Source organism: Oryzias latipes, chromosome 4 (assembly GCF_053564925.1).
Source record: "Oryzias latipes strain Hd-rR chromosome 4, Olatipes_Hd-rR_3.1".
In the NCBI taxonomy this organism is placed as follows: domain Eukaryota; kingdom Metazoa; phylum Chordata; class Actinopteri; order Beloniformes; family Adrianichthyidae; genus Oryzias; species Oryzias latipes.
Genome location: NC_136240.1, coordinates 31,980,767 through 32,119,839, shown reverse-complemented (window position 1 = coordinate 32,119,839; position 139,073 = coordinate 31,980,767). Strand labels below are relative to the sequence as shown.

General features: G+C 40.8%; 9 protein-coding genes and 4 long non-coding RNA genes across 32 annotated transcripts in view; 6 read left to right on the top strand and 7 right to left on the bottom strand.

Annotated features, from left to right (window-relative positions):
• Nucleotides 1-13,397, bottom strand: part of ndnf (neuron-derived neurotrophic factor) — a 13,494-nt gene extending 97 nt beyond the window's left edge. Inside the window, exons 1-4 of the mRNA XM_004068325.5 lie at nucleotides 12,949-13,397; nucleotides 3,528-3,722; nucleotides 3,025-3,149; nucleotides 1-1,980 (exon numbers count right to left, since the gene is read on the bottom strand). The exon at nucleotides 1-1,980 is cut by the window's left edge and continues 97 nt beyond it. Of these exons, the coding sequence (XP_004068373.1) occupies nucleotides 584-1,980; nucleotides 3,025-3,149; nucleotides 3,528-3,721 (1,716 nt within the window). The 5' untranslated portion in view covers nucleotide 3,722; nucleotides 12,949-13,397 and the 3' untranslated portion in view covers nucleotides 1-583. The remainder of the gene's footprint in view (nucleotides 1,981-3,024; nucleotides 3,150-3,527; nucleotides 3,723-12,948) is intronic.
• Nucleotides 13,398-24,082: 10,685 nt separating this feature from the next.
• On the bottom strand, nucleotides 24,083-39,876 carry LOC105354006 (uncharacterized). 4 transcript variants are annotated; one of them, XR_002290034.3, is made up of 7 exons: nucleotides 34,876-35,015; nucleotides 34,558-34,802; nucleotides 33,850-34,466; nucleotides 28,475-33,752; nucleotides 27,893-27,999; nucleotides 26,864-26,925; nucleotides 24,083-26,779 (listed from the first exon to the last, which is right to left on the bottom strand). It is a non-coding gene; the product is annotated as an uncharacterized LOC105354006 (long non-coding RNA). The 4 variants fall into 4 exon arrangements; XR_013655795.1 differs by adding an exon at nucleotides 39,605-39,876 and having other exon boundaries at nucleotides 24,083-27,999; nucleotides 34,876-35,108; XR_013655797.1 differs by having other exon boundaries at nucleotides 26,864-27,999.
• cpeb2 (cytoplasmic polyadenylation element binding protein 2) lies at nucleotides 32,910-54,726 on the top strand. Of its 5 annotated transcripts, none has more exons than XM_011474452.3 (12): nucleotides 33,322-33,567; nucleotides 33,678-33,785; nucleotides 34,900-35,169; nucleotides 42,210-42,300; nucleotides 45,385-45,435; nucleotides 46,358-46,381; nucleotides 48,665-48,838; nucleotides 48,945-49,034; nucleotides 49,275-49,393; nucleotides 49,472-49,586; nucleotides 49,687-49,868; nucleotides 51,108-54,726. In XM_011474452.3, the coding sequence occupies exons 1-12, from the start codon at nucleotides 33,322-33,324 to the stop codon at nucleotides 51,333-51,335; spliced, it is 1,698 nt and encodes a 565-aa protein (XP_011472754.1). In that variant the 3' UTR covers nucleotides 51,336-54,726. The 5 variants fall into 5 exon arrangements, with proteins under 5 accessions (XP_011472752.1, XP_020558324.1, XP_011472754.1 ...); XM_011474451.3 differs by having other exon boundaries at nucleotides 33,651-33,785; XM_011474450.4 differs by having other exon boundaries at nucleotides 32,910-33,785.
• A 1,734-nt stretch (nucleotides 54,727-56,460) lies between these two features.
• Nucleotides 56,461-63,181, top strand: c1qtnf7 (C1q and TNF related 7). Its single transcript, XM_004068324.5, has 3 exons — nucleotides 56,461-56,681; nucleotides 58,011-58,238; nucleotides 62,330-63,181. Exons 1-3 carry the CDS (start codon nucleotides 56,660-56,662, stop codon nucleotides 62,956-62,958), a joined length of 879 nt encoding a protein of 292 aa, XP_004068372.1. The 5' UTR covers nucleotides 56,461-56,659; the 3' UTR covers nucleotides 62,959-63,181.
• A 1,089-nt stretch (nucleotides 63,182-64,270) lies between these two features.
• Nucleotides 64,271-77,603, top strand: cc2d2a (coiled-coil and C2 domain containing 2A). 6 transcript variants are annotated; one of them, XM_023954506.2, is made up of 40 exons: nucleotides 64,271-64,447; nucleotides 64,543-64,621; nucleotides 64,801-64,848; nucleotides 64,974-65,054; nucleotides 65,144-65,285; nucleotides 66,443-66,534; nucleotides 66,629-66,733; nucleotides 66,806-66,886; nucleotides 66,962-67,165; nucleotides 67,242-67,398; nucleotides 67,483-67,619; nucleotides 67,692-67,823; nucleotides 70,322-70,510; nucleotides 70,602-70,708; nucleotides 70,792-70,932; nucleotides 71,121-71,277; nucleotides 71,388-71,653; nucleotides 71,788-71,965; nucleotides 72,068-72,221; nucleotides 72,318-72,465; nucleotides 72,571-72,709; nucleotides 72,785-72,988; nucleotides 73,084-73,176; nucleotides 73,251-73,342; nucleotides 73,504-73,623; nucleotides 74,451-74,618; nucleotides 74,698-74,755; nucleotides 74,827-74,936; nucleotides 75,040-75,136; nucleotides 75,211-75,309; nucleotides 75,397-75,573; nucleotides 75,756-75,770; nucleotides 75,842-76,045; nucleotides 76,114-76,203; nucleotides 76,281-76,394; nucleotides 76,488-76,622; nucleotides 76,702-76,824; nucleotides 76,894-76,952; nucleotides 77,032-77,209; nucleotides 77,299-77,603. In XM_023954506.2, the coding sequence occupies exons 3-40, from the start codon at nucleotides 64,837-64,839 to the stop codon at nucleotides 77,482-77,484; spliced, it is 4,944 nt and encodes a 1,647-aa protein (XP_023810274.1). In that variant the 5' UTR covers nucleotides 64,271-64,447; nucleotides 64,543-64,621; nucleotides 64,801-64,836; the 3' UTR covers nucleotides 77,485-77,603. The 6 variants fall into 6 exon arrangements, with proteins under 6 accessions (XP_023810274.1, XP_020558322.1, XP_023810276.1 ...); XM_020702663.3 differs by having other exon boundaries at nucleotides 73,501-73,623; XM_023954508.2 differs by lacking the exon at nucleotides 73,504-73,623.
• A 238-nt stretch (nucleotides 77,604-77,841) lies between these two features.
• fbxl5 (F-box and leucine-rich repeat protein 5) lies at nucleotides 77,842-86,079 on the bottom strand. 2 transcript variants are annotated; one of them, XM_078946668.1, is made up of 12 exons: nucleotides 85,911-86,078; nucleotides 85,155-85,370; nucleotides 83,826-83,921; nucleotides 83,535-83,730; nucleotides 82,804-82,989; nucleotides 82,558-82,683; nucleotides 82,193-82,347; nucleotides 82,019-82,101; nucleotides 80,589-81,299; nucleotides 80,170-80,318; nucleotides 78,776-78,868; nucleotides 77,842-78,645 (listed from the first exon to the last, which is right to left on the bottom strand). In XM_078946668.1, the coding sequence occupies exons 1-11, from the start codon at nucleotides 85,992-85,994 to the stop codon at nucleotides 78,804-78,806; spliced, it is 2,067 nt and encodes a 688-aa protein (XP_078802794.1). In that variant the 5' UTR covers nucleotides 85,995-86,078; the 3' UTR covers nucleotides 77,842-78,645; nucleotides 78,776-78,803. The 2 variants fall into 2 exon arrangements, with proteins under 2 accessions (XP_078802794.1, XP_004068369.1); XM_004068321.5 differs by lacking the exon at nucleotides 78,776-78,868 and having other exon boundaries at nucleotides 85,911-86,079.
• A 1,337-nt stretch (nucleotides 86,080-87,416) lies between these two features.
• Nucleotides 87,417-91,645, bottom strand: sft2d2a (SFT2 domain containing 2a). Of its 2 annotated transcripts, XM_078946672.1 has the most exons (9): nucleotides 91,458-91,645; nucleotides 91,275-91,377; nucleotides 91,108-91,197; nucleotides 90,810-90,895; nucleotides 90,622-90,703; nucleotides 88,086-88,121; nucleotides 87,910-87,968; nucleotides 87,800-87,829; nucleotides 87,417-87,708 (listed from the first exon to the last, which is right to left on the bottom strand). In XM_078946672.1, the coding sequence occupies exons 2-9, from the start codon at nucleotides 91,335-91,337 to the stop codon at nucleotides 87,669-87,671; spliced, it is 486 nt and encodes a 161-aa protein (XP_078802798.1). In that variant the 5' UTR covers nucleotides 91,338-91,377; nucleotides 91,458-91,645; the 3' UTR covers nucleotides 87,417-87,668. The 2 variants fall into 2 exon arrangements, with proteins under 2 accessions (XP_078802798.1, XP_011472750.1); XM_011474448.4 differs by lacking the exon at nucleotides 91,458-91,645 and having other exon boundaries at nucleotides 91,275-91,451.
• A 1,469-nt stretch (nucleotides 91,646-93,114) lies between these two features.
• On the bottom strand, nucleotides 93,115-93,436 carry LOC144992051 (uncharacterized). The gene is made up of 2 exons (XR_013655800.1): nucleotides 93,362-93,436; nucleotides 93,115-93,247 (listed from the first exon to the last, which is right to left on the bottom strand). It is a non-coding gene; the product is annotated as an uncharacterized LOC144992051 (long non-coding RNA).
• Nucleotides 93,437-93,454: 18 nt separating this feature from the next.
• LOC144992050 (uncharacterized) lies at nucleotides 93,455-93,778 on the top strand. The gene is made up of 2 exons (XR_013655799.1): nucleotides 93,455-93,541; nucleotides 93,657-93,778. It is a non-coding gene; the product is annotated as an uncharacterized LOC144992050 (long non-coding RNA).
• A 1,274-nt stretch (nucleotides 93,779-95,052) lies between these two features.
• On the bottom strand, nucleotides 95,053-101,287 carry tmem45a (transmembrane protein 45a). 4 transcript variants are annotated; one of them, XM_078946669.1, is made up of 6 exons: nucleotides 100,877-101,287; nucleotides 97,637-97,844; nucleotides 97,324-97,536; nucleotides 96,255-96,439; nucleotides 95,975-96,180; nucleotides 95,053-95,890 (listed from the first exon to the last, which is right to left on the bottom strand). In XM_078946669.1, exons 2-6 carry the CDS (start codon nucleotides 97,830-97,832, stop codon nucleotides 95,794-95,796), a joined length of 897 nt encoding a protein of 298 aa, XP_078802795.1. In that variant the 5' UTR covers nucleotides 97,833-97,844; nucleotides 100,877-101,287; the 3' UTR covers nucleotides 95,053-95,793. The 4 variants fall into 4 exon arrangements, with proteins under 4 accessions (XP_078802795.1, XP_004068367.1, XP_078802796.1 ...); XM_004068319.5 differs by having other exon boundaries at nucleotides 96,038-96,180; XM_078946670.1 differs by lacking the exon at nucleotides 100,877-101,287 and adding an exon at nucleotides 100,302-100,459.
• A 1,622-nt stretch (nucleotides 101,288-102,909) lies between these two features.
• lnp1 (leukemia NUP98 fusion partner 1) lies at nucleotides 102,910-118,741 on the bottom strand. Of its 3 annotated transcripts, none has more exons than XM_004068318.5 (4): nucleotides 118,152-118,741; nucleotides 108,778-109,014; nucleotides 106,754-106,855; nucleotides 102,910-106,535 (listed from the first exon to the last, which is right to left on the bottom strand). In XM_004068318.5, exons 1-4 carry the CDS (start codon nucleotides 118,335-118,337, stop codon nucleotides 106,368-106,370), a joined length of 693 nt encoding a protein of 230 aa, XP_004068366.1. In that variant the 5' UTR covers nucleotides 118,338-118,741; the 3' UTR covers nucleotides 102,910-106,367. The 3 variants fall into 3 exon arrangements, with proteins under 3 accessions (XP_004068366.1, XP_011472747.1, XP_020558316.1); XM_011474445.4 differs by having other exon boundaries at nucleotides 102,910-105,567; nucleotides 118,152-118,738; XM_020702657.3 differs by lacking the exon at nucleotides 102,910-106,535 and having other exon boundaries at nucleotides 106,542-106,855; nucleotides 118,152-118,738.
• LOC144992049 (uncharacterized) lies at nucleotides 113,063-114,323 on the top strand. The gene is made up of 3 exons (XR_013655798.1): nucleotides 113,063-113,196; nucleotides 113,920-114,109; nucleotides 114,189-114,323. It is a non-coding gene; the product is annotated as an uncharacterized LOC144992049 (long non-coding RNA).
• A 3,257-nt stretch (nucleotides 118,742-121,998) lies between the features above and the next one.
• tomm70a (translocase of outer mitochondrial membrane 70 homolog A (S. cerevisiae)) lies at nucleotides 121,999-137,069 on the top strand. The gene is made up of 12 exons (XM_023954505.1): nucleotides 121,999-122,355; nucleotides 126,909-127,082; nucleotides 127,237-127,363; nucleotides 129,467-129,576; nucleotides 129,648-129,796; nucleotides 130,234-130,441; nucleotides 130,579-130,713; nucleotides 130,822-130,929; nucleotides 131,062-131,178; nucleotides 132,077-132,174; nucleotides 132,262-132,384; nucleotides 135,815-137,069. The coding sequence occupies exons 1-12, from the start codon at nucleotides 122,125-122,127 to the stop codon at nucleotides 135,966-135,968; spliced, it is 1,734 nt and encodes a 577-aa protein (XP_023810273.1). The 5' UTR covers nucleotides 121,999-122,124; the 3' UTR covers nucleotides 135,969-137,069.
• The last annotated feature ends 2,004 nt before the right edge of the window (nucleotides 137,070-139,073 follow it).

Here is a 139,073-nt window from a genome sequence, read left to right as displayed (position 1 = left end):
GGAATCTCTAGCACAGAACACATTTACAAGATGGGCTCTAGAGCCAACACTGGCTGAGATACACATAGGAATGTTTGAACTAAGTCCCCATGAAACTGCAGTTCACTTCCTACAGCTCCTTCTGCCTTCAATTAAAACAGACGAGAAGTACAAAATAATTTAAATTCCTTCTAAAACGTGTTGTAAATATGCAGTGAGAGGTCTGTACAGAGCGGGCAAGCGACTGGATCTCCTCCAGCCGCTGTAGGTTGGATCTGAAGAATGAGACACGTTTGACAGACGAAAGCAAATGTCATGCAGCAACAAAGGAAACACGCAAGATGAAATACGACCTTCTTTGAAGTTCTGCTTGCCCAGTGGCAAGATGGAGTCAAAACGACATGCCCGGTACGAAGCAACTCACGCTATGGGCCGCTCTCAGACGCGCCACAGTGAAATGTAAACATAAATATACAGGTTGATATCTTTCTCTGCAAACAGTTCAGTCACTGCCACGGGCCCATCAGCTGCGTGAGTAGTCTTTCTGTATAGTAGAATATCACTTAGTGTTAAATAAACTTTATATATATATTTGTAAAGTCTTTTAGCAGTATTTCCGTGTTTTCACCAGTTTGCTCTGGTATTTCACTGAGTGCCCACTGTGTCCCACCACATAAACGTCCAGTAGGTAGGTCTTGCCAGGTTCCAGACCTTTGATGGTCTCTGTAGTTACAGCTTTCTGCAGGTTCAGGCTGTGGAAGTACTTGCATAGGACCTTTTCTGACTTCCTGCGGCTCTCCGGCCCGGCACACTGATTTTGTTCTCTGCGTCGCTGCTCCTCGCCGTAATTGTCCGCCACTTCCTTACGGTAGATGCAGTATTTGTTGCGGTCCTGTGTGCCTAGCCAGGCCACTGTGACAGAGGTGCATGTGCGCAGCTTGTCAAAGGCCTTGATGCGGGTGTCGTCTGGGAGAGAGGGGAAGGGATGCTTGCTGCTTGGTCGCGTGGTGGCGAGCACCTTCAAAGTGGAGGCCCCCTTGCGGCTTCCTCGCAAGCGGATCAGGTATTTGGCTTTTGGTTTTCCTCGAAGCTGGAACTGTCTGACCCCCTCTGCATTCTGGGAGAGCACTAGCTTGCCATCACGCCTCACCTGCACCTGCACTGTGTCCAGACACGAATGGACAAATAAGGTGACCCTTTGGTGGGAGGAAACAGGAGCGAAGCGCAGAAATTTGCTTCCTTTTCTCTTGATGAAAACATTGGAAACTTTGCCATCCTTCAGCTCAAAGGTCTTCTGGCGAGCCTCCTCTTTGGTGCGCGCAAAAGTTCCCACATACGCAGTGCTGGTGTTGGTTGCAGAATTCACAGCAAACACATCAAAGTAGTACTGTGTGTCTGGTTTAAGGTTTGACACAGTGAAAATGTTTTTATTGCCAATGCACACCTTCTGAATGTCTGATACTTTGGGCTTGGGGGGGTACACCCGTGAGATCTTGTTACTTGTGAGGCCTCTGTCCTTGCCAAAACCATTGTAGGAGGGAACAAAGCCAAAGCGCTCAAAGTCAAACGGGCTAAAGTCCCTGCCAGGCTTTGGAGCCAACATGAATGCATCATCGCTGCTCATTTTAGCCTCAGCAGCACACATGCTCTTGAAATTGTGCTCCTTGTTGATCACCACACAGTATTGAACAGGCTGGCCCATGAGAGACCCTGTTGGTGTTGGCTTCCAGGCCAACGTGACTGTGGTGCGTCCCAGCGCTGTAACATCCACACGGGGGTCGTAGGGCAGCTGTGGGTAAGGCTGATCCGACTCAGGAGTTGTGGTGGCGTACAGCTTGAAATTGCTGTCCTTCTCCGTGGACAGCAGCTCCAGCTGGTAGAGACCAGACGGCGTGCTGGTTGACACGTAGGACTCTACATCGTTGCCCTTGTAGCTGAAGAGATCTGTGCCCTCGTCTACAGTCACCTGCTGCTTCTGTTGGTCCAAGGGTTCAGGCTCCCCTGGAGAGGAAAGGAAAAACACCAAACATGAGCTTCTTTCTTTGATTTATTCCAAAGTGATAGGACTAATTTTGACAGAAATCTGTAGTCCTGGCTTTGTCTTTGATAAAAGAGAATTCCACACAAACAGAGGGCGTCCAATGCCATGAGATCATAAAGAAGCTCCCGCAAGCCTCACTCATGATTACCGGGGCTTGAATCTCAGTCGTGTTTTCTCTCCAAACATTCCCCAAGATCACAGGCCAGCATTGACCCGGCCATCCCGGGGAAGCTGCTACACATAAAGGCGCCTTGTAGCTTCCATGTGAGCGAGACAGTTTGAGCTTGCGCCCCAGCTTGAGGAAGAAACCATAATATTATGTTTGTCAACCAAAGAGTGTGCTCAGTGGTGTACTAAAAATTAATGTGCAAAGATCTACTCCCACCGGACAGAAGAAACTCGAATGAACTGCTGGCACTTCTTCTTGCGATGAGTTCAAATTTTTTCCCTACACTTTGAGTTCAGGATGAATTATTTTCTCTTGAGGCAAAGCTCTGCAGTATAACTACACCAATAAATCATCCCCTCCGTCAAGAGCACACACACAGGTGCTTGTGTATTGACATTCAAATGTATGCTCACATCACAGATACAGCCTTTAAGATGCTGTTTTATTCATCTGGCAGAATCTCCTGCGCTGAAAGGACGGCCTCCAGATGGAGGAGTTTTGATGTGAGGCTCATAAAAAAAGACTAAAGAGGAAGGAAAGGAGACAGACTGAGAACAGCGGTGTTTACCTTAAGAAGTCTTAGAGCTTAAGTAAAGGGATGCGTAAGCTTTGATTCAATGCAGCCCTTTTCTGAAATTACAGATGTTAGCTTGGACCGACTCAGGCCTCATTAGTGGTCAGGCGAGACACTACGGCTGTGTGACTTAATTAAAACCAACCAAAACACAGAGCCAAAACACCACTGTGTGGGTTAATTGTGAGTGGAAGAAGGTGATATTTCCACAGAACATGTCATTAACCTCTTTCAGTGCTGCCTGCTTGCTGTCAGTTATACCTGATGCCTCTCCACTGGACTCTTCAGGCAGATCCTGCAGGGTGAGTTTCCACTCCAGAGGGGCATCGCAGGGGGTGACTGTCACAGACAGGGGGGTGTTGTCTTCTTCTACCACAAAATAGTATCTGTAAACCAAAGAAAGCATGATATGAAAACTTGCATTTATTCAGTGTGCTGATACTCAAAGGTGCGATAGCAGAGCAGGGACATTGCAAAAACCGTTGACCTTGTCCAGAGCTGACAGACTTTCTCATCTATTATTTAGTTCTTGTGTCAGCGTTAACGCATCCAGTTACAGAGGAACATCTGATCTTTCTGCGGAGCTACAAAAAGAGGCCGGCAGCCACTTCAGCATGTTCCTCTGTGTTTATTTTGAGTTAGTCAGCAGCACAAGGTGGATGCGGGCTTTATTTTTCCAGTCATGGTGAAAGGTGGTAATTAATCAGCAGGATTATGCCACTCATACAGCATTCAGACGGTCATTTACTGTCTACAGTTTTTACCTTTTGGGTGTGTCCCTGAAAATGTAACCACTGATCTCAGCTCCGTCTGGTACGACTGAGGAGTCGTGGAACAGAGACTTGTCTCTGATCTGCATCTGAAAGAGCCCTTCATCTCTTGTAGGCAGCTTCTGGGCCAAACAGCCCAGCCCCAGCAGCAGCAGCAGAGCTGAGCTCCAACCTCTGCCCTGCCTCATCCTGGAACACAAAGAGAATTCACTCAATCAAGATTGTAAATGTTCAGCACGGAAAAATAGAAAAAAAGAGGGAGAAAACCAGTGCCTGAACAGAGAAGACACAACTCTAGGTAATGTGGATGAACAAAGCAATCCATCTAAAAGAAGGAGCTGGCATGGGTTCAGAGGAGTAACACTTCAACAATTAAAACTTAAATAACACAAAATTTTTACTTTACTTTTTTTTCAACTCCTTAAATATCCTTTTAGCATTCATTGGAAGTAGAAGACCTGTTTCACCCACAGAAGAAGACCGCCTACTGGTGTAAGTCCATGTTGAATTTTACTTTGAGACACAAAATATAAAAACAACAAAACAAAAATTCAAAATTTCCTAGGAATAACACTAAATTTGTGTTACGCACATGAATTCTTGGCAAAATTGCAGCTGAAATCCAACCTCTTAAGCTCCAAAATTACCGTGATTCTTGGGTTAAGAGTTTGGCCCGCCAAACTGGAATAAATTATATTGATATCTCTTATTAAATTTTTTTTTTTTTTGTAATTCTGGTGTCTCCCCATAGATGGTGCTCTACAAATAAATTGATCTTTGTTTGGGTGCAGACAGTTATTAATGCCACATGAACGCAGCGTTTCTCCAAGTTTTACCCTGAGAGACATCAACCTGTTGTTGCTGTTGGAGTTAAGATGGGGGGGAATAAACGCATGTGTGAAATTAAAACACTGGTTTTCTGTTTTAACATATATATAGTACTTTTCAATAAAAATCAAGCATGTTTTCATGCAGATTCCATGTGATTTCTTTCTATTATAGAGGGGGGGACCAAAACACTCCAAGCATTTGCTCCTGGTCCAGTCCTTCTGTCCAATTTTAGAACCCTTTGTGGCCCATAAGTCAGACGTTTAACCGTTCCAGTCTAGTTTAACAGATCACCAACTGGGTTTTCTTTTATTTCTCTTTTCTTGTGGACAGTAGTTTGAGACGACCACAATGACTACTCTGAGAGAAAGATTTTTGGTTTGAATTTTTTCTAACACATTATAGATTTCACAAACATAAAGAAATGTTAAGCGTCAGTTATTGATTCTTGATATCTTTGCAAATGCTTGCAATGAACAAATGAAATGAGAAAAAAAATGCTTAATCAATTATTGAAGATGGTTAAAATGATTGATTTCTAATTATATTACTTCACTTGCTCCAAAAATGGAAAAAGTGATTCATTATTTTTCCTATTGTTACATAATTTGCACATGTTTTTAACTTTTGATACTTGATCAATTTATGCTATGAAGATTTTTGAAACAGTGTTATGTCTGTTTTACTGATATAGTATTACTTTTAATCATATACTTGGTTTTTCTAATTAACATAATCTGCATATATTTTAGGTAACTGATCTGCATTTGCCATGTTGATTTCTAAAATAGTTATGTCTATTTTTACATAATAATTAAGTGATTATTCTTTGTCTGGTGCTTTATTGATACCTAATAAGAGCTAGGAACCAGATACTGATAAATCATGTTATAAAATGGTTACGGTAGAACAGGGGTGGGATTATATAAATTTGCTTCCTTCCACTCCCTTTCAAGCAATATTTAATTTTACGTCTAATTATCCTAAGTTTGATTGTTTCATTGTATGAATGTATAACTGATGATTCTGTTTTTTTGTGTATTATTCCTATTTGATTGCTTGAAATAAACCATTTCAAACCAAATCAAACAAATCCAATGGTGGGCAGTAATTCACTGAGTAAACACTCAAATTGGTAGTTTACATTTGCTGTAGTGACTAAAAGTAGTTTAACTGCACCATCCTTTTTGCCTTTACCTGTTTGAGAACCAGTACCCTTATTCAGCTACTTTGGGATACAGAAAAATCATTGATTTGACCTTTTATTCACATGAAGGCTATTGTTTTATTGTTTGTCACCATAAAAAAATTAACATTGTTTAGAAAAGTGACAAGTCCCTTTTTTTGCCTAGTGTAGGTGGGAGTGGTTGAGTGTGGATCATAAGAAATCAGGTTCAAATCCCTCTGTGCACTGGGAGAGTCCTTAAAACAAAAAACACCAAAACGTTCTCTGTGCCCTGGTCAGTGGTATATAGGCACAATTCCTGTATGAATGTGTGCAGAAGGGAGAATTTCCTGGGTGAAAATGTACCTTTTAATTTTGTACTTCAAACATTCCTTGAATTATTTATTTTTATTTCTACTTGAGCAAAGTTACTTTGAAGTAATTCTACTGTCTTCTACTAGGAAATTCTACTTGTCTTTAGCCAGTAGCTCAACAGGCTGAGATCAGTGAAACAAAACAAAGATTATTTTACTACACACACGCTATTAAAGATTGATAAAATATGTACATATTAACAGAGGCTGGAAATAACAGTGAATCCTCACTTTCTATTTTATTTAAATCCCATTGAACCGTCTGGTTGCTGGTTGTAGTTTTTCTTTAATCTAAAGAACATTTATAAAAGTTTCTCAATTTTTATTAATAAAAAAAAAAGTATCTTATTTTTGTTGACTGCTGAATTGAAAGTGGATCCAGTGAAAACCTGTACCCTGTGATTCCATTTTCTTGGTTTGGTTTACTCATGTTTTCATTTATTTTCTGTTACCGCGCTCATCGTATGCCAAAAGCACAACAGGTTTGAGTTTTGCTAAATCCAGATGTTTCTGTTTCAGGTGATCAGCCCCAGCAAACTAAGTCCAGACTTCAAATTTCTCTTGGCCAGATTGTCTTGCCTTATAACTCATTTTGTTTCACAATTGTCCAGGCCTGTTGTTTCATCACATCTTGAATTCGATCTGCATTTTTTGTTCAAGTTGGACTTTCTTCATTTAATTATTTATGGTTTTGTCAAGTCTGCTCTCCTTCCCTGTTTGTTTGAGTCCTCTTGACATTTCTTTTTATATTGTGTATTATAATTGACCAGGTTTGGGATACAGAAATATCATTGAGTTTTGCACTTATTTGCCTTCGTTTTACATCCCACTTTGATCATCTTTTGATCTATTTTCAAAGCGTTACCAGTGGTCTTTTAATCATGATTATGAAAATCTTATAAGAGTTACTGTCCATTTGTTTGTTTCTGCAAAGAGGCAGTAGTTCATAAAACTTTCACCTCTGGGTTGTAGGCAGGACTGTTGGTTCAGGGTGAGACTCCCCACTTCCCATCGTCCACCAGTTTACATGCTCTCCCGCTAACTTCCAGCCCCTCACACCCCCAACCAAACATTACTGAGAAACAGGCTTTTTCTCTCTGCAGTGGCTCAGAGTTTGCTAAGCGACAATAGGGAGTTGCTCATTCGTTTTTACATGTCCAAACACAGAGGTGGGCTCAATACCACTTTTCAATCAATCAATCAATCATTTTTTGCAGTGCAACATTTCTTCTTTTGGAGAAGAGACTCTTTTCAGCCCCCCTTCCTTCCACACTGCACATCTAACAGTTTTTCAATCATAAACCTACACTTTTCAAACATGAAAAAGCCCATTCTATTCAATTTGTTCACTGAAGACATTCCTTGGTTAGCAACAGAATCATAAATAAAGACAATTTCAATCATCACTGCAATCATTTCATTAATTGCTGTGGAATAATAACTTTTTCTTTTAACTCCATGAACCAACATTTATTGCTGTTAATTTATCTTTCACAAACTGTCTCCCTGTACAAAAATGGAAAATCAAGAATAATCAAAAACTTTAATTTTTTTTTAACAATCCTTTTAAGGCCAGTGTGGGGGGGGGCACGCCGCAATGGGACAGCAGCAGTTGTAGCGTGGGGAGGCAACTATGGCCTTCTGAATTTTTTTCTTATTTTTTTTAATTGAGGCAATATTTTTTTTTTTTTTAAAAAAGGTCATCTAATTTTATTTTTATTTTTCCCTTCTCAGACTAATGCGGGACAGCAACTCTTCAAACTGCGTCACAGCGAAAGCGGAAGTACCGGTGGCGGTGGAAAGCGGCCGTCATTCAGACACAGCAGGAGAGAAGCTCCACATGCTGGGAGAGACTGAATGATCTTACGAACCCAGACGTGGAGACGGGATTACGATGTTTATCTAGAGCTTTTTTAATAAATAAGTATGATCTCTAAATATTTTGTGTCTTCCATGCATGGAGATATACACAGACACTGCTCCATAGCGATCAGGCTAAAAACATTTGGCTCCTCCCACGCGTCTGCTAATGAACATGTTCAAAACACCAAAAACACAAGCAGCAGCATGAAAACTTTTTTCCCCAAATGCGTATCAGAGTTTGATTTTCTTTAGTTGTATCCCACTTAAGATCCGAACAGGGGCTTGAAAACATCCTTTTATCAGAATGCATGAGACATTATATAAAGAGCCTGAATTAGTGCCCATCGCCACAGAAAAGCACAGAGGGATTAAATTTCAAAAGGAATGTGTGAAGGAAAGGACAGTGCTTGGTGCCACAGGGACCACAAAACAGTATTTCAACAAACTCTTAACCCCAAATCCTTCGTTCCTTGTGGTTTGAAGCTCTAGCGAAGCAGATGTGAACGTGGTTGTTGGTGCGCAGTCACAGCTGCAGTCAGGATGAGGTGCAGCTGGCTGCGGCTCAAAGCCTCCGCCGTATCGCCTGTCAATTGATTTTGCCCCATTGATTGCAGTTGATGGGAAAGCTAAATCCCCTGTGATTTAATCAGCGTAATGATGGCAGATTAGCCAGATACTTTACTGCCATTTACTGCAACAGTGTCCTTTTAATGACCCTTCTCCCTCTCCCTTTTGCTGCCCACCCTCCTTTGTGCCTCTCTGCTGATCAGTTTTTCTGCATGTCTTTCACACTTGCGCTCACATCTTCCTGTCCATCTTCTCTTCCTGGACAGATTAATGAAAATACTGGGCTTCACGCAGAAAACATGGGATCTTTTTGTCTCCTAGAAACGCAAGTGGGGGGGGGAAGTTCCCTGACAGCTCCTGTCAGTGTCTCCATCCCTGCCGCTGTCCAACCCAGGCCGTCCCGCCGCACCGCCAGACATCAGGGAGCAAAGGAGAAGCCGCCTAAGTGGTACTTTGAGGTTTGACTCACACAGAGATTTGAGATCCTTATCGCCTCATCTTGTCTTATTCCACTTCAAAAACATGTCAGTGGGAACAAAGGCGAGTCTATTTATACTGGAAACGGTGCTGAAGTGGTATGTACGAACCTGCTCGGATCTGTCTCTCATTGTAACACCGCACAAACAGGAGACCCCATGCCACCATGAGGTTACTAACATTCATATTCGTTGCTCTTTCCATTTGGGACTGGCTCCAGCAAACACCAAGGAGTTAATCTCCTCTTCAGAAACTACAGAAACATCAGAGCAGCTGAGCTGGACTGCTGACACTCCACGAAGCATCTCAGCATCAATCCCTCCACTGCTTAAATGCACCACACTCACACAACTCCAGCACCAGAAAAGTACATACAAAAGCATCTGGAACAAATAAAAGTCAAATTTTTAATTAGTTCAAGATAGGAAGTATGTTCTAAATTTGGAAAAAGACTCATTTTAAGGGAAAGTGGACCACAATCATGTCCACTTGTTTTTGATGTGATTATTGTTATGTTCATAGGTTTTTGTGGGATTTTGTTGATAAGGTTTGAGTGGAAAAACATCCTCCCTGTTTAAAAAAACTGCATGAAGTCTGAAGAGCTGTATTAAGGTCAAATGCAGCATTTAAGTTCGCCCAACTGTTCTTTCCCATAATTGTTGTTGAAAATGAACGATTTAAAGCAAAAATGAAAACCAAACAGCATCCAGAGCTTTGACCCGTTTTCCACAACACCACTGCCTCCAGGTTGGGGTCATGATGACGGCAAAATTATGTAGGAAGCCAAAAGCAGAACAAGTTGCCACTCATCTTTCCCATTCAGCAGCTCTGTAACAGTTTTCACCAGATCATCAGTGGGAGGCGTGATCATTGCAGTCCGAGTGCAGCCTTTGTATCTCACTCCATCCTCCCTCATAGGATCACCTTGGCATCACCTCCACCCCCCTCTGTTGGTTTTAATACTACTTCTCAGGCCACACCCAATTCACCCAACTTATATCCTTTAAATCTATAAGCCCTCGTCTCTCTCTTCTGGTGTACCCCAAGGTTCTGTCCTCTGTACTCTTCTTTTCATCTCTTTCATCCTACCCCTTGGCAATATTTTATGCAATTTTCCTTGTTTTGCAGATGACACCCAGCTATATTTGTTTAGTAAACCTCCCTTCCACCTTCCTCCCTCTCCTCCTGTCTGTCTAAAATCAAAAACTAGTTCACCTTGAGCTTCCTGAAACTCAGTAGTGATAAAACTGAACTACTTCTTGTCGGTTCCAAATCTACCCTCTCCAAAGTGACATGGTTTACTTTTTCCATTGAGTCATCCTTAGTCTCCTCCTCCTCACAGGTTAGAGTCCGGTTGTCATCCTGAACAGTTCATTATCTTTTCAATTTCAATTTCATATCCATAACTCTTCATCTATCTTCCCAGCTCGTTACCATGGGGAGTTGAGCTCTCTCCCTCCTGACCTCCATAACATAGACTATCTCCCAACCTTGTCTGATAAAAGCTAGGAACCGGATAATGATAAATCATGTAATAAAATGATTACGGTAGAACAGAGGTGGGACTATATAAGTTCACTTCCTTCCACTCCTTTTCAAGCAATATTTATTAATATTTCTAATTATCCTAAGTTTGATTAGTTATTGTATGAATGTATAACTGATGATTGTATTGTTTTTGTGCATTATTTCTATTTGATTGCTTGAAATAAACCATTTCAAATCAAATCAAACCTTCAAATCTAAACTCAAACTCATCTGATTAATTCTGCATTTTCACTTTGATTTCATTGTTTGTTTGGCAGCTGCTGTGTATTCTGCTTTTATTGTATATTTTTCTGATTTTATCGACTTTTGCATTGGTGTACAGTTTCCTCAAAGCTTTTTTAAGCACTTTTATATAAATGTATTATTATTATTATTATTAATATTATTATTATTGTTATTATTGTTATTATTGTTAGAGTCCCAATTTGCTCCTAAGTGTGAGGTAAACCAGATCCATCATCCCCAGCACAGCTCCATTCACCCCTCACTCTGTTAAAACGGCTTCTGTCTCCTTCTCTTTGTCCCGTCATGCCCTTTGTCATGACGTTTCAGCCTCCTCCCAGTGCTGCCACATGGAGGGCATTCACAGAGCCAGAAGGAATACAAGACAGCTTAATTTCAGAACAAATAAAGAGATTTTTTTCTTATTCCACCCAATAAGAGGCCTGACATGGTCTCACAAGACCCAAGTGTTTTCTTACTTAAAGGAGGTCCGGGGACAGATTTATGGTGGGCCCTCTGCAGAGCTCCATCAGTGGTGTCACTTCAGCGCCAAAGTGGGGATTGCAGAAGAGGCAGACTGGGAGTTAGAGCTCTAACCACACAGGATCTGAACCTGCGGGACGCCAGTTCACATCAGGTCTGCATCTTTTGGACAGCTGAACCGCTCGTTAATGAATTGGTGGAGGCTGTGGCGAGGGCCCGCATCCAAGAATGGTGATTTTCATCTGGTGCATGTCCACATGCGCGCGCGTCCAAACCATCGCATTCCTGACTTTCACCCTGTTAGTGGGTCTCAAACTTCACTCAGAACCTGTCTCCTCGCCATCTACAACAAGGCTCAAAGATGGAGTCTGCGCGCTGATCCACATCATCGGAACCGCAGCGGCTGGCAGAGCGGACCGCGGAGGAGAGAGCCCAGTTTCCTACACACACGCACATACCCTGGCCCGCTCCCTCCTCCAGCTTCTCACTTGCGCATCCCCGAACCCTGCTTATATCCTGGAATGCTCCTCTGAGGAGGTCTCGGGGTCGCGCTCTGCCTAAAAAAGCCATTCAGATGGAATGGAGTTGGGTGGGTGGAGGGGTGCTCTGACGGATGTGCGCGCATTGTGAGGTGGGTGGGTAGAGGTGGGGGGTGATTATAGATTACAAGAGAAAATACCACCCCATGGGAAAGCCATCCACCCACTGCCCATTATCTAGGGGCGCACGCGCGCGGTTCCCGCCTGCGTCGTGGGAAATGAGAGCATCATGGTCCGGGATGTTGTTCTCCAGAGAGGAAAAGCAGAGAGCCCATGCTCGGCCTCCTCCTCCGAGGGGGGCATAATCAGAACTGGATAAAGTGAGCTGTTGGGGAGGGGGGGGGGGGTCACAGGAGCGCGCGGTTATGATGAATAATTGAACCTTGCGGCAGTAATCTCCCACCTCTGACTTTAGAACAAAAAAGACGCAGGCTGCGCGTATCGGACTGCCTGCCACCTCTCCGGACGCAAGCCTCTGCAGCAACACAGGGAATTCTTTCAGCCTGAGAGTTTTCATATGCAAATGACGGTTTAGTTACGCTATGCAACGCAGACCTTTTTCTCTTAAGACTTTTTTTTTCCTGTTGTTGTTGTTGTTGTTCATGATTCATTCTCCTGAGAAAACAGAGGGGAGACTGTGCGCTTATAGCTGCTAAATTCTAATTATTGAGAGGCCCTCAGAATATAAGAAATGGTAAGAAAAAAAGCATCAGATTTAAAAAAAAAACAATCGTAAAATATATTTGAGCTTTTATTTAAAAGTAGATCCGCGTGACGCGCTTCACGCCGGTCAGACCCGGTTTACGCAGGTGCGTAAAAGCATTAAAAATAGACAAGGTGGCTGTCAATAAAAAGAGCCGAGACTGGGCAAAACTTTGACTTTGCAGATAAAGTTTAAACCTCCCGGGAAAACAGCAAAACGCGAGGGCAGATGAGATGAATCGCTCTTCGCTGGGTGCGTGTCGCGCTCCTGGGTGCGTGGGAATAGTCCGTCGGTCGGGAGGCAGAGAAACAGAGCTTTTCTAAAGTTGATCGTGTCATCGGCTCAGCAAGAACTGGAGACGGCATGCAAGTTTAGGTTTGATCAAAATATTTAAAAGTTTTTAACTTCCCGAAGTTGTAAACGGCCAAAACGTATCTCCGTTTCTCAAAGCCAACTTTTTAAAATGCAAGAAAGTTCTCTGTCATTTGATCGGAAAATAGTTTTCTTTGAATAACCATTTAATACAATTAAATGTTTTATGAAGTTGCAAGTTAAAAAAAAAGAATTCTCCCCCAAATTAGACGCGTTTCTCTGTGCAGCGCACACATGCAATCCTCTCAGCCAGGCAGAAGATAGACATTCTTACCTCCCGGAATATGGAAGTTCTCTGGCGGATGGTGGCTCTTGATCTCAAAAGTCTTCTTCAAATGACCGTAAAACTCGATCAGTTTGTCTACACAGACATGAAAACTCCCGGCTGTCCTATCCGCTGTGCGCAGTACAGTTCCTCCGGTTCACGCGTGTTGCTGGAGCCGATCAATCGGATAAAAGCGACTGCTCTGATGTTTGCAGTTTTCTTGCGGATTTAACAAGTCTCTAGTGGGCAGGAGAGTGTGTGTGAGAGAGTGCGTGGAGTGTATGAGCTGGTATCCCGAGTGCAAAGAGTGCGTCCCTCCCCTGCCGCTCCGCTGGCAATGAAACCTCCACTGGATTGGAGGCAAACTGGTGCGAACTTCTTCTTCTTCTTGTACTCCAAACCCTCAAGTCACAAAACCAGCCCACAGCTCGAAGAGCAGACAGACCCCAAGGGACCCCACGGACAGTGGAGAAGAGAGCATTAAAACATACACGACTATAGGGCATGGAAACATTGGATGAATGTGAGCCGGCGCGCGGGAGACAAATGAAGACTCGTGCTCTTTACAGAGCGGGATTCCCCCGCAAACTTTTTATATCGTCAATGTTTACCCTGATACTCCTTGAAAATTATTAGTTGGAGCTGCAGTACCCTGCCAGAGTCACGCAAGCCCTGGGGCTAAGGCGCGCAGGCAAGTTATATCAGGGGCCCCGGTGTTTGGGTGTGCGCGCAAAAGACTCTGAACTGGAGCAAACTTTCTTTTTTGATCAGCTGTGGGAATTCCCTGGGATGAATTGCTGGCTGCTCCTGCACTGAAACACAGCGATGCAAATGGGCTATTTATCCGAGATAAGAGTGGTTGACTGTCTAGGAACTGAAGTGCCACAAAGTGCATGTTCCCGAGTTTGGGGAGCAGGTCTGGAGGATGCTGCTGTTTCCTGAAAGAAAAGACTGTGGTTGCATCCGCAGGTTTTCACGCGTGAGCAGCAGCTGGCTGCATTCAGGTCCACGCAGGAGCACAGGGAACGAAAACAGCGTCTTCACACAGTAACAACAAGCAGCGAAGATTATTTTAATAGTAAAGAAACAATCAATAAAATTAAGAAAACAAAATGTTTTCATAGTTTTGATTTTTTTCAAGCAACACCACAAATGCATTGATTATTCATCACAAAATAAGGGATGTTTCAAAGGTTTAATACAACAGCGCCCCCTCGCGTTATCTCAATGAAAACGTTGTGGATTCTTGTTCCTTTGAAATGTGAACTATTTGTTTACATCCTCCTTTTCATAAGTATGTTGATTTTAAGGGATGGTTTACATCCTTCTGTCAACAATAACTATATGAAATAAACTGAAAGTGACAGAAACATGTAGATGATCTACAATGAACCCCTGCATAAACAGAGCATTTCTTGCTGTTTCACAGTGAGTCCAGTTTTCCAGGCACACTCTTTCACACCTTCACAGCTGTGAACTCTACACCACATCCAGCCTGTTTTCATTGGAGCTGATTTTCAGGAGTTGCCTTATGTGCTGATTAAACAGGAACTGTGTTTGTTCTCTTTCTCCTCTGAGAGATTTTTTTAGGAGCCACAAACACAACAAACACCCAAACAGCAGTTCATCAAATGCATGCCACCTCATCCAGTCCTGTGTGGAGGAAGACTCAGCTGTGTTTTTCATTTGGGAAGAAACCAATGAACAGTTGGATGAAAATGGTGCCTTTGAACAGAACGAAACTGTCAATAAAACAGTTGATTTTTTAGTTATGTTAAATTTATGAATCATGTTGAACACTATGGAACACCTTTTTGTTCCATGTACTAAAATCCCCTAAAGTTAACAATACTAAACAATGTAATTGTAGAATTCTTGCCGAATTTTATTGCGTAATGTTTCAGATGAACGGAAAGCTTGTTTTTTAAATAAACTGTTAGCTAAATTTTACTAACCATTTTTAAATATTACCCAAATTGTTATTGTTATTTAAATGTAAAGTAACCCTCTTATTTTTTACTGAAAGTGAATTCATTTAATATTTTCAACATAAATACTTTACATAAATAATGCCACAGCTCTTTTTCATTTCTTTGAGTGCAGACACTATTCAGATGTTTTTGATTTCAGTAAATATGAACTCCTACTGCACCAAATTCAACAAATGACCGCTCTCAGTTTTTTAGAATCTATCAAATCTTGTGGAACTCTGTTGTGGGTAACAATGTGGAACTGTGACTTTGAAAGTTTTTATTTCCATAAAATATACTGTTATCTTCAGGGAAGTTTGTTCACTAACACTTATTATGCACTTTAATGGTTAGTGACTTGAAAATTATGCAATAAATTGGAATGTGCTGTTTGGTCTTTTTTCAAACAGCATTTTTTTCGTCTGCTCCTGATTCACAACGACTTGAAAGTAGAAATACACAGAAATTAAACTGTAAGTGTAATAATCTTATTATTTGTCCTCCTCCATGAGAAAAATGTCAAAAACACAAAAACACAATCGCAGTGTTCAAGTGTTTTTTCTTCCTACAATTTACCGTCTTGCACTTCTACAGTCTCAGATCATCTATTTATGCAGCGAGGAAAATTTGTTAACCTAAAATGCGTTCACAGGACACTGAGACTGGAAAGTCTATCCGTCTGACAAATGTGCAAGTCAGGCAGAAAATCAGGGCGCTGCGTGCCTTTCAGCCGTCCTTCCACAGCAGGCTGAGTTCATCATTAACTCTACAGAGCTGAGTCTCCTCCAGACAAACAACTTCTCTGTAAACATTTTTCCCCGTCATTTCCCCCCTCTTTGCTCCTTTAAAGGAGGACAAACAGTGTCTGGACTCTGACCCTGCTGATGATGGAACACATCTCAACATCTCTTCTAATAGATGCACTGGTTCAGTTATGCAGTCCTTCACTCTGAGTGATACTGTAGGCGTCATCCCAGATGAGAACAGAAGAAACATTGGAGGAGTGAAGAGGTTACAGTTCAAGGGAAAGAATGAGGGAGGGAAGGACGTTGATGGGAAGCCGCTGCGGTGTGCCTACCTGGCCGTCAAAAGAAGGGAGATGAGGCAGACCCAAAGTTTTCTCTGTGAAGTTCTGCAAAGAGAATGACGTTCCAGAGATGTAAACAGATTAAGTCACTGGGAATTCAGCTTTAATGAATGGTTCTGTTTTTTTTTAAATCAGTCCTCAGGGCACCCTCCAAATCATTCATCCTGATTTGCTTTCTTTAGAAGGTCTATTGAAACCCCAAAAGCCACAACTGAAAGCAGATGAAAGAGGACACAAGTGAGGAGCGCATGTGGCATCAGTGTCTGACTTCCTCTCATTATCCAATAAGAGTGGCGACTGTTTCAGCTTCATCCTGTTACCCGGCAGAGGAGCCTGAAATACCCGGGGGACGTCGACAGATAAACAGAGGAGGAAGGTTTTGCACCACGAGCACCCCGGCACACAGACAGGTCTGTCCCGAGTCTTTTTAGTGAAACTCTAGAGTGCTGCCGCTCCAGGCGCGGTATGCCAACTGTAAACACAGGCGTGAGGAGGCAGGAACAAGTGGAGGAGGTTCTGCTCTCCCTGATCTGCTTCACATCTGCAGGAGGAAGGAGGACAGACCTGCAGGAGTTTAGCTTCATGCACTCACCTTTCACTTGATTAGAGTGTGACTAAGCAGCAGTGAACCAACATCCTCTATGGCCGTTTATTTGGCTTAAGTTAACCCTACAAAGCCTACTATATCAAAGAATTGACAGAAATTCCGATATTTTTAGGGGAATTGGGATGTTTAATGAAATCCACACAAAAAAATCCAATATAATTTTGTATGAGATACAGATGATAAATGGCATATACTTTTATAGTGCTTTAGTTCCTTCTTAGAAGACCCAAAGTGCTTTACAGTCACAGACCCTTTCACACAGTCACACACTGACGGCGGCTTCGCTGCCGAACACATGGCGTCAACCTACAACCACCAGGAGCAAGTTTTTACCTACATTATTATGACCCTCGTTGCATTTCCTTTTTATTTTACTCTTACTGTAAGCTTTGGTAAATATGTGACACATTTACTCTTTTTTTATTTGTACATACTTGTCCTGCTCTGTTTTCATCTTTTTTGTCGCAACATGGGAATCTCCCCACTGCGGGACGAGAAAAGGATTATCTTGTCTTATTTTATTTCATCTCTATATGATTTGGGGTGGATTTTAATTTAATTTGATTCGATATTTGTGGTTGATGATTCGATTCACTTTCGAAATTTGTTTATTTCAAACGATCCGATTCACTGACCTAAAATGGATCCAGGACGTGACTCAGAGATAAACACTTATACTGAACAGGGCAGGTGAAGTTTTCCACATTCCTTGTATTTCTTGCAAGATAAACAAGAAAAATTAAATATGTGTTCAAACAAACAAGTAAATAACATTTAATGGCATCCAAATAATCCAAAGGGAACATGATTAGAACATTCTAGCACACTGGATGGTCCCATGTCTTTGCTAAATTCAAAGTGTTTCCACACATTGGGCTGGAATGATGGACTGATCAGTTTTTACTGACATCACTTGTGTTGTCTCCTGTGATGCACTTGGTAGTTTTTATGTTTTAGTAGAATATTCTACCATGCCTCAATCCAAATGGTATTTTCCAATATGGATATAAATGATTTATTTAACTTAAATGATTCTTTACTCATTTTTAACGTTATAAACCTCAATCCAAAGGGTTTTTTCCAAGATTTGATAATCAATTTATCTCATTTTAAAACAATTTTTTAATGGTATTGGTCAATTCGGTTGGATTCTGCTTCAGATAGATTGATCTGGTTGGATCGTAGGAACAGAAATCAATTAATGGATTAATCCTCACACCCCTAATTATGATACATTGGGGGATTTGCTACGATTTGGCTCACAACAAAGTTAGTTTAAGACATAAAATTATTGATCTAAGTGTTCATGAAAAAAGCACCTTATTTACCTACTGTCTCAATTTTTTAACATGGTGTAACTGTATTATAGAGAATTAATTGTCAACAAATTTTACATTCTTTCAATACAACAAGTAGTCATTTAAAAAAAATGAATATCAACCGATAAGTTTTTCTCACCAAAAGACAAACTAACAGAGTTAAATACAACGGGGTTTTCAAGGAAAGTTTGGATCGTGCTCATGCAGCAGGGGGCTCAAAAATGTGTGCATCAAATATGATAAATGCGGTTATAAGACCTTGACCTGTTTTCAAAAAACAACGATTTTTATGTCACACCAGCCAATCTTTTCTTTCAAGCAGAAGAGAGAGATACAGTGTTTTGACTGAGAAAATATTCCCTCTTGTAGAAGTTAGGAGTTTATGGACGTCTGTGTGGAGCTACGTTCACGCTGCCCTTGACAGCGAGCGTTCAAGCGACAAATTTCAATAACAAGTCTATATAAATGGGGCTTAAGCATGTTTCAGGCTTCCTCGTTCAAAACTCTCACATTCAAACGTAGCTACGCTTATTTTTAAGACTGTTCGTGCTCTATCTGCAAAACACGCATCCATTTAATGCCAGGTCAAACTTGAACCAGTTAGGAATTCAGATTTGGTGGTGACGTATGGATGGCACATCCTATATTGCACAGGGAACCATTCCAAAGGGAACCATTTGAAAACTGATCATGGAGGAGAACTTAATAATTGCGGTTTGTGCCCAGCTGTGCTAATGAGTCAAAAGGTTCTCCACATCTGATCTCCGACTTGATGGGGCAATCCCCATCGCACTCAAGGACAGTTTGGTGGTTTAGAGTGTGAAGTGTCCACCATTCTCTTCCAGCCTGAGGGCAGACACTCTACCACGGGGCTGGCAGAGCAGCGGCTCCTCTGGGATGAAGACATGCTGTTGTGTGGCTGCAGTCTGGTTGTGCATGCTCCTGCTGAGGCCCTCTGCAACAGACTCTGTCTGAAGGGAAGCAGATGTTGCTCTAAAACCTTTCTAGACCTTTCAGCATTAGGCAAGCTGTTTACACAAGTGCACTGCCCCCCCCCCAAAAAAGTTTAGAGATGCTGGCTTTGAACTGAACACATAGAACATGCTGGAAGGTCTCCTTTTCAGTGTCTTCTGTCTGTGATTAGCACACGTGGATCGTTTTTTTATGGTTTTTTTTTATTTTGATGGTGAGGAAATTTGTTTTTAAATGATTCCACCACTTAGTTTTTAGAAAATCTCTGCTCATCTTTGTATTGGCCTCTCTAAGACATCCCTTAAAAACTATTCATGTTACAGATCTGATGTTAAATTATTTAGGTAGTTGCTGAATATTGTTACATCTGAATCATTTTTATAATTTCTTTCATCGCCAGCCATTGTTGTCTCTGTCCCAACTGCTTTGATATCAGTGGCAAATTTGAAATGAGCTCATTTTTTTTCTACATTTAAACAGCCGTTGAGTAATGATACTGTTTTTCAACCCTTTTTACATTTTTATATCACTGACATACTATGTGGGTGGTTATTTAAAATACAATAGCGAATGTTAAACTTTTTCCTGGAGCCTTTTCCCTCCAAACTCTTGTTAAAAGCTCCTCGTATTTCCCGACGATCTTTGCTGCTCTGGTAACATAATAAACGCAGTGTGCCTTCATAAAGGAATGGTCTATACTTGTACTACCTTTGTGAAGGCCTGAGGTGCTAAACACAGTCACAGTTCCAATCATTCCCGCACACACATTCACACAGATGGCTGGCTTTGCAGGGAAATGCCCACCAAAGGCAATGTGGGGTTTGGTGTCTCCACCAAGGGTGCTTTGACACAGACAGGCAGAGCGGGAACCCAGGACTTTCTGATCAAGAGTTGACTCCTCTTACTTCTGCACCACAGCTGCCCCCCATAGTCTGCAAGTTTACAGCAGACCATAAATATTTGCTTATCTGTTGCAATCCAAAATCACAAAAGTTGGGTGTTTAAGACACTTTTTTTTTACATTTAAAATGTGTGTTTTGAACAAGATGAATGAATAAGAACAACACTCAGAGATGAAAAAAGAATAATTTCTTAACGTCACTGGATACACTAGAATTTTCTGAGAGACCATCGTGCTTCTGCAGACCAGGTTGAGGAGCTGGTGAGGAGGAGAACTTCCAGAAAAGAGGAAGAGTTTGTAGCACAAAATTGACTGTAAAAGGGGAAAGAGTGTCTTGGTTTAAACAGGTAAAATCCAAGAACTTGGCTCCTCGCTCACTTGGTCTAGTTTTGTGGACTGACAAAGGATTGCAACAGATCTGAAGCATAGCTTTTTGGCTATTTGGTCACAACTGGTTCAGCTGCAACATTTAGTGACCAGGATACAGTACCATTCATAAGATGAAAGTGTAAAACTTTATAATCTAATATGGACATATTCCCTTTCTGTGCCCCAAAGCATATATGGTTTTTTTCTGTTGTGAATCAAATATTCTCTTGTGCAATTTGAAAGTCTGTTAGATTTTTTATTCTTCTCAATTAAAAAAAAGTGCTCTTCCAGAATTCTGCATGAGGTGCACAACACGGTGGACAACACTGCCTGATTTACCAGCAGTCGTCTGCATCAAAGCTGTGGCGTTTTGTGCTCCCCGGGAAGGGATGGAGCTGTCACATGCACGCTCTTCATGCATCCTGAAGAAAGACACAACTGAGGAGGATGGGGTTTCCTGGACAGCAAAGATCAATTTCACAGAGGTTTGAAGGAATTGGTTGTAAAATTCTGAACCAAAATTCCTTGGGAAGGTTTCTTTGAAGCAGGATTTATGTTTGGGCTCAAAACATGCAGAGTTCAGACCATTACAGCCTTCCACAAATATGTGTTGTGAAGATCAAACCCTGTTTGTTTTCTGAGAAGGGTCTGGAAGGGTTGCAGTGGGGAGCCTGTCCAAGCTGTTATGGGCAGAAAACACCATTTATCATTAACTTAAAGGAAACGTGGCAGCTGCACACGGTTATTTCTGGTTACACAGAGAAACTAACACCTGAAGTTCTTCTGATTTCACGACTCATCAGCAGAACTGACACAGAGATGCAGAGACCTGAACAAGTTTGAATCGTATCCTTTTACTGAATACCTGATCTTCTTTAATACTACGTACACATTGGTCATGTGATGCACATTCAAGAACGCTCCAGGTTCTTGAACGCACGGCGTTTACACTGGACAGTCGCTACCCGATACTAGCTCGTGGACTAGTTGGAGGAGGCTTGGTATGAAGCGTCGAAGTGGTGCAAATCTTGTGACTCTTGCTCCAGGCTTTTTCTTCCACAGCTCCATTCCGACATATGAAAGACTTGGTGTCGTAGAATTCCAGCCAGGAACAAACTGCAATTCTTAATTTCTCCTCTGTGACCAATTTCCAAACAGTTGGCACTTCAGTGTTTTGAAAAGGACACTGCCCATACGTCACTACCAAATCCAAGTCACCGATTGGTCAAAGTTCAACAGACGTAACTTTTACTGCGTGTTCAATGGCTGTGCATTTTTTACATAGCGCCCAAAAACAGACTTAAAAACTTGCGTAGCAACTTGTGAACACAAGAGTTTTGAACACGGAGCCCAGAAAAACGCACATACATAGACTTTTTCATTGGGAGTGGTCCCTTCAACGCGGGTTGACCGAGGCTGGTGTTAACGCAGCTTAATGCCTGGTGTGATACGTTCACACCAGGCATGTGTTGCACGTTGAAGAACGCAGTTTCATGAACGCACATTCAGCCCGTGGTGTTCACACCGGACCAGCACCAGACAACCAGGGAGTGGCTTCTTTCTCTTTTTCTACTGTTTACTAGTTCATGTTAGCCACCTTCAATTGGAAGAGGCTTGGTGAGAAATGCAAACGCGGTGTAAATCTTATTCCAGGGTTTCTCTTTCACAGCTTTATTCCAGTACATAAAAGACTCGTCATTTAATTCTGGCCGTGGGCACAAACAGTCATTTTTAATTTCTCGTCCTCTGCAGGATGGGGAGCCAGCCTGCTTGGTCCTCCTGAACTTTGTCTAATTTCATCAAGGCAATGATAAAAAAGTTCCTGGATTGTTTTCTTGCGTGGACGCACTTAAAACGGGTGCAGGGAATGCAGTAATGTGCCATCTTCTCTTCTCTCACACCTGAGCTTGTGCACGCTGGACGGGGCAGATCAAGGAGCTTGTGCTATGAACGTGCACTCCTGGGTGTTCATTAATTCAAACCGAGCATCTTTGCAACAGTTTGACAGCAATTTAAAAGGAGAAATACTCACAAATGCAAAAAAGAAGTGATGTTTTTTTTAAATCACATTTGTAGTCGTTCATAAAATAAAATACAAGTATATGTCAAAAACTCAAAACATTTTCTTTGCATGGGGGCTTTAAGACTTTTGGTCTAGCCTCTAACCTTTTTGGGTCCACAGCAGAAGTTCGGCTCGCCTGCAGGTGACTTGTGGGAAGAGATTTTTAATGAGAGATTCCTTACGCACTTTTAGTGACTGAAGCAATTCTGGATTGCTCCCGATAAACAGTTGACCAATTTTAAAAACAAATCCAAGTTTTCAGTCTTCCAAATGAAAAGAATTCAGATTTTTATGGTTTTATTTTGGCCTCATTTTGAACCAAACATCACATTGCAGTGACTTAAAACAAAGATTTCTCTGTAGGTTCAGATTCATCTTAGTGCCCACCAGGCATCACAGCAACGTTCTGTCTGAAGTGTGTTTTTGTGACGTTTGTTTTTAAAGGGCTTGTACCTTCACTTCATCTTTTATACTATTTGTTTAACTACAAAACCCTGAAGTGCCCTGAATGTGAATGTCAACCTTTCATAGAGAACCTGTATCAAAACTGTAAATATTAACACGTTTGCGATCTTAATTTCAGCAAAGAGCAGGCTGAACTCCGTCTGTGTCAAGATTCATGCCGTGCACAGCAGGTCCACCTCATGTTTGCACAGGACGCACCTTGGGAAAGAATAGATACAATTATGCATCAAATGTCAAATGGATTACCTGTACGAGGCACATAGTTCTTGCATCAAGATTTATACTCTGCAATTATAATGTCACTTCTTTCCATAGATTTGCGTGTAAATTGGCTGAAAGTTTTCATTACTAAATGATCTGCAGTTTCTGATCTTTAGTTCTGATAATCTCAGACTGCGTATGTTAGCTGCATGTAACTTTTTCACGAGTGAGCACGTGTGAATCCGCTCAGTTACCAACACTTTCAAGACATTCCAAGCTGATAAAGATCACTTTTTTTTAAATGCAGAACTGTCTAAATTTTTAATTTCTGCCATGCAGGGAGAAATACTTCAGCTGTCAGAGAGACATGAGAAGGCCCAGTGAAGGGTCCAGGCTTTATTAGATTTGTTGTCAGTGGGGGGGGGGGGGGGGGGGGGGGGGGGGGGACTGAATGTCCTGACTGCCTGTTGAGGAAGGTTTTCAGTCCCAGAGGAGACTTAACTGGGGGGAAAAATAAAAGAAAACCATAAAAATCCTCTCAGAGAACATTCCAAAAACAATATCACAGTCTACTGGAGCAAGCCCGCTTTATTGCCCTGGTATGAATTGCAAGAATGAATGAATCCTCTGGGCACACGTGCACTTTGTACACACACACACTGCTGCTGAAAGCCTAAAGAAGAGCCAGGAACATGAAAACCATGATTCAAACACACGAATCGAATGCATCAACAGATAGATGTTTCACTGAGCCTAATGACAGCAGACATGGGAAACTGAAGTCAGAGGAAAGGAAACACTGCACCCTTGTGGCCATAGGGGAACACTACACATTTCATTTAAACATTTTAACGTGAAGACAAGCCAAGAGGGTCTTTAGAGGGTATCAGGCTTTAAAATATAATAAAAAGCAGATGAGACATAACAACAAACAACAAGCAAATAAATAGTGGAATCTAGCTTGCAGTGTGCACAGATTCACTCACACCAGCTCTCCGTGCACTCCTTGAATGACATTGCACAAAGTAAATATGATTCAAAGTTCAAACAAATATATCGAATGAAAGTTATCATTTGGGGGGGGGGGGGGGGGGGGTAGTAATGATACAATAATATGTAAATGTAAAAATAAACAAAATATCAGAAACACCTAATAGTCAAAAAAAGATTTTTAAAAAACGAAATGAATATTTTTTAAACATTAAAAATGTTTTTTTTTAATGAAGTAGAGCTTTCCTAAATGATAAAGCGTAAAGAAGAGAAGGGGTATTCCAGTTACATTTGAGACCCACTCCAAACTGGTTGTTGTGGTGCTCGATCGCTTGGACTCCCTTTTCTGAAGCCCTGGGGCTTAACCATCTCACCGGTACCTGGGGAGGGAGGTTCGGTGCTGGCCCCTAGGCCAGCCTTCGGTCTTGGCGGAACCACAGATAGCTGGTAATGAGACGGGTTGTGGACGTGGGCCAGCTTCTCTGCTGTATTGTATTCTTCCCCTCTGTATGACCAGAGAAGGAGACACACTTACACATTACAAAAACACTTTCTACATGTGAACTAGAAATGAAGAACAGCAACAATTCTTCCCACACTCTTGAAATGTCAACACATTTAGTTCTGAACAAACAAAAAAATTTTTTTTAAAGTGCCTTTATCATGCAAAGTCCCTTTTTTGAGCTTTTAAGTGTTTATTGATATTAATTCCTCATAAAAAACAATCCCAAAGCAGCATTTTGATCCATGAACGTCTCTGATTATTCCTCTAAAACCCTGTGCTCTGAGAACCAGCACCTCCCAATCAACGGAAATAGGTGGTTCTCACTTGATGACGTAGACAAGTGAGGGACGGCCCCATCCAGGAGGAGTTTGTGTTGCCTGCACCGCCCCCAGGCAAGAACAAACACACCCACATTCTACATGGAGCTAGTGGTGATCAGCACAACGTTCTTGTGAGACTCCAAAATATGCAAATCCGTGTTTGCAAAAAGTTCAGATGTTTTTTTTTTTTGTGGGCAAAACACAGACACTCTGCCGAGGCCTCAGAGATCGAGTCGTCTTACTTCCATGTAGGAAAGTTAGCTGCGTAAATAACTCATATTTTATAAGAAAAGTGGTTCTTTTGCAGAGTTTAAGCCCTTTAAGTAAACTAAAAATAAAGAATTATCTTACAGTAAACAGCTTTATTATTGCTGTAGAACTTTGTGAGTAAACAAGCAAGCAAAGATTTCAAGATCTAAAAGTATTTTACAAAAGACTTGAAGTAAACACTAAATCTGTAATACACATACAAACCATAATCCATACATTGTGGACTTTTTTTTACCAAATTGTAAATACATCTGTATGGCATTTGTTTTTTTAATTTCTGAATAAATAAATAGGTTTTCTTTGTATTTTTGATTATTATTATTTTTCTATTATGGATGCCTGCATCGGCAGCCCCACCTAGAGGCCTGATCAGGAACTGCACATCCCTCGCCTGTTCTGAATCAGTCTCAGAAAATGATGTCAGTGATGAAACACTGCCCTCTTCATCATCGTTTTGGCTTCAGTAGACCTCAGTTCAGACCGACACGACGTTTAACTACATTTACTCATCAGAGTACCATAAGCTCTTGTGAACATCCATTTACTTAGGTATCAAATCCTTTGAAAGCTCTGTCTTTAGTCATAGTTTTGAGTTGATAAATGCACCTTTTCTGAGGGGCAAATAATTAAAATAATTAAGGTCCTGCTATTTTTGTGACTTTTCTCTTATCAAACAGAACGTCAGACGTTATTGTGTACTTTTATTACCGGTACTTCTTTGCTGCAACAAGAGAAGAAAAAACATTCAAAATGACCACTTTTTCTGTAATAATTTATAAATACGAATATTTGTTTCAAGAGACATATTTCAGGAAAAGTTAAGAACAGTGTCATCAAAACAAGCGGTCCCCAACCCTGGGCAGTGGACCGGCACCGGTCTGTGGGTGACTTGGTACCAGTCCCCACTGAAAGTATACATAACTAACATTGTGCCTGTTTTGTTCATAATCAGATTCCCAAATATGTTTTATTTTGGAAAATTACTGGATTCTCTCCACCATAACTGGTTGTGAATCGCTCTTGTCAAGTTGGAAACTATAATACATCTTGATAAAGATGTATCATTTCCAGTTACTCTCAATTTAAGGCTGGCAGAACCATCAGTTTGAATATCCAGATCAATCACTTTGAAATGACTTTTAAAATGCCTCTGCTTATAATATTAGCAGTGATGATCCTGACATTTGCACACTAATCAAACATCTTTCTTGATGGATAAGATTTTTAGTTTCACCTTCAAAACATTTTTATTTTATAATTTCACTGTTTATCTAAGGTAAAATGAAACAAGATGTCTTGACCTTTTTGTAATTTTCTGCCATATTTGTAAAATTTTGAAGTGTAATCTTTATTAGTAACACATGGTTACTAAAGATACTCATGAGACCTATGCTAAAAGGTTCTTTTTGGCATGGACAGTGGGCCAAAAGTGGGGCGGTTACCAGGCAACCTCGGCTTTACGTCTCGCCCCAGGTAGGATTGAGGTCCGTTGACCGGTTTGGCCACTCCAGAACCTTGAAATGCTTTTAATGCAGCACCTCCTTCATTGCCCGTGCAATGGGTTTGGGGACATTGTTGTGCTGAAAGATCCAGCCATTGATTTTTGCCTCACTGATGGAAATCATTTCCCCCCAAAAAATTGCAATGCTTCTGGGAAATGATGTTTCTAAAAGTAATTAAAATGATCCAGAAAGCACACCTCAAACCCCGAAGGCTAGAAAAGACAGAAAAAGCACGGTTTGTTCAGGAGAGTTCCAGAAAGGTGAACACTTGTCCCAGATGCACAGCAGAGAGTCCCAAAGCTGCCAATAAAGAAAAGACATGATGAGACCAAAGGAGAGATGTTTTACTAAAATGTGCTCAGAGTTTCAGCAGGAACACCTAACCAGTTTAAAACACAGAGGTGGAGGGATGGTGGTTTGGGCCTTTTGTGCAGCAAATCTACCGTCTAGAGAAATGAAAAGGATCTCGTTTAAAAAAAAAAAAAGCCTCAGTAAACTTCAGCACGACATGAATGTATAAGGAGGGATAAAGGAGAGCATTTCTTAAGCCATTTTCCAAAACATTGAACATAACTAGGCAATATTAAAAAGCTCCACAACTCAAACATCAACCAGAAAATATAAAGAAATATATTTGGGGAGGGGGGGGTCAGCTTGCCTTTCAGTCATGGGGGAAGGTGGTTCAAGTCATAAAGGTGGAAAATAAAATAAAAAAACTGCATTTGAATTCCACAAGGAGCATAGAATGAACAAAAAGGAGCAGATGGAAGATAAAAAAATACACTTTTTTCCAATGATTAGCATGAGAACTACTGTATTTCAGTCTTGGTAAAATTGTATAACTTTATCCACAAGGCAAACAAATGGAGTTCTAAATTTTTGAACAATCGTGAATTTAATTAATTTACAAAAATAGAAACTGATCAGTGTTCAAGATTTATAATAAACTTATTCAACAGTTTTGCATTGTTCCAATATGTTTGATTTAAGCTTTGAGAATGTGGAATACTGCTGTTTCTGCCTCGTGGTGTAATAACCAAATGCCTTCTCCCCACACGATTGTGTGAATGTGTGATGCATTACATATTTGTACTTATTATATACATTTTTAGTTTTTGTTTTGCTCCTATTGAAAACTGTCATGCAATAAATTTCCCTACTGAGGGCGTCATAAAAGCGTTATCTACGGTGGCCGAGAGGTGCAAGACACGTTTACATTTAAGATACAACCGACAACAAATCCCAGTACAAATTGTATCTTCAATGTAAACGTGTCTTGCACCTCTCGGCCACCGTAATTATCTTATCTTTCCCTAAAACAGTAAAATACTTAGGCTGTTTATTTCATTGTTGGGACTTGTAATCGTTTTTTTTTTGTTTGATTATTACACAAAAACAAAAAAAATGTCTCACCTTTCGGCACATCCTATCCAGGGTCGCCACGGTGAATCATCCTTTCACTGATTTGCACAGGTGGTTTGGCAGAGAGTTATTTGTCAGATGCCCTTTTTGACACAACCCTGTATTTTAAATAAAGTTTAAAGAAGGGAATAAGGTTTTACTTAATTCTTTTTACGGCAAGTGTAACACCAAGCTGAGACATTCACATTTATTCATATGTCAAATGTGGTTTTCTTTATAGGAATATCTGCTGTTCTCAGTAACAGAAACCAGAGGTACAGTATATTAATTTTGTTCAGAATGGTAGATTGCGCTTTTTGATGTATTTAGTTTGTTGCGTTTCTCCCACGGAACAAACAAGAGCTGAACATCATTATCTGCTTTTCTTTCAGCGGCTCACAGGAAGCATACGTCATCACTGTGTTTTCAGCGACATCCTCCACACCTGCCAGCTTTCCACACCGCGTCTGGAGGCCACACACACTGTTGACCCCTGACCCCAGCTGCAGCTCTGCTTTCCAGTGATGTCAGCGCACACACACAGACTGCCTCATGCGCTGGACGCACTCAGAGACCCACTCCTCATGTCCTTACCTGCTGTGATGAACAGGTGCATCTTCTGTGTGATCAGGAAACACCCATTCAGTGGAGCCTCTTTGTTTCTCCTTCATGCACATATGTTTCCGGCTTCTGTTTATGTCTGACATTAGCGCCCGTGGGCGTGCCGTCTATGTATTTGTGTGCAAATAAACTGCCTGCGGAAAACAGAAGGCTTGTGGTTGTTATCTGTCCGGGTGAGTGTTTGCTTTAGCAACAGAGGCTCCTGCTTTTGCCCAACAACCAGGAGACATTTACTCTGACATTTACCCCTCCCCAAAAAGAAAAAAAAAACAAACACACAAGCTGAAAGCAGGAGAGCGGGCAGATGTGGTGTGCGGACAAAATAACCAGAGTGCACTCCGGGGATTAGAGACAAGAAGCCGAGAGGTCAAGAAAGCGCAAAGAAACCAAGAGGAGGTGGATGAACAGAGCAACAAGATGAACGGGTTCGATTTCGTAACTACATTAATCTAATAATCCAGTGAACATGTGTGTGTCAAGTATGAAGAGGTGCTCCCGATGTGCAGAAACCAACAATTTAATCATCCTCACAAGCTCTCTACATCAGGCCATAAAAATGCAAATACGAGACAGTCCACGCTCCCTGAGAGTTACCAATCGAGCACGACCTCCCGAGGATCAGATGGGACATGAGAAAGAACTATTCTGGCTCTACTGTATTCCAGGTGGGGTTGTGAGTGTGAAATATGTGGACGTAACGTCGTTATCCACACCTCTGGCTGTGTATCTGTGTTTGCACACATGTGTGTGACTGTGGTGACTGTTTGCAAGCTTTATCAGTCAGCAAACACAAAGAGCAATTCAGCGCCCAGAGATGCAACAAAGGGACAATTTAGAGCAACAAAGACACCTCCGTGCTGCAGGCCACGCTTGGTGCAAACAGGAACAAAGGCCTTCAAAACACGAGCCTGCTCTAAAATGCTGCAGGCCATAGTGACAGGGAGAGGAGAGTCAGAGCTGCTGCTCTTTAGCTTTGGTGAAGGGTCAGAAGATGAAGGACTGGTTCACCACATGTCCTCTAAGTGGTAAAGAAAACACTTTAGGGAAAGTCCTAATCTGGTTGATGATGTTTCCCATTTTGCAACTTCAGTGATGGCAGAAAACGTTTCTACTAATATCTACTTTGGGTTAAAATGTCTCAGAAACTTGCATCAAAGCAACAATCCAACATTTATATCCAACTTCATGTGTGAACAGAACATTTATGCAGAAAAGCGCATCTACCTACCTATCTCAACAATTTGACCAGTCAAAACCCAACTGGAGACATTTGGAAAACACAGATATGGCCTGAAATACATATAATAATGTACATAGCAACACAGACAGGCTGGAGCGTGTGTGCCGGTCACTTTCCTCAGAGTGATCCTCTTTCTAGACACCATCAGGTTGTGCTTTATCAGTGCGGATCTTGTTGCATGAGTCTTCAAGTCTACTGTCCTCCGTTGCATCATCAAAAACGTGAAAGATTGACTTTGAACCATCCAAAACCACAACTGATGCATCTTCTAAAATATTATTTATGTTATTTAATTGCCTTATTTTGCCAACACTAATTCTCCTCAAGAAAAATGTCGGCTTGTTTACCACGCATGATGGGACTGCGATGCCGTCAGCTGTGGGAAAGTCGTCTGCTGGAGATCTAAACGGTGATGTCCAATGTGTTGGATGCATTACGCATATCTAATAGATGTTTCTGCCCAGTGGGATTTTTCAGGTGAATGTGAAAGCATCAAAAACTCCAAATACCTTTTATTTATTTATCATTCGGTTGTTGTTTTTTGGTATCCTTTCATTTGATAATGTGTAAAACAAATCTTGTTTTAGTTGAAGTGAAAAGCAGATGGTGTTTTCTGAACTGTGAATTTCTCTTGAATGAATAAAGGGTGTTTTTACCGTGTAGAATGGAAACTCTGTCAGACAATTTAAACACAAGAAGTTAGGCTAAATTCAACAAGATAAAACAATGTCTTAAGAAAAGTCCAAGTCCTTTTGTACTTGAAAACAAGTTCTGGAATCAGGCTGTCAACCGTCTTTATTTATATCAGATTACAGACAATAGCAAAGACATATTAGATCAGATTATTGCAGTAATCTGATTTCTCCCAGTTATGAGATTTTTGAGGTCTTTTAAACCCACCCAGTGTTTGGTTCACATGGATGTGATTAATGCATTCTCAGATGTTTAATTTTTATTTTATATTTCTAAGGAAGGTGAAACTGCTTTTAAGGAAGGTGAAACTATCTAAATCTTTCACTGAGGAGGCTCTGTCCTGATTTTTTGATTGAAAGAAAAGGGCCACACCCTGTCCACCCCAAAACTGAGTCAACAGCCCTGATGGAGTGGCCTGTCGAAATGCCGATCAATATCATCAGCCCCACCCTTTTAAGACACACGGACCCAGACAGAGCCTTGAGTCAGAGAGAGTAATCAAGCATACAAAAGGAAAGGCAGATTACCTGTTGCTATGACGACTGCAGCTGTAATCTAACAACAGCCATGTTCTGACAGAGACCTAAATAGATCTGCAAACATGCTGAAACTTGAGATCATTTAGGGGGCCAGGTGTTTCCCGATAACCACGAGGAGCATCGTAACCTGATTAAAACGAATCAGGTCACTCGGCACAGCGCCTCCACAAGCGTGACGGTCGTGTGTGCACACTTCTTCACGCTTGCATGGTCCCCCACACAATTGACCATGTCCCATAAAGGTGTGAGATATGCACCACTCCATAAAAGTTCATTTATTTGTCAAATTCTGTGGGTCTGCATGGCAGCTGGGAGTCAGAGATTGACCCCCCCCCCCCCAACCCATTTAGCAGAACTCCTCCTTATAGGCCTCTGACACACACAAACACACACACACACCCATCCCCAGCTCATCAGACACCAGCCTGCCCCCGTTGAACTCCCTCCAGCACTTACAGGCTCGGCTAATCACTGGTACTCCCAACCAACCACAACCACCACACCTGACCCCCCTTTCCTCCTCTCTCACTGGTGGGACCACCCCATCTGGGACCTCTTGGTGGGGGTTTCTTCTCACTACACAGCTAAACATATAGCGAGTAAGGACGGGGGAAATAAGACATCAGAAGCTGCTCTGTTGTGCTCAATATGGGCAAAACCAATAAACAAAACCAAAGAGGGTAACAATGGGCCATTCAAGTCAACCCATAGCAGACTGCATTCATCTGTTTTCAGATTCACTGGGTGTGGTTCATACACGAGACTCCTCCTGCCCATGATCAAGATCTTTTATTTTTAAAGAAGAACACATTCAGGAACTGGGGATTAAATCTTAGAAAGAGCATCATTTGACACAAATAAGCTCCGGCATAAGGTCAGAACAACAAGCAAATGAATGCAGCTGGTCTTCAGGAGGATGATGTGCAGCAAATCTGTTCAGGCCAGACTGAGGTTGAAACCTCTGATTTTGCGCTGACACAATATTCCCCAGCATCCACTGAAATGAGCCAGCAGCCATGCTGTTGGGAGACGCACCGTGAGAGGCAGCTCTCGTGGCAGAAGCTTGCGTGACAGGTTTGAGCAGAGAACAGGAGAAACAGATTCATCTCTACTGACACACGCTGACATGGACAACTATATTTAGAACTTGGCGTCCGTGCCTTAAGTGACGCGCAGGCGCACACATAATGGTTGTGAGCTGAATACTGATGGACAGCAGACCATAAAGGCTGCGCTTTCATCAGATTACATGCAGATTGATTATCTTAGGGGAGCAGCCTATGCTGGAAAAGAGCAGCGCTTGGCATCAACCGAAGCGCAAAATCATGGAGAAAAGCGCGCAGGTGGATGCAAAGTCAGCCTGTAATGGAGCTATAATGTGTCTCACCCACTTTAGTGGTGCCGTAGTTAGGGTGGAGGCCTACTGCACTTTATGAATAATGAAAAAGTGACGTAAACAATGCGGTCCTCTTTGCGGCTCTAGGCTCTAGGCGAGGCGGGCGCACGGAGGCGTGATGCGGCCGTGACGTAGTTTCAGTCGGAGATCTTTAATCCTCTGCCGCAGCAGCACAGCCGGTTACCGGAGGAGGGGGTGTCTGGGTCGGACAGGAATGGACCGCTCTCGCTAGGCCGGCACACAAGGCCGAAATAGCTCGGTCTTTAGATAGATGGTGAAACATTACGGCGTCGGCTGCAAGGAAGACGAGAGAACACGGCGAGTTTACGCGCAGGCCAGACCCCCTCCTCGCTGTGCCTATTCTCTAATATTCTCAGCTAAAACGAGCCCCCGCAGACACGCCACGGCGGTTGAATATCCTTTCCTGTTTGGTTCGTCGTTGCGGGAGTAGTCGGCCTGCGGGGAGTGCGCCTGGTCCAGCCGGTTTATTCGCCCTTCAGAAACGCGCTTTCCCCGTCAGCTGCTGCGCATCAGCACATCATGCAGGATGAGCCTGTGGGGGTGACAAGCGCGCAGTTACCCCTGTCAGCCGAGGAAGAGCCGGAGCGCAGCAGCAGACCCGCAGAGCAGCCGAGCCGCGCCAACAAGCAACTGCGCTCGGATTACAGCCGCCTCAGTCAGAAGAGAGCTTTCCCCGATTTCTGCGCGACGCAGTCCATCTGTGACCTTCAGCACAGCCGAAACACGCACCAGCACATAGAGCTGATCACGCCTCCGCCGCTGGGACATTTCAGCCACCTGCCCGTCTCCAGAGCCGAGCTGTGCGCTGCTGAGCCCCGCGACTCTCCTGTGGGAGAGGCTGAAGCCGATGCTGCGTCTCCATCGTCCACTTCCGTTAATCTGACCAACATTCAAATGGACTCCCCCATCGCCCACCACCTAAACAACGGCAATGACAGCAGCAGCACTGGCAGTGTGTTGTCCGGAGGTCTCGGTGCCGCTTTCCCGAACCTCCCCACCCAGGAGATGCAAAGCGCCAGTGGGGGCTCGTCTTCGCCCTCCCTCCCTGGGTTCGGTACCCCTTGGTCCGTCCAGACCAACTCCTCTCCCCCACCCGCGCCCAATTCCATCAACCCCATCCACGCCAACGCTATTAACCAGATGCCCACCACGGATTCGGAGAACAGCTTCTACCCAGGTATCCCTTCCTCCATCAACCCGGCCTTCTTCCAGAGTTTTTCGCCGGTGTCAGCTAATCCGTGCGCCGGGATTAATGTGCAGGGCTACAGCGGTCCTTTCTCGCCTCAGATAAATGTCCCCCAGCAGCCGCAAAGTCGCAGGTCCCCGGTCAGTCCGCAGATGCACCCGCAGCAGGGCGCTTTCCTGCAGCAGAGGAACAATTACAACCAGCACCAGGTGAGCAAATCACATCTCTCATCCTGTTCTTTAGTGAAAGTAAAACTGCACCGAAACGGTGCACCTGAAAATGGTTCGTGGACCAAGACTGCCTCTGTCCAGTGGAGCCCATCAGTCATCACCTTGAGGGGGCAGTACGTGTTAGTAAAGGCCACCATTCGGATGCCCTTATTAGACAGCAGCTTGTGACTCTGCAGATCTAAAGTTGTGCATGTGTGTAATCTGCAGCACAGTCTGAAAAGGAAAGCAGTTCTTTTGATAAAGGATCTAAAAAATGATAAAAGAGGCATGATGCATTATGCAAGGCCTCAAGTCACCATACTATGCAGGCAAAGGGCGAGGAGAAGACAGGAACAAGGCAGCATCTCTGAATCTAGCTGTTGTTCTTTTCTGGAAGCTGGCCTTGGGATGCAGTCACATGGCACCAGATCATCCCTGCCTTGTGGCTCACTCAGTTGGAATACAAAAGCTTACAGGGTTCTGTGTCCTAAATGAATGCTTATCTGTTTAAAATGAAAACATCCACTACGTTGGTGGCGTGATGGTGGACAGTTGGGGAGCCATGGGGGCCTACAGCAGAAGCTCACTGGAGTCTTGCTTGTATGCAGTTGCACATGCGAGGTTCAGGTTTCTTATGTGATTTGCACACTGTGCACAGGACTGGGTGTGCCAGGACTGCATCTGCAGTGAAATGTAAATAATTTTGCATTGAAATGGTCAAACACAGCATGTGCATCTGTTAGCCGGCAGTTTTGAAAGAGACATTACTCACAAAGGTAGTGTGGGGGAGGCTGCGGACACTCTGCCCTCTCATATTTCCACCTGACATGATGATGAGAATTATTCAAGTGAAGCGGACACACAGGTGGAGGGAGAGTGTGTACATTTCAGTGGTGGTGTTGCAGGGCACAGGATACTTAGTGTTAGTCTTAAAGCTCTAAATCTTCTTATCTACCCACCCGCTGCGGGAGCAGATCAAGTTCAGCAGAGGCTGTTTTGAAGAATAAAAGACCTAAACTACAGCATAAGACAGCGTGAAAATACATTTGAAGTGTATGCATATAAAAATAAGACTCTTCGTTTCTCTAACCACATCTGTGCTGTTCTCTTTTAGCCCATGGTGAAGCCATCTCCATGGGGGAGTCATCATGGGAACGGCTGGGGCTCCGGCGGGATGTCCTGGGGCCGGGACCACCGCAGAGGGAGCGGCATGGGCGTGCCCGGCTCGATCAGTCATGTCTCGCCCATGAAGAAGCCTTTCTCCAGCAACGTCATCGCTCCTCCCAAGTTCCCACGCTCTGCAGGATCACTGGGGCCTAAGTCCTGGATAGAGGAGAACATGTTTCGCACAGACAGCAACAGCAACACCTTGTTGCCCCTGCAGGTAGGTGTTTAGCGTTGTTGCGTCAGCTGGTGTTGGTGGTTCGGAGGATAACTGGTTTGGCGTGTGCGTGTTTGAGTACATGCTTGAGTAACACAAGGTTTAAATGAGCGATGCATTAAAAAGTGGGACAGAAACTGTTAACAGAGACGTTTTGGAGAACTGGGTCAGTGGAAGCCTGTCAAGGTCATGTGTGTTCTTGAATTTTAAAGTGGCAAGTAGAAGTTGGAACAAACTGCCAGCTTTGTGAAGTATTGGAGATTGAGGATTGGTGGTTTCACTGACAATTTTGGGGTGGACCACAGCCTTTTCTCTTTATACATGTCCTCCATCCACAGAAAAAAATGCAACAAGAACATGTGAAAAACGCCAAACACACAAATCATCAGAGTGGGTCTTTAAAGACGGCATCATCCTTTTACGTGTTTGCTTTCAATTTGAATGACAAAAATCTCCTGAAATTGTTAGATTTTGTTTTCCCTTGAGTGGATCTCGGGAACAGCTGCATCCATATATGCCCAAACTTGACTATTTAATAAGAAAGGAGCTCAGGCAGAGAAACCAAATTGTAGATTCACTCTCACTAGAAGTAATTGGACCTGACAGATTCTTTGAGGTCAAATGCAATTGCATCAAATTAGTTAGATCTTATAATTAGTGCACAACATTCCCCAGACTATTGGGAAAGTTTAGTTTCAATAACTTAAAACTGAATTTGAATATTATTGAATAAATGAGGCTCCTTGGTGGTGTGATGGTTAGCACTCCCACCTCCTAACAAGGTTTAAATCCCATAGAGGTCCACCTTTGCTTGTTCTCTTCATGCATGTGTGGGTTTTCTCTGAGCATTCCGACTTCTTTTCACAGATCAATTACATGCTTCAAAGGGTCATTGATGATTCTAAACTGTCTCTTTGGTGTGAGAGTGTGTGTGTGGTTGTCTTTGTCCGTGTTGTCTTGCAATGGTTGACAAACTGTCCAGAAAATGGAAGGTGGAATCAGATTAAATCAAATGTTTTTACTGGGTTAAAAACAGCCGTTTGAAAGAAACAAACATTGAAAAGAACAAACATTTTGATTAAATGTAAAAAGATCATCGGCTTGGAATGACAGAGCTCCAGTTTCCTCCTCCTCCAATCTCCCCCAGTGATCTAAACATCAATATACAATGATTCATTTATAATTGATCCGTTGCTAGACCTTATTTCAGTTTATTTATAAAGCATCAAGTCAATAGTGAAGTTGTATGCAAGAAACATCAAACCAAGCCAAAAAAGTCTGATCTGACGGATGTGATCAAGTTATTTCCAAATACTTCCGTTTGTTCCAGATCTTTCTATTGAAGTCTAATTAGCCGTACTGTGTTATAATAACGGCTTATGTGGGAGACCAACTGATTCAAAATTTAATTTGAGCAGTTTATATTTCACGTTTGTTACAATCTTTATATCTTTGTTTTCTCCTTATACATTTCAATAGCCATTCAGTTGTGCAAGAACATCTTGTTCAAAAACCATTATTTGATACTTGTTCATACATTTTTGAATTTCACACACAGATGCACATTTTACAGATCCCAAATATTTTTGTTTTACCTTGTTCCAAAACTACCTTTAGATAGAAGGGCGTTATACTACCATATATAATTCATCACATCTGTTTAGAAACTGCTCACATAATCAATATTTTGTAAAGATCCTCCAACTGGTGAATTTCTCTCTTTGCTAAATGATTGCCTGAATAAACTCCACACCAATAAGGGGAAGGAATAATTTTGCTTTAACCGCGACCCACCTAAACGTAACTAATGATTTCATTGGAATAAAACAGTCACCAAATTGTCCGACTGTTGCTACGAGCTCAAATTATTGCAGGTACCAGAGCCAAGAAGTGAGGGGCTTCCTATTCCAGGAAACAGGCTCCATGCAGTGGATTGTAAATTTCCATAAACAGTGTCAGAGCAGAAATTTTTCAGATTCCAAGTCTTTTCCTTCCTTCCTTTCTTTCTTTTCTTGTGATGCCTGGCGGTCGGTGACAGACCGTTTCTGTGCTGCATCATGTTTCCAACATCAGAGACAGGAGAGTCTGTTCTTTTAGAGTGAGTGAAGAGCCTGATGTCCCAAAAGAATGTTTTCATTCAAACTGTGGCTTTATTGTTCTAAAGTATCGCTGGCGAAACATTGAGCTATCGGGGAAACCTGCTGATAGTTCTGTGGACATTTGTCTTGCTTTAATAATCCATTCAGTTAAATTGATTTTAGACTTTTGCAGATGATAAATCAGCTCTGAGCAGGAGGGAGACTCCTCAGGGAGAAGTTGGACACCCCCAGGCCATAATAGTTTGTGCACCCCCAACAGTCAAACCTTAAAGAAAGTGTAAATTAGCTGATGGTTAATGAGTTAAAATGAATTTTTTATCACATTTTTATCACAGTTTGCAGAGGAAAGCAGTTTCCATCGAATCCTGTTAAATGGCCTATATCAGGCTTTATTTAAACCTTTCAGAGAAAACTATATCCATATATATAATATATTACCTTTGGCACACTAAAGAATGGATTTTCTTTAGGAAATATGAGTTAATTTCACAGTTCATTTTGCTACCCGGAAGTAAGACGACTCGATCGTGGAGACAGACTTTCGCACTGGGTGCTGCCCGTTTAATGATGTCAACCTAGAGCTGGCCTCAGTAGTGTCTTCCCCACGAAAAACAAAACACATCCAAACTTTTGCGAAGCTGGAGGTGCATATTGTGCATATAAAATAAAGGCATTTTTGCCGATCATCGCTAGTTCGGCAGTGAAAGCGGGTGTGTGCGTTAGCCTGGGGGCGGGGCTTGCAGCGCAGACTCTTCCTATTCCCACTTGTCTACGTCACAATGTGAGGATCCGCCAGTTTCCGTGGATTGGAAGGGGTCTGGTGTTTAGAGAGCAGGTTTTTAGAAGAATTCTCAGAAATACGGGAATTTATCTAAAATACCGCTTTGGGGTCGTTTGTAGTGAGAAATAAACATTATAATACACTTAAAACCTCAAAAAGTTGATTTTTCATGATATAGGCCATTTAAAGTGAAATGTCACAAAATAACTAATTTAGTCTAGTTTAAAAAATAATATTATCGCTTTATTTTCTATCTATTGTAATTGTTAGAAGGGTGGGTTGTTAATCCGGTGTTTCAATTTTATTAGAGCTCAAATTTGTGTATTATTGTAGCAATGTTTTTTTGGTTGTCAGCTGGGTTGGCACAAATATGGACTCAACCAAACATTTACTTCATTTTTTCCCACTGAATTGCTCATTTTTAGCTTGTTGTTGAGGTGGGTGAAGTGGACCCAGGTCAACGTGTCCATCGCTGTGTGTAGAGTTTCCACACTAATGTCTTGGGATTTATTTGAATCCTGGATGGATAAACCGTAAGAAATGCATACATATAATTACTATACCACCAAAAGTCAATGTACTAAATATTCCCAGGCACAGATATGCAAGTATAAACAAATACCTAAATCCAGTTTTGAAAAGTTACAAATTTGATGACAACACTCGATTTGTAGTGAGAAACTTCTAACCAAGACTTTGAATAATAAATGGCAAAACGTTGACTTTACAGTAAACAAAGCAAGGTGTTCATTAGAAGATGTTTGTTCAATAAAGTTCATAGTATTGATAACTTACATCTTACGTTCTTCTATTATCAGACACGGCTATGTTCTTCACAGCCGTGTCTGATAATAGAAGAACCTAAGATGTCAGAAGATATTTGTGTACCAAAATTTAGATGGCTCTATTTATACATAGCTACATTTTTCATTGGCAATCATCGTATGGGAATCATGCAGTGTGTTGGCATGCGGTTAGACAGCAGAACAATTGTCATACAGGCTACAGAGTTGACATTTTTTGTTGCTGATCACCTTAGGTGTGCTCAGTTCTTTGGAATGTGGACACACACACACCTGAGTCAACGTATTTTACAGCAAGGAGTAGAGCTGAAAAACAGGAAGGGTGGTAGATCTCAAGGAACCGGGTTGGGCAGCCTGGTCTAAGGTACGATGAGTCAGCTTTCAGTTTACTACAGGCTTAGTAAGAGTAGACTTCTGGGTCTAGACTGTTGTTACAGGAAATAAGTAAGCTGTCACTCAACACATACATTACTTCTGCTTGTGTTTCTCCCATCACAGTTGAAGCAGAAATGCAAAAACATTTTAACCTCTTCACGTCTTTTTTTCCTACAGTCATGATATTGATTACCCCCCCTTAAACATGATCCTTCTAATATGTTTTTTGTTTTCCTATATTAATATAGACTGTCAGGTTGGGAGGGCTGATGAGCGTGAAGGACTCAAAATGCAGAGACGGGAGACACACGGTGCTAGGGCAAGGGATTGATCTAACAAACAAAAAGCGCTGCAGAGCAGGAAAACATAACTAAACTTACTGTGGGCATAGCATGAACACAAGGCAGAAGGGAGTCAGGGAAGAGACGTTAATGGACCAGCACAAGAGGAAGGCAGAGACAAGACTTAAATACAGACAGGACTGACAAGACACAGGTGACAACGATCAGGAGAGATTGGAACCAGGGAAGTAAACCTCAAAAACATGACATGCAGGGAACCTTTCAAAATAAAACAGGAAACAGAACTCAAACATGACAAAAAACAAAACGGAAAGCAAAAAACCAATACAAAGAAACCCAAACCAGGAACTAACAGGTAAGGAGCCAGTGCGCGCACCTTACTAAGAACTAGAGTGTGGCATTAAGGCACCATATGACAGCATCACCTTTAGTTTAGTTAGCACGGATGCATGTGACCAATGCTTTAGCGAAACAGTGTCTGGAGTCTAAAATTTGATGTGAATAACCCACAGAGAGACAGACTTAAGAAGGTCTATTATTTCTTTTTTAACTGATGCCACCAAGAAACTTTGTTTGGTGGAGGCAGTATAATGGTGTGGGGCAGCATCTCCTTCAATAGTAAAACGTGGCTTGTCAGTATTGGGGCCAATTATTAAAGCAAAAAGAATAATAATTGAGATAAGACCAGCATCAAACCCCATATCTCCATAGTCTGAATACTGTTGTCCAAGTGGAGAAGGTTGAATGACCTGCCGGCAGTTCTGACCTCAATCCACCGAACACTTGAGGGATTAGTCTGGGTGTACTGTTCAGCAACCAATACAACCGTGATGGCTGACTTGTGGTAAATGTTGGTTGAAGACTGAGATGATTCCTCAGCAGTGTGCGACCATGAGGAGGAGGGGCCAGGCCGCTGTATCCTGCCTATGGTTCTCTCACATGATACAGAAGATTAGGTTTGTTCAATTAAAAAAAAACTGTTAAACTGCTCAAATGTTTTTCAATCCAATCCACCAGACACAAAACAAGAATCAATGGCAGAGTAAAAAAGCATTGAGCAGGAAGCATTTGGCAAAGTCTTCATGAGCATATCCAGCTCCGTGGTTCATGACACAAATACATGTTCAATACAAATGTAGCTCCATTCAAAGGAAAACAATCAACAAGTTGTCTAATACAATCAAATTTACTGCTATGAAGAATTGTTTCAAGAAAATAACACAGCAAATATAAAGTTCCATATGTTTTTGTTATCTATGTTTGGGGGTTTCCTCATTTGGTTACTGTAATGTTAGTTTTGAATGTATTGAAGTATTAAAAATGGTCTTATAAATACGTCAGTAATTCCATCTTTGGGTGAGGTCCCGCAGTGAGTACACACATCAAATCTGTATCTGGACATGTTGGTTTTCCTTAAGCTACGTTCACAACGGGCATGTGACACATTTAGCCTGTGGTGTTCGAAGGAGGGTCTAAGGGCAGGGATGTCCAGTTTAGTTTAGTCTGTTTAGTTAGTTCAATTTAGTATTTTCCTTTTGAATTCTATGTTTTCATTATCCTTTTGATTTTATGTTTTACTTTTTCAATTACCGATACGAAGCCCATCGAGACGACTGGTGTTGTGAATTTGGGCTATACAAATAAAATTGAAATTGAAAATTGGTCACACTGGAGCGTTGCTACCAGATACTTACAGTTACCTCACAGTTAGAGGAGACTTGGTGTAAAATGTTGAAGCGGTGAAAATCTTGTGAATCTTGCTCCAGGCTTTTTCTTACACAGCTTGATTCCAATAAATGAAAGACTTGGTGTCATATAACTCCGGCCAGACACAAACCGCAATTATTAATTTCTCCTCCATGATCAGGTTTCAAACAGTTGGCGCTTCCATGAATTGAAAGACATGCCATGAGCACTCCATTGCCAAGTCTGAGTTCCTGATTGGTCAAAGTTCCTCCTAATTTTAACTTTCAACGCACATTCAATGGATGTGCAAATTGTACGTAGAGCCTAAAGACTGTCTTAAAAGCAGTTTGAACACAAGAGCCCGGAAAGCAGACGTATGCACGTTTACGTAGATTTTTCATTTGAAGTGATCATTTGAACGCGTGTCGCTAACGACAATGACAGTCTTTATATCATATTCTTTATGTCATATGCTTTTTGAGTTCATTTCGGTTTAAGGTGTAATTTGAAAGGAATCCAGGGTCCACTCTGACAGTACTCTGTGTGTTGATAAGGTGTTCTCTAGTGTGCTATTCATGAAATTTTCCATTCAATAGTCCCCCTTCTCATTCATTTTGAATGGGAAGATGTTGTGTGTTGCCAAATTGCAGCTAGTGTGTATTCCGTGGCTTTTCAAGCATCTAATGCAATGGAAAGTTGAGAACTGTCTGTGCAGCATGTTGATGAATTAGAGCTTACAGTTCTGCCACTCTGAGTTTCTATTATCTCCTCTGTTCAGATATTCAGGGAAATAAATTGCTTCCTGGAAAAAATTCCTCCATGTTTCAAAATTAAACGAATTCAGAAAGAATGTTAATCTGAACACGAGGTTTTTCTAAATCTCCTCCATGATAAGCTTTATAGCTGTGGCTTTATTACTTTCAACCCGGAAGGGTTGTGAATTTGTATCATGTTGTGCGCTTGCTGACAGGAAGTTTCCCTTGCGTGTGTTTTTCAGGACCGCTCCAGAATGTACGATAGCCTGAACATGCACTCCCTGGAGAGCTCCCTGATTGACATCATGCGAGCTGAGCAGGATCCGATGAAAGGTAAGATTTCCTTTCCCTTTCTGTCTTTGTTCGTTGGGTTGGGGGGGGGGGTCATGTTCGTGCGGTGTGATTCGTTGCCGGGGAGGAACAGACCCATTGCCCCTGGAGCTGTGTTGTTTTTCCAAACCTGCTTATTTTCTCCCTGCTGAGACCTTAATACTTCTTCCACCAGCTGCACATTTGCAGGACTTTAAAGCTCTGATCCTTTTGCTGCTTAACCTGGGCAGCACACAGATCTGGCTAAGAAGTGGAAAACAGGAACAAGTAGAAACATGGAGTCATACCCCAAGTACATAATTAGTTCTGGTGGATTTTAACTTTAGATTATTGAACTTAAAGGGATATAAATAGGCCTGGGTTTCTTTTTTTTTCTCTCATGGCTTGGCAATCAGAGAATGTGCTGTAGTGTGACACTGTTCTGGCCTCCTGTGCTCAGCTGCTCTTCAGAGCCACAGTGTCAAATGACTGCTTACCGGCCTCTCCCACTGACGGATGCTTCTAGCTCATTTACAGCCAACAAGCCAGACGCACTCTCACTTTACAGCGCAGCAGAGACGGAACGCTCCGGAAAAATCTGACGTTCCAGCAGCTTTTATTGGTCTGAATGCGGGCAGACACTAAGCAGCATCATTTATTAGCACTTTATCCCCACTAGAACAGAGATTCTTGTTTTTCCTGTCGGAACAGATGGAGATGACATGAGCCAGTGTGCACAGCAAAGACAAGGGGGCGTGTCTAATTTTAGATGTGATCACACACAAGTGCGTATGACAGCCAAGAAGGGAAATGAGAGGCAAAGACGGTGTGCAAGGGCTTGAATTGCCATTTATAGCGTTGCCATGGGTAACACAATACAGCGTTCTCACTAACAGCTTTAAATCGTAAGACAGGGAAGCTTTGAACTAAGTTATTGAATTGATAAAAAATATATAAACTTATATCACTGTTTAACTGTCTGTGGGTCTAAAGGTGATCATCTGCTATGTTTGACTAGATTTTTTATTTGTTTTATCAAACCTCTATTTAAAAAGGGTATTTTAAATGTTAGCAGAAAAAATAAAGAACTTTATGTGAAACAAAAATGGTTATAAAATCTAGACATGTTCATGTTCAACTCGTTCTCCCACTCAAATCCTCCAGCTGCTTCAGATTTTCAATAAAAGTGGGGGAAAAAAGGCTAGGAAAGGAATAAAATGAAGCAAGGCATCAACAGAGAGCTGCCTGTATCAGTAAGCACCAACCCCTCTGATGCAAGAGGCCGTGAGTGCAAAGACTCTGGAAAGAGTCAAATCAATAAAGAAACCCTTCACAAACTGATATTAAAAGAAATACATATGTAAACAAACTGAAGCACTGCATAAAAAAATAAATAAGTTGGTAAAAACATTGTAAGATTAAAATGGTTTTCCACAGACCTGGGGCCTAATATAAAAAAAATATGTCTCTCTGCAGGTTTTGATTTACCTTTTAGAACCTTTTTTTTTTTTAAAAACAGAAGGAAGGTATCACAAAATGTAAAAACCAGCTCGGACAAATTAGAAAGAGAAGGTCCCATGAAACCTCTAAAAAGAGTTTTAAACCTTCAAAGCTCTTGGAAATGCATCTCTATATGAAAGATGTCTTATCTAAAATCCTCCCTAAAACATGGACAGCCAATGCAGGGATATTTTCTCCTTGTCAGTACACAATAATTCTGAAGCAATTAAGAATTTTTTGGGGAAAAAAATAACAGCACAACAATGTAAATGACCTGAAGTTATTTAGAGCATGCATGACCATCTCAGTGTTGACTTTTATCTCAACTTGACAATGCTAAGCTAACAGAATGTCCTTCGGGATTTTTACAATGACTTTAGCTGCACTCAACAAAACATGGACACCATGGATAGCAAAAAACTGATTTACAGCTACAGTAATTTCCGGATTATAAACCGCTACTTCTGTCACACGCTTTTAACCCTGCGGTTTATTCAAAGATGCAGCTAATTCATGCATTTTTTTTCCCTTTGTTAATGCATTTTTTCTAACGGCCGCTGGGGGGCGCTCGAGCAGAAAGTGTAAGAGTGAGACAGGGGGAATATGATAAATGTGTCGTGGAAGACGCAAGTTTAATGTAAATTCCTGCTTTGTGAATGAAAAGCACCAGCAGACCCTCATCATGGAAAATGCAAGAAGGAATGCATATGACACAGCTTTCAACTTAAAAGCAACCGTTAAAAGCAAAAAAAAGCTGGTCTGCTGCGTGACGGAGAGAACAGCGCAAGTTCAGGAGAGAATTTACCTCCGAATGACACTGACTGCAACAACGAAGGAGAGACTGAGAGAAGAATATCTGACGCTATTCCAATCCCACACTGAGGAGGAAGACTTCCATGGTTTCAGTGCACAGGAGGAAGATGAAGAAAGCTCTCAGTGACTTTTACGTTTATGTTTTTTAAAACAGCCCTGTTAGCGCTGTGTTACGGTGCATCACTGTTGTGGAAGAAAACTTCCGGCGCACGGGCTGGACAAATGCTATGTACAAAAAGGTTTATCCTTTAAAAGTGTGATGGGTGCGGCTTATAGTCCGGAAATTACGGTAAACCTGCATCTTTGCCCTCAAATTCTGCATTTTTAGATTTGCTTCTACTCATCTTGAATATTATGTTTACAATTTAAGAGAGAAAATGTATTTTTTACCCAATTTTCCTTCAACTGTGCTTTTCTTGAGCAGCAACAACAAACGCTGCACATAAACATTTGTGAATGAAATATGTGCAGCGTTTGTTGTTGCTGATCTGGAAAAGAAATCTAGAAGAGTTGCTACTGTCATTGAGCTTTGCTTATTGATAAAATCTTTGACTATAACTTTATTCCCAACTTCTTCTTAAAAGCAACATTTAACTAACTTTCAATGTCAATCAAGACCAATTTGATGAAGAGCAATGGCAAGTTGTTTATTCCACGATGTGAGTCCTTCATTTCCCACGTGAAAGCCAGCCTCGCCCCGTCCTCACCATCTGCTCGGGGTGTCTCATCTTGTTTTTGTGTTTGTGTGTGTCTGTGCGTTCGTAACATTCTGGATGTGTGTGTTTCTCATGTCAGGCCGTGTGGGATGCCCTAACCCCGGGGCTGAAGGCCTTCTCATGCTAAATGGTAATTATCTCTCAGCACCTTCTCTGTGTGTGTCTGTGTGTCTCCAGCTCCCATGATGCTTTACTACAAGACTCTTTACTGTACAATGTTGTACTATAGTTCGTTGTTTTAAAGTCGTTAATTCTGGAATGGAGGTCATTTGGTTTGGTGTTTTTTTCAAAACATCCTTCTTCTGTGGAGTCTAACAGAGGAGCTTCCCTTGTGATGCTTTCAAAGGAGACTCGTGACAAGACTGCTGTCTTTGTTCGGCTCAGTCATGAGGACAGTGAATGCACCTTCAGCACTTCTTGGCGTCACTCTATTTCTTACCCCTGTGGTTGCCCCGCAGAGTCTTTTTGCCTCCCACGTGGACTCAGCACATGTTGGTGTCAGAAATGAGCTCTGGTGTCAGCAGCGTTGAGCTCTGACGGCGGGGAGCATCGTTTTGCTTTTTAGAAATTCTGTGTGAATTTTGCAGTTTCCCCTTGAAAGGCTGTTTTCGGAACATCATTTGTTTTTGTTTGTCAGTGTTTTCTCAGTTCTTTGAGGCCACACATGGTGCTTTGTGTAACGGGGTTCGCTGAGGACATTCTCTGCTTTTGAGCAATGCCGTTTTTCCCCTCATCAACTTTTATCAAATAAAGAATTTTTTATTTGATTTAAGAAAATTAAAGTTGAATTTTAAACAACATTTATTTAAAGGCACATGATTATATGATTATCATGTAAGCAAAAGGTAAATTAACTTTTTTTCTTGCAGAATATCTTGAACATTTTATGTTTTTTTGTTTGTTTAAGGTTGGTTTTAGCCTCCTTAAGTGAATCCTTCTCAAATGTAGCGTGGTTTAATTCAGTTATGACTTGATGAAAATGCAATATCTAAAAGTTTTATGACCACAGTTTAAAATTATAAACCTGCTCTCTTCTGCCTTTTTACCTGCAGCCAGGGGCTTCGGGAGGCGTCGAGGTAAATACAGCTTTCTCCTGCACGTCTTTTTCTCCTCGTGGGTTTTTTCTTTATGACCTCTTTCAGTGCTTACTGTGGCTTTCTGTTGTTTATTTTTAAGCGATTTGTTTAAACACTGAAGTTAACCCTCCTTATTAAGTTAAGACTGATGAAAAAATAAATTTTAGAAATGTTTTATAGTTGCTGTTTTCAGAGATGTGTGATTGACAGACTTAGACCCACTGCAATCACCTTTGAATCTACTTTAAAAGTGTTGGTGTGGAGAAACCCCGCCCCTCTTCCCATCCCTGTTGCTGACTGCTTGGAGAAGGGAGTTTGTGTCTTGCCCAGTGTATTTTCTACATCACAAAGACATTCTTTTCCAGACATTATTTTTTCATCTGCTCCTGATTCACATCAATATAAATAAAGAAAAACTCAGAAATTCTATCTTAAGCTCAATTTTGTTTATGTATTCCCTCCATCTTTATTGAGATACTTCTTCTAACTCAAAAAAATGTATGTCTACAAAAAAACTGCAGCTTTCTGTGTGGTCTGCTCCATCAGATTGTACAAACATTTTACCACTTGAAACCAAAAAGAGCAGATATTTCATAAATGTCAGTTTTGTATCCTGTATGATTAAGAAGAAAAATTAAGAAATAACCTTTTGACTTTTTTGCTTTGTGGAAATTTCTATTTTACCAACATTAATCTATGCCGCGTTTCCCTAGACTAGAAAAGTAGAAAAATTGGCTTTAAGTTTATGTTTAAAAAAAAAAAACGACAAACAGACCAAACTTATTTTTACTGTTATGGCTCTTCTTTAAAGGAAATCAGCTATGATGAAAAAAAAAAAAACAACAAGAACGGAAAAAGTAACTGAAAAGCAAAATAAAACTGTTCACTTTTTTCTATTTAAAAGAGCTGTCTATAAAGACCCACTTCAATAAAAATCGTGTTTTTGGTGTTTTTAACATGTTCTAGTAGCATTTCTTTCTATGGATGGAGAAAATATAAAAAGAAAATTAAGCTTAAACTGTATTTCTGAGTATTTATTTATTCAAATTGTTATGAATCAGGAGCAGACAAAACAAAATGCCACTGGAAAAAGCTTGTAGCTGTGATGTAGAACCAACTACAGCAAGGCACAAGCTCTCTGCTCCATTCTGATGCATCCACTGGCAGACAAATAGATCCACGTACGTCTTTGTTTTCCTGGTCTGAGATGGAATCGGGCTTAAAATTGGACTGCTGGATAGCCCTAATATTGATCACAATTTTTGTTGCACTGGTAATGTGAGGAGCTGTAAGGTAGCAGGGAGATTATGTTAACAGATGGGTGATAGGAAGTGGGGGTGGGCTTATTCTACACTATCAGTCCTCCCAATAACTCTGAGGCAAATTTCTGATGAACTGCTGCTGCTCTGCTGTTTTTAGCTTTAAATCCATCTCGATTTTCTTTATCAGTCTTGAGCCTCAAACATGACGAGTTGAAAATCTGATTTTTGGTCGCATACAAGTTAGAAATATACTTTCTACTTTTTCTTTGGCTACTTTGACATTTTTATAATTATTTGTGATCAAATGAGCTACGTTTTTCCTTAAGGTGACATTATTTTGGAGATTCTCCTGGTCCTTTTGTAAAAGCAAACTAAACGTTTTTTTTTTTAAATATGACTTGAAATGTTTAAAAAATAGATGATTTATACCCCAAAAAAGCTCAGTTAGAACTTTGACAATTGTGAAAAAGGCATAAAACAGCAAGAAATAACGAGCAAAGTGAGACAAAAAGACATAACTGCCCGTTATGTAAGCATTTGTTGTGAAAGTAAACAATGTGGGTGCATGACTGTTATAAGGGCCTTTTAATATCTGGATTTAGACCTACCGGTACATAAAAAGGTTAGATAGTCTAACCTATTTACAAGCTAATGTTCCCCTTTCAGCATGTCCCTTCAGAAGTTGCCACAGGGAATCAGCTTTCACTGAATTGCACAGGTAGTTTGGCAGAGATTTTTATGCTGGATGTTCTGAGAGTCACAAGTAAAAGAAATATAGTTACAGTATATAGGACATAATAATCAGGGAACACATGGTTCTTACATTTAGTCTTCAGCTTTGTCCACTTTGCCTGTCTTCTACATAATCTGAACTCCACACACAGTAATCCTCATTTTAAACTCTTTTTGGCATCAAAAAGATAGACATTCGTTCATAACTGCAAAAAGAAGAGACTCTGACTTTTATTTGACTGAGATCTTTTGTGTTGTTATTGACAGTGAGCTCTCATCCTTTTACCAGGTCGGTCTTCCCTCTTTCCTATCGATGACAATCTCCTTGACGATGGTCCTGGCAGCCAGGGTGTCCCAGGAGTGCTCAGCTCCCCAAACTGTTACCCTCATCAGAACGGAGAGCGTATTGAGCGCTTCTCTCGTAAGGTTTTCGTTGGAGGCCTCCCTCCTGACATAGATGAAGGTGAGGAGGGTGGAAATAAAGTAACGATGAGCATATTGTCCTGCCAAATTTCCTTTCTGTTTTGCGTACTTTCTCTTCAATTGCTTGTTATTTTGTGTTCCCTTAGACGAAATAACATCAAGTTTCCGCCGCTTTGGTCACCTGGTTGTGGATTGGCCGCACAAAGCGGAGAGCAAATCCTACTTTCCGCCTAAAGGTATTGACAAATGCAGTGAGATCAGTGTGCATGAACAGATTATCAGCAACCCCGACCTCCTCTGGTCCTGGCAGAGAGGTGGCAGAGGAGTGGCTGGAAATCAGCTTAGCTATTAAGTAGTTAGATGTTAAAGAGGCCTTTTGCTGGCATTTTGTTAATTGGAATGGAGGACTGTTTGCGTGTTTTAAAGCTTTCCAGGTGTTTATTGCAATCGCTGAACCTTGGGTGTGTTTGCTGTAGGATACGCGTTCCTGCTCTTCCAGGAAGAGAGCTCTGTTCAGGCTCTGATTGAGGCCTGCATGGAGGAGGACGGGAAGCTCTACCTGTGTGTTTCCAGCCCCACTATCAAAGACAAACCCGTGAGTTCAAACTCTGAAGGAGCAGCGGGGAAGTTGAGTCTTTTCCTGAACGATGGTCAATGTTATTTTCCCCTGAAGGTGCAAATAAGACCATGGAACCTGAGTGACAGTGATTTTGTAATGGACGGTTCTCAGCCCCTCGATCCTCGCAAGACCATCTTTGTGGGCGGAGTCCCTCGTCCTCTGAGAGCAAGTAAGTTTTTGTTTTAGGTGACTTCAGACAATCTGAACAATCTGAGTTTCCACCAGAATAGATGTTAAAGTTCCGCTTTCTTTGACTTTGTCTTAATCAGTTGAGCTGGCCATGATTATGGACCGCCTCTATGGTGGAGTGTGCTACGCAGGCATCGACACAGATCCGGAGCTCAAGTATCCCAAAGGGGCGGGCCGGGTGGCCTTCTCCAATCAACAGAGTTACATCGCCGCCATTAGCGCCAGATTCGTCCAGCTACAGCACGGCGACATTGATAAGCGGGTACGACCTCTTCCTCACATTTGTACATTTGTTAGTGTGCTACAACCTGGACTAAATTTATCTGGAACAAAAAAAAAAGCCCCCATCAACCCTAAAACACTCACTTTGCCGTAAAAATCTGAAAGTTCGGCAACAAGCAAAACTCTGTCATATCTAGAAACGATGGAGAATTAAAGTAGATTTTCTGAAATGAAACCCAGGAGAAGGAGTTTACTGTAACATTCCCGTCAAATTTTCCAGCAGCCCTCAAAATATCTGAGATTGTTGTCACGGTGATGCTGAAAGCAGCTTGTACAGAAACATCAAAATTCATCACCTAATACTGATCCACAGCAGGACTGCATAGAGCTGACCTTCCTTTCATAGTGCATTTCTTATTTGTAATTCATTAATTTAGTTTGACGACAGAGAAAAAAATGATCGCTTAATATTTTCTTCTATACAGATTTACAATACTCGACAATATCAAAGCATTAAATGTATATATGTTACACATTAATCTGTTTATAGTCATAACTTTTTATTTATGCCTACTGTAACTACTTCAGTTGTTCATCGATGAACCGCTATTTTGGGCATTTTTATAAATCAAAATGAAAAAATAAATGAAATATGCATTTACAATTTCTGTTTATTGTTAAAACTATTACTACTATTTCCAATTAAGTAAAAAGGCTTCTTCAGAATGTTTTCCTTCCATAATAATGCTAAATCAACCGGATTACAGAGTATGCTGCAACATACAGCGTGAAGGGCTTTTACCTTAGTATAAACATGCAGTCTGACTGTTGGAAATCAGACAATCAGAGCGTAGTCTGTGTGGGTATCCCACGGGCACTTGCGTATCACATGCACATCTCGTGAGTGCAGCATTTGCGCACTTTTGGTAAGGAGTCAATGCGTATACCTTATACCACAGCATCACCTGTACATCTTTATTGCATGGACCTACCAATGTCCTTGCAAATACTTGACGGTACACTTACCACACGCACGACAATGGTAGGTTCCAATTTCATGACGTCCCTTGTGGCGGCCGCACGAACCTAAAGGGAACTGCAAGACATACTTGCCACTCTTCTCCATGCCTTTCTACAGGCCTGGAAAACTAAAAAACCTGCATCAACTGTACATGTTAGTTGAAACACATCAACGAAAGAGTAAAGGATTTTAAGGAGCTCCTGGTTAGGCATGCAGCACTAACTGTGTTTGAGTGAAAGTGTGTTTGTCATCCTGAAGGTGGAGGTGAAGCCGTACGTCCTGGACGATCAGCTGTGCGATGAGTGTCAGGGCGCACGCTGCGGGGGCAAGTTTGCTCCTTTTTTCTGTGCTAACGTCACCTGTCTTCAGTACTACTGCGAGTTTTGCTGGGCCAACATCCACTCCCGCGCCGGAAGAGAGTTTCACAAGCCCCTGGTGAAGGAGGGAGCCGACCGCCCTCGGCAGATTCACTTCCGCTGGAACTAGAGCGGCAACTTGTCTGGGGTGACACGGCGAAAGAAAAGGGAAAAGAAACAGGAAAAAGAGCATCATTCTGCCTCTCCTGCTTACCTAAGCTATCAGTATAATCAAGTGCGTAACACTAAACAGTATATACTATATATAGCTCTATATCTTTTGTAGCAGCCAAACACCACAAGCCTCAGTTTTTCACCAAATCCCCCCTCACATCTCAGGCTCTGACAACTCTACAACTCTTTTGTGGTACTTTCATCTTTTCTAAGAGGAGATTTAAAAAAAAAAAACAGAGATAGATTTTTGTAGCTTTTTTTATTATTTTTGTATGTGAGATTTAAAGTAGAAACGGGAATGTTTTTTGCATGGGGGCAGCTTGCCTGTCTGTCTGTCTGCTGCTAGCAACCACAGCGTGCAATCAGTGCACACTTGTTTCCAGGAAATCCTTGATTCTCTGACGTTGGCGCCTGCCGCGGGTCATTTACCAAAGGTAGCAAAATTGATAGGAACCGTAAATTTGACACATGGTCTGCCGCGAAACTAACGCTGTTTTTTTAATTGTTGCCATGGGCTCATTCTTCTTCTTCTTACAGAGTTTATTAAAGATAAATGGAATAGGGTTATTTTCTGGCCTGTAGAGTGATACCTCAAGTTAAATCTGGTTTCTGCTAATTCCACATTTATACTTTACAAGCTATTTTAGGAAGCATTGCTGCTATATACACATATATTCATATATATATATATATATATATATATATATATATATATATATATATATATGAATGGATGTGTAGGAATTATATTTAATGCTGTTTTTGTACCCAAATCCTGTAAAGTGAAATGCAGTTTACGCTCAACCACTAATGGTCACCTCGCCATAGTCAGAGTGCACGAGATGACAATAGGCTTACACAGATAGCATGAAGGATCGTTGGGAGAAAAGAGTCAACACAGAGAAAAAACGATTTAAACCACTGAAGTCTTTTAAGAAAAAGCTGAGACATGATTGTCGATCCCCTGCGGAGGGCCGAAGTTATGTCAGAATAAGTTTAAAAAGAAAAACATATGTATACTTGCATGCATTGGTGTTTCTCTGTCTGTTCACATAATATCAATACAATAAGTGATATTGGTCCTTCTGTAGACGTAGTGGACGCTATCATTTTGTGGCTTGTATAACTTTAAAAAACAAAACCCATAAAAACAGCTGAGAAGCAGAGTAGTGTTCAGTGGTTTTGTGTTGATGTTGTCTGTGTGTTGTGCGACTGCTGTGAGTGTAGACTAGCTTAGTTGCAACATAGTGGGGAAGCACGCCTTCGCCCTCTCAGACGCGTGTGGCCCCAGCAGAGCCGACGGATGTTTCCGTTTGGAGGACCGAGCTGGGTGTCTGAAAAACCACCTTTAGGCCGCTTGTTTCTTAAAGGAGGCGTCACACCTTCTTGCTGCGTGACTCCGCAAATCCAAGAAGGAACATCTTTGGGGGACGATAAGCCTCTCCTCATCCACTCGCCCTGCTTTGACACTGAGGAAGAGGGTTTCTTGGCGTGCGACAGAAGGAGCTCTGTTCTCAATATGCTGTTTGTTTGATTTCCACCTCGACCCCCGAGAGACTCTTTAGAAAATATTGAGGGACAATCTTTCTGTGAGGATGGCAGCGCGGCCGTCTGTTTGGTACTGATCAAGTGTGTTGTCGTGCTTTTGGTGTCCCCTGGCCGCTGTGTGTGCTCCTCAGTATCAGTGTTACAGCGTCAAATGTGTACTGTTACAAAACTTTAATGGAACAGAAACTTAAAGCTTATTTTCTTATCTGGGTCGAATAACTTAAACTGTTTGTGTCGACTACTTACCCATCACCTGCCCTTCAATACGTTTGGATGATATATATATATATATATATATATATATATATATATATATATATATATATATATATATATATATATATATATTGTATATATATATATATTATGCACTACTTTTCTATTCTCCCCCATTATCTTTAGTGATTCTGGTGCAAATGTGGGCTCCACTTATTTAAAAGTGTACAGAGGATTAATTAGATTTTATTTTTTCATAATTATTTAAGATGTAGCGTGAAGCCGTGGTCTTAAGTTATCTGTTGTGTGTGAGTAGAGTCAGATATTTTTAATATATTTCTAATGTAATCTGCTCGTTGCGAGGACCTGGATTCACAATGGCTTCATGGGTCCCCTATCTGTGTCTCCCACCCCCCCGAAACCCCTGGTGTCACCTGCTGTTTTAATATCGTCACCTGTAACACTTGACTCGTGCTGTTTTCTGTGAGGTTCTATTTTCTGTGTTAAACACTGTTGTTTTGCTGCGTGTGTCCGTTTTTTGTTTTGTTTTTTTGGTAAAAAAAATCATATTTATTTCACTATTTTTATAGACAAAAAAAGCTATTTGATTTTGATTGTATTTTTCTATTTAAATAGGACTATTATTACTGTTTAATTCCCCCTAATTATGTCCAAAAGTTCTGTTCAGAGACTAAGAGTCATGTCATTCACAGTTGATTCTCGTTTTGATGCACATGACACGCTACGTTAGAAGGAAAGAAACATGAAGGTTTTACTTTATTCTGGGAAGACACTTGAGATTCTCCCCTGTGGCATCGAGGCCCCGGTTGCCTGTCCTCCTAGATGCTCTGAAACTTGAATAAAACACATTTTGAAAGGCTGACTAACCTCGAATCTGTGTTGTGATGTGCAATACTGTTTCTAATGTTTGTATAAAAGTAAGAACTACAGTGTAAACCTTTTTAATGCAGATTTATTTTTTTCATTGCATATTTTGCAGATTTCTGATCCACAGTGTCATTTTTTACTGTCAGAAAAAAAGAAACCCCGTTTTTTCATTGCGAGTATTTTTAAATCCAGATATCTTTGTACTGATATAAATGATTGTAGTTATTTTGGATAGTGTTTTGCTAACAAAAGGAAAGACTTTTTCATGCATATTTCTATTTCCTTTCATCTTGTTTTATCCTGTATTTTTATTTTGTTTGATAGTAGCAAAATTCTTGGAATAATTTTTCACATTTTATTGTCATTGGTATTATTTTGTATTTTTATGTGGAAACACAGAATATTATTTAAGATGCTAATTGCTAAGATATTATTTTGAGTTGATTATTTCTAAAGCTGCATATTTGTGATTTTACTGTTGAAGTGGCTAATTTCTAAATCAGAGTTTGTGTATAGATTCACTAAAGTGGTTATGAGGTGTTTGGATTGTAATTATTACTGAATGGTTCTTTGATATGCAATACGAACATCATGTTTCTTTTTATTTTGGTTGGTTTTGTATTAAATGGGGTGTTGATTACAATCTTTTTCTTTCTTTCACTTCCTGAATAAAGACCCATTTTGTTTGGACACAACTGGGCTGCAAAAGTTTTCTTTCTTTATCTGATCTCCTGCTTACTCTATACTTACTCTATACTATACTATACTCTATACTCTATATCTTCCTCATAAGCACATTTAAAAGTTAGTTTTTATTTATTGGTCACTTGTTTAAACCAATTTTACGATAAAAAATTAAAGTATTTTGTGACAGTTAGGCTAATTAGAGAAATCACAACAGTTTGTGATTTCTCCAATAAAGCAGTCTTTAGTTTTCAGGGACATCTCTTGCTGTGCTTTGAAACAAGCTTGGTTGGAAACATCTGGTCCTGGATGAAATAAAACCTTTTCTCAAAAGGTTTTGAACTTGTTCCAGCACTGAGGTTTATGTGGCTAAAACTGTGATTTGATAGTGCTTATTTTTGGATTTAAAAAGCTCTTGGACCACCTTAAACCAAACTTTCAAGACTAAAAAATCCATTTCAAGACCAGGATTGTAGTTTAAATTTATTTCAGAAGTTACTTTTAGAAGTATTCATTGTGTGTGTGGTCATGTGTGTTAACAGAGGGGCGTGGGTTGTTTTTTTTCTTTTTTGTACTATTGTGTTTTCTTTGTTTTTGTTTTAAATGTTAAAGCGCTTCGAGGTGCACAAGGTATGATAAACGTTTTTTTTATGTATAAAATTTGATTTGATTAGATTCAAAAATCTAGTCCTAGATTAGGTCTCTGGAGAAGAAAACACACATTATAGCTCTTTTATGCTTTGTTCACATTAGGTTTAAAATAACAAAGGTTTGCCATAAAATTTTATAAAAAGCAGTGAGAAAACAAACCTATAATTATCACACTCATGGTGGACTATGGTTTGATAACTCAAGCTATTATTCTTGGAACAGCTGCCAAATTGGCTGGACAATCTGTGTCTTAAATAATACAGTTATAAATAAAAAAAAATGAGTCAGAACTTGTTTGCTGCAGAGGTTGATCAACAATCATACACATGCTGAACTATGAATATTTGATACTTAGTTTAATCTCTTAAGACTTAAGAGAATACATAACCATCACATTTTACCACAGTTAGTTTAGATTAAGTAGGGCACTGTGACCATGATATAAAAAAGGCATATCTAATGAGAGCTATAGTTCAAGAGGTTAAGAAAATAAACACTTATGTCTACTCATATTTGCACACCTGAGGTATCATTAAACAGTAAATGTGTTTTAAATTTAAAACCTAGTCCAGAACTTTATGGATAATGTGCATATTTTAAAATGAATTTTTGTAATAACAATCACATCATAAAATGTCTGGGAAGCTACATTTCAACCTAGTTTTTTAGGGGCTCCGTATGATTCAAATGTATCGTCTACTAAAATTCAAAAAATAAATCTCTTTTTTTTACTCACAAATTGAGATTTGTGTCACAAATTTACCGAAAGGCACTATATCACTAGCACACCCAATTTTCTTTGATGGAGGAGCCACTGGGGAAAGAGAATGGGAAGGGCCTTCACCAGAGCAATGTTGGCTTCCGCTGGAACAGAATAAATTCAATTTTACTTCTTGAAGAAGAAACACATAGAACCTAGTATTTTCTGAGAAGAAGCGTTCACACATCTGACTACAGGCATATATGAACTATCCACACTATGAAAATCCAATCTGCTCACTTCTTTACTGAGGCTGTAAGATGATTGAAAGAGATTCTGCACACCCTTAATGATACTCGTATGCTGACCATGGGACGTTTAGGAGTGAAGGGAGTGGAGAGGGGGTGGGCGGAGGAGAGCAGGATGAAGCCACTGTTAGTGCTGCAGGGCTGCGAGGAGCCAAACAGCTGAGCTCTGCACGCAAATATGAGAGGAGAACATGTTCAGAGTGGCCTCGCCTGTTTTCCGCCCTGGAGTCTGAGCGGAGAGGACGGCAGAGACGCACACAACTGCAATCTTCATCTGGGCTGGAAATGAACAGCTGTCAAATGTGGGGTAAGAACACAAACCCTCACAAACATACACATCTGTCCGAGCTGTTTGTTGTTATGCAGAAAGCTGCAGAAAAACATTTTGTTCATGAACACCTTTGTTTATCCTGTGTGTATGTGTGTATGTGTTGCATTATACTGTGGAGAATGTAATTGTATTTTTTAAAAAGGGATTCTTTTTTTAACTTTCTACGTCAGACACACTCCAAAAACTGAATCTTGATAAAGTAAAAAGACCCTTGTTTCAAGAAAAAATATCTTATTGCAGGAAAAATAATCTTATCAAGAACGTTTTCAAAAGCAAAACATTTCTCAGTGACTAGAATTTTTTTTCTTAAAATAAGATTTCTTTGGCAAGACCATTTTTATACCCTGTTGGCATTATTTTGTTTGGTTTATGTAATGTAAAATGTACAAATTTTAAGAATTTTGCTTTTTGTCTATGGGGCCTGTTTGCAGTGTGTGAAAGTCAGAACAAAACAATCAAAACATTCTCCTATGGATGCAGATTTTCTTTGCAAGCATGAGATCTGCACTTGACAGAAACCCTTTCTCCCTTTAACTGTTATTAACAAAAACTGTTATCATAGTTTCAAGATTTTGGTCGTGTTTAATCACTTCCCCTGATTCGTGTTAGATGTTCTGGGTGTCCTAGCTGCAAACCCCATCCAGCTTGTCAAAAAAAACACGACAAACTAACAAGCGAGGCTTGTTCAGGACATCGCGCGGAAACTTTGTGTGTGACATGGCTGCACAGAAAACAAAAAAGTATTTTTATTCAACTCTGACACTAATTTTCCAACACTGCACAAAGACAAGCAGCAGATGCAGCACTCAGGTTCTCACGCCTACTTTGTTGAATCTGCTGAGAAAAAAGCCTGTGTCTTAATCACATCTGTAATTCCCATAGCGAAGCTCATGGAACATTTCACAGAGGACAGCAGTCTTCCCTCCTTCCATATGATTCATTAGAGAAGACTGTTTAATTCCCCAGAATGAAGAGGAAAGCTTCACTTTTTGAAATTTCATACGTACTCGGGTTTCTAGCACACGGATGAGGCGTCTTCCTGGTTGGAAAGCATTTCAGGTGTTGTGTCACCACTTTGGAATGTTTTGTGAGAAGAACATTTGTTTTGAGGTTTCTCATGTGATCGTGTGATTGGATGAGAACATGATGGATGTGAAACAGTGATCGCTTCATATTACAGCATCCCATCTGGCCTCATGCTGTATTTTGAATGACTGTTTTTTTTCTGCAGACATTTTCTTTTTCCATGCTGCTGTGTTCTAAAGAGGGAGTCGAACATTTGCTGAGCTTTCTTTGCTTCTTCAGATTTGAAGATGTGGGCGCTGGTGGGAGTAATCCACTGTGTCTTTGGGCAGCTGCTGGACGCCAAGCTCAAAGGAGGACCAAGACTGATCTGCAGCATCCCAGGGTCACCCGGCCCACCGGGCAAACCTGGTCTCAGTGGGCCTCCTGGAGCACAGGGGAATGTGGGTATTCCAGGAAGAGATGGCAGAGATGGCAGGAAAGGGGAAAAGGGAGAAAAAGGAGACACAGGTATTATGAAAACCATAATTACACACAGCAGTGGCTGAAACGTGTGACCCTGTCTGTGTTGAAAGATAAAACTTGATCTTATCTGACAGCTGGAACTACAGAGAGAAGCTCATGTGATTCATCATAGGTTCAACGATGAGGTTGAACACTACAGCTTGAGGAATCTGTTTGAATCCAGGCCAAAGCTTGTCTGTCTAGAGTTTGCTTGTTCTCTCGTTCTCCAGACCCTCTTCGTCCCACACCCATCACAAAAACATGCATGTTGAGTTCATCGGTATGTGTTGGTTTGATTTTCCCACACAAATATGATCATGATGGACCCTCAGCACTAACGCGGACCCTTTGCTATGAAGACCGGCTCGGATGAAAATCGTGTTTTCTGTGTTCTGTGTTCCTGTTGGATTTCCCTGATGATGGAAGATATTTATTTATATGTACAGATGAAGAAAGTTGAGATTAAAATCGCATTTTTGAGTCCTTTATTCAAAACGTTGTGAATCAGAAACAGATGAAAAACTTCCAGCGGGAAAAAGATCATTTTTGTGATGTAGAAAATACACTGGGTGAGCTACAAGCTCCCTGCTCCGCTCCATTCTAATGGATCCACTTGCAGACAAATAGATCCATGTATGTCTTTATTTTTCTCAACCAAGCTGGCATCTGGATCAAAGGGTTATGGCTGGACAGCTCAGATATTGCTCGCCATTTTTATTGCACACTGACTGATGATGTTACGTTGGGGTTGTGAGTGGCTGTAAGCTAGCAGGAGAGTGTTGAGAGAGTGTCACAGAGGGCTTTCAGCAACAGGGAGGGGAAGTGGAGGTGGGGTTGCTCTGCGCCAATGGTTCTGCCCACAACTCAATGTTGTAGCCATGAACTACTGCAACTCTGCAGGGTTTTTTAGGGTTTATTGTATTTTGCCCAGCAAGTTTACAAGAGTAAGTGTAAAATATGTGAAAGAACTTCCAAAAAGAAAAAGGAAATTAAAAGAACAAAGACAAACATTTTCACCCCAGCAATGTGAAAGCAGAATTAAGAACACATTTTAATTTGATGCCCCTCCAGCGCAGTTCAACAACACTAACAAAAGTCTGCATAAAATCATCCATTGTTGAACGCAGACCCCATTCAGCTCCACGGAAACCGTGCCGATGCCTTTAATAGACACAAAGATGTGGAAGAGGTCAGTAGCTCTGTGCATGGAATTTCTCTGAGCGTTTAACAGTCTGATCCTGAGCTGAACACAGTCTGACATCATTCCCTGGGATGGTTGGCAGCGCTCCTGAATGTTTTCCTCTTCTGAATAATCTGTACCACTACAGACTGATGAGCTCCAAATTGTTTGGAAATGATACTCTACAATTACACTGAGTAAATGATGACTTTTTCTCCTATTGAGAACATTTTCTTAAATAGTTTAAATTGTGTTGTTGGAGGTCTCTGCCTGCTCATAGTACTGTGCAGGAGTTAATCCTTAAAGGTCCTTTAAGGCCCAGCTGTCTTTCCAAGTACGGTTGTCACCAAGTCTTTTTTTAAATCCCAACAGAGAAAAGAAACACTGATTCTTACCAGATTTGTTTTTCTTTAGATTTCCTTGGAAGAAAAAAAGGCTGCAAACGTTCATAAAATATTTGGAAGTTCTGTGCCAAGCTACATTGTCCAGTCAGGAAGACAATAAATCTGTCAGGGGAAATTAGCATCACACACCTGTGTTTTCCATTATGTCTGGAACATGATTTCCTGCACGCACCTTCACATGCCCTGAGCATGCCCAAACAAACCCAGTTGTATTTTTTCAGGGTGTTTACAGTACTTGATGTGCTGCATGACCAGCCGCTCAAAGCACTTCATGAGAATGGGGGTGAGAGCGATCGGGCGGTAGTCATTGTAGCCACTCAGCCCTCACTCACCTGGAAACAAAAGACTCTCATGTCAGAATGCTATTCATTGACTTCAGCTCCGCCTTCAATACAGTCATCCCCCAGCAGCTCATCCACAAGCTAGACCAGCTAGGACTCAACACCTCCCTGTGTAACTGGCTTCTGGACTTTCTGACAGGGAGACCACAGGCAGTTCGTGTCGGCAACAACACCTCCAGCACCATTACAATTAACACAGGGGTCCCCCAAGGATGTGTGCTGAGCCCCCTCCTCTTCACTCTGCTGACCCACGACTGCACCCCAACATCAAGCTCCAACCTCTTCATCAAGTTTGCGGATGACACAACAGTGGTGGGTCTCATCAACAACAACGATGAGACCCCCTACAGGAGGGAGGTGAGCAGGCTGGCTCTGTGGTGCAAAGAAAATAATCTCCACCTGAATGTGGAGAAGACAAAGGAGATGGTTGTGGACTTCCGGAGAACTCCCACCCAGCACGCTCCACTGATCATCAATGGGGCTGCTGTGGAAAGGGTGAGCTGCACCAAGTTCCTGGGGGTGCACATCTCCGACGACCTGTCTTGGAACCAAAACACTGCATCACTCGCCAAGAAAGCCCAACAACGCCTGTACTTCCTCCGCAAACTGAAGAGGGCCATCATGCAGACCTTCTACAGGGGGGCCATCGAGAGCATCCTGACCAGCTGCATCACCGTGTGGTACGGAGCCTGCAACGCGTCCTGCCGGAAGACTCTGCAGCACATTGTGAGAACAGCTGAGAAGATCGTTGGTGTCCCTCTTACTGGCCTCTCGGACATTTACCGCTCCCGCCTCACCCGCAAAGCCATCAGGATTGCAGGGGACCCCTCACACCCATCCCAGAGACACTTCAACCTGCTGCCATCAGGGAGGAGGCTGCAAAGTCTGCAGGCCAGAACCAGCAGACTAAAAGACTTTTTCTTCCATCAGGCGATAAGGACACTCAACTCCCTCCCTGCCCTCCCCCCTCTGGCCCCTCCACTCCGTCCTACAAGCCCACACTGAAAACTTTCACAACATTCAGATCACCACTTTCACCAAAGACTGCCATCACTAACTCATCCACTTACTGTTCTCAGCACTGTTGTCACTTTAAACTGCCACTTTAACCATCTCATTGCTCTCTGCACTGTTTAGACTACTGTTATTCTTCTGGAGATTATTAGCTATGAGGTCAGAAACATTCTAAAACTGAAGGCGATCATGTTTATGCTTTTACTTTTTTATCCCTGCCCATATTTACTAAAAAAACAACTAAAAACACAAAATTAAGACCTTTTCCCACAATAATGAGGTCTATGTTCATGTTCTTGGCCACGGTTTAGGACTGCAAGGACCAAAGAAATGTGATTTTTTTTTCTTTCATTCTTGTCTGTTTTATGTATTTTTTTGCAAGATTATAATTCCATGTCAGCACTGCTTTCGAGTACACAAATGCCATAGATTACCAACATTCACTGCTTAACAACAAATGAACCAAGTTTGTTAGATTTGACTTAAACTGCATTGTCTCCAGTCAGACTTCAGAAAAGAAGACATATGGAGAAACTGTTTGGCACCACAGTTTTTAGTGTTACTTTAGAGCGGAGATTGTGTTCAGTGCAGACAGCCCGAAGAAAAAATGGGGTTGTTTCAAAAAGGGCAAACCAAAGCTCTGCCAAACCACCTCTGTGAATCACTGAAAGCTGATTTGCTGTGGCAACCCCTAAAGGGTTATGCCAAAAGGTGGACACAGTTGTGTTTATTGTAGAAGTTCAAATATAGTCACATTGTTACAGCATAAACAGCATTAAGCAGTTTTTTTTTTCCTTGTGCCATCTATCCGTTCATCTATCCATCTCCCACTCATCCTGGACTGAGTCAAGGGGGTAACAATCCAATCAAACGTGACTTTCCTCTCACCAGCCACTTCCTCCAGCTCTTCATCCAAACGGATAGTGCACCAATTTCATTCTCTGTATTAGATGTCAATTATGAAAAAACATTAGAGGACGATGTTTTGACCATTGTTGTTTTTTATTATTCTTCCATAGAGGCAACTTTGAAAGTTTTGAGGCTGCCTTACATCATAGTGTTGAGTTGTGTTTCCATTGTTTGAACCTTCCAATTCGTGTTTGTTACATATGAACTGTAATTAGAACGTAAAATTGAAATGTGATGTCTGTGTTTCAGGGCTGAAGGGTAAGTTTGGCCCCACAGGTCAGAGAGGAGAGAGAGGTGAACGTGGGCCGGCTGGCAAACGCGGTCCTCCTGGTGAAAATGGAGAAGTGGGTCTGCCTGGTCAGCTGGGATCTGACGGAGAAAAAGGGGACAACGGCAAACGAGGACCACCCGGGACTCCAGGAATCTGCAAATGTGGCAGCTTGCAACCAAAATCTGCCTTCTCTGTAGGAATCACCAGCAGCTACCCTGCTGAGAAAACCCCCATCAAGTTCAACAAGGTCCTCTTTAACGAGGGCGGCCACTACAACACGCAGACAGGCAAGTTCATCTGTGCGTACCCAGGCATCTACTACTTCTCCTATGACCTTACTCTGGCCAACAAACATTTGGCCGTTGGTCTTGTGCAAAATGGTCAGTATCGCATCAAAACCTTTGATGCCAACACGGGAAACCATGATGTGGCGTCTGGATCCACTCTCATGTACCTGAACCCTGAAGACGAGGTATGGATGGAGATCTTTTTCCAGGACCAGAATGGCTTATTTGCAGACCCTGGCTGGGCGGACAGCCTTTTCTCTGGCTTCCTGCTCTATGCAGACACCATCTACCTTGACACGCTGGCAGAGGACTATGCATAGAGCCTGGGAAAGCCCAAACTGCTGATTTCTCTAAAAAAATGCATATATAGTAAAATTATATTTTTATACAAATGTTTCAACAGCAATTTTGAAGTTATTTAGAAAGAGTCAATATTCTGAAATGTTGAGACTGTCAGAGAGAGCTGAAAGAGAAAAAAGCTTTCTCAAACTGTAAAAACAGCTGTAAAATGCAATGACTCTCGTGAATAAAAAAAAAACTATATCACTGCTGTTTTTTTTAGTTTGTTTGTAAATTTCTTTCCGAGTGATCAAATTCTTCTTAGGAGTCTTGTGGACACCTTTGTTTCACCACATTGGAGAGAAAAAGCTTCAAACAACCAAGTTATGGGAGCTCTATGTTTACAAGGACTGCAAAAAGGAGCATAAAGGAAGTTATTTATGTTATGAATTTAAGAAAAAATTGGGAAAAAAATGCAAGTTGGAATATTTCCAGGTAGTTCTAAAGGCGTTTGCATCAAACTAAAATGATGTCATGTGTCTGCAGTGAATTGGCGCCTTAATTACCAGCTTGCAGTTCAGCATCACAAAAGTTTAAACACACACAAGAACAATATTTTCATAAAAATGTGACAAATGCAACCCATAAAGTGATGGCTCTTACTAAAACTGTGGGTGTGCTAAACCTTGTACAACAAATTCTAAAAGCATATTCTAAGAATCACATCTGTTTATAAACACATTCCTGATACAAATATAAAAAAGCAAGAGTTTAGCTGTAAAAAATTTAAACATTACCTTTTCTACATGGCTAAAGCTATTATTAGCATCATTGTTGTGTAACAGAGTTGGATTTGTCATCCTTTGTAAAAAAAAAAAAAAAAAAAAGGATGTGAAATAAAATTTCAAAATGAATTGGAAGTGGTGCTGCCACTGCCTATTGACTGGCAAAAGAAAATCTGTTCAGATTTTATGATAAGCTGTATTTGCCATTCTGATTCCCAATTGAATTAAGTTTTATATTGTATGTTCTCACAAACATTAAGACATAATGGTAGAACCCATTAAGAAGATGCTGGGTGTGGGAGATTGGATATTCCAGTGCCATCTAAAGTTAAAAGATTGAGTTGATGATAGTGAAAGGTGGTTAATTAAATATTCTCAGCCTTAATTTAGACTAGTTAATTTAGAAATTACATTAAGAAAGACTAATACAGAAACAAATTGGGAGAAAAATACAGACAAACAAAGTGTTCTATGGTATTTTGTAGCTTTCCGGACACCGTAGTCCATGATTTCCGTGTCACGTCTGATTGACAGTTTCCTTGACGAATGAAAACCCTGCATTTGGTTCGTTGGCGTCCATGGTAGGTTGAGCAGTAGTTTATATCGTTACTAGGCAGCGCTAACGGAGCCTAGCGATTTTATATTTTACCGGTTTACGCAGAGATCTGTGGCTTTTTAAACAATAAAAACTGATCAAAAGTTGTCCATAAATAAATACATAAATTGCCGCCCTGGCTTCCTCAAGGTAAATTGACCGTTTTCGCTAATACAAGAAGATGTAGCTAAACTATTCGCAATAAGTCGTACTAGAATTAATACATCTTTTCTGTTTTGTGTAAGCGAACTCCGAGAAAAACTGGGAAAGAAAAGGCGGAATTTGCAGGAAACGCTGGGACGAAACAAAAAAGATGACCTCCAGGTACAGTTATATAATATTCATTATTTCCACAAAAACATTAACATCAAGACTGGAAGTAAACCGGTTTAACTCAATCCCGCAATCTTGAACAAGTCTTAACATGACGTGGGGGAGTCAGGCTTCTTTATAAGACACAACCAAGAACTTCCCTTAAGTCTTATCTAAACTGTTCTCTGCAGGCTTTGGTGTCGGGCGTGAAGAAGAAGCACACTGCCATGATGATGAAGGTTGATATTAGCCCACTGACTTTATTGCTATCCTGTGTGTGTAATGCTGACTTTTCCCCGGCTCTCGTGTGAAATAGCTGCATGGATGATGAAGTTCCTCTCTTCTTCTTCTCGTGTTTCTTCAGGACGCTGAAGACAGCGAGGAAGACTCAGGAGAGACTCTGAAACGCGCACTGAGGGCTCAGAGGCAGAGGCGGAGGAGAAAAGTGCATCCTTTGTGGCTTTTTTCAGTCGACCATCAGTCATTCCTGTTTGATACAAAATTAATGGCTCCTCTGTTTGTTTGTTTTATTAGCTGATTGAGGAATCTTCAGTCAAAGAGTCTCAACATGATGATGAAGGTGCAGAGGAGGTTTCTGCTGTTCAGCACCTAAGTGTAAGCGAGGAACCAGCTGAGAGGACGGTGGTTTCAAGGCCTCCATCTGGTTCTCTCAGAGGTTTGTGGCTTTTTCTAAGTCGAGCAACTTCTTTAATAACATTTTGTGGAGGATCGGAGTACTTATATGTACGCTGACACGCGTCTTGGCTTGCATTTCAACTTAAGTTTAGAGACACCTTCTCTAATGCACCAAATACAAAAGATGTGCATGTTGTTGCACATTTATCTTTGCACGAGATGAAGTGGATTTACGCACATATTTGCTGAATCATAAATAGTCACTTGAATGTTTTTGTTATGATTGTATTTCAGGGTGCAGAGGAGGTTAATAGCCCCCTTTCAGAGAGCATTCTTGCCAACGTAGGGTGGGATCATCACAAAATCTTTTTGGTTTTGTCTCCATCTAAACAGACAAAAAAAATGTTAAAAACAGTTTAAACATCTTAGCTTTTTATTTGATTTGATTTGAAATGGTTTATTTCAAGCAATCAAAGCAAAAATAATGCACAAAAAATACATTCAACAATTATACATTCATACAAAGACGTATGAAAGCAATTGTTAAAGCAACTGTTTTAATCCTAAAGATTCCTGTTGCATTGATATGAGTACATGTGAGAAATTAGTGTGGTTTTTGAGTCTAGAGCTGCCAGGCAAAAGGTCTAGGAGACCAAAGAGGAAGTTTATGGATGCAGTAAGACATGAAGGTGGCTGCTGTTAAAGCAGAGGATTCAGAAAACAGGGCTAGATGGAGGAAAGCGATTCACTGTGGCGACCCATGAAGGGAAAAGCCGAAAAGAAAAGGAGGATCTGTGGCTGCACGGTGCCTCACAGCAAGAAGGCCCCTGGTTCAAGTCCCGGTTGCTTCCTGAAACAGAACATGGAGTTTGCATGTTCTCCCCGTGAATGCGTGGGTTTTCTGCGGGGAATCCGGCTTCCTCCCACCATCCAAAAACATGCTACATAGGTTAACTGGTCACTCCAAATCGTCCCTCGGTGTGAATGTGAGAGTGCATGTGTATGTGATTGTGCCCCTGCTGGAAACTTGTCCAGGTTGTCCCCTGCCTTCGCCCACAAGTGGCTGGGATAGGCTCCAGCAGCCCCTTGACCCCAAAAGGGATGTTAACAGCTTAGTAGATGAATTAATGAAAAGGATAGCATGATGGGACGTCAGGTGTAAAAACACATTGTTTTACATGGTCTTTTCTATTTCAGGCCACTCTTTGAAACCTCTGCATGTCTCCAGCTCTCAAAAGTTAGACAGTTTTGTGACACGACACTTGGAGGAGAAACTCAGGGCAGCGAGGGTAAACACAAACGCAAATTTTTTAATTATGTCCAGAACGAGTTTACCTGTAGGATGCGTTGTTGAAACAACATATACGGATGTTGCAATTTCAGTTTAAGGTAGAGAATCTTCAGCAGGAGGAGGAGGTCTCTGCAGATCCAACCAGCCGTCTCCAGAGCCTCAGAGGCAAAGACAGGTTAACACGCTTTGACCGAGAGGTGAGCAACTCCTTTAGCCTGAAATGTCTGAACATATTCCCACGGTAAAGGTTAACCACTGATATTTTACAGACCGATTCTGTCAAAGCAGAAGAAGAGGATGTTCCTGCATCTTTGAGCACCAGGGTGAAGTTCAAAGAGGCTGCAAAAAGAGTAAGTCTTATGCTTTGGGATCAAAAAAATCCTTTATTGTTCTAACCGTTTCATCAACTGTGTGTTTGTCTCCAGGTAGGGCAGGGCCTCCCAACTGCACAGGAGGCTTATGATTTCTTTACGTTTGATTTTGAGTCCGAACCAGCGGAGGAGACAGAGGAACTTAGCTGGAAAAACCGTAAACAGAAAGAAGCGACTGATGAGCACAGAGATAAGGATGAAGGGGAGGAACTGGAGGAAGATGATAAAGAAGATAGTCAGGATCACAATGAACGTCAGGTAACACTCAGCCAGGGAGGGTTGGTGAGTGTGGATCCATTGTTTTGTGTTTGATAACACAGATTTAATGACGCAGAGTGAAGAAACTCGGCTCGTTCCTCACGAAGAGGATTTATTCATCGTTGATCAGTCGCCACGGGATTTCCTGGAGACGGCGAAGGCGGAATATGTTGGGATCCGAAAGCGAGCTGAGCAGAACAGAGAGCTCCTGTTTACACCGAGCCTTCGAAAAGGTACGAAAACCCAGCATCAGATCATCTGATCCTCATCCAGGACTTTAATGTCCCTCTGATCTAAGCAGCTTCCTTTTGGTACAGCTCCAACTTCTGTGAAACTTCCTGAGAAAGTAAAGCCTCGCTATATTGAGGATGAGGGCCTCTATGTGGGGAAAAGGCCCTCTGTGTCCCTCACCAATGAGACCATCCTCGAGAACCGTCTGTTAAAAATGGAGGAGGTATGATCCGCTTCATTTGGGGATTACCCAGACACGTTGCTGCTTGAAGGTTTTCTGTTTAATCCTGATAAGGGGCTGAAGTGGTTTGGTGACGACGGCAGGATTTTGGCTTTGCCTGACCCTATAAAGGAATCATCCACAAGACCTCCTGTCTTCAGCATGGAGGGGGACCTGCACCCTGCCATACAGACGGTGTTTTGGAAGGTCAGCGATGCACTCACTAAACACTTCATGCACTCATGGGGCAACACCCAGGTAACGTTTTCTTTAACCTGTTTGGAAATAAGCAGTTTGGTGTTTGGTACTAAAGAGCTGGAAGTCATCAGACGGCACAGGGGAGGTCAGCACATCTGTGATGCGTTTTCACTATGACAGCATCTCACTGCAATGGTTATAAAAACACAGTGGTATTTAAGAGAAGCTGGCATTTAAGATGTCATTTATGCTTTCAAACAGCATCAACTCTCTGCATGAAGATACAAACCTATTGTTGACCCATTTTTTAAAAAGTTCTCTAAGCTTTAAGATAAATTTCCCAAATTCCTTTTTTTTTATTCAGTTCATAAGAATAAACTATAAAGTTCAGTATGTGATTCACTTCTGTCTAATTTAATGTATTTCTTACTTAAAAGTGATAAAGTGTAATAAAATGTAGATACATTTGTTGTTTATTGATAATTTACAGATCTTCTAATTCAACAGATGTGCAAACAACTAACATTAACACATGAAGAAAAAGACATTCCTAAAGCATTCAGGAAATCAAACATGACAAGATAAACCGATCAAAAATCTCTGAGCTTCTTGCTGCACAAACAGACCCCTGAATGACCTCTGACCTGGTTCCTTCACCATCCAGTGAGGTAGTCATTCATCCCACAAAAGTCCAACAATGGATGATGAAATGAGAACTTCAAGTCTAAAGACATTCAGATGCTTTTGAATAAGAGATTCATATTTTTTTGTCTAGAGACTTTGCTTTGAACTACAGACTGATCGTCCAGTAGCCTTTAAATCTGTTTTTTACTCATCAAAATGTTAGTGTGAGCCATAAATTCTTATTTTAATCTTCAGAAAAATTCGATACTGCTTTGTATTCGTTATATTATTATGTTTAGACGAATTATGATTTATATTTCTTTAATTTGTTTGCGTGAATAGAAACAGAAATCTAAAGAGAAAGTAGCATTTTCTCAAAATGTGAAATTTTGTTTGACTTTTGTCAGAAGCTTGTGTGACTTCCTTTCAAAATAAAAGACGCCCAGTGCCAAACAGGATCATCCTGGTGCAGCAAAAGTGAGGTTTTCAACAAACGCAGGGAAAAAATGACCTTTGCCCTTTTTATTTCTTAGGTCTACTCAGTTGTGTCATCATCCTTTTTCTTACTAACTATTGCTGTTAACCTGAACATAAACATGATTTCATTGGTTTATGATCCAGTAGAAAAAGTATTTTAAAAAATATGCAAATATATTAGCGACTCCCCTCTGGATAGCTACTAACAATTGTACAGCATAAGATCATATTTTCTTTAAATTCCTAAAATAAACCGAACATTTCGAAATGATCTGACGTTTTTACGGAAGGTTAGGTTAGTTTTGGAAATCTGTGCATTCTGGAGGAAACGTAGAGCCAATAAGGCGGCTTAATGCTAGCAGGGACGCAAACAACTTTTCATAGTTTATCCCACGTCTAGGAGCACCTCAGTCTGACATTTATAAACTTAACCAACCGAAATTATATCAATGCTCATTTAATGATCCTTACTTTTAAAAACTACAATAATTTTATTTTACTCACAGTGGAGGGGTAAAAGAGCCACATGTGGCTCTGGAGCCTCAGGTTGCCAATCCATGGTCTAAGCAAAACCCCAAAAAATATTACAAAAAAGTCTTTATATGTGGGGGTGTGCAATGATAAACAGATCTGTGAAAATAGCTTGATATGTAAGGCAAGGCAAGGCAAGTTTATTTGTATAGCACAATTCATACATAAAGTAATTCAAGGTGCTTCACAAAACAGAAAAATGCAATAAAATCACAATACATCATAGAAATAATCAACATAAAATTTACTTTAAAAGAAAAGAAGAAAAAAAAAAAATTTGAAAACTGATTTAAAAATAAAGGAAGGAAAGGAAAGAAAAGTGCAGATAGGACCTTTCAGTCATATACACGGCTAAACAGAAATGTTTTAAGTCTAGATTTGAACATGAACACAGAAGAGGCCTGTCTTACGACTTCAGGGAGGCTGTTCCAGATTTTAGCTGCAGAATATTGAAACGCTGATTCCCCTTGTTTAGTTCTGACTCTGGGAATCAACAGGAGGCCGGCCCCTGAGGTCCTCAGAGTACGAGATGGTTCATATGGCACTAACATGTCAGAGATGTACTTTGGAACCACGGTCCCATTCATCCCACGACCAATCTGCAGTGAAATGTTTGGGATGGTTCTTTTCTTTTGAAGGACAGAAGCAGATGTTCTCTGCGCTCCTTAAAGAATATAGAGTCCTCGCTCTTGTGCTGATGCTTGTTCATGTCAAATCTCTGGCATGCATGACTTCACGGCACTCTCTGAGGAAAAGATGAACGATGCCAACTATTTCATGCCTGACTGAAGCTGGGCCACGCTCCCCTGTGCGCATGCGGTATCTAATCCTCGTTTTGAGGTCACAGTTACAGACTTTGAAATTCCTTCAACCAGGCACAGAAGTCCAAGTATGCTGCAGACCCCGAGGGAGATTATCAGCTTGATGTGGAAGTTTTTGGCTTGATCTTCTCCCATCACCCACTCTTCAGTCGAGAACATGTCCTAGCATCCCGACTATGTCAGCTGTATCAACAGTACCTCACTAGGCAGCAGAATAATCTCACCAGGCATCTTACTGACAAGGTAAACTGCTCGTGACATTCTCACAAGGTCAGTCAGCCGCCGCTCCTCTGTTCTAAGAATTTTTCTTGTTTTTGTTTGCTCTCCATTCTAGTTGAATGGCTTAAGGAATGCCCTTGGAAATATGATGAAGATCCACAGAGAGGAAAGCCTCACCCAGAGTCTCCAGCAGAGAATATCCGAGTACAGTCTGGAAGTCAGGTGAGTTCTCCCCGCACTCCGTCCAGAAACACCTGCCGTTGTGTCGGCAGCCTCACAAACTGTTTGCTGCCTGAACACTGCAGGAACACTCGGCAGCTGCGAGACTCCGAGCAAGAGAAAGACAGGACTTTGCTGAAGGCCCTCATTAAAGTGTGGAAGGAGATCAAGGCCCTGAGAGAGTTTCAGAAGTTCACCAACACGCCTTATAAACTCCTCCTCAGAAAGTACGTAGAAGCTACATCCAGAGAAACCTACCACGGAGGTCAACATTTATCTCATTTTCCATCTTAACTTGATCGTGAAGATGGATCACAGACACTTTTGTATCAAACCTTCTCTGGACTGGATGAGATCTGAACACTGACAGAGTCTTCACATTTTATATCCATTTCATAAATCTGATGTGTTTTAGAGAGAATGGGGATCGAGCATCAGATCAGCAAGAATATGAAGAGGAGATCTTAGCAGAAGTGATGGAACTGGAGGCAGAGAAGGAGGAGGACTATCAGAAGAGCCTGGCGGAGTACAGAAAACAGCTGGAGGAGTGGAAGCTCTGGAGGAGGAAGAAGGTCCACAGCCATACTGCTATTAGCAAGCATAAAAACAAATGCGTAGCGTCTGTTCTTAAGGCAGTCAAGGCGTTGTTCTTGCAGTGCATTCTCTTATTCCCTGTTTGCAGAAAGCAAAAAGAAAAAAGAAGAAGAAGAAAAAGAAGCAGGGCGACACCACAGAGGAAGAGGATGAAGAGCAGGAAGGGAGTGAACTGGAAGGTCCCTCTGAAGACGGCCCTCCAAAACCACAGCCTCCAGAAAGACCAGACTTTGATGCAATCGAGCAGCAAGTAAGAGAAAAAGCAGCGAAGATCCGGAGGAAACCAGGAGAGGCCATTCTGATCCCCGTGCTGTCTGCATCCGGAAACATCACCGACAGTGAACTCTGCCCCAGGTGCACTTTTTCATTCTTTTTTAGGATCACCTGTTCTGTGTTTGGACAACAGTGTAATGACTGAACTTCTTGCACAGCTAGCGTTTTTGACTCTTTTCTCTTATGACCCTAAAAATCTCATCTTGTGCATTTAGGGTCGAACTCGCCCGGAGACAAGAAGTTCTCAGACACTCCCTCTTCGTCAAGATTCTGTGCAACGGCAAAAAGGTTTCCAGAACAGACGGCCGTCCGCTCGGCACCGACTTCAGGGTGCACTTTGGTCAAATTTTCAACCTGAAGATAATGAACTGTCCCCAGAGCATTAACCTACAGGTAGGGGGAGCTGCTGCACGTTTGTTTGATGGCAGGGCTGCAGTCTTGTGAGGTTTAACGTTCCCTGCCTGCGTTTGTGTCGGGGTCTTCTGTGCTGAGTAGGTCTTTGAGGACACCGGATCTTCCTGTTCCCTCCTAGCTCAGGTCTTTGTCCCGGTGCCTGAGCCCTCAGTCGTGACGGGCAGCGCTTCCTTGGAAGACTTTGAGTTCAGCAGCGACCAACGAGTGATGTTTGACCACGAAGGAGTTGGAAGTGGTAAATGTCCTCACTCTGGGATTCTTTTTTTAGTGAATATTTTTGATTGAAAGTCACGTCCACCTGTCTTTTTTTCCCATTGGCTTGCTCTCTCAGACGTGCCGCTCTCCTTTGAGGCCGACGGCAGCAACAAAGTGTTGCTGTTGACCTCTGGGAAGCTGACGTGCTGCGTGTCTTGGGGGATCGGGGACGACGATGTGCCACTTGCTCCCTCTGCTTCGCAGCACCCTGGAGTTAGGCACAGGTATTTCTTTTCCAACACATCTCACTTCTCACTTGCATGCTGGAAGCCTGTAGTTGGAGCTTCACCTACAGCAGTGTTGACGGGGGGCTCATCTCTGTGTTGTAGCGGCTTGGGTCACGTGGATGCTGTGACGAGCATCGGAGCATCGGGACTGTATGACATGAAAAGAATAGGCGAGTGGGCCAAACAGTCCCGGCTGGACCCAAACGACCCAAAAAACGCCTCCATCATGCAGCTCCTGAAAGTGAGTTTCAAAGCATTTTTGCTGCTGTTGTTTTAGAAAACGATCACTAAAATAGTTTTCTTTTTTTTCTCTCAGGTAGCCGTCAGTGGAGAAGTAACAGCTCCGGAGTACTTCCGCCTGGAACATCTTCAGGAGGAGTTTAATTTTGTAACTGATGAAGAGCTGGACAAATCCAGAAGGTTCCGCCTGCTCAGGCTGAGGAACCAGGGGGTCAAAGAGTTTCGTAACTACAAATTTATCCCTGCTCTCGAGAATGAGATCTCAGATAAGGTGTTCCAGGTCAGGACTCAAAAAAAGTGCAGTACTTAAGATCACTGCGGAATGCATTTGCTTGCAACAAACTCTGTCTTTTATTTGGTTGAATATTTTTTCAGGAATATGAAAGACGATTAAAAGATGGAGAGACAGTCGACACCCGAGAACACTTGGATTCGCATCGAGCTTTGGTGGCCAAATACCTGCAGAAGGTGAGCATCAGTCCCCAGTATCATTTATACCTTTTATGCCAGGGCAGCACCTTCACGTTGTCCGTTCCCCACAGATCCAAGAATCCATCACGAATCGGTTGCTTCTTGCCAGACATCGCTTCATCCTGTCTGATTTAGTGGTTGAAGACGAGATACCGAGCATCGGGTAAATATATTCAGGCTCAAAAAAAGACATCTGTCCGTGACAGCAGACTGTGTTTCCTGTTTGTTTGTTTGTTACACGACAGTCACAAAATGCTGCTGTTTTCTTCGTTCTGAGTGATCACCCCTGCATGAACTTCACTTATTTTTCTTGTCGGAAAGAAGCAAAAAGCCTAAACTTCCAGCTCAACTTAAGACAGAGAGGTTAGATAGCTGGGAAAACCTTGAGCATCCATGTCAGCACGTCAGGGAGAAATTCAGGGCCGACATGAATCACAGGCTGAAGTAAGTAAGTCGCTGAGTTTGGTGTTGCTTTAATTGAATGACGTCCGTTCCAACAGCGAGTACTCCATCCTCTGAAAGTAGACAACAATGTGTCTATGAGTGGGTTTCTCCACACAGAGACGTATAGAAAAACATCAATGAACTGTGGTATTTATTTCTGATTTGTTACCCATAAAAACAGCATTTCTTTTCCTCTTAATTATCAAAAATAATAATATTTTTTTCTCATGTCTTCTGCTGTTCCACAGTGGTGCAGGTTCTGGGTATGTCTTTAGTCCCCCACCACCCCATCCCTCTGTGTTTCTAGCATAAACACCCAGTGCTGTAGTGCCAATAGTGGCATTTTCTCAGTGATCTGTGGGACTGTTAGTACAAAATCTACAGGAAGGGTTTCATTTGTCTGCTCAAACAACCAACCAGGAAGTCATAGAGGAGATTTTAAACAGTCCCCTGCTAGAAAAAAGCTTCAAAGCTAAAAATAAACAACCCCAAAAACAAGCCCCACTAAAATGCAGCAACCAAACTTCAACTAAGCATATGATCTGTCCTAAAACATCTATGAGATTGTAGTGAACTGATTTTAATAATATTTATGCCAGCAGACAACAGTAATATGTGAATGAGAGCAGATAAAAGGCTTTTTGTACAGCAGTTCTGCACTTTTATAAAGGTTAGCTCATGCAGTTTATTCTGTGGCTGATAAAGCGCGAATAACTGGAGATAGTGAGTACTGTTAGTGTTTCCCCACATTGTGATGTGCATTTATGGAATACGTAAGAAATGTGCTGTGTGTGTTCTCCTCATGACCCGTTTGTGCCCTCAACCAGGATTCTGGGAATCAACCTGTTCAGGCTGGCTGAACCCAAGAGGCCGCTGAAGCCTCAAAGGAAGGAAAGAAAGAAGGTGACGGCACAGAATTTGTCCGACGGAGACGTCAAACTGCTTGTCAACATCATCCGAGCCTACGACATCCCCGTCCGCAGACCTCAGGGCGAGTGAGTGCTGCCAAAGTAGACGAGCAGAAAAGCATAAATAGAACCTGACGCTTGTTTCCTCTGATTTGATTTCTTTTAGGAATGCTGGACAGTCCTCTCAGCCTGCCATCCACGGCAGCGACTGGTACCTCCACCAGGTAAAGCCACCTCAGCTGAAACTGCTCCGACAGCATGATCCGTAACGCACGCGTCTTTCTGTCAATTGCAGGTTCAGGTGAGGCCATTCGTGGAGGTTTCCTTCCAGCGCACAGTCCTGCAGACAACCACAGCCGACGGACCCAACCCCAGCTGGAACGAAGAGCTGCAGCTTCCGTTCAGGTGCTGGCCTTCGTCACTGCGTCAGCACAACAACAGCTTTTGGAATGAAAGCACGCAATAGAAAGTGGGAGCATGCCGTAAACACTGTGGTTTGACTCCTCAGCGCTCCAAACTGTGACTACAGCACATCCACCTTGCAGTCGGTCAAAGATGACGTTTTCATTAACATATTTGATGAAATGGTGCACGAAACCGGGGTGGTGAGTAGAAATGTCAGGTTTCCCTTCTTAAATTCTCGTGCAAATCTGTTCTTTGAAATGCATTTTTTCTGCAGAACGACAAAGAGAGGGGGCCGTCGATTCACACTCAGGTGGAGAAGCACTGGTTAGGCTCCGTCAGGATTCCTTTCAGCACTATTTACTCTCAGTCCAGGGTGAGATTTTGCACCAACGGGTTCTGTTTTTCCTCCTGTGAAAACAAGCTGCGGCTGACTTTTCCCTTTTCCCTCCATATGTGGCAGATCGACGGAACGTTTAAGGTGAACACCCCAGCGGTGCTGCTGGGTTACAGCAAGGAACGCAGTCACAGCGCCAACAGTGGCTACGATTTCTCGCGGAGTGTGAGCGAAGGTGCGTTCATCACACTCTTCATCACCATCGAGCCTCAGCTGGTGCCCGGAGAGTCCATTAGGGAGAAGGTACGTCATTCCCGGGAGTCCAGAACGGATTGTGTTTTGAGTTCCCAGTCTACATCAGCCTCCCTGTTCAATCACAGTATGCTGGTGTCTTTTTTGTTTGTTTGTTTGTTTTTTTGTTGAGGAATTTATCCATGTGGTTTTCTTGGTTTTTGCTTTGGGTTTGGCTCTCCTGCACACACTAGATAAAGGATCTGAAGGTAACATCACTCAGTTCCTGGTAGCACTGTCCTTCCACTGCTCTGCAGTCACGTTCCTCCCTTTGCTGCAGTTTGACAGTCAGGAGCAGGAGCGCTTACTGCAGGCAGCCGAGAAGTTTGAGAGGAAAGCAGCCGAGCGTCACCCGGACCGCCCCTGCATCACCACGGTCATCGACCTGAATGGAAAGACGGTCTTCGTCACGCGTTACATTCGACCGCTCAACCCCCCGCAGGAGTTCCTGGATGCTTTCCCGAATAACCCCCAGGAAGCCACAGTGGGTGTGATCTTTACCACATGTGGGGTGATATCAGCATGTTGCTGAGCGTTGGGGTGTCTCCACAGACGCTGGTGGCCCGGTTTGTGTCCCTCATCCCTTCTCTGCCAGACCAAGTTTCTTTTTCTGGCGTCTGTGACCTGTGGACCACCTGCAATGTGAGCAAAGCTCTTTATTTACAGGTGAAAGAAAGCTGAGGGAAAACTGTCTTTAAGCACATCTTTTTATTTTTTAGCAATTCTTCACTCTTCTAGCAGGAGACGAGGAAGAACACGCTGTGTTGCTGTGCAACTACTTCCTGTCTTTGGGAAAGAAAGCCTGGCTAGTAATAGGCACAGCCATACCAGAGGTCTCTGACATTTACTCAATTACGACAAAATCCTTTGTGACTCATTACACGAGGGCGTGGAAGGTTCCTTCCTGACGTGTTGATTGTTCTCAGGGACCCACGGCGTACGTCCTGACCCACGAACAGAGCCGCTACCTCATCTGGAATCCCAGCAGCGGTCAGTTCTATGGACAATACGACACCTTCTGTCCGCTGCAAGCGGTCGGTTGCCTGGTCGATGCTGACAACGTGAGTGAAGGAGGAGCCGCTGGGTGTCAGTTCCTTTTATCCACTCAAACTGTTTTAACGTCTGTGGTTTGCTGCTCAGGTTTGGTTCAATATTCAAGAATATGCTTCCCCTATGAGGATGAGTTTCGATGTCTCAAAAAGGAAGCTTTGGAAACCCTTTTTCTCTGGGTCCTTTCCTCACCCCGGGTTGTCCAGCGTACAGGTGTGTGTCAAGTAATTTTTTTTGGAAACAAACTTCTTTTGTTTCATTTTGATTGCATTTGCCTCGCAGCCGGAGGAGCTGGTGTATAGCCACACAGACGCAGCAGCTGCAGCCGAACTTCAGGACAGGTGAGTCACAGCAGCTCGCTCTGCGTCACCCTGTCCACAACTACAGCCTACCTGAAGTGTTTATCCACCCACCTGCTAGAATTGAGAAAATTTTGAAGGAGAAGATTATGGAGTGGCGCCCTCGACACCCAACACGCTGGAACCGCTACTGCAACACCACCTTGAAGCAGTTCCTGCCCAAGCTGGAGCAGAGCAGAGGGCAGGATGTGGCTGAGGGCCACCGCCACGAGCTGCAAAGGCTGCTGGGAGAGTACAGGGTCTGAGTCACTGCTGCACAGACAAGAACTCAAGAGAACAGAGCGGTTACCACTAAAATGGAGCACTAACAGGCGCGTTTTCTTTCCAGATCTCAGGATTCCCTCTGCACATGCCCTTCTCTGACATCCGGCCCCTCATAGAGGCCGTGCACAGCACCGGCGTCCACAACATTCAAGGATCCAACGTTGAGTTTGCCCTGGCCGTGTACGTGCACCCTTATCCCAACAACGTTCTGTCCGTGTGGGTCTACTTGGCGTCACTCGTGCGCACATGACAGCTAAGAGGATCTCATCCGCCTTTGAAGACACAAGGATTTTCTTTCATTTAAACAGAACATTGTTCAAATCCTGTTTTTACCTGTATGTTTTATATATAAATCCCAATGTAAATCTATTTTTACTTGATCTGTTTTTAATTTTAGCTTTAGTTGATCCCCTTTAAAAAACAAAAAAATAGGGAAGCAAAATGAGAGAAAATAATCTTTTTGAGACTTGACCTTGATACAAAAACATAAGAGACAAAGGCTGGCACACACTAAGGTACAATAGCTTTTTATATTGTACTGTTGCGTGAGCTCCATTTACAGACAAACGTGCCGGCACAAGAACAAAAATCATCAAAACGGAACAACTGCGGAGTGGAAATCTTTAATTTTAAGTTTCATGCAAAACTTCAGAACAAAAGAAAAAAAACGACAGCTGCATAACGATAAAGCAGAAGCGCTCATCCACCGTAAGATGAAAGTTCCCCCTGTATGTCATCATCGAGAGGGTTGGGCCTCCATCGGAGCGTTTTATTCCCCTTTGGAGTGCACGGAAAAGCAAAAGTTGGAAAAATGGAAAGTTCCTCTTTTGTAAATAAAGCAATTTACGGAGGACAAGTCACTGAACAAAGATCAGCTCATCGTCGGCACTATTTGGGAACATTATCTATTGAAAGTATCACCTTGACCTTAAATACCCCGATCAGTCAAATAGGCATTTTGGGGCGTCGCTCTGATCCTATAGTCAGGGGAACTACGCTGATTAAAGAAGTAAAGCAGGTTCATGTAAAAGGCTAGTTTTTGTGACACAAACAGTGGTTCAACTACAGGAAACACTCGCTGTGTTCAGGTTTTTTTTTTTTTCCAAAGACACTAGAATGTCTTTTTCTACCATCACCCTGTAAGAATCTCCCTCTTTTGGGGATTATTTCCACTTAGCATGTAGACAAACAGAAGGAGCAACATTACAGTTTCATCAAGAAACATTTTGAAGTGACACAAAATACAGCAAATGGTATTCCCAGGATAAAGTGCAAGAGTAAGGAGAAGTGACTTTCTCTGCTTCTTCGTTCTTTTGGAGACCAGCTGGCACGGGTCACTCTCCGGAGCGACAGCAGGCTCTGAAACCACACTGCAGGTTCTGGCAGCCGCTGGCGGTGTCGGCGTGAGGACCTGGAGAGAAAACACGTTGGCGTTGGTCATCTTCACCAGGGAAAAAAAGGAAAATAAAAAACTCGCCTATCACACCAACTATGTTTTTGAAACGGGAAAAACCAGAGTGGCTCCTGGGAGAAATCCTTACCTCATCACAGCAGCAGTGGTTATGTACTCTACAACACAATCTGAGCGTGTGGGGTTAGTTGAAGCTGAACTGCCACCGTCACAGGCCTACTGCCTGCAGCGGAGGAAATAACTATTTGATCCCATGGTGATATTGTAGGTTTGTTCACTTAAAAAGAAGTCTTTTCTCTTATTGGTAGGTTCATTTGAACATTGAGAGATAGAAAATCAATGAATTAACTTTAGACATTTTACTTTTATTTGGGTTTCATCGAGGTAAACAAGTATTTGATCCCTCTAGCCTGGAAAACGTAGTCCTTTTGTGGCAAAACCCTGATTAGTAGCACAGAGGTCAGATGTTTCTTGGAGTTTCTGCACATAGGAGGAATTTTGGTCCACTTTTCTTTGCAAATGACTTCTAAATTATTCAAGTTTGTCTTCTGAGCTTCAGCTCTCTTTCTGGAGACTGGCTGAAGCCACTCCATGACCATTATATGCTTCTTTAGCCGTTCCTTGTATGTTTTGGGTCATGACCCTGTTGGAGAACCCATCCACGAACCATTTAAGCCTCCTGGTGGAGAGAAGCTGGTTGTCACTCAGGATTTGACAGAATATGGCTCCGTCAATCCAGAAACACCCCCAAAGCATTATGTTTCCACCTCCATGCTGAACAACTTTTTTCCCTCCAGACTCATCGGGTTAAGTTGATGCCAAACAGCTGATCACAGCACCTTGTCCCAATCCCTCTCTACTCTAAAACCATGAAGGTGTTCATTGGTAAACATGTGGTGGGTCTGCACATGTGCCTTCTTAAGCAGGGCTACTTTGCCAGCACTGGAAGATGTTAAACCATGGTGGTTTCATGTGGTTTCCATGGTGACTATGGTTCCAGCTGCTTTGAGATCATCAACTAATTCCTGCCGTGTTGTTTTAGGCCGTTCCTTACTGTTGTCATAACTGTGGAAACCCCCCCAGGTGAGACTGTGTCTGGAGCCTCAAACCTACAGGTGGATTGATGGTCATGTTCTTGTGTTTTGGCACAATTACACAAACGGATGTCACCTTAACCTCCAGCTTCATGCCAATGGTTTTGTAGTCCATTCTGGTCTGCTTAAAATCAACTGAAAGCTCTTTAATCTTTCCCATGTTGGAGAGTTTGGAGTCTGACTGATTCTATGGACAGGTGTCTTTTCTACAGGTGATTATTTCAAACAGGTGCCTTCAATTCAGGTGACAGGTTGATCAGGATAGTCTAACTGGTCTGTGTGAACCAGAACTCTTAATGGTTACTAGGGGATCAAATACCCATTTCCTTTACTGAATCTATAAGCAGCTTCATCAAGAACTAAACATCAACAACAAGCATGACTTTGTGTCAGGGTGAAGATGAGCTGCTAGCAGCTTCGCTTGTGTTACCGTTAATGTTGTCGCAGTAATAGAAGTGCTCATCATTGAGGGATGGGCAGGCTGAGACCAGCTCCTGCAGCCCCACCTCAGTGATGGAGAGACAACCAGACAAGTTGAGATGCTCCATGACGGGAAGCCCTCCATGCTGGGACAAAGTCCTGAAACACAGATGGAGGGGGAGGTGAGTGGTGCTACTCCAGACTTAGCCTTATCAGGACGCTGTTTCCCATAGCAACTGCTATGGAGAGTATAACGGCTCTCATTGGTCAATGAGGCCATTGATTTCTGATAACTGATCCCTCATTGGGGATTAAATCTTTGCATAATAATGCTGGTTTCTCCACCTTAGTTAACACCTCAGGTGTTGAAATAGAAGCGTTTTTTACTGTGTTAGTGAGTCTTTGTGTAAAGAAATAGAGGATAACTACCTCAAGCCCAGGTCGGTGATTTGGTAACATCCAGAGAGACTGAGAAATTTCAGCGCCCGTTTAGCGGGTGAGCAGTCAGTCCTGTTTTCAGGCTGCAGACACTGCAGTCCTCCCAGTGGAGGGCATTTAGTCCGAGATCCTGCAGTGGCGTTCCTGCCGCAGCCCGACACGCTTTCGCGCACTGTAAACGTCCTGAGGGCGATGTCACCTGAGCAGCAGGTGGAGTGACCGCAGAATATTTCCCCCGACATGGCGTACTGCTGATGCAAATATGAGGCGTCCGACCCCATCCGGTGGCCTTGCCTTCTGCTCGTCCTGCAACAGCAAGAGCCGCCCATCAGCTGCGTCTCTACGAAGCTTTCAGGGAGGGGCATCCCGCCCCGCCGGCTCCACGCTGCAGCGTCCTCAATATCGGCCAGGTCGGAGGTCTCCACAACCCACACCGGCGTTGGGATGCAGGGCCCCCCCCAGCGCCGAGTCCCGTACTTGAAAACGATGGCCTGCTTCTTTCGCTCCAACGCGTGCAGGTTTCGCTCATCGATGTGCGCGGTGAAACTTTTCAACTGTGAGGTTTTGTCAGAGCAGGAGGAGGAGGAGGAGGGGAGTTCCCCTAACCCGGTAGACAGCTTCTTCAGGGTGAGATCGGTGATCTTCTCGCATCCCGACAAATCCAGGTGCTCCAGAGAACGACAAGCTCCCAGGAATGACCAGCTGGAGAAAAATGAGAACAAAGCTCAGTGTTCTGAGTTCCACGCAGACACAGATCCACATACATGTACGGTATATTTCTAATATCTATCTAATGACATAGTATTGTGAACTATTAGTACATATCGTTGAAAATTCAAAAACTACATCTTCATGAAGAGATAGCTTTGTTGTGTGTAATATTATTTGTGTAGTAATACATAATAATACGGGAACCACGGAGCCGGCAGCAGCTGCAGGGGCAGGACAGCCTAGTCAGACGGTCTCGCTCGCCATCGAAGAGGCACGCGGGGCGACCCGGGCCTCAACTAACACTCCTGTGGGCGAGAGTGGTCCTCTGCCGGGGACTTGACGCGCCGTGGGGCAGAAACAATGTTCTCAGTGTATTTAAACACACGTGTGGAGTGATGCATGTATCAGAGGGTGTTCTATTGGCCTTTCTGCATGTCAATCAAGTCATATACTTCTTGGAGAGGATTTTGATTCGCTAATTTAATTATATACATTTAAATTTGGGGGATTTTTTTATCTATGATGGCGCGTGATCTACCCACATGTCCTTTATCGCAATCGATGTAATGATGACCCCTGAAGAAGTGGTCCGACTGACTGTGATGTCATCCGTAGAAAATGATTTATTTCCAGCTCCAACCAAATGAAGTCAATTCTGTCGCCATTCAATCCACAGAACCAGATTCTAATTTAAAGGAAGTATTTTGTACCTGTCAAACACAGAGTCTGTCACATCAGTTTGAGTCAGATCCAGATGAGTGATGTTGGGGCAGAGGCTGACCATCTGACGGACCTGGAAAAGACATTTAAGCTTTCAGGCTCAGCTTAACATCCATCAAATCTCATGGCAGCAATGCAACTCTGACTGGACAAGCGCCGCATACCATTTTGCTTGAGACTGTTGAACTGTAGGCCAGAATAATGGATTTGACTGACGGACCCACAGCAGGGAGGAGGTTCTGGATGATCCCATTCAGGAGCTTCTTCTCTCTCTGCACCATATTGATAGCAAGCGAGCCCTCTGTGTGACCCGAAACATCTGACGAGAAGAACACTATCTAGTCACTACCTCATGAACACAATAAACTACCACACACTGCAGGTCCATCCACCTTCAACATTGGAACTTTTTTTTCCCCACTCAAACCCGGGGAAAAAACAATAGTCATGATGAAACTATTCACAGCACACACACATGACCCTGGTAACGTTCAGCTCATGCATGTTTGAAGTGATTATTGGCCCTCACCTGACTCGTCAATATCAGCGTCCTCGTCCCACTTCTGATAAGCTCGACCCTCATTCTCTCGACTCCTCACCCACTCTTCATCTGGCTCCTGATCCAGATCCCCAGGAGGGCCATTATAATGATCGCCTGTGTTTTAAAAAAAACTTTAGAAACAAGGATGCCTAAGCATCTACAAGATCATCTTTACCAGGAAAAACAACTACTTGGTTCAAAAAGAAAAGATGAAAACCATGAATTGAGGTTTACCTCGGGCCCAGCGAACAGGGTAAAGGTGCCTCCACAAAGAGCCGGTCTTGGCCAGCTGCCACCACAAACTGCACACCTGACTGCAGCGACACAGATCCTTAGGGCCCAAATAATGGAACAACCTCAGCATTATTTCTGCAGGAAGGTGTGAGATGTTGGTTGACATATTCTGCTTCTTCTCCAGGTCTGAGGATGGAGGGGGGAAAAAAAGAAGAGCATGTGAATGTTTTAAATACCACAATGATAAAATTATCTCAAAATAATCCATGTTCTGTACAAATATTGTTGGTATTTTACAGCAAAAAAAAAAAGGCTTCAAGTATCCTGCTAATTGTGTTTCCTATCACAGACGAACACAACTCCATCCATTCATTCATTTTCTATGTCTGCTTAATCCTGTCATAGGTCACAGGGATGCTGGAGCCTGTCCAGCTATGGTTGGGCTCCACTCTGGACAGTTTATCAGTTCATTAGAGGGCTGAACACAACTAACCCCAAATAAAGCCTTAACTAGTCTCATATTTTGGTAACGGGTCATAATATCTATCTGTTGCTGTTCATTTAAAAAAAAAACTGTTTCTCTGCTGGATTACATAAAAAGCCTTTTTAAAACATGACTGAAGATAAGACAAAAAAAGAAGTGTGTGGCCTTCAACAGACGCTTGACTCATCTTTGTCATGCACTTAACTGGAAACCTGTAACAAGTTTAGTCATTTGGACAAACACTCACCGTAGTCTGTCTTCTCATGATCCGAATATTTAAAGGCTTTCTGCAGCTCCTCAGCCTGCGACCACAGACGGAATCCCTTCAGCACACCGGCAGCACAGTCCCCGTGCTGTTGGCTGTGGTGCTGGGCTATCACCTTTTTCTTGATGTCTTTCAGCTCCTCGTAGGTGAAGTACTCCATGAGCATCGGCTGAAACACCTGCAACACATTTCCGTTAAAACACAGCTTGACGCTGAAAAGGATGAACAGGTGACATTTTTGATTATTGCTTATCCCGCATGATTATCTTGTACCTCCTCCTCTTCCTTCATGTGGGGCAGGAAGTCCTGCGTGAACGCCTCAAGTCTCTCCTTCAGCTGACGAGCATAGTTAAGCTGCTCACATTCATTCTAAAACCACAGAACAGACAGAAATCCCAGATCTTAGATCAGCTGCTCTTGGACAGTCATAAGCAGACGTTTACCACGCTTTAGGTATTTTGCATGATTCTAAAAGTTGCGCAAGGAAAATTTAACTTCTTTGTTTTCCTCGTCTGAGCTGGCTTCCGGCTCACGACTGTACAGCCGGTCAGCTCCAATATTGTAAAGAAAAAACCTGCATAACTATAGTTAAAAGACCACCGGGAACACTTTCAAAATAGACCAAGGATAATCGGGCTGGGTCTCTAATAGAATTTGAACTGTTAGTTTATAACCATCCTAGAGCCCTCAGGTGCAGGTCTGCTGGTGATCCCCAGGGTCAGAACAAAAAGCCATGGCAAGCCCACATTTTCAGCACTGTGGGCCTCACCAGTGAAGCAGCCTGCCTACTGATGCAAGGGCTGCATCCTCTGTGGAGGTTTTTAAGATAAACCTTAAGTAATCTTTTCAGCTTAGCTTTTAAGTTTTACAAGTAAGTTTTACATTTCCACATGTTTTAATACAGATTCATGGACTGTATCTCTGCTGGTTTCTGTATCCTGCGAATGTGTGTTGGGGGCTTTTATTATTATTATCGCACTATTTTTACAATTATTTTTATTGTTTTATTTTTTCTTTGAGGTGTACTGCAACAAGAAAAGTTTAATTGGAATTTATTCTCCCCAATGGTTTGCCACAGGAGCTAGACTTTTAGATGATCAGAGATTGTGAATACGAGTCAAATCTTCCCACACTCAATGTTTTGTGCTTTTTTTTTAAACAGATATTTCAACAATTTACAAATAAGTCTCTGCTGCAAATTAATATCTGTAGAAACTTTCAGACAGGAAGCAGGATCTCACTCCAAACTAAATAAAGAGATATTAGAGAGTTTGGCAGAGCGGATGTTCCAATTTACACAAATTCACGAATCCAAGAAAGCAGCTGAGATTGGAGTTTGCTGGAGGCTTGAGCCAAAACAATAACTTTTTATCTACTGTTCTTCAAAGGCTAAAGTTCGTGTCTGTTCAATAAATTATAATTATCCCAACAAAATGACAGCTCTGATGTTGCTCTAGTATCTTGTTAGTGGTTAGCCTGACAGTTACTCTAATAACAGATTACTACACACTGTGGATCAGCGGGTGCATGCATGCATTTGCTGAAGGGGTTATTTAGTTGCATCGAGTGCATGAAAGAAATGTAGGTTTTTGGCATATTTACCTTGACATTGTGCAGCCCCTTTTCAAACAGGGACAGCATCTCTGACAGTTTGTCATCAGAGTGCACGTTATAAACTGTGCAGCAACGTTGTTGCAGCTGGCCAATGATGTACTCATTCTCAATCTGCTCGTGCATCTTGAACTCCTTGAAGGTCGCGCACAGAGACTTGAGGAAGGAGCGGAAATCATTGTTGTTGGAGAAGTTAGTTTTTGACAGCTGTGGAAGAAAAAACAACAGACTCGAATGAAATAATAAAAACTGTGGAGCCCAAACTTTTTCACATGATTTTACCACAAGGGAGGAGGAACACACTGATGTAGCCACACCAGCTAACGTAAGCGCAGCCGACATCACATAAAGAAGATTATATATATATATCATTGGATGCGAGATAATACAGGCACTAACGCTTAAGGGTGAAAATATGTGTGTCCGATAATTAAAGCATGTGAGGCCGCCCCGTAACAACACGTTGCACAACAAATCCTGCTGCGATTCCGGCTAACAAAACAACTGATAGAAGATCTGCTGGAAATCACTTTGAAACCCGTAAGGATCCAGGATGAACTTATCTAAGTGTAAGCACCACGTAACAATAAACAGAATCGAGGCAGACGTGACACAATCGTGCGACGGGTCACGTAACACAAAGCTAGCAAACAAGCTAGCAGCCGTTCCCTCCTAATTTGACCACAAACCATCAAAATACCCCGTAAAACACTTCTTTTGTTGTTGTTTTTTGTTTTCTAAACGCACCTTCTCGCAGTACAGTCCCACTAGCTGCTTCATCCGCCAGTGTGGGCCGGTAAAAACATCCACCTCTTCTGGAAAGGGAGCCATCTTCACCGGACTGCGTCATCTGCAGCGCCTAGACTCGGTTCGGGGGCGGGCCTGGTGTTGGTCACGTGACCACGAGTCTGCGCAGTATCAGATCTCACACAAACAGCTGTAGATTATTTACGTTTTGAATGTGGGGAAAAAAACAGCGTATACGTGTACGCAAGATGTTGTTTTTAAAGTAATGCTGTGTAGAGATTAATGATGACATTTAAATTTGTTTACTACATTAAATAACGTTCTTTGTATTTAAATTCATATTTTATATTTCGTTAAATTCGTTATTTTTATTATACGTTTACACATGACATATTTAAATTTGTCAGTAGTACATGTGAAATCTAAATTTGTTTTTTTTGTTTATTTCGTTTTCTTTCTAACATACAGGCTAAATAAATATATTTCCATTTGTGTTTTAATAAAGATCATAGTAAAATTGAATTTATGTTGCAGTGCACACCTGTGCTGTTGTGTATCCAGTCAGTATGTCAGAAAAGGTATATTTAATAAATCTCATTTTGATCTGGGATATTAACTGAAAAGCTGAAATTGTTTTGTTGAAAGGTGTTCACTTTATAATTTACACAGGCTGGTCTCATCAGGTCATCTTGCGAAACAAATTAACAAATCCCACTTGAAATGTTCTGTTTTATTAATAGCGTAAAATTTGCTGTCCTGCCACATGATAAATGCTATTTTTTTCCTCATCAAGGTTAAAAAAAAGGCTAAATTACCCCGTGGGATAATATTAAAGTGTCTTTTTAGTTCCCAAGGGAAAAATCCTGTGGCTGTACAGTTAGTATCGCTTTTGTTTTTGTTATTGGCAGGAAGAGAAAAGGCTGCAGACTGTTAAACAGCATAATCAATTATTTCACCATGAATCTGACCCTGCACCACTGTAATTAAATGCTCTTTACAGCTGCATTAACTTGTTTCATATTTTGTTGTGTTTTTTTTAGCAAGCCACTCTTTTAGTACCAGAGGTGTTTATTATAAGGAACACCTTTTTATGACATCGCCTAAGCAGAATTTGTTTTTAGTAAATCCCTGATGAGCTTTACTGTGACAAGGTTTTGAATTTTGATGCCTCACATTTTACGTGCAAAACTAATCTTTTTTTCTCGCATGTAAGATACAAGTGTGTCTTAGAGACAAACAAAATAAATAAACCTTAAATCATTAAATAACCTGTGTAAAGGATTACCGTCTTGTACTTATGACTAAACTATGAAAATAAAAATAAAAAGCAGAGGCATATTTCACAGCCCCATAACTCTGTAAAACTGCAGAATTAATCTTTTTATGAGTGGCTGACTAAAGGTTAATACATATTCAGAAAATGTGGAAACAAAAAAATAAAAATGTAATTTTTACAGTTAGGTTTTGTGAATGCAGAAAGTCCCCTCAGTCATCAAACTAAGGCTATTATCTGGCGATTTATAAAATCTTTAATATGTACATTTATTACACGTATTTACACATATGGCACAAAAAAGTAAGGGTTTTTAAAATGTATTTTAACAAAAAGGAAATAATTAAATAATAATGGACAAACTCTGCAGTGTATAAAAGAACAACTTTTGTCTTCTAAAGGAAGATTGTCAACTTCAACAAATGACTGGTCCTTTTCTTTCAAAGACACTTCAAGCAGCACAAGCCTTCACGTCAAAGGAAAGGTCACTTTAGGAAGAGAGAAACCAGCTTCAAGAGCGCCTCCCTGGAAAATAAATCAGAGACTGGTCAACTTCAATCTGCTGATAGCAAACATACATGTTTAATATGAACACATGATGACAGGAAAGACTAACCTCACACATGGAATGTATGACAGACTGTACCTGAAGACAGAAAAACACATTTGAAGTCACAGGGGAGCACAATCTTCCAGCTTTGGAATTTTTTTTAAGGTTGGACTCACCAGGCAAACGACAAGACCTGCAATATGCAAAATAGCAAAGCAAGTCCGAAGTTCTTCCACTGAAAGAAAAAGGAAGAAACTCTATAAAAGGCAGACATCAAATCCTTAAGCGCACAAACTTTAATTATTATTATGAGGAAGAAGGCATTATAACTGCTGCGACGAAGATCACTCACCCAGAACGCTGCACAAAGAGTCAAAACAAGGCACGTCTGAAAAGATATTAAACCAAATTAGCAACAAAGAAATCTGGTCCTCATAAAAAGCATTACGTATGTTAAAAATCTATATTTTCTTTCATTCTAAATGTGTTTCAATAGCTTCCTTCCAAAAGTGGAGGTCCAGCATCCACCATGATCCCAAAGTACTATTTGAAGCATCTACAGATTCAACAGGTGGATCTGTTTTACCAAATGGATCAAGTGCCTGTTTGGAAAATACACAACTTTCTGTTCACATTGACATTTTAATTTATGTTGAACATTTTATATGCTATGAAATAATCATTTTTAACTTTGGTTTTTAGAAGAAAAACAAACACTTTTTTTCACATACTTGAGCTGAAATTATTGTTTTTATTTTTCCTGAACATTTTAAAATTTATTTTTTCATGAATACTTTATAAAATGTTAGAGCAGCCTCTGATATTTCTAGGACGCGCAGGTATAAAACAGAATGAATCTATTTTGCTCAAACAAGGCTTTAGATTGTTTTTTTAAAATCTACAATGGCAGACTAGTGTAAGCATATAACTACATTGTGTTATTAGTTCATTAATAAAGATAAAGCCAACGTTGAAAAGGACAGAATTAAGAAGTTTTCAACAGCAAGTCTTCAGACTTAGGGCTGGGTTGATAAAATCGCTTTTATGCCTTTCCTTTTCCGGTAACCAAACACATTAAAGCCGTAAACCTGAAGTCCACCATTTACTGATTAAATGAACAGATTTATAAACTCACAGGCATGAATTTTCCAAACTGTTTTAAGGAAACATTTTTTTTAAATAACCATTTGTGGTTTAAAGCACCGGTTTTTTTTTTTTGCTGTTTTTTTTTTTTTTTGCTCAAGTCTCCTGGAATTGACCGTAATGCTATGGGACGAGCTCCACCTAGTGGCCAAACTGGAACACCTCCAGGAGAGGCAGAACATTTATTTATGTAATATCATCCAAATTAGAGCCTTTACAGTGTTAATGATCTGTACGGTTTTGTTGGAGCTTCTTCTAATGAAAAATCCTGTAACTGTATGGTGTTAAAAATCTTCCTGGTTTATTATTTCACTAATAACTTTTAATCTGATACAGACACAAAGATAGATAGATTATTAATAGATTTCTGTACAAATATGTCTAAATGTGTAAACCATATAAATTCAAATTTGAATCAAATCGAGTGGATCAACAGAATGGAAAGAACCGTGAATTGTATCAATCCAGGCTCTGTTGAACTGAATCTAATCGATACTGGAAATCACTGGTGATACCCAGCCCTACCCAGACTGATTAATAAATGCTCGACCAGACCTCCATTAAAGACAAGTTTGGTGAGTTTGAGTTTCATCTCTTTGTTTACAGACTCTCCCACTAGCTTACAGCCCCTTTCAACCCCAACCTAACATTAGCGGAGCAACAAAAATAGTAATCAATATCAGAGCAATCCATCCGTACAGTTTAGATCCAGATTCCAGCTCAGACGAGGAAAACAAAGACGTGATGGATCCATTTGTCTGACAGTGGATGCATCAGAATGGAGCAGAGCAGGGAGCTTGTGGACCACCGATTGTAGATTTTACTTCACAACTACAAGCTTTTACAAACAACATTTTTTTTGTCTGCTCTTGATTTACAACAATTTGAATAAAGAAATACTCCAAATTGTAAATTTAAGTTACATTTACTTATACATGACCTCCATCATGAGAAAAATGCCATAAGGAAATGTTAAAAACACCCAAAAGACATTTTTTTAACAGAGTGGGCGTTGAAAGAAATTCAAACGAGCTGAAATTGTGAGGGAGGAGAAAGTCTTTTTGTCCAAAAGGAGAACAGATTTATGACTGAGGTTAGCAAAAACCTAATGTGAGGAGACTAACATTTAGGAAACCAAATGTTAGGCTATCAAGCTGTGCATTTCAGAAAACAATAAATACTGACTGACTCTTTCTAAAAGACAAGAAAGATTGTGTCTCATAATTTGTTTTTAATTCATTTTTGGGATCTGGATTTTCTGAATATTCCCCACAATTTACATACAGAGATGGGTGTTCATCAGCTACGGTTTCCTAAAGAAAAGTATTTTAAAAATGTATGCAGAAGTAATCTTTTACTTTCAACTCTTACTCGGCTTCATTAGGTCACATTCTTTTGAGTAAAATCTACTAATCAGGAAAAGCTATAATATTCCAGGAAGAGTGCTGACAAATATGTTTATCATTTGGATGAAGAAGAAAGTTAACCTGAATTTGTTTGATAAATTCTTAAGAATAAATACCATTTTCTTTACAACGGTAACTAAATACTTCTTTTGTCATTTTAAGCCACTTGGAACTATTTTTTTACTAGTACTATTTATAGTGATGCTACTATTACTTAAGTGAAATTTTTTTCTACTCTACTTGACCTGTTAAATTCTTAAATTTAAGAATTTAAATTTAAATTAAAAAAATCATCTGGTAATCTGGTAAAGAGGAAGTAAAAATCCCGGGATTCCTTACAATCATGATGGTGGTGGCCAGTGCTCTTGTTTTGTCACACATCCTCTTCAGCTGTTTGACCGGCCCCATCAGAAACATGGTGCTGGGAGAGAAAACATACATGAAACGGGCTTCTTCCATGGATCAAAACAGACTTTTCTCTCCAAATCTATATTTGAACCATCAGGAGATGCTTTAGGTGAACTCACCTGCCAAGAGCACAGATATTTCCAAAGGTGTAGAAAATGATAAAGAGAGTGATTCCGATCTTAGGAAGGAACAGCACACACACTCCCTGCAAAACAGGTTAAAAGGGACCATAAACAGTCATTTTTCAGCAGCATTTCTTCAAAAAGAAGCTTTTGCGGCTTGGTAAGAAAAAACATCAGCATTCCTCTGAGCAAGAAGAACCTGTAAGGCAACATCCTGCCCTGCTCAGCCCTTCCTCAAAGACCAGAGGAGAAACTTTATTACTGTGGAAATCAATCAAACCCCACATCTATTTACCAAAATTGTGCAGGCACCCCCCACCACGAAGCAGGCGATGAACCCCTTTATTCTTGTGGCCCAACTCAGTGTTGAGGCTTCATTCACGGTCTGCAGGAGAACAAAGACATGATCTAAGCTCGAGTTGTGTCTCCTAAAAGATAATCTTCTTGTTGTTGTTTTTTTACCTGCATAACAGTTCTGTCATTGCGCGCCTCTTCGCCACTCAGCACTGATTTGAGTTTATCCATCGCCGAAGATCCTCTCAGGTCGACAGACTGCTGCCTTTTCCTTGACAGAGAAACTCCTGAAACCTCCACAGATGGAGGAGTCACGCTGAGACGGGAGGAGACGTCAGAAAGCTGTCTTACCTGATCAGGTGTGGAATGCGCCACTCACGATACCAGCGGCGGAACAGATGTTTAACTCCGATCTTTTTTATAGACGTCTTCTTTTTTTTTTACTATTATTAATAGTATAACATTTAAATGAAAACGGTATAACATTAAAAACAGTCAAATAAAATCGATTCTTTCAAAAAATAAACTTTTGACGGTTTGAAACGGTTGCTTAGATTTAGATGAAGGAGTGTGTGCTCTTCTTCTAGAAGATCTTTTTTCTCGGTGTGCTTGAAAAAAGAAAGTGCTTTGAAGTTTCTAAATTTAAAACACATAACGAATGCATCTTCTAGCACTAAGGTTCTTAACGTTTAAATGCAAATTTTAAATACCATATTAAAAAAAATAATGTACTTTAGATAAATGTAAAACAAATATTAATTTTAAGAAATGCTGACAAAATATGTCGTAGAAACTAAAAGGGCTCCCCACCTTGTCATATTTTGAGCAGCTTAAACTCATCATGCCGTCACAGAATTAGTATCTCATCTGATAGACAGGTGGCGCTGTTTCCTTAAGAAGGCTTCACGGTGACACAAACTGTCCACCACTGGTTATTTATTGTAAAAAATAAATAAACTAGATTTTAAAAAGAGCAAAAAAGGAAACTGGTATCTAAAGATTCTCTCAGATCATCCAGAATTTTGCACAGAAACACCTCTGAACAATTCAAACTAATACATTGAAAAAATCTGCTTAATGAGACATTTCTCATTAATGATTAATTTCTTCAGGGCTGAGTTATGCTTTTTCATACTTGTCAGAGCTCCAGCTACAGAAGTCATATGTTGAATTAGAGACAGGATATGATCTTAAATGAAAATTACTTCAGATTTTAGTCAAACTCTTCCTACGTATTCTTCCTGTTATAATGTGTAAAAAGGTCATACTTAATCTTAGTTATCATCTACTGAGCCCGTGTCCTGACATTAAGATATAAAAATATATCTTGTTCCCACAGATTAATATCTTGTTCCCACAGGTTATTATGTCGTTCGCACGAAATACTATTCCGTTCCCACAAGATACTATTCCGTTCCCTCAAAATACTATTCCGTTCCCTCGAAATGATTAACTCGTGCGAACGCAATAATTATGTCGTTCGAACGCAATAATTATTCACGTCATAAGTCATACACGCGGATATGCTCTCTGTACGCCGGCAAAAGCCGCTTTCAGCGGTAACTTCCGTGTCTCTGTGACCCATATTCGTTCAAAAAAGGAACATGAAAAACAAAAATGATCACTTTATTACCGTCTCAATGAATATAAGAAAAATATCAATAGATTTATGATAACTAGGCTGCTTTGTCATAAGATAGCTCCTGCTAGGCTACTACTAGCGCCGCCGCAGAGCTCTTTGATGTATGCCGGCATTTGGGCAACTGGCTGGTCTGTTGTCAGACAGCTGATATTGTAGTTTAGGGTCGAACAGGAATAATAATATTCAGGACTTGTCTTTTATTAACTTTAGCAGTCAGTCGCTTTACATTCGAAGGCTATAAGGATACATGCTAACTGACTAGCCGATCATTGATCCTGTTATTAATTTACGTCATAGATTTACAGCAGATACCTTCACATTTCTGTCTGTGTGTGTCTCATTACATTGCATTGAAGACACGGAGGATGTTTAGAGAACAGATTTATTTATTTCAAAAAGCACAAAGCATCCATCGTATTCACGTTCATTCACATGATGATCTGGTACGCCCTCAGTCATCTTGCTGCAAAAGCCGCTTCCTGCCGCTACTTCCGTGTCTCTGTGAGCATTTAATAGGGGTAAAAATAAAAGCAAGAATGGTCGATCTGTTATTGTCTCGATGACAATCTGAAAAATATCATATTAAGCTGGCTGCTTCGCCGAAAGCACTTACCTTTAGCTTGTAGCATAACAACAATGGCAGTACGTCACGTTTCCCAGAATGCTTTGCGGCCAACCATTGGTCTTGTTGTTAGACCTTGGTCACAGGGACACGGTGATTGGCCAATGATTGGCAGGAAAGCATTCTGGGAAACGTGACGTACTGCCATTGTTGTTATGCTACAAGCTAAAGGTAAGTGCTTTAGGCGAAGCATCCAGCTTAATATGATATTTTTCAGATTGTCATCGAGAAAATAACAGATCGACCATTCTTGCTTTTATTTTTACCCCCTATTGAATGCTCACAGAGACCGGAAGTAGCGGCAGGAAGCGGCTTTTGCAGCAAGATGACTGAGGGCGTACCATGATGTGAACGTGAATACGATGGATGCTTCTGTGCTTTTTAAAATAAATAAATCTGTTCTCTAAACATCCTCCGTGTCTTCAATGCAATGTAATGAGACACACACAGACAGAAATGTGAAGGTATCTGCTGTAAATCTATGACGTAAATTAATAACAGGAAATGATCGGCTAGTCAGTTAGCATGTAGCCTAATAGCCTTCGAATGTAAAGATACTGACTGCTAAAGTTAATAAAAGACAAGTCCTGAATATTATTATTCCTATTCGACCCTAAACTACAATATCAGCTGTCTGACAACAGACCAGCCAATTGCCCAAATGCCGGCATACATGATCAAACAGGGAGCTCTGCGGCGGAGCTAGCCTAGCAGGAGCTATCGTTTGACAAAGCAGCCTAGTTATCATAAATCTTTTGATATTTTTCTTATATTCATTGAGACGGTAACAAAGTGATCAATTTTGTTTTTCATGTTCCTTTTTTGAACGAATATGGGTCACAGAGACACGGAAGTTACAGCTGAAAGCGGCTTTTGCCGGCGTACAAAGAGCATATCCGCGTGAATGACTTATGACGTGAATAATTATTGCGTTCGAACGGATTAATTATTGCGTTCGAACGACATAATTATTGCGTTCGCACGAGTTAATCATTTCGAGGGAACGGAATAGTATTTTGAGGGAACGGAATAGTATCTTGTGGGAACGGAATAGTATCTTGTGGGAACGGAATAGTATTTCGTGCGAACGACATAATAACCTGTGGGAACAAGATATTAATCTGTGGGAACAAGATATATTTTTATATCTTAATGTCAGGACACGGGCTCCGTAATCATCAAATATTGAGATTGATAAATATATTATAGATAAGTAAAGTTGGATGGCTTGAATCAAAAGAGACAAGACATATTATTTCCATTTCACCTAACCTGCTCTGTAACTGGGCCTGACAAAAATATTATATTTGGGGAAAAAACAGAAAAAGTATGCTGGACAGAAAGAACATGATTGTCCATTTCTATGAACAAAACTACTTTAACCACTTTAAGGTTTCTAAAACTTTGAAGAACCAGCTTCAATAGATCAGGCTGTTATACAGGCCATATTATTCTTTTTCTTTTAAAACTTGATTTTTTTTCTTACATCTTTAAAGTTCAGAGATATTTTTTGTAAACATTTTATCAACAAACCTTAGTGCCACTAAATGCAACACATTGGAAAGTTTTACAACACCTCCTAATAATGTAGTAATGCCTTTAGCACATAAAGTAAGAATTAAATTAGAAAATGCATGAATGATACTAAAATTTAATAATAAATTTAATGATGAAAGACAACATGACTGACTTATCTCCTTTATTTATTTTTCCACTTTAGCAGCAATAAATAATCTGCTAAAGAAGTCTTTAGTGTACAGAAGCCACAGTGGGTGCTGGTTTTGCCTTTAAATTTATGAAAAACTGTTTAGAATATATTGTTATTTTGCTTCAAATGTAGGTAATTAGGGTCACAGAGTCAATACTTTCATTGTATAATTTACATCAACATGATTTAATCTAGAAAACCTATTCTGTTGTGCAAATTCAAGAGGCAAAAAAAATGTACACTATGATAACTTTCAACTCTTTTGAGCAAAAATGTTAGAATTTTTTTCAAAATCCATCTCATTTACGGAAAACGAGCATATTTTTGTGTTTGACCTCTGACCTTCTGATGTAATGAGACAAAAGATGGCTGCCTTACGTATGCAAAGAAATGCTTTCAAGTAACACTGACGATTGAGATAGATTTCACCAGAAGATGGCGCTAGTGAACACCAACTTAACTCTACAAAGGAAAGTTTAGTAGGTCAAAGATCTTGTCAAACTTGTGTGCAAATGAGTGGCAGACATGAAAAAGCATAAAAAGAATAAAACAAAATAGAAATAGAGGTTTAAAGATGCTCTGAAGCTGATGAAATGAGGCAGGACTGGAGTGAATAATGTCACATAAAGTCCGGGTCTCTTGTTTTTAGTCAAATTGCTAGCATCACATCCCTGATTCCTCTGTGATGTCCGTGCATCATATGGTTCGGTCTCCTTCATAAAACGTCGTCTTCCGATTCTGCATCCCGCTCCGTTGTCTTCAAAAGTCCCATTTCCATCGGAGGAGTCCTCTTCAGTCTGGAGCGCACCACACTTCAGAAAAGAACAACAAACAAGCACGTAACTCGTCATGCAGCAACGTGATCAGACAGACTTAAGCTGCTCTTATCTGTGTACTGTGAAATGTGAGGCCTCCAGGAGGAACCATCACGTTTCTGCTGCGGAGAAGGAAGTACTGACCAGCTGACTGTACAGTACAACACGCCCACGACGAGCATGGCGAAGGCCAGGTGCCAGGAGTAACACATGGTCACAAACATCATGTTGCTGTGGTCTGTCAGGTCCCATTCTGGGCCACTGGGAGGGTACAGCACAAAGCCGATCTAACACAAAGCACGAGTGAAGGAGTTAGTTCACGTGTTAAAGCCAACTTCAGCTCCCGCAGGCTCACATTTACCTCCCAGAACCAGCTTCCCTGAAGGATGGTGAGGGTGCAGCGCAGCAGCTCCAGAATGATGTTCCCTCGATGGAAAACCTCTAGGAAGGCAGCAATAGCCTGACCGAAAACAGCGTAGAGGAGGAGCTGATGCACATGGACATCCAGCATGCTCCGACCATGGAGGTGGTAGAGGAAAAGAAATCCTGGAGAAACAAAAAAGAAGACTTTCCTTGGGTGGCATGCATGACATTTGTCAACACAATATAACTTAGTTATGATAAAAGAAATCTATTTTTTGTCACGCTTTAACAACTCAGATCTTTAAAGTAACCAGATGAATCTTGGAAAACACCCAAAAACAAGAGGATGGAAGTCACAGTTGCATCAATTATGGCAGTTTGCCCATGTCGTGAGGCAAGTGATCTATTTAGAGTGTATTTAACATCAGCAATAACTATGGACATACAATTTGTGCTCATTAAATCAAGAAAAAAAAGGCTTTCCGAGGAACTTTTAGCTGCACATAAATTACATGAATCGCAGTGAAAAAACAATCACATGAAATCAACAGTGCCAAGAGAAGTTCAAGAGCTCTTTTTACAGGAAGCAAAACCCCATGATTACACTACTACCTCCATGTTTGACTGTTCCCGTGATGTGTTTTATTCATGAAAGACTTTGTTATAGATGTGCTTTACATGCAACAAGATACACATTTTAGAAAACCTTTAAATGATATCCTATACATCCACAGACTTCTTTAATTGAGATCTTGAATAAAACTTGAGATGTTTTGATGAAATTTGAGATGAAACCTTCTTTTATTGTCCTTGAACTCCCTCATGGATCTGTTCTGTGATTTTAATCATGAACCTTTTCTACGTTTTTACCACTTTCAAGCTCTCTTTCTTCCATTTTCACCCTCCAAGCTTCCTTTACTGCCTTATTTTTAAGTTTGAGTTTAAGTTTCGTTAAGTCAAACTGTATAAAATGTCAAACCTCTTATTTCTAACTGATGAACGTGATGTGCTACACTTACGTTAGTCTTTAGAAAGATCAGTGTAACCAACAAAACCCTTCTGGGTACCTTCGTTGAAGAAAGCGACAGCCAGCATCAGACGGTCCAGCGCGAGCGGCGCTGCCTCTGTGCTGTGGAGAACCAGAGACACGGTTGCCGCCAGGCCGAAGAACAGGTACATGGTGGCGTGCTGCCAGTTCATCAGGTCTTCCCAGTGTTTCTCAGCAAAGTTGTACAACTGCAGCTTTGGTCCATCTGCCAGAAACTGCTCTGCTAGCATACCTGTGGGGCACAGAGGAGGACACACTCCCTAAAGCAAACAGCTGGTCGGGTTTCTGCTTCATTAACCTTTATGAGTTTGATAAAGACGAGGAGGACCCACCCACTAAAGAGAAGAAGAGGACAACACTGTTCTCAATGATCTCCAAGCGGCGCTGCAAGGACCTGCCAGCCAGCCGAGTAGAACCTATGCTCTTGTTCCTGCGGGTGGCGTGCCAGAGCGAGTACTTTCCTGTCCACCAAATTCCTGCTACAAGGAAGAAGCTGCCAGGAAGAGCGTGACCCTTGAAGCTGCCCATGACTCACAGCGCCTGAAAGGGGACAGAAACCATAGCGTGAACCAGCTTTCAATTCTTAATGTGGGGAGTCATTCTTTGCTTTTTTTGGAGTGACACAGAAAAACATGCAATTTTTATTCAGTGTCTTTTTGTTTATTTTTTTGCTCAAACTGTAACTGGTCAAAGACATAAAATATAAAAGAAGCAACAGTAAAACCAAGAAACATCACTAAAACACATCCTGTTTGTGGTCCATCACTGAGTGGAGAATTTATGACTCCAAGTCGTGTGAAAGACAAATTTAGATTAGTTACAGACGAGAACATGAAGAAGAAGAAACCAAAGGCAACTTTGTTCCAAAACCAAATGCACTACAAACACTGAGACATAGAACTGAGAATAAAAAACATGCCTAGTGCTGTCATGTGACCACCACACTCATTGAGAAGAAAAATGAAAGAGGAACCAAATAAAAGGCTTAAAAAGAAGATAATTGATGCCGTTAATGATAACACTTAAGCTAAAAAAAATCACAGCAGAATTCCAGTAAAGACAGACATTCTCACTTTATTTTTGCTGCAAACGCATAATCTGTCCACAAAGCAATTTGTGTATGACAGTTTTGCATTGTGACCCTATGGCATTAAAAGAAAAGGCAGACATAAAACTGTATTTTGTTGTGGAATTAAAATTGTTGTGTTGGAAATTGTAAGATCCAAAATATTTGCAGATATTGCTAGAAAATCTGTTTATTGTTCATTTAGGATTGTTTCTAATTTTGCTGTTACTGTTATACCTTAAAGGTATAGTTACAGTCATGCTGCACCATAAAGCTATGTAAATATAAAATACAGTACATTTGGAAAGCTCGGCTTAACTTCTTTTAATGATTACGGTGAATTATCACTGCCAGAACACTGAATCAATTTGGCTTTGATTCAATTTACAAGTAAAAAAAAATTAAATTAAATATCAATTACTGTTTAAAACTTATCTAAAACTCACTGCTGAGGAGCAAGCTGGGCTTAGACTCTCCCTACTGCTGCAAATGTAACAGGGAAATAGGTACATATGCACACATGTTGAGGAAATTTAGTTGGATACAAAAATACTGGACTGAAATAAAAGAGGAAGTGACAAAACTGTTGGGATTTAGTGTGGAACTCTCAACCTTTCAGTGTGTTCTTGGCACTAAAGTGGACAGCGCTGGGTAAAAACACTCATTGAAATTCTTCTGTTTGTAGCAAGAAAAACATTCTGAAAAAAAAAAATTCTGAAATTGACTGTTTTCACTACCCTAATAAAAAAAAAAAAAAAAATCTAAAACTAATCTGAACTGGTTAAGGAGAACACTTTCTCTACAAACTGAGAGAAGGTAGAGGTTTATGTTAATATATAACTATAATTGTTTTATTGCTTAAGAAAATACAAGAAATTCCTGTAATTTTTTTACATTTATTTTTAATGGAGGACATTGTTTTTTATTTTGTATTACCGGTACTTTAAACTAGGAAAGTAATTATCACAATTTCATCATATTATAAAAATTTGCTTTCTCCCCATTCAAGAAATAATTTAAACTCCGTTTGACAAACTTTATTTTCAATAGTTTCATTGTGTCACATCCCATACGAGTTAATGTGTCTATTAAGAGTAACAAGTGAATTATTTACAAGTGTGGATGTATGTGTATATGTATTTTCCAATCCATGTCATAACTAATTATCCTAACTTTTATATATCTGTGCATAGATGGATATTTCTGCTGATTGTTTAGTTTAGTTTTACTTTTGTTTTGACTGCTTGAAACAAACCGTTTCCCAAAGCCAAAATTCAGTTGAAGACAATTATTTTTCATTTGTTTGCAGACCGACAGACTTATAAAACAGTCCTCCGCTTATCACACAGCATGAGTTAAAAAAAGGGAGAAATGCTCCATCAAAATGAAGGATTGCCTGCAATTTAGTTAAAGAGTACAATCAAGCATAATTATTGTGTGTTGGGCGCCATGGTTCACCTCAGCAGAGATTTAGTGTTGGTGTCAGGAAGAATAAAGCCTTTTTTTCCATATAGTTCCGGCACAAATGAGCATTACCCCGTTAAACAAAGGCTTACAGCATCAGTGGATACTTTCTCATAATGATTAGCCAACATTCCCGGGACAATTAAACTGTGAGGGCTGCTGGTGCTAAAGACCTTTGCCTGCTGTCAATGTTTACAGTTTCACTAAAGGAAAGCAACCAGATGCAAACTGGAATGTGAGCATCAGCAGTGGCGTTGATCGTCCTCAACCCTTTTTGTGCCATCAACCACGTGTGCTGAAAGCTCAGAGAAGCCAGTAAAATGGGGTTTTTAATGCCCATGACAACGAGATCATAAAGCAGGAGTGAGATGAAAAGCGAGCACAAGAGAGAACAAGGTGTACCCCCTCCCCTCCCCCCCCTTTGCTGAGCCCTTGTTTTTGGATGGAAATGAGAGCGAACGTCCTACCCAACAGAACCGGTTTGAAGGAGGACCCTCGGCTGAAGTGGACTGAGATGTTAAACAGAGCTCAGCTGTGTGCTAGACGCCTCCTCGGCCGGAGCAGCATCCTCAGGCCCAGAAAGCTTTGGAGCCGAGGCCATCATCATGCAACAATCTCAATCCTGACAGTATACTCACAAAATCAACAACATCAGCAGTTCAGTGTATTTTAGAGCTTTCTTTGGACCATAAACATGTGAGATTTTATGAAAGCCAAGTACTTAAGTATTGGTTTAGCCGTCTGTTAGGCCTCATGGACTGAACTGTTCTGTATAGAAAAATATTTGTAAGATTCCAATATGTTGGACATAAATAAACCTAACTTGAACAGTAAAGGTTTTCGGATAGTTTGTCTAAAAGTTCCCACATTTCTAAAATGTTTTATAAGAAAAAGATTGGGGGAAAAAACTTTTTGTCTATATTTACATCCATTAGATTTATGATCTCTGTCTTGTTTTTAATTACTTTTATTTTATGTTGCCTAATTATAAATAGAGCACACGGATAAGACTTTCTGTTAAAGGGGGAAAAAACAATCTTACCTGAGTGTGTTTTCCTCCTGAGATAGAAAAAAAAGGTTTTCAAAAAGAATAATAAAAATGTTTTGTTTTCCCCATCATAGAAATCTGTTAACCCTAGCAAACTGCAGGGCTGTTTCTTTCTTTTCTTGTTCTTCACAGAGTAAACATCTGCAGCCTTCCAGACAGACCCATTTTCCACCTAAATTTTCCCGACTCCACACCGTCCAGACTTGCACTTTTCCATAAGCGATCCTATTGGTTGTTGGGTGCGTGATGACGTCCCCAAGTCGCGCCGCGATTGGCAGGGCGGAGCGTCAGTCCGGTGTGTCCACGTGTGCACTCTCACTCCGCCCGCGCGGCTCGGCTTGCTCCGTCTCTGCACAGGAAACCGTTAGTTTTTACGTCCTCCCAGACCGCGGTCCGCCCCGGGACAAGAGCTGCTGCACGTAGGCTGCAGCTGGAGCACCTCCTCCTCAAGAAAGCCCGTCCATCCCTGCAGCCTCACAGACGGAGGAGGAGGCAGGAACGGAGGAAATGAAACGAGCGTTTCTGGACGCGCGGCCAAAAGTTCCTTATCAACTTAGATTATCAACTTACTCCTTTTCCTATTTCTATTCAGTTATAAAAACACTTCATATTAATTGGAATAGTTTCTGGTGTTAATTTATTTAATTTAGGCATTTAATGCTCTATTAATGTCTGGAAAACGTCATTCATATTATTTAAAAATCAAACCATTATTTAACACATTTTATAAGAGATCTGTTTATATTTTAAATCACTGAAATCTATGAAAAAACAAAAATGCCATAAAACTTTCCATTTTCATTGAAGATCACAGATTGTATGACAATCCCAAGTATTGTGGCCCACATTTCTAATTATACTTTATTGTATTTTAATATGTTCTTCTTTTTTTATTTCTTTCTGTTCTACTTATGTGAATATGTGTCATCTTTTGAAGTTCTAATAAAATAAAATAAAAAATAAGTTTATGACACTTCAAAATAAAAGTACTTAAGTAGAAAAGCACGTACCAATTCTAATAAATACCAGCCGATGAGAAAATACTACTCATGTTATCCAGAGTTTGATGTTTAAAACTTTTAACCCTTGTACTATCTTAGATGACCCCACCCATACTTTGATGTGTTCTCCCTACCATGACAAAGCTGGAAAGATTTCATGTAATCCATAGACACCAGTGAGGTTCACAACTCATTGAAGAAAAAAGGTTTAGCACACTGTCTAGTGGGTCTAGATGACCCAACTCCCAACGTTAAAGTGCCTAGGATAGCAGAAGTGTTAAACCTACTTTTAAAAAAAATTAAAACTGGCTGAAAACTTGAGGTTATAAGTGGCTGTAAGGTAGCGGTAGAGTCTGCAAACAGGTGGATGATGGGATGTGGGAATGGGGTTAAAGGTCACAACTCAGGTAAATTTCGAATAAACTCCTCTCACTCTGCAGAAACTATGTCCTAGGAAACGACACAGTTTTTTTTTCTTTTGGTTAAAAGTAGCATACTTATAATTAAAAGACGGCTGTGAACAATTTGAAAATTATCGAAATATGGCTGGAGTGGGACTTTAATATTTGTAGATATTTTAAAAAATTGGAATATACTTAGAGTACGAGTTCAGAGTATTTATGGCAACATTGAGACTTTCACTGATGTGTAGAATAAAATTTAGAAAAGTATTACTGCTATAATTTCAATAAGTTAGGTTATTTTATCTTGTTGTTCACCTTTCGGCACATCCCGTCAGGAGTCGCCACAGGAAATGACTATACCTTTTTTTTATCTTAATTGTGTTATAAGTAATATATTCAGGTATGACTTATTTGTAGTAATAATACATGCTTTTTTTAAAGCTAATGTTATTTGTTTTAGATTCTAGATAACATTTTTCATTATAATACATTTGTAAATGTGTGTTTGGGTGAAATTGTTAACATGTGGTTTTATTTTGGGGTGACTGCTCTGAACTATCTGAATTATGCAACATCAGCTTTCTTGAGGAAATAAGATAAAGCAGAAATATGATCCAAAAAATATGCTTTGAGTTTTTTATTCTTGCATGAAACAGATAGTTTACAAATGATACATCACAGAAGGAAACAATCAAAACCCACAACATCAAGATCCATAATTAAACAAATACAGCAACAAACAGAAAATAAAATAAACAAAAACACTTGTAAAAAAAAAAGTTCATGAGATTTAATGCTTATTAAGATGTTGAACAGCAGACAATCATTGTTCTAGTCAGAAAAACCTAGAAGATTCTAGATGTGTGTGGAATTTTACATTTTGCAGTGTTGGGTAGTCTTCATGACAGCAGTGTGAATGTCTGCAAGGAGCATTGGGATCCAGACCTGGTTGCACCTTTTAGACAGTGTTTAGTCAAAACACATTTTAAGTATGGAGTGTCTCACAGAAACACTGGAAATAAGCAAGAGATTGCACCACTTTAACTGTTTCCCAGTGAAATTTATGGTTTATCAGTAATCAGGTTCAAAACGCCCATTCGTGTCAGCATTTTATTGTTTTGTTTTATTATTTTTTTGTTGTTTAAAACAGATTGATGGTTTGCAATATTTGTCTGCACTTTGCATTAATGTTTATCTGTTTGCTTGTTTTGTTGTCAGGTAACAGATGAAAATCATTTGTTGGTGGATTGGTGGACATTTACAGTCTATTTCACACACAAAAAACATTGCAAACAAAAAGAAAAAAATAATTATATCATAATAACTGTAGCAATATTGTTTTGGCAGCCTTGCAACCATTTAATGGGGAACTATGACAACTTTTCTGGCCGCAGTATGGTTAGTTATATGCAAAGTTTGAAGCAATGTCTGAGGAGGAGTCTTTCCAACAGCTATGATTACAAACATCTTCACACCTCTAATATGTACATTTGAGTCCTTCCCCTCTACATGTTGACCAACTGAACAAAGGGAATTTTTTTATCCTTTGTTATGACTGCAAGTTCTAACAATCTGAAAGGAGCGCCGCGCCAGCACTTTAAAGGGATTTACTTTCCTTTGAATATTTAACATGGGCTTTTTTTTCTATTGGCTACAGTGTTATTACCTTAATAGTAATGTTGCTATAGAAAATGATATGTTGGAACACAGACAAACCAAAGCACTTTTAATAAGTGTGGGTTATTTTTGCAGTATTTATTCTGGCATGCACAGCAACACCAGACACACGCACACTACAACCTTTAAAGTTCCTAAATGGAATGTTTCTGTGTGGCATTTCAGCATTCGAATACTACTAAGCACATGAAAAACAGACTGAAGATTTTCAAATCCAAGGAGAGTCTAATTGACTATTTGTTTACGAAAGAATACAAAGTTTTACATTTATACACAGGAAGAAAAGAACATTTGTCTTGCTATAATAAGCTTTATTCCTTATCTGCAAAGACCAACAAACTGTGTTTTCAGCAGTTCATCTCTTTTTACTGTTAAAACGGACAGTAAACTTTTCTTTTGGCAACAAAAACACATAAAAGAGAAGTTGAAAAACTTTACAATATACAGACAGGTTTACAAGCGAAAGTCTCCAACCCACAAAAACCCTGTGTGTGCTCTGGCGACGCCTTCTCTCTGACGTGTATTTATAGGAGTCTGTAAAGGCATCATGTTGGATTGTATGTTTATGAGAAAAGTCAAATGTTCACTTATGGCAACAAATCATACAAATACACACAACTTCTGGGTACTACGTTGATGAGCCATGGTGCTGAATCAAAGTGTTGCTACTTGGGCGGAGCCAAATTCACAGGCAAATTTGAAGGAGTCTATGCAAGTAGACAAAGATAAATGATTCCAAAACGGGTCTGTTTAGAGAACAGAGCAACTGTCCAGTGGATGTGTTGGAATATTTTAAATCAGAAATGTATATTTGCTAACTTCAATACAAAACTGTCTCAGCTCTTAAGTATTGTTTTGGGTGGAAACTCACCAGTGGTGGGCCGTCGGGGCCTTCAAGGCTTTCTCTGAAGGCCTAAAAAAATATCTGAATCATGTGACAATTATATTTTGTCCATGCATACTCGTTAAATCATTCCAAATAGTCTAACTCACAGTTTAACTCACAGAACAGAAATTCCATTTATTCCAAATGCAATGTGCTGAATTCAAACAAATCCTTAAATGTTAGATTCAAAAGGACTTTATTGTGTTTTTAAGGTAGGTTTTTTCCTCAAAGTGTGAAGAACTTGCAGCAAAATGTGAAGATCGTCAAAGGTGTTTATGTGTTCACTGCAGCTCAAAGTCTAAACGGGAAATTTGAGTCCATTTTGTCCCTAATGTCAAATGTTCCTGTTGGTGTGCTACATTTTAAAGCTGTGGGTAAAGTCTGGCTGATAATCGCTCAGGAACATCTTCACTGCACATTTCATGCACATGCAGGTTGGTTCACAGCTCATGTTTTACTAAAACAAATTAAAGAAAATACAAACAAACAAATAATAGCATATTATAAACCCTGATGGGACACCATCTTCCCCTGGGGGCATGCAGAAGGAGTGGAGGTCTTTGGGAAAATAGGTCACATGAACATGCAGGCACTGCAAGCGCAGGATCATCACGGGACAGTGGTGCGGGATGAAGACCAGTGGAGGGGTTTTATCATGGATACATGGACGCGGCATGTGGGACACGTCTGTTTCTTCCACAGCCACTGCTCCATGCACTGAAACACACCATGAAACTTGTTATTACCCGCACCGGATCCATTTTTCAGACAGGCCATCACTTCTGGTGGATATGGATTATCTATACTGACACCAGGATGTCATTTGCCCACATGGTGTTATACAGTAAGCACGTGCACGATGCGCTCAATACTGACCCCAACACTCAGCTGCAAGGACAACAGTGTCATGTCTGCTGATCACTGTGTGATGCAGGAGTGGAGATCCTCCTGCACATTTGGATTCTAGTGTTCAGTCACTCAAACACTGAAACACGTTAAAGAAACACAGTTTTTTGGTTACTTCCCAGGGACTATAACTTAACACAGGGATATCATTTCTCTGCTCCAACAAGTGAGTCTTTATCATGTCTCTGCCATTTGAATCATGCACTAGAGCATAAAACAGCAGAGGACCAGGATTAAGAAACTCGCTTAATATGCCTGTACACAAAAACAATAAACTTAAAATACATCTTTTATTAAAATGGAAATATGCAGATGCACATATTATTGATAAATACAAGCTAACACTAGCAGGAAACCTTAAAAATTTGTACTCAAATACAAAAAATGAAAAGAAAAAGTAAGGGCAATCACACAAAAATAAATCTTCGTTCTTCCCAGATATTACATTTATCATCCAGCTTTCAATAAAAGAACCTGAGTCAAACTTTAGAATTATCTCTAGCCTTGCATGAACCACACAACATGACATCATGGACGCTCCAGACACAACTCTGATGTTTGCCTGAGGTGGGGAATCCTTCAAACTTTCCAAAGATAAAACTCTCTGTACATCAGCGGTGTCTGCGCAGGGAGAGCTGACGGTGCCAGATGCGCTGCTCCTTCTCTGAGGGCATTTCTTCATCTGCAGACCTTCTCCTCTCACCCCAAGGCCTCCTGACCTGACAGGCAGCTGTTTCGCTGCCTCTGCGCTGCAGACTCTGCTCTAACTTCCGAGCTACCTTCAGCACATACCAGAGGGAAGATTTAAACATCAGTATTGCTCCATTACAGGGGCTTCCAGTTGCTCCATGCTTCTGCACAGATACTGTCGTTTTTTGCCAGATAGCATCATGGATGTCTGGGAACGCGCTGCTGCCATGCTCTGCAGATCTGATGTCTGTGATGCTGCCTTCACATCGGACCTGAGGCGTGCAGCAGCATAATCTGACAGACTTACCTCTTTGTGGAAGCGGTGCGTACACTGAAGCTGTTGAACTCCTCCTCCTCCACTTTTGCACATGTCTTCATGGCAGATCAGGCACACCTTGTTATCGTCACTCTGCAAAAGGCACAGAAAACATTTTCATTTTCTTTAACAGAAAGACCCTAATCTAGTATCTCCAGTCATTTTGCTTTTGAAGCATCAAATCAAGGGCAATCATTGAGTCTCTTTAGTCTGTTTTGAAAAACTGAATGGAGTGTTCCAGAAATCAATGAGGCTCCGAAATGAGATAAAGCTGGCTTTGTTCTCAGAAAAGATCTTGAAGGTGCTTGTCGATCATCTGCTCTGTTTACATCACTTTTTCAATGTTTGGATAGACAAGAACATTTCTACAGCACTAAATGGAAAATACTTTTCAGCCATCCAATTCCTCACTTATTGCTGCAGCAGGTATGTTTTGATGAGATGTGATCTCCATGCAGATTCATTTAGTGCCTGTAAGAAGTTACATCCACAATAGGATTGATTATGAGGGTTACTTTAAAAAAATTAAAAGAATAAACATTTGCAATTTGGTGTTTTTAAAGTTTGTCATTCCATCTTTAACTGCTTTTGTGTTTGGCTTTAAAGGTTGTTTTCCGTTTTGTCCAGTTTTCCTTTTTTATTCTTTGTTTGTAATTTACCTTTGTAATATTTTATAACTGCATTTTTTAAATAATCAACAGGACTTTAAAATGTTTGATAATTGATGCACATTTACAATTGGACAATAGTTAATAGTAATCCAGAATATGTTCACTTTACATTACCATTTGCAATAATTATGTAATTGTGTCATTTCAATTTTCTTTTGACTTATTCACTTCAACTTTATTCTTGACAGTTTTACTTTACTTCTGAAATTATGTCAACTTTCATTTTAAATTCAAGTTTAAGTTTCAACTTTTTCTTTCAAAGCTTTTGAACTTCAGATAGGTCCACATGACCGACTTCATTCAAATTGTTTTGTAATTTTTCTACTTTTGTACTCGTTCTCTATTTTTTAAACCTTATCCACAAAAATGTCAATATGCCATTTTGACATTCTTGTTATATTACATTTTTTAAATTTCACTCATCATTTTATATGTTATTTTTTCCTTTCAAACTATTATTAAAATGTTGATTTTAAGAAAAATCTCTCTATTATTTACTTTGTTTGATCCAAGCAAACATTATTTTTAAAGTTAAAAAATGTACTGTTGTTCATGTTTTAACATTTGCATAATAATTTTGTTCCTCTTCCATCAGGTTTTTTGGGCATCTGGTATCTGCCCTTTTGGGGAGGGGTACTGTAAAGATTCTTTGCTTTAGTTTGGTTTTTCAGTGGTCTTGATTTCGGTCATGTTTTGAGTTGTTCCCTATCAGTCACTCCGGGTTCATGTTGATCATCCACAGCTGTTTTCATTTCTGTCAATTTCTCTCAGCCGAAGTGGCTTGTTTTCACTTCTACCTCATCAGGTCTCCTGTTCTGTTCTGTTCTGCTCTGTCACTCTTTTTGTTGCTCCTATGATTTTTGTCATGTTTCAGTTTTTGTATAAATGGGTTTGGGGTTCCTGACACATCCCTGGCCCGGTCGTGTAAAAGCAGATACAATTCTTTCTCTAAGAGAAAACTCCAGTCGAAGACAGTCAGTATTTCTTTAAAACACACGTGTAGATCTGAGGGACGTGTGAGTTAATGTAACTGTTCCGTAAGAGATGAGCATGTCACCTGTCATGTGGGTAATTCCTGAATGTAATCCTATCAGCACATTAATCTATTGAACCCTGAGGTGTCCTCAGTGCATTGGCATAGCCCTGCTCTTACAATGCAAAAGCCTAATCAGGTTAAGGTGGCACACCTTTAATGCCCTTAAATACTCTGCTGCTATTAAGTTCCCTAATCTTCAACCGCCTGTTTACACACTAGGCAGACTGACTTATCCAACATTTTTAAAGGCAACCTGTTAAAGAAAGGCAGTAAAAATCTGTGAATTTGGTTCTGGCAGTGATGCTCACCAGAGACATGGTCCTCTTGTCACTGAGCTGAAGTCTTTTCTCAAAGGACTCTGTGATCTCTGGGATGGTGGTGATGCGGTTCTCTGGATTGGCGGTCCTCGGCCGGTTGTCTTCCAACGACTGACGGCGAGAAGCTCTGGGGTGAGGCCTGACCTCGGCCTTCTCATCTCTTGTTCTGGGAGCAGGGGCCATTGTTGCCGCATGAAGCTTGTTTAACTTCATTGCATCTAATTGTGACTGCAGAGAGGGTTACACGGGGAGAGCAGCATGGGTCATTATGTCATAATACATGACATAATGTCATTAAAAGGAAAGAGTATTTTTGATCTATGCAGTTCAAGCCACGAGGGCATTCCTATGTCTTAAAAACAATAATGCGTAATATATCCAAATACATTTTTTCATCAGCTTTACTCTAAATATGAAGGATTTTACTCAAGTCATTGTGGCATATTCCAGAAGTATTCGTCTATACTAATTATTTTTGCTTTAATTTTCCAAACATGTGGTCTTTTCAGTTTTATTGAAACATTTTTTGTTTGTTTTTGTTTTCAATTATTATTGGATTTTTCCATCTTTTTAGTAGTAGTTCTAAAATAATTGCAAAAAAAATTAAACTCAGCCCCTAAAACTGAATAATAATTTTATTCAACATGATACACACATTTTTACTTACTCTTAACATTAAATAATTTTGTTCTTTAACTTTCCTAAAAGAAAATGTATGACTTTACATTTGTCATTTTAATGACAAATGTAATTTTAATCTTTTTGATATTATTTATAATATTTAAATTTCTCCCGTCTAATTTTTACTTCCATCCTTGAAAGAATGCAAAAAAATGTTGAGTTTTGAGCCACGAATGATGGCACTGTGGATTAAAAACAGAGAGGAGCAACAACTCATTACACATATAATAAAAAAGTAACCCACCTATTTTTATAGTTTAAGGTTCTGAAAAAAACAACACCTGATGTGGTATTAGGCTTAGAATTATCTCATGAAGCAGAGCATACATCAAAAAAGGGTGGTTGTAAAGCAGCAAAAACATTGATCCCACTCCCCAAAAAACAAATGAGCTGTAGCCAAATGCAGCTCAGTGCAAATGTTCTCCATGATCAGCATTCAGGATTCCAGGAGGTTTCTTGTAGGCTGGTGGTCAACAATGCAGCTGAAAAGCAGCAAACGTAAAGAGAAACAAATATGGCTGCATCTGTCTTTACATTTGTGTCAGTTAAGATGTTGTTGTTCACCTTTTCAGCACCAGGGGTCGCCACCTAGAATCAGCGTTCACTGATCTGCACGTTATGTTTGGCAGAGTTTTATGCCCGAATGCCCCTCCCTGTAAGTTTATCCGGGCTGGGGACCGGCACAGGGGAACCCAGACTTGGGCCCCCTTGTGGCTCCCGCTTCTCCACCTGGCTGTGGTTCCTGTCTCTGGCTCAATTCGCGCCGCCGACTGTCCCCCCCAGCTCCATCTGGATGAAGCTCGTCTGCTGGACTTTAAATATGTAGTTGTAGGGTTGGATAAGTTAATTCTTCTCTAAGAGTTCTGGTAAATCACCTGTCCGTCCTGGGGGAGGATCCCTCCTTCATGTGGGCACCAAAGAGGTTTTTTCGTTTTTTCCTGAATCCATTTTTTTAGGAATTTTTCCTTTCCGCGAAGGGCAGGGATGTCCAGTTTAGTCTAGTCAGTTTGTTAGTTCAATTTAGTATTTTCCTATTAAATTCTATGCATTCATGATCCTTTTGATTTTATGTTTAACTTTTTCAATTACCGATACGAAGCCCATCGAGTCGAGTGTTGTTGTGAATTTGGGCCATAAAACTGAAATTGAATTGAATTGAATTACATAGATTGGCAGCAGCGTGAAGGGTTCTTGACCAAGAACCCACAGTAGACGAAGCTCCCTGCACACCCTGGGAAATTCCGAATTTCAAATTTATGACAAAAATCAACTGGACAAAAACACAGCATGCCAACTTTCAAGCATGGAGGTGAAAGGGTAGTGATCTGGGAGTTTGCATTGCAGTCACTGTTGCCAGAATCAGCTCACTCATCAATTAGTCTTCCTCCGAGCCAATAGCTAAAGTGCTCCCTTTCTTCACAGCCAATCACAATCAAATTCCTTCCTTTGAGTTCATAGAAGTTTGTGTATCCCAGACATTTCGTCAGCCAACCTCCAGCCCGTCTCAATCCCCATCAGTGTCTGGGTTCTGGGGGTTCTTCACCTGGTCCCAGGTAATCCCGAACACGCAAGATGTCTCCAGCCCAGAGGCAGACCGCCAAAGACTACGGACTGTTTCCCGCACAAATTCCTTTTTCTCTGTTGGATCTTTCAATGACACTTTCAAAATCTCTCTCTATTGAACTGTAGGAAGGTTTGCCTGATCATTTCATTTCATGTTCATTGTTTTCATGAAAAGAATTCTGTATTTATAAGAAATATGTAAAATCTTTTGCGATTTCATGGTTAATTTGTGATTTTAAAAAAATCTGTGAAAAGCCCTTGGACTAATTTTTGTCACCAAGTATGAATTTTGAAAAACAGATGATAGCAGAAAAGAATAAACCATAATATTTTACCAAGCACTAACCACTTAAAAAGGATCATCTGGATATTTCTGCAGTTTTTAAACAGAAATTCACATTTGTATGGTTGACCGTTCTCTTGCTCAGCTGTTTTCCTCACTGCAATTGATCAAACATGAATGGAAACTCAGAAGATTTCAGAGTTTGATTGGGGAATCTTAAAAGTATTATTAATAATTAGCTAATATGCTCAATTCTAACATGATAAATCCGGGGTAGGGATTTAAAAACATTTGTTTTAAACAATAATAATAATTTTACAGATTGTTTGCTAACACCATAGTCATATGAACCTCCATGGGGGGGGTTTGCCCTGTGTGGGTGCAGCAGGTTTTTGGGGTTTCCGGGCCTGTAGAGGTGCAGCTGCATCTTAAGGGGAGCACAGGTGTGTCTTGCAGTTCCCTCAAGGCTCATGTGGCCACTTTAAGGACAATAAACCCACCCTTGTCATGCATGGGGTAAGTGTATCATCAAGTATCTGTATGGATAGGTAAGTTGCTCGCACCTATGATGTACGGGTGAATCTGTCATACGGTCCCTTTACGCTGCACTCTAGACTTCAGTAAAGTGCAAGTACTGGCTCCTTACTGACCACGTACAAATTTTGTCCAGGTGATTTGCCATCTATCTGTTGTGTTGGGGGACCCTAATGCAGAGACGTGAGGCAGACAGTTCCAAGAACAAGGGATTCATTAGGATAACAGAAGGTGCTGCCGAGCAGAGAAACCAAAGAACCAACTATCGTGGTAACCAGGCAGACAGTATGGACCAGCCATAGAGGAAGGCAGTGACAAGACTTATATAGTGACAGGACTGACAAGAAGACACAGGTGCAAACGATCAGGGGACACTGAGACAAGGGAAGTCAAAGTCAAACTACGACAGGCAGGGAGAACCCTTCACAATAAAACATGAAGCAGAACTAAGGAATACGGAACCCTAATCCCAACACTATCCATCTATCTTCTTCCGCTCTTCTAGGATTGGGTCACGGGGCAGCAGTCTAAGCTAAGACGCCCAGACTTCCCTCCCCCCAGCCACTTCCTCCGTCTCCTCTGGGGGGACCCTAAGGCATTCCTAGGCCAGCCAAGAGACGTAGTCTTTCCAGTGTGTCCTGGGTCTTTCCCAGGGCCCTACACCTAGTGGGATATAACCAGAATATCGGCCAGGAGGCATCTGGATCCGATGCCCGAGCGACCTCAACTATGAGGTGCCGTGTAGGACATTATTCAGAATTAGCATTCACATACACATGTGAAATCTCTCACACACACTAGTGAAATGCTTGTATACATACAACTGAAAATGTATTCATTCACATACACATGTGAAATCTCTCACATACACATGTGAAATCTCTCACATACACATGTGAAATGCTCTCACACACACTACTGAAAATGCTCTCACATACACATGTGAAATGCTCTCACACACACTACTGAAAATGCTCTCACACACATTACTGAAATCCTCTCACACACACTACTGAAATCCTCTCACACACACTACTGAAATCCTCTCACACACACTACTGAAATCCTCTCACACACACTACTGAAATCCTCTCACACACACTACTGAAATCCTCTCACACACACTACTGAAATCCTCTCACACACACTACTGAAATCCTCTCACATACACATGTGAAAATCCTCTCACATACACATGTGAAAATGCTCTCACACACACTACTGAAATTTTCGACAGAAACGGAAGGCATTTCAGTAGAAACGGAAGTTGGCTGATTATCGCGAGATAATCATTCGTCTGAATCATTCGAAAATGGCAGCCGGTTGCGCAAGGAAAACCACCGAAACGTGTAAGTATATTAAAAAATATCCAGTATCTGTTGTAAAATATATTTGTAAATACTTAGGATGATGTGTTTAATATGTTATATTCCTCAATCAACAACCTAGATTGTTTTGAAGCTCATCAATTTCAGTAATGCTAAAGCTAACGCTAACGCGAATTAGCGCCGAAGGCTAAAAACAAACGCTAGATATTACATCAAAAAGCAGTGACTTCTAACCGTAGTCACAAGTTATTAACACATGTTTTAAATGTGTTCATATATGTAAGGACAGACGAGGATGAGGAAAATCCGATCCATTTGCGGATGGAGAAAGATAGCCTGTTTGTTTTCAAGCTAGCTCGTGCCAGATGGGTAGAGACACATGATCAGATTTGACTTCATTTTAATAAACGGTTAATCGTTGTCGTACTGGGTTAAAGGTTTATGTTAAAGACCCAGAAGAGAGAGGGGGAAAGGGCTAGAAGGGAGGAACAGCGACAGGAGAGTCTGTTAAGTTTACTTGAGTTGAAATTATTGTTCTAAAATGTAATGCAGCCATTGTTTTTCCAATTTGTTTAATAAATGTATGAACAAAAATGAATAATTTACATGTATTATTTAAATCTGAGCTATTTTTAACAATCTTAAAAGGATTTTCATATAAATATCAGATGTACATATTTAGAATTTCGTTTTATATGTTAATATTTATTTTTATACATGTTAACAATAATCCTGGTCTTCTAGAGTCATGTGTGTCACAGTTGGAGCTGAAAGGAAAGCAAAGATTTGTCCTTGCAGACAGACGTGACTCTGCTCGTCCTGCATGTTCCTGGTGTTGTCCTGCTGTGGCTCAACATCTGTGGCTAAGCAGTCGCCTTTGCTGATGCACAGAATGTGCAGAATTGAGCTGCAGGCAATGATTTTCATTGCAAAGGTTGGTTTTACTTCCAGTGCCCCCAGAAATATTGCTCTCTTCCTCATCTTTATCATGCCAAATGCTCTCTTCACAACAGAGCGTGTTCTGGAGTGGTTCTGGTTGTAACTGCCTCAATGGCATTCCTCATGGGTTCCCTGTAGGGTGTCAGCAGCATGATGGGATGTGCAATGCAGGGATACCCACCATCACCCAAAAGGATCCTTCAGGTGGGTTTGTTTGATTTACATAAATTGGGCTTTTACGTAGAACCTGTGAATCATGGATTGATCCTGGATTCTCAACAAAAATATCTATAAATTTGGCATTAGAGTCACATACAGCATGCATTTTAATGGAATAAAAAAGCTTCCTGTTAAAATAACAAGCTGCATTTTCTTTTAGGGCCTTTATTCTTATGTGGCAGCCATCAATGCTCCTTGTGACCCTTTGGAAGGAGAAAGACCAAGCGAGCTGCTAAAATCCAGAGGCGACTTATGGTAGTTCATTCCCACTGGGAAGCTGGGTGACCCTGCTCATCAGCTGGAGGATGCGGTCTGCCGTCCTGTGGACAACATCGCTCACGGTGGACCGTGTCATGTCAAAGACTCTGGCTACCACACTGTAAGATGTGCCACATGCCAGCCAGAAAAGAAACACCAGGACGTCAGTCTCCTGTGACCCCCCAGAGTGTGAGGAACCCGAAGCTGATGCTTCAGGACCATCGACCCAGATGCTCGATGGTCCTGCGGGTCAACCGAAAATCCAGTCTTGTGTCGGACTGACCGTCAGCGTAAAGGGCCAGGACAGACACCTTTGTGTTGGTAAAGCAGTAGAGACGTGGAAGACCCTGGAAAATGCAACATTAATTATTTCATTGAGGAAATTAAATCACATTTTTTTAATGTTTCTATTTATTTTGATGTCTTACATTTTAGATTATGAAGTATTTATTAATTCTGGAAAATCTCGTGGTTTTTATTTGGCTGGGTTTTTGGATTTTCATTTAAACTTTTAAAAATGAAAGTTTTTGTTTTGTTTTTGTTTAAAACAAGTGATATGGTTTGACTCTTAATAAAAAATTCTAAACTTTGAACTCACAAGTGTTTCATGTAATTGGACTACACAACTCACTTGAAAAAGAATGTTAAACTCTTACCCAGCAGACTGTGTAACCTTGAGCATGATTAGTAACAAAGTTTAAGTTAAAGTTTAGGTTTAACTAAAAAAAAAGCTTTAAGTTTAACTCACAAGTTATTCTGTCTGGTCAGGGCATCCAGAGGAAATCTTCTGAGATGTTTGCTTCTCCTTGCCGTCCTGTGATGCTGCATATCTGCTCGTTTTCAGTTTGATCTCACGAAAAACGGTTGAATTATTGCCAGGAACACGGACAGATTCATTTTCAAAGCCATTTTCAGTAAGGTGTAAGAAAACTACAGAAAAAAATGCCTCCTTGCAAGAGCCCGTTAATCGTTCAGTGGCACAAAAACAAAATAAATATTGGCATGAAAAAATAACTTGGGGGTTTATTTATGAACAAATACATTAAATCAACACCAAAGTGTTTGTAATTTAATTATTTATAAATCAGTCACGTTTTCCATGATCAGAACACAGCAGATTCATAAATAGTCTCTGTAAAATGTTCATATTTATTATGTTTTTACTCTGACAAATAAGTGTCATTCTCCGCGTTAAATAGGAGTAGTTCGCCTCCAGACCAGGTGGTGGCGGTAATGCGCCACTTTGTTTCCGTGTCAAGCGCTTTATGAACAACACCCAAAAGAAAAAAGTACTGAGCACGGGTGTCTGAATTGCTTTTAAATTCAGAGAACTATATAGAACTATATAGTTCTGCACTATATAGGGTTTTAGTAGTTAGGGATCAGGGCAGGAATTCGGACACAGGTTCATTTCCACTGAAATGCCTTCAGTCGAGCAACTTCGTTTCTAAAAATAAAGTAAAAAAAAAAAACGTTGTTTCTACTGAAATGCCTTCCGTTTTTATTGAAATTTTCACATGTGTATGTGAGAGGATTTTGGATAGTGTGTGTGAGAGCATTTTCAAATGTGTATGTGAGAGGATTTTCACATGTGTATGTGAGAGGATTTTCACATGTGTATGTGAGAGGATTTCAGTAGTGTGTGTGAGAGGATTTCAGTAGTGTGTGTGAGAGGATTTCAGTAGTGTGTGTGAGAGGATTTCAGTAGTGTGTGTGAGAGGATTTCAGTAGTGTGTGTGAGAGGATTTCAGTAGTGTGTGTGAGAGGATTTCAGTAGTGTGTGTGAGAGGATTTCAGTAGTGTGTGTGAGAGGATTTCAGTAGTGTGTGTGAGAGGATTTCAGTAGTGTGTGTGAGAGGATTTCAGTAGTGTGTGTGAGAGGATTTCAGTAGTGTGTGTGAGAGGATTTCAGTAGTGTGTGTGAGAGCATTTTCAGTAGTGTGTGTGAGAGCATTTCACATGTGTATGTGAGAGCATTTTCAGTAGTGTGTGTGAGAGCATTTCACATGTGTATGTGAGAGATTTCACATGTGTATGTGAGAGATTTCACATGTGTATGTGAATGAATACATTTTCAGTTGTATGTATACAAGCATTTCACTAGTGTGTGTGAGAGATTTCACATGTGTATGTGAATGCTAATTCTGAATAATGTCCTACACGGCAACTCATACTCAACTGTCTCCTCTCGCTGTAGAGGAGCAGCGGCTCTGTTCTGAGCTCTCTGTGGGTGATTGAGCTTCTCACCTTATCTCTAAGGGAGGGCCCAGCCACCCCGCAGAGAAAGCTCCTTTTAGCAGCTTGTATTCATTCGGGACCTCGTTGTTTCGGTCATGACTCAGACCTCATGACCATGGGTGAGAATGAAAGTTTTTGTTGGACAAGAAGATCTGCATGAAAAAAAGATGATCTTTTTTCTGTGAACTGCACAGAATCACAATATCCTCTGATAACTTGTTAGAAAAATCCCCCCCTTAATTATAGCTAGCTCTTGACCTAAACCAGCCTGTTGACTGGTAGTAATCTTACAGTTGTGTTTTAAAATGACTTCCAATCAGAGCGTTATGAGCTGATTTCATGTCATGGTTTCCTTTCATTTGTGTTGGTCTGATGGCAGAATTGGAATTTCTGACTTGTGTGGTGTTATTCTGGAGGAAAGGCCGGAAACAAAACATTCCTCCGATTAGAGGGTTGGAAAATTCTCCAAACAGGAAATACTCTTGAGTAGATGTACTGTGAAGGAATCAGCTTTGGTGACCTTTTTAAACTCCTGACTATTTCAATCGGCCACAAAAATCTATACTTGACCTCCAAAGCCTTTTTTTTTTTAAGATATTCCTGTTGAGATGTTGATTCCTGGTGAGCTTTTCTTTCCCTCCTCCAGATCATTTGCAGCTCTCACGCTGTCTGTATTTTTCAGCAAACTGTGTCAGGGGTCCAAGTCACCTTTGACCTCTCCGTTTTAGAGTATCTAGTCAAATGTTTTCCAATTGGAACACAGTTCTACTTGAATCCAACTTGTTTGCTTCATTTTAAGCATTGCAGCTGAAGAGATAAACATGAGCTGACAGATGATGAACAGAGGAAAGCTTCATTCTCCTGCACACATTAACTCACTAAACAAAACTGTAGGTAGAACATGCAGTTAGAAAAAAGTAAAAAAGCTTTTGCATAAATCTATTATTGTCCTGATCTATTTTTTGTCAGTTTTGGGACTATCTCAAACCTGTTTTGTATTTAGTTCTTGTTTCCGAAAGGTCTGCAAAGTTTAAATGAATTGAGCAGTTTTAGTTGTTTTGCAGAAATTTCTTCCATCATTTGTTGACATAAAATGTTTATAAAGCACCAGATAATTCCTGTCTTTTCCGCAGTGATTCTGGAAATAAACACACGTCAACTTCCGCCTTTTAACATGAACAGTGTCAGCCGCTCTGCTTCATCAGATACATCAAAGCTTTTGTTAAATGTTTAATATCAGAGACACGGTGTATAGTTATAGTGAATGCATGGCCACAGACGGTGACAGACGGTGCTCAGAACCCTCAGCAGATGCTCCTTACCACAGTGGGGAGGGATGCTCGCCGGTCAACGTGCGTCTTGGAGGGCCTCCGGAAGCTGCGCTTCCTGTCTCTGGAGTGCGCGGCTTCTGCCCCGTGGCCCCAGTAACTGCTCATCCAATTGGTGAAGTTGCCATCGTCGTCCTCGTCGTTGTCCATCACGATGGCAGGCAGGAGTCTGAGAGACATGCTGAGGGGTCGTGCAGGCTGCCTCTGTGTTCGGCAAGTCCCAGCGGAACAGACTCAGATGTGATTCCAGCTCACTGGTGCAGAAGGTAAAGGCAGCTCTCGGCTGACCCAGTATCCCTGTGGCTGCTCCACCAGACGCTACGCCCCCACACCAGAGAGGTAACTCTCCTCAGTTAGTCCCTCCAGAAGAGTTGTAGACGTTATTCTTGGATGATCCAAAAATAATACAGCAGAGCTTTTTCTCAGCTCTTGAAATAAGAAAATCCTCTGTAATCCTTTTAGGGCTGCTGTTAAAGAGTAAATACCAAGTTGGTGGGAACAGGCAGGGGGGTGGGAGTCATGGAGGAACCACCGGTGTTTTGGCAGTCAGAGGCTGATGTGGCAGCAGCTTTTAATCTTTCCATTACAGTCGCGGGCCTGGGGGCAGACAACTGAAACTCCAATTTTCCCATACTTTCCACTCTCGGGCTGCATCAGACATGTCAATAATTATGGAGTGAAGGCAGCTCTGTCCCCCACAGTCTGGGGGGGGGGGGAGCTTGGCTTTATATAATAGAGGGAAAACAGAGAGTATTAAGCTGCATTCAAGTTTTTTCATGTCAATTCTGATGGTATTTCCACTTCAAATTCCATTTGTCACATTCATAGACATACATAGTACAACATCCAATCAAACGTTTTGTAACCAGAACTCATAAATAAATAAATAGATAAATAATTAAAAAAAGGACATTTCTTTAATAAATGTGTTGGTTTAATGGTCGGCTTTTTTGTCTCAAATACTGACAGAGTTCAGTTCAGCTGTTGCACAAAACGGAGTTTGTTTCAACACTGATGACTACAGAAGACAAAGTTATGGAAAAAAAATGACACTCCAAAGAGAAAGGACTTGGATAAAACAACTCCACTTGTCGTGAAACTGCAAAGATCTAAATGCTGATGACTGTCCTGACAGTTGAAGGGAAGTATTTTGGCCAAACAGTTCATGCAAGATGTCATGTAACGTCCAGCCAGCGCCAAGATTACGCTAATCTGCTGTCATGTGAAAGATGAGAGTCGACAGAATAAAATAGAATAGAATAGAATAGAATAGAACAGAATAGAATGCCTTCATTTTCATTATACATAGTATAAGGAAATTCAGAAACTCTTCAATTCAAAGTGGACGCATATTACAAACAAATAAACATAATTTTTAAAAATAGCACATAAAAAATGTGCAACACATTAACAAAATGGCAAAGAGGTCTGTGCGTAAAAATGCTCTGTTTTCATGCAGACTTTTCTCTGTGGTGATTAACTTCTTTTGAAAAGCCTCTGCAGAAAACAGAGATGCTCGGCAAACATGCCTTTGCAGAAGCTGACAGTAAAGCAAGCAGTGAAAGAACAGGGCAACTATTTAAATGATAAAACATGTTAAATATTCTCTACCCTGGCACCTTGGTAAAGGTAGCAGCACAAATCACACAGAGGACCAGCTTATCACTATTTGGAAAGCTATCCAAAACATATTTAGTGTTTTAGCACAAAACTGTGACATGTTACTTTTTTTCAAAATCAGATTTAATAACTCAATGTGAGTAATTATTTTTTGCACACTATAAATACACTTATTTTTAATTCATATTTGGCTCTCCACACCAGGACCTTAAAAATGCAGAAACCTGTAGTCTAACCCTTTTTATAAACGAAAAATCTGCGAAATTAGTTTAACTTGGGGTGGCCGTGGTGCAGCGGTAGGGCGGTCGACCCATGATCGTAAGATTGCAGGTTCGATTCCCGCCTTGCACGCCCATGAGTTGAAGTGTCCTTGGGCAAGACACTGAACCCCACCTTGCCTTTGGTGGTAGGCGGGCGCCTGTGTTTGGCAGTGGAGCTGCCACCAGTGTGTGCACGTGTGAATGGGTCTGTGACTGTAAAGCGCTTTGTCCTTGTAGGAAGAAAGGCGCTATATAAGTATACACCATTTAACTTTACTTTTTCAAAAAATTCAACAGAGACTGCAGAACATTGTTTATTTTTGTCCCTAAAAAAAAAAAATAATTAGAAGTACCCCCATGTTTGTCCTCAATTTGAGCCCAGCAGGATCGGCTGGAAAGGGAGCAGCACTGCCACCTGCTGGTCGCAGACTAAAAGCACACATTCAGACCAGAATTTATGACAATTTTGTTTTAATGGAAAACAAAATACTTTTTAAAAAGGTCTATTTCACAGTACTGGAAAATAGAAAGGGGCATATAAAACTGAATATATTTTAATTTTTTTTTTTAATTGTGAAATGTTTATGTTTTAAATGTTTTCTGGCACATTCTGATCATCAAAAATCAAACGCAGAGATTGATGACACTAAATTTTGAACTTTAATAATGACATGAAGTATTCTAAATAAAATGTCATAGAGGAACCACCTTGGTTTTAAGAATCCCATAGATTAGCGAAATACAATTGTATTGAGTTATGACTAAATGATGTATAACAAACGTTTATTTGAAAAATTAAGGAAGTTAGATCAATCATATACCTAGTTATTCTTATTGCAGAAACCCCTGAAACTAACCACAAACTTGCAAATATTTAAGCTTAATATTTCTGAGACATTGTTGGACTTTAAAAGAAAAAAGAACATCACAAGTGCCCTCTTGTTGTCACTATTTGTAAATGCATTTTTTTCTACGCACAGCCCTTCCCTAACTGAACAATAAGATGCAAAAACATTTCTATATAATATTAATAGAATAAATTAGAATTATTAGAAGTAGCAATGCAACACTGATGTAAACACGAGCATGACACTAACAGAACTACCCGGAGATGCTGATACCAGTGAAATAGCTGAGAGTCCAACATTGAGCATCCACCCACAAATCGATCTGATTTTTTTGTGTGTTTGTAAAATCTTAGTCCTTTTTTTAATTGTATTTTTATTGTTTAACACAATACACAACCATTGAAGTTTTTTAAGGCTGCCTTTGTGATTTTAACAGCTCTTGAAGCCAGTTGTATCTGGAAATTAAACAGACTTACCAACTTATTTAAATGATTTAAACTTTTTAAGAATTGTTGTTGTTATTTTGAGTTTAGATCATCCCACCCGTTGCTCAACATGTCATTTACAATCAAGTTTGCAGATTTTCAGATATCATGTAATTTTGTGTGTGTTTTAGGGATTGTTAGGGTAGAAGATGTCCATGATAGAGTGAGGTGGAAAACGATGATTCGCTGTGGCGACCCCTGATGGGAAAAGCCGAAAGAGAAAGAAGATTTTCAAATGCAAAGAGTTTTGATTAATTTTAAAAATGTTTTAATACACACCTGGAAAAGAAAATGAAAACAAGTTAATTAGGAAAAACAAATACACACATTTTGTTGATTAATAAATACATAAATGTAATGATTCCTAACAACATTTCAATTTATTTTAATTTTTAGCATCCAGTGATTTTTATTTTCTTTTTTTATTCATTCTTTTGGGATAGAAAAAAAATTAGTCAAACTGTAGCATCATGGTATATTCTTTCCCTCTTAAAACATTTTTTAACCACTTATTTTTTATCAGTGGTCTTCTATTGTGTTGCCATTATGAACTCATTTGGTTAGTCTAACTGAAAAATGTGTTCTGTCCAGCAGGGGGCAGTATCGCACCATCTAGCAAACACGTTGCAGTTAAACGCCAAAGAAGAAGTGAAAGAAACCGCAGAAGAAGAGTCTGGCTCACGCTGTCAGGAGGTGTGCTGGTGCCGTGGTTCTGTTCTGGCTGGCTAGGCTTTGCTAGGTTCGGTTGTTGATCATGGCTGCTTCGAAGCCAGTCGAACCTCAGTCCGGGAGTGGACTCCCCCGCTGGCAGCTGGCACTGTTGGTCGGGACTCCCATCGTGCTCGGAGTGGGCGCCGTTTATCTCTGGAATCGCAGGGCAAAGGAGAGGAAGCGGACAGGGGAGCGAAAAACCCCAGAAGGCAGTGCCAGTCCCGTGCAGGGCAAAGACGGCGAGGCCCGGACTAACCGAGACCAGGAGAACATGGTAGGGTTACTGCAGTCTTCCCGGACTCCTGAAACTCCTTACACAAAATGCTAGCAATGATTAATGTCCGCGCGCGCCCGTCGGTGTGTCATTGCCGCACGAGTGTGGTCGGTCAAGGACACGAAGAGCTGTTCTGGCGCTGTCAGACAGAACGAGGAGTCTCCGGTGAAGGCTGTCTGTGTGTCGGTCGGTCGGGTGATGGCTCTTAGCCCGTGCTAGTTAGCTTTATCATGCTAATGTATCTAAATTTGACCTTTTTAATCCGAAATACAAGAAACCTTCGCATTCACACCAACTGTATCGGCACGTTGAGATCAATAAGTAGCGAGAATCAGGTGGAAATCCTCTTAAAGTGACGCTGGTGAAGCTCTGCAACCTTTTCTGGACTTGCTAGCTCGCTAATGGAGTCTTTAAAATCACCATCATGGGCGGCATGGCTGTCATCTGTGGCTGTTCTCTACCACAGCAGCTGCTTTTCACCAGAGTCCGTCCACTTTGATGGTCCGATCAGGGCTTCCCACCCACACCACAACACCTGGAACGCCTGTTATGATGGCAGTCAGCCTCATTAAAAATGCAATAAAATAAAATCAGTATAAATGAATCTCTACCTGTAGAGACACAAGCTGAAAACCACATTTACTTATTCATGTTTTTCCTACACCTCATTCAGTTTATTTATGCCAAAGTTAACTCAATGTAATGCTACTGTAGTTTGAATTCTATATACTAAAGTTTGAGAGGAATTTGTTCTAAACGTGGGCAGATGATTACAACAAAGCCAACTTTACTGTTGTTGTTTTTTTAAATACTTGATATATGGTTGATGTGAGTTTAAAGCTGTTCAAGCCACATGCAGAGTTTAGTCAGGGTTCCAGTGTTTTTTCAGATGGAAAGGCTCATTTAAACTTTCCACAAAAGTGTCTAACTATGAAATAGATGTTCTAATAAAAAATAGATACTTAAAATGATGAAACAACTTCCTTTGATTATCAAAAAAATAAATCTTTTTTTTTTTAATGTTAAGACACACTCCTATTAAAATGTGTGTTTTTGGAGTTTTTAACATGTTGTTGTGGTGTTTCTTCTCATTATGGAGGACATATGTAAAGAAAATTAAGATTAAAATTGTATGTCTGACTAATTCTCTTAAGTTGTTGTTAATCAGGAGCACACAAAAAATGCCATTGGGAAAAGCTCGTCATGTGACAGTCGGTGGGCGGGTCACAAGCTTCCTGCTCCGCCTCATTCTGATGCGTCCACTTGTTGACGTAGATCCGTGTACGTCTTCGTTTCCCTCATCTGAGCTGACGTCTGGCTCAAAACCCGCCATTTTTGTTGCAGCGGTAATGTCAGCGGTATGAGAGGCTGTAAGCTAGCGGGAAAATAAAGGGATGATGGGAAATGGAGGAAGGCTAACAGTCCGGCCCACAACTCAGATGTAAATTTCTAATGAACTCCTGCCGCTCTGTAGAAACTATGTCCTTGAAAACGACTGTTTATTTTTATTTATTTTAATTTAGGCTAAAAGCGGCATCATCATAAATAAAAGACCCCTGGAAAAGCTTTGAAAACAGATCAAAAGATGATCAGAGTGGGAATAATATAAATATTCAGTTGAAATAGTAATTGAAGTGGTCTTGGTGCAGAGCGGTCGACCCCTGATCTGTAGATTACAGGTTCAGATCCAGCCATGTGTTGTCGTGTCTTTAGGCAAGACGCTGAACCCTGTTACTGTAAAGCACTCTGTGCCTTAAAGCAAGGTATTAAAGCTCAAATAAGTACACACCATGGACCAGACAAACAGCTGAATGCATCATGTGGTTCAGTGCTTTGCTCATAGACGCAGGACTCCATGAACTTTCGAAGACGCGTGTAAAACAATCAGTATTAACTCATAACTGTTACACGTTCTCAACAGCAGCCGGTGGAGAGTTTAGGATAAGATTTGGCCTTAGAAAGGGAGAATCTGGGTACACTTCTTCTTTTTCTACAGATGTAAAGCAATTTTTTATTTTATTTCTTTAGTTTATTATTCATTCATTAATTTCCTTTAGTTTGTTCCTTTCGGGGTCACAGGGCTGCTGGAGCCTATCCCAGCCACTTATGGGCGAAGGCAGGGGACTCCCTGGACAGGTCGCCAGTCTGTCACAGGGTCACACATATCACACAGCCATACACACTCACATTCACACCTCTGGACATTTTGGAGTGACCAATAACCTATGAATTAACCTACGGACAGTGGGAGGAAGCTGGAGTCCCCGGAGAGAACCCACGCATGCACGGGGAGAACATGCAAACTCCACACAGAACGGTCCCCCACTGATGTTCTGTTTCAGGTCCCCAAGCCAGGACTTGAACCGGGGGCCTTCTTGCTGTGAGGCAAAAGCGCTAACCACTGTTCCACCGTGCAGTTTATTATCATTTTATTTTTTCCTTTTAAAAGTTAGTGCAGATCATATCACATTTTCCTTCAATTTTGTAGGGGGAAAAATAGATAATTTAGCTTAGATTAACACAGAGTTTTGTACCCCCATAAATAACATCAGTAGCAACATCAGAAAATTATGTTTTCTTCATTTTTCCAATAGTCACCAGAGGTTTAATTCAAAACTGGAGTGTATTTCCAAAGTTTGCACATTTGTTTGCATTCTCACACGAAGAAGACTTGTGACCACATGAATCGCCATCAGTATTAGCTTTGAATACGTGCAATATCTCTGTTGATCAATGTTTAGCTGCTGCTGTTTGCAAAGCTCTATAAACAGCCAATGAAATGGAGAAACCGCTAGTTTAGAGCCATCTCTAGGTAATGGTTGCTGTCTTAACTACTGTACACTTACATTAAGACAGCATGGCCTCAAGTCTTTTTTATTTTTCTACATTGTACATTTTAGTCCATCACCCACAGATGAGAACAAAGGTAGGACTCTACTGTTTCCCCACCAACAGTGATTCATTTTGTATGGGTGACCTCACTTATCCAGAATTTAAGAATGAAAAATGTTCCTTCATCTACCTGCAGTTCTTACCGAGTTCCTGTTTTATTTTGGGGCAGCAGTAGCTTAGGTGGTTGACCGAAGGGTCAATGGTTTAGTCCCCGCTCCCGCCAGTAAACCGACGCCGTGTCCCCACCCTCCCCGCCCCCAGTGTGGCCCCTGCGATCCGTGAATGTCCAGGTGATGGTCAGAGGAGGCGTACTGGCAGCCACGCCCCCGTCAGCCGGCCCCATAATGGAATACACATTGTAAGCGCCTTGAGCGCCTCGAAAAGTGCATGAAAGCATTATTTTGTAGAGGAGTTAGCAAATTGTGACGTAAAAAATTACCCAAAAGCAAATTCTTACCTGGAAAACAGCATATTATAATTACATTTAAGTAGAAATTATCAAAAGTAAAATGTCAAGCATTTACTTAAAAGCAAAAGTGACAATAATTGGGAGAAGATCTTGGCTTTAATTTTGTAGTGCATTATTTTGAAAACCTCTGCACATGTGCAGCATCTGATCTGACCTGCAGCCCTTTCTGCTCGTTTTACGCACATTTACTGTGAAAGTCCTTCCTATGGTGTGTTTTATGGCGTTTACTAAGTCAGACTGCATCTTTTAACTTGAAACATTTTTCTCTGTGGTTACAAAAGGCCTGAACAGAATGTGAACTGTAGCCGATGGCCGATATTTGCTGATACCGATACTGAAGTGTCTACAGTAACAGAAAGTTTAGATGTATTTTCTGTTTCTTTTTCTTAACATACAACAAAGGATCTCATAGGAACAGGTATCCTATAAATATATCTGAAAGCATTCAGACTATTTACTGAATATTGGACCAAACTGTAAACCATAAGATCCTTATTGCCAGGGATCTATTAGGAACAACATGGATCCCACCAAAAAATAACATTTACCTAAAAACAGTCAAATACTGGCTATGACTGTCAAGATAAACTTCCCAATCTATCAGGAACAAGAATATATTTCAAAAATAGTGTTTCTGAAAATAGTTTGAAGAATATTGGTAGATTTTTCAATATCAGACCAAAACGGATAAACTCAAATTTTGCAAATATCGACCGATACTGTTACCAGCACCGATATATATTGCCCATCTCTTTTAAAAAAACAAAGCAAAGTACAAGTTAATAGAAAGGGGGAAAAATGTAAGCACATTTGAAATGGGAGTTAAGTAGTGTAACAAAGTGTTTTTAATCCTGCGTGTTACTCTAGTGCGAAAAAGGCTGCTGGTTACCACAGAATAGAGAAGTTTATTTTCAGTGTAGCTCTGTGATAAAAGGTTCTCTGAAACAGAAAGTGTCTTTCTCCCACGAGCCTTTTTTTATCCCCTGCCTGATATGTCTGTTTTTGCCAGATTTAGACAAAGAAATGACAGACTTTTTACTCAGACATGTTTTCAAATGTGGAATTGAAATGCTGACCTACTTTTCAGTTTCATCACAGAAATTGATGTTGGATTTCCGCAAACTCTCTGCTTTTGATGGAGTCGCAGAAAGGCCTGTCTAACTAAAACAAAATGCCTCTCTCTGTTGTGCAGAGCCCTTTGGATCGAGCCCAAGCAGCCAAGAATAAGGGCAACAAGTACTTCAAAGCTACCAAGTATGAGAATGCCATCCAGTGCTACACAGAGGCCATCAGTCTCTGCCCCAAAGAGCAGAAGGCGGATCTATCGACGTTTTACCAGAACAGAGCGGCTGCGTACGAACAACAGGTTGGCATTATGGGTGACGCTTTACTGAAACGTCTTCCCACTCTGACAGAAAGATGTGCTTTGATTCGTTCAGATCCAAATATAAAAAATAAACGTGGTGGTAGATCTGTCTGTGGATCATTGGAGAAGTCCTAAATGACGGTGCTTGTTGCAGATGAAATGGGCTGAAGTGGTGCAGGACTGCACTCAGGCCGTGGAGCTGAACCCGCGTTACATCAAGGCTCTGTTCAGACGGGCCAAAGCTCTGGAAAAGCTCGACAACAAGAAGGAGTGCCTGGAAGGTGAGACCTTTTTTCTGTTTGCCTTAGTTGGAACCAGGGGCCTGTTGCACAAAAGTAGAATTAAGACATCCGGGATAAATGACTGAGCTGAGCTCAATGAATCCAAAACATGTGCGTCCAGGCTTAATCGGTTGCACAAAGACCAAGCCAGGATGAGCAGACACGGATTCATCAAGCCAGGTGTAACCAATCCTGGATAGGTGCGCGCTCACGGCTCACTCAAACAGACCCCGCCGAAGATCACAGATAAACTGATTTACCATGGCAACTAGAGCCGCGTACCTTTCCCCGTCGGAAGCACAAATCCTCATGGAGGCATACGAGGAGGTAAAAGATATAATTAAGAAGAAAGGCAACACCGCCACAGTGATAAAGCACACTCGAGATTTTTTTGAATTAAATTACCAGCCAATTAATTTTATGAAAATGTAAGTTGTCATTTCAACCAGAAAATGTTATGTTTGTAAATCTTCCGTGAATGAATCATGTCGATCGTACATAAAAATAATCCATTTAAAAGTTACTAATTTCAATCATGTTGATCCAACATGATACCGTTGAATTGGATACATTAGTAATCGCAAGGAATTGTGGGATTCCATTTTCTTTGTCTATCTGGGCAGATTGGGGTCTAAGTGTGAGTTTTTGTCCATGGGTTTTATTGTCTAGCTGTTTTAACTAGTGATTTAAACTGATATGTTTATTTCTTTTCTGCACCATGAGTTAGAGTGTGGGAGAGGATGATGACCAAACCCTTTGTGCGGTAAATTGTTTATGTAACTTAAAATAGAATTCGCGTTATTTGAACTCCTGTCTTGTCATGAGGGACATTACTGCGCATTTCATGTCTTTGATGTGAAAATTAAAAGACCCATTGGTTGAAACTTTGGAAAACCCTTATCATTGTCAGATGTATAAATAAAATTAAAGCAAAAAATTAAGTAATATCAACATAAATTGTGTTGGGTAGTCATACAAAATTTAAGTTGAATAAACTTAATTTAATGAGGTGTGACCAATTGGAGTGATTCAATTAAGTTGGATCAACTTTTATCTTTTGAGAGTGAGCAACAATATTCATTTAAAGTTGGGTCCAACTGCAGTATTTAGATTGAATCAACTTAAATTTATTAGTTTGAACCTAAGTACATTGAGTAGGACCAATATGATTCATTTTTGTTCAAGTAACCCTATCTAATCATGTGGAAATCATTTCCATCATTTTTTATGTTCATTCAAAGTGAACGTTTTTTGAGTGTAGTTTACCTGCTTTGTTTTATCCTTATTCAATAAAGGAACATAATGTTACACATTTTCATATTTTAATGGAATGTGTATTATTTTATATGACAGAGTACTAGGGCCCACTAAGGAAAAAAGGATAAAGTCATTAATTTATGAGGCTGGTTCTTTCTGCAGAAAAGCAACATATTCTTTCTACAGTTTTGATAGTTATGACAATGTGATCCTTCATATTCTGGCACATCAGCATGTCTTCGTTTATGAAACCATACTGAAGTACAATTTCACGAAATGCCCCACATCTGTCATTTTAACAACTGTCCTCCTTTAAAACAACTGGTTACAATATTATGACTTGTCTTTTTTTCCCCTCTGTGGCCCTAATATTCTATCATTTTACATATAGCCTTATAGTCTATGGGAAACTGTAAATTATCTAATGATAGCAACATCATCTAAAACTCATTATTTATCCAAAATGATTGAAATTAATGATCACAAACGTTTAAATAATGACAGCGGGTCTAGTTATATGTGATAACAATGTATAGTGAGCAGTGAAATAACTATTGGTTTCCATTTGTGGCGACTGCTGACTGACGTTAGGGATGAGATTAAATAGATCCTGGAATTTAGCCTGGTCTGGAGCAGGCTAGCTCCACAGAATAAATCTCCATGGTAATTTATACCATAACATATCCTCCTGCCCCCTATCCAGCTTTAGTGCAACCGGATTGGGGATCAATTGAGCCAGGATCACCAAGATATCCTGGCTTAATCCCTTATCCTACTTTTGTGCAACAGGCCCCAGGACTCCATTGGACAGGTTTATTTATTTATTTTTGGTTCTGTGTGCTCCAGATGTGACAGCTGTGTGCATCCTGGAGGCCTTCCAGAACCAGCAGAGTATGCTGTTGGCAGACAAGGTGCTGAAACAGCTGGGAAAGGAGAAGGCCAAAGAGAAATACAAGGTAGCTCTGCACCTCTTAGCTCCTTATCGCCGTCTTTTGTTGCCCGTTAAACCCCCTCACTGCTTTTGCAGAATCGCGAGCCGATGATGCCCTCCCCTCAGTTCATTAAGTCATACTTCAGCTCCTTCACTGATGACATCATCTCACAGCCCCTGCAGAAGGGCGAGAAGAAAGACGAGGACAAGGACAACGAGGGGGAAGCGGCTCAAGTCACCGAAAGGTCAGATTCATGTTGTTTTTTTTTAATCTTGATCTTTCTTGAGCTGTCAAAGAAGATTTAAAAACTTTGTGCTTAAACATATGCTTTTTTTTATTTAACACAATCCATTGGAATTTGAAGAAGCTCCAATATTATCTTGTTTTCAAAACCATGTTATTCTGCCGTTTGTTCGTTTAACATCTTTGTGTGGGAGTCAGTGGAGGTGTTACTTTTTACTGAGCACATAACCCTGTTTGAGAAACTTTCAACTGGGTTGCATAGTTTTTGCAGAAGCACTCGACATGCTTTACAAACAACTCTCCAAACTTTAGTTTTTCCAGTCATTTATAAACCTTGAGGCTCTGTTACAGATGCAGCGTTTCACCTCGAACACCAGCTCTATCGATGAATTCTTTTCTTCTTTGTGCAGCTCTTTAACTGTTTCACTACTTCTGCAGTTCTGGTTACTTGAAAGCTAAACAGTACATGGAGGAGGAAAACTACGACAAAATCATCAGCGAGTGCACCAAGGAGATCGAGTCAGGAGGTCGATACACAGCAGAGGCGCTGCTGCTGCGAGCCACTTTCTACCTGCTGATCGGTAACGCTACTGCTGCCCAACCGGACTTGGACCGGGTCATCAACCTGCCAGATGCCAACGTGAAGGTTAACACGGCTTTTATTCAGAGCATGTAATCTCCTGTGACTCATTTGTACTTTTTTGAAAGTATATTCATGTGATCCAATGTTTTCAGTGTTAAAAATGGCTGACTTCTTACTGTGTATCCTCTGAAATCTGTCAGCTCCAAGCCAATGCTCTGATCAAGCGTGGGAGCATGTACATGCAGCAGCAGCAGCCGGTGCTCTCCACACAAGACTTCAACACAGCAGCTGAGATCGACAAGCGCAACCCAGATGTTTATCACCACAGGGGCCAGGTGAGAGGGGGCTGGATGTGGTGTGGTTTTTTTTAAATTATTATTATTATTTATATTTTTTGGGGTTGTTGCTTGCCTGCTTTTAACCAGAACTCTCTTTCCTCCCAGCTGAAGATCCTGTTGGATCAGGTGGACGATGCAGTGGCAGATTTTGACGAGTGCATCCTCCTCAGACCTGATTCCGCTCTGGCTCAAGCACAGAAGTGCTTTGCCCTTGTAAGGAAATCAAGAATCCAAGAGCACCGTTATTATTTTTCTTTCCTACAATTTCTTCTCTCTCCTAATTTGTAACACGTGTGTCGTATACATTTGTTAGACTTTAAGAGTATGGGTCTGTTTGTTGTTCAGTACAGACAAGCGTATACCGGAAACAACCCAACACGCGTACAGACAGCCATGGACGGATTCGAGGACGTGATCCGAAGATTTCCCAAATGTGCTGAAGGTTACGCTCTTTATGCTCAGGTACAAAATCATTACTTCCATATTGACTGTATAAAAGCAAAAAAGATGTGCAACTGAGACAGTTCTGCAAGTGGACCTTTATAAAAGAGACCAAGAGGTCGTTACATTTACTCATTGATGTTTTTCATGTCTCTCCTTTATTTTTGATGAAGGTTTTAGATCGCCCTTTGTTTAAAATCATAAAACTGTTTGGTTTTACTTTAATTTTAGGGCAACAAAAAATCTCAAATGTTGACTTGAGCAACAAAAATATATAAATGAATGTTTGCAGTTCTAAAAACAAGAAACTTCTTGTTGCTTATGGTTTACATTTACAGTATATAAAACAGTATCTTGAAGCAGAATCACGGGGGAAAAATCTAGAAATGATGAAAGGAAAAAAAAATGAATTTGATTTAGAAAAAAAGTTTTTTTTCCTCCATATTTGAACAAGATCCAGAAACTCTTTCAAGCTTGAGTCAAATAACTTTTAAAAGTGAAAAGTTGTACTTTATTTTTTCAAACCCAAACCTGACTTTTGTTTCATTACCTGCTTGTTCTGCACTGAAGAGCTCAGTTTTGCTTTCATTGGATTCTGTGATAAAGGTCACAGAAAGCTGAATGTTGATGATAAATCACATGTTGCTTTCATTACAAAAGCATCATCTTTTAGTCAAAATCACTCAATTTGTCACACATCTATCTCAATGTCTACTTAGTCCTGCAGACTTGATCCTTGGGGAGCAGTTGGCTCCAGTCACTGATTCACTAAGAACCCTTGTTTGCCCCCCCCCCCCCCCCCCCCCCCCAAGCCCGTTTTTGTAATTGAGTCTGAAGCAGTTTGTGTGATTCAAATTTTCACGTAAAATCGTCCTCAAATGTTGCTCCAGAAACATGAACCGTTGTCTGTTCCCCTCAGGCTCTGACTGACCAGCAGCAGTTTGGAAAAGCCGATGAGATGTATGACAAGTGTATCGAACTGGAGCCAGACAACGCGACCACATACGTACACAAAGGGTGAGCCTGTTTTCTCCGTCCTGCGGGGGCCTTTGGCCTTTGGTACTTTACCAGCCCAGCTGAAGTCATTTCTGAATGCCTCTCCAGTTTGTTGCAGCTTCAGTGGAAACAAGACCTCGACTTGGGTCTGGACCTCATCAGCAAAGCAATAGAGATTGATAACAAATGTGACTTTGCCTATGAGACCATGGGAACCATCGAAGTTCAAAGGTGAGCCAAAGCGTTTAAGGGCAGAGTCGCTTAATCCTGACCCTCCATCTACCAGCCAGCCTGATTTCCAGCTGTCTCTGCACTTCGTGCTGCTAATCACCTGGATCAGATGTGCTCAGTCAGTCGGAACAGGGAAACATCTAAAGCTTGATTTCCACTGGTCTGTGGAATAGAAACGAGAAACGTGTCTGATTTTCAAAAGAGGAACTTCCATTGTTTTATAAAAATAAGAATTTGTAAAGTTTTATATCTTAAGGTGGCGTGCACAAAATGTCAAGGTCTTGTAGACCTATCAGTAGGCCCATAGAGGGAAAATGTTTTTTGTTTTTTAAAGGGGCACGGCCATCATTGGCAACCAGTTTTTAAAGTGCATAGCAGCTGTTAGACTTGGCGTTTATTGGAGATCGGTGTCTATTAGAGACTATTGGAAGATATACGGTATAGTGACCGTCCGGTTGTTGGCATCCACTTTGACGTTAAAGGGAAAATCTTCATCACAAAGTCTAAGTTTAATCCAGCTGCAAACATTTTACAGAGAATCAATGTTCAATCAAATAACATTGTTGATTTTTCCAACCGCAAGGGTGAATTAGGCAGGCATCTGTTAAGAAATCTGAGCACAGAAAATGTTCCTCTGTTAAAGAAAATACACAGTTAAGCATAATTTAGGTAAAAGCAAAATATGATCAAACTTTTTGACCTGAAAGATGATCTGAGACTGGATTGAGTTCTCCGTGTTATAATGGTGTTCTATAAAAATGTAATGTTGCTTTTATTGAATTATTTACAAATCAGAAACAACTTCGACAAATCAACAACTTTGTGTCATTGAATCTTTGTCATCTGTAAAACAAAATCTGCTGTTTTCAGATGGTAGATGCCAAGGTCCAGGATGGAGAACAATGCAAGCATTCGGGGTGTATTCAGACTGGACACATTTGGTTCTCTTAAAGTGAACCAGAGTTCACTCAGTCTGAATACAACCAAGCGGATCCTGGTTTTGGGACCAGGAATTGCTCTCAGATTCAATTCAATTCAATTCAATTTTATTTGTATAGCCCAAAATCACAACAACAGTCGTCTCGATGGGCTTCGAAGTAAAACATGAAATCAAAAGGATCACGAATACAAAGAGTTCAATAGAAAAATACTAAAATGAACTAACAAACTGACTAAGCTATACTGGCATCCCTGCCCTTAGACCCCCCTTCGCGGTAAGGAAAAACTCCCAAAAAAACCGGATTCCGGAAAAAACGAAGAAACCTCAGGGGTGCCCACATGAAGGAGGGATCCTCCCCCAGGACGGACAGGCGATTTACCAGAAATCTTAGAGAAGAATTAACTTATCTAAATCTACAACTACATATATAAAAGTCCAGCAGACGAGCTTCATCCAGCCGTGGTTGTGGGGACAGTCAAAGGCGCGAGTCGAGCCGGAGACAGGAACCACAGCCAGGTGTAGGAGCAGGAGCAGAGACGAGGTACTCGGTCAGGTACAGAGCAGAGACGAGCCAGAGATGAGCCAGAGGCAGGATCCACAGCCAGGTGTAGGAGCAGGAGCAAAGGCGAGGTAAACGGTCAGGAACTGGAGCACGGATGAACCAACTGGAGTCTGGAAGCACTCCCACTCCCCAGGAGGGGAGAGGAAAAGAGGGACAATACATGAATCGCACTGCACCAAACAGAGGCATGGAGAACTAAATGATAAATTATGATCAAGAATAAAGGAGAGGAAGCGTAGAAGTAGAAAAGAATAGAGGACAGAACCCCAGTGCACCATAGTTACCCCAGCTTCAACTTCTAGCAGCCTTTTAAAAGAAATAGTTATTATTAAGTTTAATTTAAACAAATTAACATTAAGTTAAATAATCTCTGAATACTAACTAGTCTGACAATAAGCCTGTCCAAAGAGGAATGTTTTCAGTCTAACTTTGAATGTAGAAACTGAGTCGGCCTCTCTTACATGAGCTGGGAGTTTATTCCATAAGACAGGGGCTTGGTGGCTAAACGCTCTACCTCCAACCGTACTTTTACTAATTCTAGGAACCACAAGCAGTCCTGCATTTTGCGAGCGAAGTGTTCTCATTGGATGGTAAGGGACTATGAGGTCCTTAATATAGGACGGGGCCATTCCATGTAAGGCCTTATAGCAGGGGTCGGGAACCTTTTTGGCCAAGAGAGCCATAAACGCCACATATTTTTAAATGTGATTTCCAAAGAGCCATACAATAATGTTATGTCCTTTTCTCACACTGAGGCACGGAGACTTAACCTCATTTAAGGTTCTTTATTCTGGTTACTGTAGACCGCGACAAACGCCGTTCAATTAATTCAGCAACTCCTTATTCTCTCCCGCCGACACGAGAGCGCTTCTCCCAACTTCATATTCCCCCCTCCCGCTCCAGCCCCCCCCCCCCCCCCCCCCCCCATTTCCCTTATTCGGCCCATAGCTGAACCCCATTGGTCCAAACTACCTAACAACAAGCTGAGCGACAGAACTGAGAGCCAATCAGATCTCTGCTTGATCGATGCGTTCCATGAACTCCAGAACTTTTAACGCGGCCCAACAGCAAAGTTAAACTCAGTCCGCGAAAATATGTTTAAAACTAAATATACAAGTGAATGTGTGCATTTGATGTAATTTCAACACTTTTAAAGTACAATAAGTCTGTGGATTCTTTTTAATAACATTGTTATGCTGTTGCTGATAAATGATGAGTATTTCTCGTGGTGGTTTTGCTGATTGTCTAGTCTGGTTGATACGTGGTGAGTTTCTGCTTCATGCAGGCGTTGAGACTTTAAACGGGATCTTAGGTCTGAATGTTCTTTAGATGTGGACAAGGAGCCAAACTCACACGCTGCAGTGAGTGACGGGCAGCGGCTTTACGTTTTTACAATCCCTGCGCAATTCACCTGCTGCCGGTCCCCGGTTCTCTTAAAAAAACGCCATAACACAACAACGATGAGACACAGCAACTCGTTGAAATGTGGTTGGATAAATGCAGGCTCATTTAAACAACCATCATAGACGTCTACTTGCCAGTAACCGCCCAGCACGACTCTACCAGACCAAAGCAGAAGTAAAAAGTGTTGATAGAGGCGTTTAAAATCATCAGCAAAATATAAAGCTTCAATGAACTACCCCGAGAAGGACTGCAAAGCACAGGACTTCCATAATTTCTGTCACTAGTTGCTTTGCTCCAACATCGTAATTCCTGACCAATGAGTGAAGAGATCTTTCTTTCGCGTGATTTTGTTTACAAGCTTTCGTTCAAATCAGGAAAGTCTGCTTCAAGGAAGTCTGAATACAGACCAAATGAAAGGTTGGATCCAGAACAAATGAAGCGATCGGGGTCAGGAGCAAACGGTTTTCCTGGTCTTAATACACTCTTGTTGGGACTTGTGTAAACCATATTGTTGTTCTCCTCAGGGGCAATCTGGACAGGGCCATAGAAATGTTCAACAAAGCAATCAACCTAGCCAAGTCGGAGATGGAGATGGCCCATTTGTACTCCCTTTGTGATGCAGCGTACGCCCAGACAGAAGTGGCCCGCAAGTACGGCCTGAAACCTCCAACATTGTAACTCCGCTTGTGGCGTTGTGGAACCGGCTGTTTGGAAAGTGCGACTGTCTGGCGTTGTTTATGTTTAGAAGAAGAAACATCTTGAAATATATTCAAATAAACACATAAATCTAAAGAAAATACTGTGGGAACTTTACATCGTTTCACTGGAATGTTCCTTCAATTTGACGTTTTTTCGGTTCCTTTCATTTTGTAACATACAATAATGTCTGCTGAATGCGAGCTAAAACGTCCTGTCAAACTCTTTCATGTCTGTATTTACAGTGCTGGAATGGATCTCTTGATTGTGGGCCTGTTCAGATGTACTTTCATTTTTTTTATTGTTTTTGCCATTTCTTTTTTTTTTTTAATAAACTTTGTGCGGCATGTTCACTTTATAAATGTAAAGGCAATGCTGTAATGAACACTAGCTAATGTTTGAAACCTAAAATCCTTTTGAGTTTGAGAAATACAGTCAATTTTAACACATTTTTATGGTCAGCCGTTAACAAGTTTTAGGATCTGGTTATTTTGCCCCCCCAACTCACTTCCAATAGACTTATAATTAAGGGTTTATATTTTGGGGTAAGTTCTTTTTTTTTTTTAAAGTCAGTTATATGAGTTTGTATGTAGTTGGCATTCTTGAGTAAGTGGTTGAAATCTTTACCCTCCTGTTGATGTAATATTTCCAAACGCTAGCCTTACCATTTACAGCCTCCATGCAACCCCGGCAGGCTCTTGTAAAATGCATGATGTGGATCTTTTGCAGCATCTGACTGTCATATTTTTCTGTTTTTTTTTTTGTTTTTCTTTAAATTAAAGATGTAGCTGTTCTGCTGAACGTTGCTGTTCTCTTTTAGCGCTCTGAAAATGCTCCCCTCGGCAGTAATGGTTGAACAATCACAGAGGAAGCGTAGCATGCCTCCCTGCTGCCGCTGCTTAGCGGCGCTCGAGTAATTCTCAAACTCAAAAGAGGAGATGACTTTCAGAGTTAAAGAACTGACTTCTGTTTCTGGCTGTTTGTTAGAAGAATGTCCTTCAGTGGTGAGAATGGTGACCAAAGCAAAACAAAAAATGGATTCTAATAAAGTTCTAATTCTTGGAATGAGTTCAGCTCAACAAATGTAAGGAAGAAGTTTTGTTTTGTAGTTGCATGTTGAGATGTCAGATGTGTGGCATTTCTAGTGTTTTCAATTATTTACAGAGTTTAACAAATTATTAATCTATTTCTGTTTGTTTAGGGATAACTTTTTTCCCATGGTTCATTGGACTTACCTATTAGTCACAGAGAATTTGAATGAACAAAACCAGAAAAATTATTGTCGTTCGATTCAAGTAAAATTGTCAAAATCCCTAAAAGGGATAGAAAATAGTCCATAATATAATAATAGTTAACATGATTTGTACTTTGGATCATGCAAGGTTAATTAAAGAACAAATATCTATTAGTTAATTATAATATACTTTATACATAAAATTCAAAACAATTTTCATGCTGAGAAGAGAAACTGCATTTTTTTAAAAGATACTCAATAGGTAAAAATATAAATTTAATCTGTCAGAATCTCCATTGCAGTGACTTTGATCTGCAAATATATATATTTTTTATGTTAGCATTTCACTTGAATCAGGAAATCTGTTATAGCTTTAATGTTCTTGTTTAATTTTAAAATCACACTTTATACAGGAGATATTGTGCTTTATAAACTAATTTTTTATAAAGAAGTGTTAATACATTTCTCAAAAATAGATGCAAACTAAGATATGTTGAGGTACATTTACAGGATTTTTTTTTCAATTACATCAATTCATATCTGTCTGGGTCCTGTGGTGTTTTCTCTTTGCTTTGTTTCTTTTTTTGGAGATTGCCTCTTCTGCTTCCTTCCAAATTCTTACCAGCTGCCCTTATGGTGCTGATCAGCTGAGGCTAGAAATCTCTGCAGCACTTCTGGAAAAAGGCATGTTTGGACAGAAGCAGCTCTTGGTTAAAGCTCGGACCTCCATCCTTTTCTGGTTGAAGCAGCAAACATGGAGAGTGACAGTTTCAACTTGTTTTTTCTTTATATTAACAAAAAAAGATTTAAATATTTTCCAACTGTAATGGAAACGTTGGCTAAAAAAGTTTCATCCTATTTTAAAAGAGCACCTTTGGCCCCTTTCCTAAGAAATTTTGGAAACACCTCTAAAAACAATTCATATCTACTTTTATAAAAATGCACAAAACATAATTCCTCACTAATACAAAACTTAAAAAAAAAACACAAATTTTAAAAACTTTTGTTCCTTCGCTCTAGAGGAAAAATACTTTAAAATGGGTTTAAAAAAAGCTGTTTGTCACTTGAAAAACATTTAAAAATGACTCCTTTCAGCTTACATTTTCATTTATTTACATTTTTTAACTTTCACATAAATTTCTACTTTCGAAAAGTATAATCTGTAAAAAACAACTGTCTACTTTTGTTTCCTTTTACATTTATTATAATTATTCATTCATTCATCTTCTGCTGCTGTTTTATCCCTTTCGGAGTCACTGGGCTGCTGGAGCCTATCCTGGCCACTTGTGGGTGAAGGCAGGGTACATTTTAACAGTTCAATGTATTTACAATTTAAATCAATATTCTCTTGTTTCATTCCAGATTTTAAGACTTTCACTCAACATTCTTGTGAATATTATAGTTTTATTGTGAGACACAGCATTTCTGCGAGTCTCTGCGACCAAGTAGGGGCACTTTTCAGTGTCCATATATCCAGTGTCCATATACCGGATCCAAGCCTGGATAGAAAGGAAGGAGTTGTGTTAAAGAATGGTAGCTTCTTAAAACTGAATATTGATTTTATTTATTTTTATATCAATAATTCATAGAATACCGAGAAAAACAATATTTACAAATTTTAACGAAAATATATATTTTTTTTATTTTCTTGATAATTGGAACTATGGTGCCTAATTTTTATTTTTATTTTTCTATGTGCGTTTAGGGCTTTGGTATAGACCTTTACTTTGTCATATTAAAAAGGTTCTATTATCATACAATTTAAACTGAAAAGAAAACACAGAGTCCCTTTATATATATATCTAAGTATCTAAGTATCTATCGATCGATCGATCGAGAGATATATATATATA

What these genes read in the sequence shown, in the direction of transcription:
- fbxl5 (XM_004068321.5), bottom strand. Translation starts at nt 85,994, where the DNA reads ATGGCTCCCTTTCCAGAAGAGGTGGATGTTTTTACCGGCCCACACTGG. An exon ending in ATCACCGACCTGGGCTTGAG is followed by an intron (nt 80,319 to 80,588) that starts GTAGTTATCCTC and finishes TCTGTGTTTCAG; the next exon opens with GACTTTGTCCCAGCATGGAG. An exon ending in TTACTGCGACAACATTAACG is followed by an intron (nt 78,646 to 80,169) that starts GTAACACAAGCG and finishes TTTTCTCTCCAG; the next exon opens with GTCCTCACGCCGACACCGCC.
- c1qtnf7 (XM_004068324.5), top strand. Translation starts at nt 56,660, where the DNA reads ATGAACAGCTGTCAAATGTGGG. An exon ending in GAACAGCTGTCAAATGTGGG is followed by an intron (nt 56,682 to 58,010) that starts GTAAGAACACAA and finishes TTGCTTCTTCAG; the next exon opens with ATTTGAAGATGTGGGCGCTG. An exon ending in GGGAGAAAAAGGAGACACAG is followed by an intron (nt 58,239 to 62,329) that starts GTATTATGAAAA and finishes TCTGTGTTTCAG; the next exon opens with GGCTGAAGGGTAAGTTTGGC.
- lnp1 (XM_020702657.3), bottom strand. Translation starts at nt 118,337, where the DNA reads ATGTCTCTCAGACTCCTGCCTGCCATCGTGATGGACAACGACGAGGAC. An exon ending in GAGCATCCCTCCCCACTGTG is followed by an intron (nt 109,015 to 118,151) that starts GTAAGGAGCATC and finishes CCCTCTCTGCAG; the next exon opens with TCACAATTAGATGCAATGAA. An exon ending in ACAAGAGGACCATGTCTCTG is followed by an intron (nt 106,856 to 108,777) that starts GTGAGCATCACT and finishes TGCCTTTTGCAG; the next exon opens with AGTGACGATAACAAGGTGTG.
- tomm70a (XM_023954505.1), top strand. Translation starts at nt 122,125, where the DNA reads ATGGCTGCTTCGAAGCCAGTCGAACCTCAGTCCGGGAGTGGACTCCCC. An exon ending in CACAGAAGTGCTTTGCCCTT is followed by an intron (nt 130,930 to 131,061) that starts GTAAGGAAATCA and finishes TTTGTTGTTCAG; the next exon opens with TACAGACAAGCGTATACCGG. An exon ending in ACCACATACGTACACAAAGG is followed by an intron (nt 132,175 to 132,261) that starts GTGAGCCTGTTT and finishes ATGCCTCTCCAG; the next exon opens with TTTGTTGCAGCTTCAGTGGA.
- cc2d2a (XM_020702663.3), top strand. An exon ending in AGCTCTGGAGGAGGAAGAAG is followed by an intron (nt 71,278 to 71,387) that starts GTCCACAGCCAT and finishes CCCTGTTTGCAG; the next exon opens with AAAGCAAAAAGAAAAAAGAA. An exon ending in CCCAGAGCATTAACCTACAG is followed by an intron (nt 71,966 to 72,067) that starts GTAGGGGGAGCT and finishes TGTGCTGAGTAG; the next exon opens with GTCTTTGAGGACACCGGATC.
- tmem45a (XM_078946669.1), bottom strand. Translation starts at nt 97,832, where the DNA reads ATGGGCAGCTTCAAGGGTCACGCTCTTCCTGGCAGCTTCTTCCTTGTA. An exon ending in TGTCGCTTTCTTCAACGAAG is followed by an intron (nt 96,440 to 97,323) that starts GTACCCAGAAGG and finishes TTGTTTCTCCAG; the next exon opens with GATTTCTTTTCCTCTACCAC. An exon ending in TGGAGGCCTCACATTTCACA is followed by an intron (nt 95,891 to 95,974) that starts GTACACAGATAA and finishes TCTTTTCTGAAG; the next exon opens with TGTGGTGCGCTCCAGACTGA.
- sft2d2a (XM_078946672.1), bottom strand. Translation starts at nt 91,337, where the DNA reads ATGGATAAACTCAAATCAGTGCTGAGTGGCGAAGAGGCGCGCAATGAC. An exon ending in ATGACAGAACTGTTATGCAG is followed by an intron (nt 91,198 to 91,274) that starts GTAAAAAAACAA and finishes GTTCTCCTGCAG; the next exon opens with ACCGTGAATGAAGCCTCAAC. An exon ending in TGGCCACCACCATCATGATT is followed by an intron (nt 88,122 to 90,621) that starts GTAAGGAATCCC and finishes ATATCTTTTCAG; the next exon opens with ACGTGCCTTGTTTTGACTCT.
- cpeb2 (XM_011474450.4), top strand. Translation starts at nt 32,910, where the DNA reads ATGCAGGATGAGCCTGTGGGGGTGACAAGCGCGCAGTTACCCCTGTCA. An exon ending in CCCTCCTGACATAGATGAAG is followed by an intron (nt 48,839 to 48,944) that starts GTGAGGAGGGTG and finishes GTGTTCCCTTAG; the next exon opens with ACGAAATAACATCAAGTTTC. An exon ending in CCCTCGTCCTCTGAGAGCAA is followed by an intron (nt 49,587 to 49,686) that starts GTAAGTTTTTGT and finishes TGTCTTAATCAG; the next exon opens with TTGAGCTGGCCATGATTATG.